This window comes from Cygnus olor, chromosome 1, assembly GCF_009769625.2.
Source record: "Cygnus olor isolate bCygOlo1 chromosome 1, bCygOlo1.pri.v2, whole genome shotgun sequence".
NCBI lineage: Eukaryota > Metazoa > Chordata > Aves > Anseriformes > Anatidae > Cygnus > Cygnus olor.
Genome location: NC_049169.1, coordinates 74,227,432 through 74,366,514, shown reverse-complemented (window position 1 = coordinate 74,366,514; position 139,083 = coordinate 74,227,432). Strand labels below are relative to the sequence as shown.

The 139,083-nt window shown below is 40.4% G+C and overlaps 1 protein-coding gene and 2 long non-coding RNA genes across 25 annotated transcripts; 2 read left to right on the top strand and 1 right to left on the bottom strand.

Annotated features, from left to right (window-relative positions):
• Window positions 1-28,533: 28,533 nt before the first annotated feature.
• SHISAL1 (shisa like 1) lies at window positions 28,534-114,457 on the bottom strand. Of its 21 annotated transcripts, XM_040565355.1 has the most exons (8): window positions 114,019-114,454; window positions 80,320-80,418; window positions 72,112-72,325; window positions 64,875-65,204; window positions 38,891-38,953; window positions 35,615-35,740; window positions 32,341-32,558; window positions 28,534-30,064 (listed from the first exon to the last, which is right to left on the bottom strand). In XM_040565355.1, exons 2-6 carry the CDS (start codon window positions 80,384-80,386, stop codon window positions 35,686-35,688), a joined length of 729 nt encoding a protein of 242 aa, XP_040421289.1. In that variant the 5' UTR covers window positions 80,387-80,418; window positions 114,019-114,454; the 3' UTR covers window positions 28,534-30,064; window positions 32,341-32,558; window positions 35,615-35,685. The 21 variants fall into 21 exon arrangements, with proteins under 21 accessions (XP_040421289.1, XP_040421278.1, XP_040421274.1 ...); XM_040565344.1 differs by having other exon boundaries at window positions 28,534-32,558; window positions 35,130-35,740; window positions 114,019-114,455; XM_040565340.1 differs by having other exon boundaries at window positions 28,534-32,558.
• Window positions 108,070-116,087, top strand: LOC121073937. Its single transcript, XR_005822019.1, has 3 exons — window positions 108,070-108,083; window positions 113,511-113,513; window positions 115,721-116,087. It is a non-coding gene; the product is annotated as an uncharacterized LOC121073937 (long non-coding RNA).
• Window positions 116,088-124,271: 8,184 nt separating this feature from the next.
• On the top strand, window positions 124,272-136,847 carry LOC121073928. Of its 3 annotated transcripts, none has more exons than XR_005822014.1 (6): window positions 124,272-124,417; window positions 126,237-126,343; window positions 128,572-128,712; window positions 132,227-132,345; window positions 136,266-136,551; window positions 136,659-136,847. It is a non-coding gene; the product is annotated as an uncharacterized LOC121073928 (long non-coding RNA). The 3 variants fall into 3 exon arrangements; XR_005822013.1 differs by having other exon boundaries at window positions 136,242-136,551; XR_005822011.1 differs by lacking the exon at window positions 132,227-132,345 and having other exon boundaries at window positions 136,242-136,551.
• Window positions 136,848-139,083: the final 2,236 nt, after the last annotated feature.

Sequence of the window (139,083 nt, the reverse complement as noted above, 5' to 3'; positions counted from 1 at the left end):
ATTGGTAGTTAAATAAAACTTTGCCAACAGCCTCAGCACCAGATTTTCAAATCCCTTTTCAAGTAACACCTTTACCAGCTTTATTTAGCACAAACTGTCATTATGGAAAAATATGAATTTCATTCTTCCACCGTTTGCTTTTAATACCCACTGCTGCTAACACAGATGGCACCCATGTGACATAATAACTTTATATACAGTTTAATAAACAGAAGACTTCTCCTTTTGTTTTTGTGCTTTCTCCTGCACATCCACCTTGAGTTCACACAAAAGAAGACGAAGGCTGCATGGCAAAGCCTCAGTGAATGTGAAGCTCCACCAGGTTTCAGTCTGTCTCAACTGAAGGATGGTGCTGGTGGAGCTAGGACAAATCTTGCTCATCTCCATGCTGGAATGCAAAAGCATTGAAAGCTCGCATGGATACATTTGCTCCAAGCTGTCAGCGCTTCGGTGCCAAGCTTGCCTGGCTGCTGGGCTGCATGCTTTGCTGCTCCTGCTCAGCTTGTCCCCAAGGACTCCGCCTTCCCAAAACACCTTTTCCTCCTGTCCTTTCCATAGGAAGTGAGTTCTGATGAGGCAACAGTGACAGCTCACCACTGCAGTATAGGCAGCGCACTTCCTCTCCACTTACCTTCATTGCTGCTGATGGTTAATTAGCAAATCCTATCCATGGTTTGTCTACTAACTTTCCTGGCTTTCTTACACTCACAATTTTCTTTTAATATATGCCATCCTTCATATCTTGGCATGCATATCCCCATCCTAAAATGAGCTAGAAGAGCTGAACTCACCTGCTTGTCTCCCCTTGTACAACTTCTCTGCAGGGGTAGGAACAGTGCACAGCAATGCTGTGCATATACCCCTATGTGTATACCTTGTTCTATAGGAGAGATGGTCACCTCTTAAAAACATTTGCTTCCTAAGCTAGCCAAAAGAGGATGATTATAAAACTTTAAGTACCTCTGACACTCATATAGCACAGAAGAGGATGGTTTCTTGCTTGCTTAGTAAATTTCTTGTCTCATTTTAAAAGGTGATTATTTTGATAGAGAGATATTAGGTCCAGTTCAAAATATTTCTTAGCAAATATGGATAAACCTTAATTTTTCAGATGAGATAAATTATGTTTTTAATGAAGTAAGAGAGGTAAGATGAAAAACACTTAGGAATTAATAACTTTTTTTTTTTTTGCTAAAAGCTGGGGACAACAAGTTAATGGGAGGTGAGAAGTGGATCTGGATGTATTGGTTAACCAGAGGTCGTTGTAGCTGACTGTGCTAAAAACGATCCAAAGAACACAGAAATACCGGTATTCTCCTTCAAGACCATTGAAGACTCATTTGAAATATCATGTTTATTCCTGGTTCCTCATGTTCCAGAAAGATGCACTTGAACTGAGACAAGCGTGAAGAAAAAATTAATAGGGAGCAAGGTCCTAGGCTGACAAAAGCTGTTGTGCATTTAGCTTGGGCAAAGAAATGCTGCAAAGGGTTGTGATGCGTAGTACTAAGACATTCAAATACACTGTGAGCATCAAAAGCGATGAAGAGCTCTTTAAGTTGTTACAGACAAGCAGCAAACTTGAAAAGTTAAGGTAAATTTTAAATTAATGGTTTTATTGAGTACAATTTTGGTCAGAGGCTATAGACAATGAGGTGGTTGGACCAGTTACTTGAGACTAGAACCTGACTGCAGCAGATTTAGCAAGATTTCCTAGATTTTCCCTCTGGGAAAAGGACATGAGTGGATGGGCAAGAAAATCACTTTCAGCCTCAGAGGCTCTGACTTGTGCTTCTTCAGCTTAAACTTGTCTAATGTGCACAAAGCTTATGTCGGAGACAGCACACTTGTTCAGCAGTGTTACATGCCAAGTGTTCTCTAGCATGTTATGTGAATTTCATCACTTTTAGAAATATTTGTAGCTGGCTATTAACAATTTTGGACTGTTTGGGTTCCTACTGAAATTTCTGTTATTTTCAGCCATCAGTCAACAGGTCATTCACAAGCAAATAATTGTGTTTGCTCTTTGTTGCACTTGGACCACTTTGTCTGGATCCTCCTGACTGAGCTGTTTCGGGTGTGCTCTGCTTTAGGGAATGGCTGCAGCAGCCTACTGGGGATTCTGCTCCTTGCTCCGATTTTCTTTATTGTCTGCATCAGTAAGAAAGATAGTTTCCAGCACTCTAAGTGATGGACTTGTGGGCAAAAAAAACCACACTGTAAATCTCTGAGAACAATGACCCAAGCTAAAGCTTCACAACCTTACAGAATGGATTTTGTAAGACAACAGCAGAATTCATGCAAACAGAAAATAGAGCTTGTGATTCACATATAGGTATTTCTAAGGGTCTTTAGAAGGAGACTGGGTTGCTGGTTGCATCGTGTTGTTATGGCACTAATCTTGTGCCTTAGGGCTTCAAATGGCTGCTTGCCAAAACTAAAAAGGAATTTTTCTTATTTGGCTATAACTAAATGCAGGAGATGGTGGTGCTTGTACATCTTGCTCAGTGAGTCAAAGTGAAATACATCACTGCCTTCAGAAACTGAAAGGCTAGTTTTCTCAGGTGAGTCTGTCAAAGACTACACAGATTGCTTTTTGGCTTTCATTTCTAAAATGGAGTGTGGTTCATCTTGCTTGTTCTGTGTTGTTCTTCTCCTACTATTACAGAGACTTAGGATATTGGTAACATTATTGAGATTCCCTAATCTCTCTCATATCTGCTCACAGTAAATGGGTGCTTTCAATCCTTTGCTACAAGCCTTAAGCTTATTTATTGCCAGGCACTGCTGTTTATTCCAGCCAAGTGTTCGGATGCTCTCATGCTATGTTTTTCTCGGCTCTCTGTGCTCCCGTAGCTGAGCCTACATCGCTCTTTACTATTCTTTTTCAGTCATACAACTATCTTTGGGTTTCCCTTCATGAGACCTTTATGCATGACCTACACTGGGTTTTGTATGTGGGAGAACAGAGAGACTTTGTATAGGAGGATTTTCATGATGCTAATAGGAATACTATTAGTATTACTGTACTGTGCTATTATAGGAGCTGTTGATTCTGGAGCCACCTTAATGTTTTGTTTCAAATTGCACTTAAAGCCTCTTGCTATTCACTTGAGGGAAGAAATGCCATGCTTCAAACATAAGCTGATTAAAACTTCAAAATGGGGATGATGATTCTGTTGATTCAAGGTCTGATAATTTACAATGGATTTTGTAAGCACCTGTGGCTTTCTAGGATGCTGCACACAACATTTTATAGGGCCTTTGTCTTAAGGCAACAGAGAAGGCTGAAGCTGAGATTTGGCAATATGTAAACTCTGTGTGTCTCTGGGGCAGTTGAAACACACAGATTCTTGGATGCCTTCATCTCTTTGGCTTTTGTGATTTTGTACCAGTAATATTGTTACGTGCAGCCTTTTGACAGCCAAGCTTGGGTACGGGCCCCTGAGCTGTGCTTTGCCATGTCTGTTGCAGTGTGTCTGCTGGGCTCCTGCTGATCTCATCGGCTGATCTCAGATATAGGTTTTTCTCTATGACTGAAACAAAATCCTGTTGGAAAAGGGCTGAGCCCCAAACCTGGGATACCAGTGCAGCTATGACCCCGTCATATAGATGGTCCTTCTCTGTCATGTCTGTGATAAACTCTTGGTCCACAGACCTATTGAGAATTCAAGGTTTGATCTGAGTGTGAAGGCTTAGGCCATCCTTAATTTTTCTTCTAGGTTTAAAAGCAACAAATTATATTCCCAGCATTTACGTTAGCTAGCACAGTGACTGCTTTTTTGTTGTTGTTGTTGTATTGGTTGTGGAATGCATGCAGCTGTAGATGGGTTTCTGAGTCTAATAAAAATCCTTCCAAATAATGGCCAAATGAGGATGATTTAACCCATGATCTGCAATAGTTAGCACTGCAGACCAAGACTTAGAATGATGCAAGGAACAACAGGATAACTGTGAAGGTCCAGATTCCCTCTGCACTCAAAATGACAACAGTCTTTTTTTAACTCAGCACATTTTATGATTTACAAAAGGAAAACTGCACTGATGAACACAGAGGCTGTCTGAAAATCTTTGAGGCAGACACAGATGAATATCAAGGGTCTGAGAAGGGAAAAAGATGCCAATGCATAAGGCTTGTCAAGCTTTTGCAGATATCCTGAACAGAAGTAATTAACTCTTCATGAATAGTTAAATTTGGGGAGCTAAGAGGTGACTGCATTCCACAGCCTGCTTAGCAAAATAACTGCGTCATGTGGGCTTTGCCACAAAGTTAGCTGAATTTGGAAAGCGAGTCCCACAGTTCTAGTCAAGCTGTGCAAATACTCTGAGCACATTTAATATATGTAAATTAAATTAATGTTAAATCACCGTGTCTCTGTGGTAGTGAATAATACAGAAAAAACAAATGGGATGCACAGCAAATGGCAGTGATCCAGCTCTCAGATCATGCACACAAAGATTTCCCCAAACTCTTCTCTAAATGGAGAGATTACAAAAGTGCAATTTTACTTAAAAGAACAAATATTTAATAAAATCAAAATTGGTGACATTATTATGTTTCTTTCCACTCAGTCCTGCAGTGCTCCGGCTTGAGCTTTAATGTTTGAGCTTGATAATTTAGTTTTCTAAAAATAGGCTGCCAGAGTATGCCTTACATTTCATTATTTTATGAATACTCCTTTGGACATTCCAGGCCATAAAAGTCAGCCCCCAAACTTGCACTGTCAAGCAAATATTGTTCTTTCCTCGGGTGGATGAATTATTAATTGAGGCTGGGCTTTTTTGTGGCAGGAAATTCTGATGAGTTCAGTTTTGCAACAAGGGTTTTAATCTTGTATCTCCAAGCTCTTAGTGCAAGCACGTAGACATAAAAATGATTAATTATAAATATTTTTTACTTATGCTGCCAAGCTCTGAGCTAAAGGAAAAGGTGCCTGTTCAGAAGGACATGTACCTTGGGTCCCTGAGGGCCTGGTGCACAGATTGAAGCCCTGGCCATGGCTGCGCCTTTGCCCTGGGTTTTGTCAGCAACAGAAAGAGGCTCAGTTTTTGTCAGGGTTGGCTGTAGGTGTTTTCTGTGTTTTTTTTTTTTTTTTGTTTTTATTTATTTATTTATTTATTTATTTATTGTCTTAAAACCAGTTGATACTTTAATATTGATGCTCTCATGGGCTTTTAATGGAAGTGGGTATAGAAACGAGAGCATAAATACAAATGATTCTCTTTTGTTGCTTCATAGAGAAGGCATATTAAGCTAGTGTTGAATAGAATGAAAAATAATTCTGTCTCCAGGATAATTATAAAAATAATGTGTAGTGTTGCTGTTTTACGCATTTAGATGGAAGGGAATTATTGAAGTGTGCAAATGTTATTGTAACCGAAGGCCAGCAGTAATCAAGCACTGAAGGGCTTTTTCCCCTAGAAACTTATTTGTGGTGCTTCCATGTTTTAAAGAAAAACTGTCGGACAACAAAGAGTATACATTAAAAAAAAAAAAAAAAAAAAACCTGCAACCTTTTCTGTATCTTTCTTGTCCTGCAGATACACGGTAGGACTGTTCAGGGAAGGAGTGGTGTTTCTGCTGGGCCCAAGAATTGTTTGAACTTTTGTGCGTCTGTGTGGTCTCTTTGAATCTGCCTCATGTTGAGGGCAGCCCCTGGACCTTTCAGCACAGTGTGGGACTTCAGGAGGCAGGAGCTGATAAATAACATTTTACGAAGCTGTTTGGGTGAAAGTTGTGGTCTTTGTTGTCTGGTGCCCTCTGCTTTCCTATCCCTACCAGGGATGACCCCAACAGGCTTCCCATGACCGCATGCTTCAGCACCTAAGGTACTGGGAAGAGTGGTGAGGAGGGTAGAGGGGAAGGAAGAGGGATGAAGCCATAGAGGAGGCACTGACTCGGTCTGCATGCCTGGAGGACACACTGTAATTCAAGGCAAGTCGAATGGCATGGAGATTTCAGAGCCAGTGACATGCAGCTTGTCTTTGCACAGAAAGGCTCTCCCCTTCCCCTCGCTGCAGAGCTGATGCGTCTCTGCATCTCAGAAGTGAATTAAACCCAGATTGGCAAATTGTGGGATGACAGCACGGCTCTGGGTCGCACAGACAGTGCAGCAGCCTAGGGAGGCAGCCCCACATTGCTGTTTTAACCAGATACCCTTGAAATACTTTGCAGCCAAGTCTGCTGAAAATGTCAAAGCTGAGATAGGCCCCTGTTTACATCCAGAGTGAAAAAACCCTCCCAGTTTCTGCAGCTGCTGCCCAGCTTCCATGCTTTTGGCTGTTATCACTTTTTGTATCATGCTGCCATAAATCCACGCAGCTATTGTTCTTCAGTGAAATGGCGTGTGCTGATGAATAACATTTCATTACTCCTAGCAGCATCATGCCCATTCACAGAGCCAGGAGACATTCATTGTCTGCCAATTGTTTATTAGGTGACTAGTATACATAAACGAGATGTTTTCGTAAATGTGTCCAGTACAAATCTATGCCCAAATGATCTTTGTTACAATAGTTGCCAAGGGACTTCAACTGCAGTGAGAGCTCCCCAAAGTCAAGTGCAACCCAGGACTGTAATGAGGCAAGAAGGATGCCTCCGTGGTTAATTTCAATAAATCAGAGAAGAGGGAAGGGAAAGAGATAAAATGGACTGTTTGACCTGGTGTCACAGCAGAGACTATCAAAGGAACTGCTTTCTCTCAGAACGTGCAGTTTTGTGAGGTTCAGATTTTCATGGGGTTATGCCAGCCTTTGTCAGCAGGAGCAGAGGAATTAAATCCAGTGACACCTGTGTGTTTGCTATGCTCACCTGTTCAGGAATGATTGTACTGAAAAAATTTGGCATGCAAACATCAAATTACTTCGAAATTTGTGTTTTACAAGGGCATTTTGTGTATTTCAAAGATGACACTAGAAAACAAAGTAGAATCTAAAATCTGCAGCTTTCTCCCTTGGGTGAACCACACTTTTTTCTCATCAGGTTGTTGGTAAATCACAGAAGTATGAGCCCAGGTTCTGCAAAACTTAGCCCTTCACATGGGAACAAAAGCCTTTTTAATCCTTAGCTTTGCTGAGTGCCCATTTGTTATTGCTGATGTCAGGCAGATACACTTTTAAGTCAAAAACACTGTGTGCAGGCATGCTATGAGACCAACCATTTCGGTAGAAAACCCTGTCTTGGTTTTCTGACTCTGATATAAAAAGTCAGAGCACAAGAAATGTGCATGGTGAGGAAGGCAGAGCCAGTGTTGCTGCTGACACTAACTGCCCCTGAAGTGGGGAGACGTGTCTGGATCCCCTTCTGGTGTGGGATGGTGGGTGAACAACTCACCCAGATCAGGGATATGTCACAGAAATGCTGGTGCGTTCTGGCCCTTGATGAGCTGGGGCTCCCACTGAGCATCTCCCAGCCTAGATTTCGTCTGGTGCCTCCAGGTTCCCTACTGTCCTGTGGTCAGAGGGGCTGTGCCACATCACCCTGAAGAAACAAGGTGCAAGGTGAATGATGTTGGTGACTTTTTAAGGCCAAGGAGAGGATTTCACCATAGAACGCCTCTTGAAATTTCTGGGTATTTTTGTTTTGATTTGCTTTTGTCTGAATTGTAAAATACATATTTTAAAATTGTAAAATGCAATTATTATTTTTTTTCTCCTGAGGTCCTAATGTCCATTTCCTAGGGTGGATCTTCCCCAGCATGATGGATGCTGTGGGAGCAGTGGTAATACCAGTGGGAAGATCTCCTTTGCTGACCTGAGCATCAGTACCAGACCTGCTGGCAGCCATCTCATCACATAGTTACTGGTGTCAGTGAGTGAGAGGCTTGGGATATTTCTCCCCCTTCAGGCTTTGAGGACTGTTTGTGTGTGTGGAAAACCACTTCTTTTCATGAGCTATCACTGCTTGGTTGTCCAGCCATTTCTGAACAGCTGGTGCTGCTCTGGCTGCTGAGGACCGTTGCTTTGAGCTGGCAGTGATCATGAAACCTGGTTTTGGCAACCTTCTAGCTTAGCTGGAATGGAAGATGCCCTCGGGTTTGGTTATTTTAGTTCTGTGGACTATATGCAACATGGGTGGGGAAGCAGTTAGACCTCAAGAGAACCCACTTTTTTGACGCTTGAAGCAAATAAATAAAATTTGAGGTACTCGGTCACTTTACTTCCTCCTTTCTGCTATCTAAGTAAAACTGCACTTGAAAGGCTTGCGTGACGTAAGAGCAAACAGCAAATTTTTCCTTTCAGAAATGGAAGAAGGTACTTACATGTATTTTTAAGTTGTGTCCAGATTCATTCCTTTGATCATGAATTGCAGCCTGTCTGTTACCAGTATTATTTCATACTCTATCTTTTTTCATGTAGTTTCTTTTCCTTTTGATCTTGCTCTGTTACTTCTGCCAGTTGTGCTACTTGAGGAGAATATGTAAACTTTAGATCTGAGCTGGCACTGAAAGGCACATCTCTCTAGCTAGTAAATTACTTGTGTTGGACGCCTTGGAAGTTTTACTGGGATGCAAAAGCTTAGCGGCTGTGCTGGACGGCAAAATGAAAAGTTTGTCTGGCATCATCTGTGGAGCATTCCTGGTGCACTTGGCTTGGTTTGGTCTGGTGTGCTGCAGTGCACATCAGGCACACACATACACAAAACCTGAGCTCTCAGGAGCTAATCCCAGGGAAGACTGGGGGACTGGTGAGTTTGGTGACTTTTTTTTTTTTTCCCCTCAGGATCTCTGGAAGTCTGAAGGTATAGATTCTTCTAACTTAGAGGTTAGAGAAAAAAAGTTAAATGTTTCTCTGTGAAACCCGGAAGTCAGAAAGAATAAGACTATGGAGGCTCTTCTTCCTCCGCACTGATTCTGCAAATAAACCAACTTGGCCTCTTGAGGAGAGGGAAGAGCTTGCAGCTGCACGGAGCGGCTGAAAAGAGTTGGGAGGCCCATCAACCTTGCTTGGCTCAGTGATGTTCCTGATGGACATCTTTCAGAAGCTTTTCCAAGCTCTCCCTTCACTGGCCACAGGGTGTCTGGAAGCATATCCTTTCAGGGTGAGCCCTATCCCATTTCTCCAGGTGTCCTGGTTTCAGTTATGACAGAGTTAATTTTCCTCCTAGTAGCTGGTAGGGTGCTATGTTTTGGATTAGGATGAGAAGAGCGCTGATAACGTGCTGATGTTTTAATTGTTGCAGAGCAGTGCTTACACCAAGCCAAGGACTTTTCAGCTTCTCGCTCTGCCCTGCCAGCGAGCAGGCTAGGGATGCAGCAGGAGCTGGGAGGGGACAGACCCAGGACAGCTGACCCAAACTGGCCAAAGGGGTATTCCATACCATCTGACGTCATGCTGAACAATATATAGGGGTGGCTAGCCAGGGTGGGGGGACTGGCTCAGGGATAGGCTGGGCATCGGTCAGTGGGTGGTGAGCAATTGCATTGTGCATCACTTGTTTCGTACACATTATTATTAGTAATACTATTATCATTATTATTATTATTGTTATTATTACTTTCCTGTCTTAATAAACTGTCTTTATCTCAACTCACAGGCTTCACTTTCCCGTTTCTCTCCCCCATCCCAGAGAGAGAGGGGGGAGGGTGAGTGAACGGCTGTGTGGTGTTTAGCTGCCGACCGAGTTAAACCACAACACCAGGCCAGCACTAGCACTGGTAATGTCTGTCCTGCCCTCTGGTCCTGTGGCAGGGGACCACATGTGTAGAGCACAGTCCCAAAAGCCTGTGGCTCAGCAACCATCTGAAACACAAAAACCCTAAACACAGGATGGCATTTGACTTGTCTGACTTTGAAGAGGTTAAAGGGCCATTCCTGCCTAGACTTGCTGGTGCTTTTTTCTTTTTGTTCTTATTTTATTTTCTTTAATTTTTAAATCTCTCATCTCTATTTGTGCTCCCTTCTCCCCATTCAGGTCACAGACTGGGAAGGAACAGAAGCATTTCTGTGCATTTCAGAGCCACTGCAGTGCTTAGGCGTATTGATATACATTCAGAGGAATTTCCAGATGTCTGTTGGTAACATATTGTATGAAGCAATGACATATATTTGCAAATCTATTTGGGCATAAATCTACCATGAACTACTGAAACTTTTATCATATAACTCAATCGATTCAACAGTAGGTTTTTCTCCTTCACCTCCTTTTTGAAGTCCCATCCTCTACAGCCAAGTGACTGCTTGAGAACTTCAGCTTTCATTTGTTAAAAAGAATTCTTCAGCTCTCATAATCATAGGTGGACGTTTAGAGAAAAGTCTCCTAAAGGATCCAGGAAGATAAGAAGCTTAAGAAGAACTGAACATTGTTTGCTTACAAGTAATTACTTTCAAAAGTAATCTTCTGACTAGCTGGATTTAGCTTTTTTAGGTTTCAGAGTGCCACAGGCTGTCAATACCTGTCTCCACTGAGAAACTTTTCCTAATACAAGCAATTTTGACTGCTGTCATTTTTAAGCCTAATCAGTCTTATGCTAACCTAGTTTTCAATTCATTTTGCCCTTGTTTATGCAAGATAACAAGATGTGTTCCACGTTATGCTACTAGTAATCTGCAGTTGTTGCATTTTCCCCTTCATGTGTTAAGAGTTGCTCAGTGTAGACAGGAGGGCCGAGACACGTGTATACTGCATGGGGTTCACAGTGCCTGGGGTGTCCATAACAGGCTGCTGTGCCTTCTGTCTTTACAATTCTGGTTCAGGTCTGGCCTCCAGTCTGTGGTGACTGAAGTGCCCTGCTGATGTCTTTTACTCTTTCAAGCCAGTGTGATGATGAGACTTGATGATACATGGACACCATTTTTGCAGTCTTTTTTTTTTTTTAACCCCAAAACCACCAAAAATTCTGGCTGGAGTGGATTTCTTTACTTCCCATCAGATAGTGTTTGACCCCAACTGGCCCAGGTTTTTGAGGGAACTTGCTTGGCTACTGTGACGCAGTGAAAACTCAATAACCAAAGTTATTAAGCAGGTATTCTTTATTACGGTGCTGGGTGTGTGTGGGATCACTCCGCCTAACACACACACCAGGGGTTACTGGCAGTGTGCTTATATTAGTGGGACAGATACATATTCATTTCATTTCCCATAAGTCTCTTGCATATTCATCAAGTCTCTGAAGAATCATTAACATAGTTTCCCGCACCTATTTGCACGCGTAATGGAGTCCTTGGGTGGTTGTCTGGTGTACTCTGGTGGTCTTTTGCTGAAGGCCAGGAGTCTTCTAAATTCCTGACCCTTCCTTTCTTTGACAGACTTCAGCAGTCAAGCCAGTTCTTTCTGGTTCCATTATCTATGCATACAGACTTTTACTCCCTTATCTTTGGGGTCGTTAACATACAATTGTGCTAGCTAAGACCTATGGAATCAACATCCTTTATCTTGTTCCCTGTCTGAGCTGCACGCCATGCAGCTTGAACTGGGCCCTGCATGCAGGCAGCATTTTGTGCCTCTGGCAGCATAGCAGATGGCTAAGGCATGGTGACTTCCTCTGTGTGAGGCAGTGAGTCACCATAGGGCCCAAACCTTCAGGAATGAGTAATGGAAAAGTGTGGCAGGGGCTGAAAGGAAGGTTTGACAGAGGGAAGCGTGAACTTTTTTGCTTCATCTTTAAAAAGTAGTTTTGTTTGTTTGTTTGTTTTTAACAGGCAGTGGCTTAACATCTTTAAACAGACTTATTTTCTCTCCTGCTTGTGGAGTGTCACTATCTGTTGGCGATAACTGTGAATTTGCATTGTACCAAAAGGGACTCTTTTGCCTGGCTCATTCAAATGCAGTAGTCATCCTTTGGAGTGTCTGATGTGAGCATCTCCATCCTGCACTTGTCTTCTTCACAGCTGTGCAGTACTCCCCTGGCAGTGGTGGAAATCTCTTGTAATGTTGGTTGTAGCCAAGTGTTGGAAAAACATTTTACTGATGGCCTTTGCAGCTGCGGGAGGCACCGGCCAACAGCGGTGTGTGACCAGCCTGGTTCCCTGGGTTTCTCCAAAGATGTTCACTGCCCATCATGGTTGTCCCAGGACCCTTGTGGGAAGTCTTGGATAAGCTTTTCTCACTGGCATTTGGTACTTGGTGACATTTTTGGTCTTCAAAGTATATGTTGGGCTTTGCTGCTCAGAAACTTATTCCAGATTTGATATTTTTAAGAAAGGTGACACATAAACCTGCCCTTTCTTATAGATGTTTTAGCTTCACAGCTGTCTCTTTGCTGGGATAACAATTTGCAAGAATTGTCCTTTGTCCCATAATGATTATTAATATGGAGCACGCCAGGTCTCTGCAGAGCAATATGGATATGACTGACGCGGGGTGGGTAAGAAAAGCAGGGGTTGGGGCCTCACAGGTTAGCATGAACAGTGCTAGTCGTCTGCAGACAGAAATGGGGTTGAATGAAAATTGCATGGCATTTGAATTGAGCCTCCTCTCTACTGTGAATTTATACTTCTGAAAACAAAAACAAAACAACAACAACAACAAAACAGCCCTGGACTACATTTGCCAGCTGTTTGATTGATTTAGCTGAGCCCTCACAAGTGTTACCACTCAGTGTCTGTTTGGGGAAGCCTTTTGGGCACGCTGGACTTCTCATTTGTGTTTGGAGACAGGCTGATGAACACCAGCAGACAGCTCTGCTCGCCTTGCCTGGCCAGCGGGATTAAAGCATGAGTGGCTCGTGAAGCTCACACTTGGTAGGGTTTTGCTTTTTGAAAAGAGAGCCCTGGCTGGTGGCTGCTCAGCAGACTTAAATGCAAATACTTAAAAGAGCCAAAGTTAATGTGTGAAGACCATCACTCTTCTGATTTTGTAACGCTTCTGTGGTTGTCCTAAGCAAAAGAATGCCCCTTTGCACAGTGGTAAAGTGGTAGGCAGTGGGGCTGTAGCATTCCTGTGAAGGCTGTGAGGTTTTCTGATTAGTGATGATTACAAAAAGGAGCTGCTGTCTCTAGTCCCAGGTAGAGCTCTGCAGGTTGCTAAACAACAAAAAATAAATATGCAAATAGAAAAGTTCAATTGCAATATATATCTATTTGGAATCAGGGAACTTCAATCTCACAGGTGCAAAAGAAAGTCCTTGGGCTATTTTTGCTGGGGTGGGTGAGCATGACAATAGCAAACCTGGGAGACCGAGGCTGCTCCACAACTGGAAGTCTGTAAGCACAGGTTAGGGCAGCTCAGCAGCTGCTTGGTCCTGCTTTGTGCCCTGGAAATGGATGAGGCAACCACTGAGGCTTCTGCTAGCACTGCTTCTTGTGATTTGATAGTTTATTAATGTTCTGGGTAATCTGGGCATCTACAGTCGATGAGACAGAGAGACAAATAGGGTTTCTTTGCAGATCTGCCTGCATGTAAGCCTGCTGGAACCTAATTGTGTTACAGTGGAAGCAGAACAAACAGACCACAACAGGGTGCATGTAACTCTCTTTTAATGCTGAGAGGGGACAAATCCATTCCTTTTGTGTAAGCAGTTTAGAAGCTGCAGCTGATCTGTATTGTGTTTTTTATTGTTATTCTGGGGCAATAGTAATTTATGTGTCTTTAGCCTGATGCCTTATTTTTCCTTTAAAATGTAATATAATCCTTTAAAAGCTTTGATACAGCTATGTAATTGAGGAAAGAAGGTAATAAAGGCAAAAAAAATGAAGAAAAAAATGAGTAAAGGTGAAATCAAGTAGATAGGAAAGCGAAGGAGATGACTTATTTCCTAACTCTGTCAGCAACCTGGTATGGAAAGTCAGAGGAGATGGCCACAGCTCCCTGGCAAATGGAAACCCACACCTGTGGGCACCTTTGCACCCCTCCCAGGTCTGAAAAACCCTCAGGAGCTGGGGTATTGCTTCCTCCCCAAGTGATGTGGGTGCCACTGGCAACCCCTAAGAGGACATGGGTGAATTCTCTTCAGTCTCTTTTCTCAGGTGACAACTGACAGGATGTGAGGAAACGGTCTCAAGTTGTGCCAGGGGAGGTTTAGATTGGACATTAGGAATATTTCTTCATGGAGAAGGTGGTTCAGCTTTGGAACAGGCAGCCCAGGGGAGTGGTGGAGTCCCCATCCCTGGAGGTATTCAAGAGATGTGGATGTGGCACTAAAGACCATGGTTTAGAGATGGGAATCAGTAGGTCAGGTTGGTGGTTGGGCTTGGTGATCTTGAAGGTCTTTTCCAACTTAGATGATTCAATGATTCTGTGAACTGAGGAGGACAGCTTCCACTGCTGCTGCTGCAGCTGGGCTGCTGGCCAAACTTGTGCACCACTGAAGGCAACAAACGTGGTGGTGGCCAGGCCACCACTCAGGTGTTTCTGAGTGCCACAAGCTTCTCAACAGCTTGCTTGTTTGGCAGCATCTTATTTTCATGATATGAGGCTTTTGCTGTGCAAGTGAGCACCACACCAGCCTCTGAGGCAAACGCTGCAGAAGGTTCTCTGTGTTGCTGGAAAATAGCCCAATAAAATAAACAGATGTTGTCAATAAAAATAAAGCAGAAGGAAAGCCTGCTAAATAGAGCTGCCCCTGAAGAAAAGAAAATGTTTCATGCAGCATACATTGTATTTGTTGGGTTATATTTTGGTAATTTTGACCTGCTTGAGGTAGGGTTACTGAAGCCCCAGTCATGTGCTTGCTGCTGCCATGCTGGGGAGGGCTGTGGACCCCACACTTTGAAAATGCAGCGCCTGAATTTTTCAGTGATACCTCAACGTTGGCAGAGTGCATGCTCTGACTTTTTAGAGGAGCTGTCTATTCAGTTTTACATGCAAAGAAAAATAGTTGAGGCATTATATAGTTTGAACTCAGGAGACCCCAACTATTATTTTTTTAAATCTTATTTGAAGAGAAGGAAGCTGCTCCTTATGGAGCAGAAAACTTGCCAAGATGAAATTGGTAGATGTTGAGAGTAGGCCAGTTGTAGGGGGAATGCTGAAGTGGAAACTCTTCTGCTTTGGGGCAGTCTCAGCTCTCTGGAAGTAAGAAGGGATGAGGACAGCATCAGCCTGTGATACTTCCCGAGGATGAACGTTACGGTAGTTCAGAGGAGACAGTAGAAGTGCCTCCACAGACTTGGGAACAGTTTCTCAAGGGAAGTCAAGAAAAGCAGTAATCCTCCTTTGCTCAGTGGTCTACTGACACAAGCCAGACTTCAGTGTTATTGAGAAGACAGCAAATGATTTAGTTCGTATTAAACCTGCCAGTTTTATGGCTATGTGGCTGAATTACTGCTTTCCCTGAGGGATGCAACAGGGACTATTAATGAGCAGACAGGGAGGAGGTAAAGTTGGTATGGTAGCAGGGATCCAGGAACAGCACTAATAGCCGAGCCTATTTTCAACCCCCTCATATCATGTCATTCTTAGTTTTAGCTTTGCTGACATCTTATTTTGTCCAAGACATTCCCATTTTAAGGTCTTGCACTCTGTGTGATTGCTTTTTGGGGGGGGGGGGGGGGGATTTTTTTTTTTTGTTACTTTCTAAAACAGATTTCTTAAGATAGACTGCGGTTAGCAGTCTATTTGCCAATGAGGTGCTTGGATACTGCGGTGCTCTGGCACATCTGGGAATGTGTTTACCTCTTTGCACAGCTTTTTGAATAGTTCCTTACGAGAGGCTGGTTTGGGTGTGGTTGAGCTTGTGCTCTCATAGTTATCCTACAGGGAAACTTGATCAGGCCCGAAGTCCAGCAAACAAATTCATGTTTTAAGGTTTCTCTGATAATTGCTTTTCCAGATGTTAGGGGAATTCATTCCATAACTTCTGTGAAGTTTGAATTTCCCATTCCTTGTCAGCACTTCAACCTCTTCAGAAGTTTTTGATCCTCCTGAACAATTTTCCTAGTAAGCTGATGTTGGAAAATCTTTCCCTCATTATTTTAAAGAAAAATGAATTAATAAACAAAAGCGTCGTATGCTATAACATTGAAGGCTAATCTTTTTACAACTCCACAAAAGCAAGGAAATGGAAAATGGCACTCCATCTTGGTTCATGTGCTACTTACTAACAGAGGGAACTCCCAACCTGAGAGTATGAACTTCTTCAGCTTGAGTTAAGCTTCCCTTTACCTCTGACAGATGTTTGTTTTCTATGGATCAGGGCAGAGAAGGACCTGAGCAGCTAAGGGTGTATCTGTGCTAGTAGTTCTGATCAGAGAACAGATCATTTGATCCTGAAAAAAGCATTGAAATTTTGAGGGAGCTCCCCCTCCTCACTACAAATTAAGCATTTCCAGAGACTGTGCTAGTGGCAATGACTGACATGTGACAATGCATTTTATTTCCATTTTAGACTTTAGAAGAAAATGTAATATAGTACATACAGCTTGAAACTGAAACTGTATGGTTTATTTAAATTCACGTTGGAATATTTTTTTCTGAAACATTTGTATCAGAATAGGGTCCAGCTTCATTTTCATGAGATTATTTCTCTATACTTTCTTCCAATTTTGGTAGAACTGAAGTGGCATTTCCCACTGAAAAGCTGTCAGTAAAGAAACCATCATGTTTCTGGCCACTTCCTGTGTGTGCCCCTACCTGTGGACCTCCTGGGAGTTGTGAAAGAGGTGCTCCTTACTTGGTGGACTCAGCCTTGTCCTCAGGCAGGGCAGCATTCCTTCATGGCCTTCCTTGAACCACGCACAAACCTTCTCTGTTGTTCTTGGTGTTCCTCTGGACAACTAGCCTCGCCTCTCTATGTTTTCCATAAAGATGGAAGCAGGTTCCTTGTAATCTCAAAATGTGAAATACCTTTTATCATGGGGCCTTTGTGGATGTTGTGACTACTGCCAATGAAAAAGTTGTTGCTGTTGGTTAATCAAACATGGAAGGACCGTAACTCTGCTACTAAAAGTATATTTCTTTTTCATGAAGAAGAGTGATACCTATAGTTACCATTGCCTAGCTATGTATTATGAAATTCATTTGCACTGAAAAAAAAAAAAATCTATGTAACGAGTACATAAATAAAAGGTTATATAAAAAAGTTATAATTAAGTTTATTTAAGTTATAAATGAAAGGTTATAAGTAAAAAAATATTAAGTTAAATACACTTAAATTATGTTTGACAGTGCATCAAGGAATCCAGGAAGGCTTAGAAAGACACCTTAAAAACTGGCATGTTGAGGCCAGATCAAAGTATATTTTTGGTGCCATCTTGATGTTTTTTATGCTCTTTGTTCTGGCTAAGGATGTTCTTCCTTAACTTTTCAGCTTCAATATTTGCATGTTTATTTGTTGTTCTTTTTTTCTTTTCTTTTCTTTTGGAGAATATATATACATTTTTTTTTCCTAGATATGTTTTCTTGCATTAACCTTCTACAAGGTTCCTCCAGTTCAGCTCAAGGGATAGCAAATATCTGTGTCGTGTTTGCTGGAGCTCATAGCAGCACTCCTTGCTTCTAGTACCCATAGAGAGGAGAGTGCAACCTGAATATCATTTTTCATCTTGGCCTTTTATTGGGATGTAAAGAATTCTGTTGTTACTATTTTATATGCTGAGCAGATGGCCTCGCTGAAGCATGCACTGGGGAAAAAGTTATTTTTTTACAAAGTCGCTGTGGGATTTAGGGGGGTTACTTTGATTCTCTGGTCCCCAGATCAATAAACAAACATCTACTTTCACAGTGGCAATCATTTTGAAATGGCCAGGACCCCAAATGAAGGTGGCAAGGTGGTGGGCTTGTTTCAGTGGTGGGAAGCAAGTCTGGATCCCCCTGGCTGCCCAGAAGCTCCTGCAAGCCAAACCCCTGCCTGAAACCTTGGCATCAGAGCGAGATGCTTCCCAGACATGCAGGGGGGACCATGCTGTGTCCCTTCCCGTTTTCTGCTTGAGGGGAGGAAGCCTGGCACAGAGGTGCTGGGGGTCACCTGGGTACCAACATGCATAACCCCAGGGGTGAGGAAGGCAGGCACGGGCAGCAAGATCCACTCTGCAGCTCCACATCGCTTCCCACCAGGGCCATAAGGAGATCGTTGCCCTGCCTCAGCACTTGCAGAAACAAATGCAGGCCCAGTGATTCAACAGACTGAAGCGAAGTGTGCAGGTGTCTATGGCAGGGTCCGAGAGGGCTGCTGGTACAAGGTGAAACCTTCACTGCCATTGGTAACGTCACCTACAACACTGATGCTATCGCTGCCAGTACCACACAGGCTATCAGCAACCTTAAGCTTCCAGACATTAAGCCTTTTAACCTCTTTGTATTTTAAGCAATGTTACAAGTTAGCAGAGTTCCTTTTTTTTCTTTTCTTTTTTTTTTTTCTCTCATCTCATCTTATTTTCCTTTGGCAAACAAATTCGATTCACTTTATTCTTCTCAAATGAAAGGCAATGCCATGGGAATTGTGTCAGGATTGAAATGGTGCTTTTCTGCTAATATGTTTTTGCCACTAGTTGTTTGCTCAGTGTGTTTTAATTTTTGGATAAAAAAGAAAAGTCCAGAGACAGCTGGATATACATTAAACTTAGCTAGAAGCTTGTTAGCAGATTGACCCTGGAAGGCAGAAAGGATGTGAACACAGCTGGAATGAATGATTGTTTTTTATTTCAAAGGAATATCCATAAAGCTCTCTATTTTGGGGTCTCACTCATAGTATTACAAAATTCTCTCTCTTTGCCTTTCTTCAGACTTCCCTTTAGAAGTGTCCCAAGACTGACTTACTATATACATTTATTTCTCTTGAGCTGTTGAAATACTTTCCCAGAATCCTCCCAATCCCTCTTCCACACTATCAGTGCTAGCTACAATTTCTTAAGGATTTTTATCTGTTTATGGTAAACTTGTTATGAATCCATTAGCTGTAAGACTAAAATCTAGTATCACCAAGCATACGCATAGCTTGGTGCTTGTGTCACACTACTGTATTAGTAATCTAGTTTCCTAAAAAGTGCATCTTTTAGTGTTTTTGCCTGGAGGGCAGCCAGAATCCTCCCTGGGGTACGAGCTTCAATTACTAACCATCTACCACCACCAAAGAGTCAGAAGTAAGATGTCAGAATTTCATCTTGGAGGCAGAAACTGAAAATAGAGAAGAAGAATAGTGTGAGGGATTAAAAAACAACAACAACAACACTTTAATCTTTGAACAAAACCTTTTGCTCTCCAGGTGTCATGATATGCATGTGCAGATGTACTATCCCACCCAGGCACTTGAGGAGAGAAGAGAAGGGTCTGATTCCTCTGCCACGCGGCATCTGCCAAATACCCTGCCTCCACCATGCAGGAGATGATCTTGCTTTCATGTTGACTTTACGTTGGTGAATTGGACCAGAAACCAAACCCAGATTCACTCAACCCCAAGCTACCTTTCTGGTTGGTTGGTTGGTTTTGGCAAGTACAAGCTCTCGTTTGCACTAAAGTTTGCACTGTGCTTATGGGCAGACAATCCCTCCTTCTGTGCTCAGTTCTCCTCCTGCAAGGTGGGGGCACAGCAATGCTTCCTTTGGCCCTTTCATATCACCAGCTCTCTGGTATCAAAGCTCACACTGTGCCCAGTGCTAACTGTGGTGGGACAGGTGAAGAATTGCTGCAGTGATATCCATGAACATGCAACCTTGCAGAGACTGCCACGTTGCAGTCACTGCCATGTTGCCACTTTGATCCTGAATTTTTCTACCTCCCCTTTACATGGAAGTGGCTTCTGCATTTGGGTTGGCTTTCAAAAAAAAAATATTTGGGTTGGCTTTCAAAAAAGAAAAAAAGCTCATCACAAAGGAGCAATTCAGTTTGTCTGGAAAGGGCAGGTTTCAAGTGTCAGCTAATGACGCTGGACTCTAACTGCTGCTGTGCAGGCAAAGTGCGCCGAGTACAGTTACAATGATGTATGGACTATGTTTTTGCCATGACTGACAGATGCAGCACTGAAACATGAATGTCGCAGTTCGGCTTGGGGACACTTTGCAAGTGGAAGGGGAGCAGACACTCAAAAAGGGCACGCCACCTACAGAGACAGTGTAATTGCTCCTTTAGCAACTGTATGATATGGGGGCCCTGAAATGGTAGGAGAGGTGAACCAGGGAGCCCAAGGGCTTGCAGACAGCCACTAACAGCCAAAACCTGACCTGACCTCCCACTGCATTCAGACATTGGAGCCATAACACCTGCCTGCATCATTCATGAGGGCAGATTGAATCCTGAGAAAATATTGCAGGGTGGATTTGGAGACGGTAATTTAGATGAAAGTGGTATTAAGGAGTATTCTGAGGCAAACATCCAGTGGTGACTTTTGACAAATTGTTTATTAACCTGCAATTTTTTTTCTACTTTTCATTTGGGGAAAAAACAAAACAAACAAACAAACAAAAAACAGGATAATCCAAACCTCTAAAATTTTCAGTGCCCGTATGACATCAGATTTCCTGTTAAGCTAAGGGTTTTGATTAGAAAATATTGCAATTACATTTTATCTGATTCTTTAGCGTCATTTTGGTAGGGGTTTACCCTGTTGCTGGCTGAGGATGCATGTGCTTGAGCTCCCTGCTTTCTAACAGAGCTGTAGCCACTGCGGCTCATAGGGGAGGAAAAGTTCCTCTGTTTCTGACAATTGGAGCACTCTTTGTTATTCTAGGGTTAAAAAATTATGAGAAAGACTGATGGCAGCAGCACCGTGGGCATCCCTGCAGCATCTTCCCATTGCCACTGCTGCTGCCTTCCAGGCAGAGTACACCAGGCACCTCAGCTGGCTGCGTCAGTGCCTGGGGCTGGAGGCACAGGTGCTGCAAACTCCTTACTGAATTTCTGGCAAAGAAAGAAGCCTTCCCTCTTGTTCATTTATCAACATTATAAGGGATAACTCAAGCTCCATGGGGAGGGGGACCTTAGTACGCTTCTATAATAGTGTAAGCTCATGTTGTGGTTTAGCCCAGCTGGCAGCCAAACACCACACAGCCGTTCGCTCACCCTCCCCCCTCCCTCTCCGGGATGGGGGAGAGAAACGGGAAAGTGAAGTCTGTGAGTTGAGATAAAGACAGTTTATTAAGACAGGGAAAAGAATAACAATAATAATAATAATAATAATAGTATTAATAGTAATAATGTGTATGAAATAAGTGATGCACAATGCAATTGCTCACCACCCGTTGACCGATGCCCAGCCTATCCCCAAGCAGCCGGCCCCCCACTCCACCCCGGCTAGCCACCCCTATATATTGTTCAGCATGACGTCAGATGGTATGGAATACCCCTTTGGCCAGTTTGGGTCAGCTGTCCTGGGTCTGTCCCCTCCCAGCTCCTACTGCATCCCTAGCCTGCTCGCTAGCAGGACAGAGCGAGAAGCTGAAAAGTCCTTGGCTTGGTGTAAGCACTGCTCTACAACAATTAAAACATCAGCGTGTTATCAGCGCTCTTCTCATCCTAATCCAAAACACAGCACCCTGCCAGCTACTAGGAGGAAAATTAACTCTGTCCTACCTGAAACCAGGACAGCTCATAATGAAATTTTGGCTTTGGTTTCACGGTAGGCATTTATCTCCTTTGTGCATTTCAATTTGGGGGAAAAAATGGAGAAAAACCTCAGACAATCTATTTTATTCTTTCCTGGGGTTTATTAATGACCAGAAAGCAAGCAATACTTTCTATAGAAGGTGGTTATTATTGTTTTGTTCTTGCTTATCGTATAAATTTTTGTGAGGTGTCCCAATCTTCTGAATATGTTTGCACTAAATCAGTAGTTCTATTTTGTTTATTAAAATGAAGCTCTTCCTTATTGTCTATTGTTGTAGAATTAATTACCACCCTTTTATTAAGTTCCTTCCTTTTTCAGCAAGGGAGCATTTAAGCAGTAGACACTGAGGGTACATAAACTACAATGGTTTTCATAGAGCTCTGACTTGAATTGTCCATTTTGTTGTGCACACAACTTGACCTACAAATTTTCTGCATCAAGGTGTTAGAAGAAAACCCTTATATTTACATTCAGTAAGGCCCTTCTAGGATGACCTGAGAAGAAGACAGTGCAATATTTTGCAGAGCAGGCATTTTCTCTGTTTCCTCCCTCTGATACAGCTGATGGCAAGAAGTAGCTTAACCTTTTTCTTTTTACTCTCTTCTGTGAAAGTCCCATGAACTGCAGTACCATGCTGACCTGTTGTGTCTGGTTGACACCAAGGTGGTACACCCAAGCTGTCTGCATTATTGTCACACCCTGCTTTGGCTTTGTGGGACCAGACAGCACGTAGAAACCCATGTGTACTTCTGCTACAGCCAATGGTTTGGGGTAAACCAGGGTATGGTTTTTTGGCTGAGAAACCTGGCTACTTCCCTGAAATGGCAAACCTTGCAGCTGCTTTGGCAAAAGCCTCTTGTTTTTGCAGAAGCCCCACCAATGCCATCCATGTTTTCCTGTGACTTCTGATATTTAGCAATTCAGGAGGTATTTCTGATGTACAGGTTGGAACAGCAGGGCAGAGCGGGTGGCTCACGCTGAGAGCTGGCACAGAGGAGGTGAGTCCAAGCCTTGCAGACCCAAGCCAAGCAGACTGAAACTCTTTGTCCTCTTGTTTCTGTCCTAAAGAATAAACAAGGGAATTGCATTGCTGCCTGCTGATGCAGCAAGGTCGACAAGCCGTGGTGGGGTGAGTGAGGGCTGAGGGCTGGAAAAAACAACCTGCAACAAGGGGGGGACCTGGCCAAGGCAACTGTAGTGTTTCAGGAGTAGGGCCTTTGGGGAGAGGACAGCACTAGGGGACCCTGGACCAAACCACAATAAGCAGTGTAGAAATACAGCCCAAGCATACAGCTGCAAGAGCTCATCACAGCTCTGGCAGAGTCTCTTTTGGGAAATGCTTGGTCCAGAAGCATGCTAGACGTGCAGCACTGGTCCTGTGCTGCAGGCTCACGCAGGAGGTCTTTGCGTCCAGTGACTGCAGATGTGGGCTTGCAAGGACTGTAGGGGAGAGCAGGCTTTTAGCACCAGCCGGAGAGAGATGGTGAGTGCAGACCATGATCCAGCCAATGTATCCTTCATTTAACTGTCAGGGAGGAGAAATGAAGTAGAAAATTAATTTGCCCAATTTGTCCATTCCTGCTGAGAAGGAATGTGTGTCTGTGCATAATGATGATGGAAGATTTAATGCATACTTCATTTGTGGGGCTAGAAAGAAGAAGAGGTGATAAGAAAAGGAGATTTCTTAATACTGGTTATTCTGCCCTGCAATACCATGACCTGATTTCCTGTTGTCTAAGCACTGGGAAATGGGAGGAGGAGTTAAGAGGAAGTTGCAGTGTTCAAGTAATCCAAGTATTCCTATTTTATTTCAGCCCTGAATCAGTTCCATTTTCAGGCACTTCTGAGTGTCTGTGGTACCTGTTCCCTCGCTGTGAGGCTGAAGTTCTTTGGGAAAAGGAACAGGACTGCAAACAAGTCCAACAGCAGGTGATGTCCTGGCTGGAAAGGGTTCACATGCAGCTGAGGAGGGAAAATGTTTTAGCAGACAAGGTGGTTGGTTCTTGCAGCTATGTGTGTAGTTGTTCAGCAGTAGGAGGCATGGCTCTGCCTCGTGGAGGGTGGGGAGGTTGGCAGCATCTGCAGGTGGGTTTTCACCCCCCCCCCCAAAAAAAAAAAGCACTTACTGCTACAGTTAGAGCAGGAGCTCATTGTATACAGGCAGTGCTGGAAAAAGATGTGGAATAGAGGAATAATGACTACACAGCATGAACAACCAGAGTCACCTACCGTGCAGCTTGGCTGCAGCCTGGGGACTCAATAAAAACTTGACTGTCGACCTACGTGGTGCTTTTTATTCATCTGGCGTTTGTACAAGTAGTGTTACAAAATATAAAGTCTGTAAGACTGCCAGTGTTGCATGTTTCCTTCTCCTAGGGCTTGGGGCTTTTTAGTTACTCTTTTTAAATTTTTATTTTTTATTTTTTTTAATTAGCTAGAGGTAAGTTGCTTTTAGAACCATCCACGTGGTTAGCAAACACAGAAAAGAGAAAGGATGTGAAACATCTTGGAGCTCCTATATCAGCATAATAATAGCAGATATAGCACAGGGATGCTGTGTCTCTTTCCCAGATAAATTCCCAATTGACTTTTTCTGGTGGGGTTCATTCAGGGAAGAGGAGGTGTACTATGTGGTTACAGTGATGAGGGAGCTTGTATAGCAAGTCGTAGCTATCACATACTCACCAGGGGTGGTACTTCCTGCCAGGCTGCCACCTACCCAAGCAGCACTCTGCAGCATAGAATTTCCTAACAAAATTGGTAATGCTAGATGTAATATATGGAGTAATAATTCGTGTCAAGAAGATGGTTGATGTTAATAAAGAAGGGGGAGATGTAGGAGTGTGGCCATGGGGGTCGACAAGCCCCATGGTTGGTCATAACATCGGACTCTTAATGATGAGGCCATCAGGAATGTAGAGTTTAGAGGGAACAAAGAAGGGTGATTCAGGAGACGCCATGCCGTCTTGGGTTGCTTGTTCTCCAGCCGTTAAGGCATGGAAGTTGCTGGGGGTTTGCTGGTTGCCGGGCAAAGTTGTTTGACCAATGAAGAGTTAGTGGAACAGGACTGCTGTGGGGCGAATAGTATAAGAAGGGAGCCTGTCCTCAAGATGAAAATGCAACATGATCTAATGAAGTTATGTCATCAACGAAGAAGTAGAAAAAATGAATGAATGGGGACAGGCTAGAACAGGGACCAGGACAGGAACAGGGACATTGATCGCCTCATGAAGATAGGTTCGGCCAAACTCAGCAAACCGCTCAAAGAAGCTCGTATAGAAGGTTGCTGGAAATAGGCGCACCGGAGCTGGAAGGAAGCTCCAGCTGAGAGAAGCGGACCCGTGCACACAACTGCCCCTCGCTGGCTGAAGGTAAGCAGTTGCGCATTATGGGGAATCACACGTCCTTAGAAACAGAGACTGTCCTGGTAACCTTACAGCTTATTCAGACAGTTTATGATCCTGAAACATGGGACCAAATTGAGGTCAAGGTGTGGGACTCTGCTACTAGAGACGACGGGGTTGCGGTGGGATTGCTTGGCCCCTGGCGAGCAATCTCTGAGGCCTTAAAGAGCCATGTGCGACCACAATCCGAAACGTGTGGTTTGCCAGATAGTGAGGGAGCTGCGGGCTCGTCCACCGATCCTTCTGCTACACCATCGGCCCTCCCCCGCCGCTACTGCCATCGCAGGCCTTTGCTGTTACGCCCCCTGGTGACCCGGACGTTCCTTTTGATCCAAGCCCTATAGGCCCTGAAAAGGAGCCGGATCTGTTTCCCTTAGATCCGGGAGGAATAGGATACATAAGGCCCGAAGGCCGAGTTGCTTAACAACTTAAAGCGAGACATATTGTACCCGCGACTAGCCCTGGAACTCTCCGGTGTTTGTAATCAAGAAAAGGAATGGAAAATGGAGACTTGTTATATGATCTGAGAAAGATTAATGAAGTCGTGGAAGATATGGGAGCACTTCAACCAGGATTACCAACTCCAACTATGCTCCCTAGTCATGGACATCAATAGTAATAGACTTAAATGATTGTTTGTTAAACACTTGCCAGAATTCGGAAAACTTTGCCATGTTTATGTTTCATTTGATACCTTTTCTGATTGTACATATGTATAGGCGTACTCGGGTTTCCTATGAATATGTAAAAGCAATGTTCTATATATTTAGAAAGTTCGATGGTTGTGTGTGCGTGTTGGTAGAGCATAGACTCCCCGCGCACTCAGCGCTGTTTACTTGCCTTTTATAAATATTACTAAATTCAGATTGAGTTGTATCTTCATTTATAACACTAGAGGAAGCTGGGTTCACAGTGCACAGTTTGATATTGTGTAGTATTAATTATCATTGACATAATTAATTTCTAGGCCAGCAAAAACTGGAGAAAGAAGCTAGTAGATCCTCTTTTTTTCTTTGGTCTCCAGCAGATGTCAAATGAAACATAGCTTTTTAGTTGCTTAGATAAAGAAGCAGAGAGATGGTCAAGAAGTATTATGTTCATATCCCTAGCTTAATAAATAAATAAATAGAAAAAAAATGGCTTACACAATAGTAGAGGCAAGTATGCAGGCACACACCTCACATTAAGTGTGTTGTTTTAGTTTTTGTGATGAGCACAAGTCACTGGGGAGATGTGAACTGCATTCCTGCTGGAAAGCTGGGAGAGTGTGTGCTTCAGGAAAGATTTAGTCCTAAGAGTGCTGTCCTGCAAAGTGGGGATGCAAAAGGGAAGTACAGGTGTCTCTAATGGTAGGCTTTGTAGCAGAGCAAATCACTTTATATTTTTGTTGGAAAAGTACATAAAAAGAAAGGTGCAAAGGCTAGCTGATGAAAATATATTGAAGAGAGCCACAAGAGTTTCCCTCTCTTTAGGTGACCTTTCAGTTCTTCATAAAATTATTTTGATTTCTCATTATCCTCACAAATAAAAACCAGTGATGGGATTGCACTTAAGGATGGGATGATGAACAGAAAATTTAGAAAAGCTTGAGGCTCTGTACAGTCCAGCAAAGAACGGTTAGAATTCTGATTCAGACATTCAAGACATTATATGCTTATACACGAATGCCCACACATGCCTAAAATATTAGTGTCTCCCCCACAATCTCCCTTTTATGCACAGATTGTAGTAAGTGTTGAGAACATCTTGAGTGAGATGTACAGGTGTGTGTGTTCCTGAAAGTAAATATCAACATTGAGATAGGGTTTCTCTCCTTGTCCTTTGGTATATGTGAATGACAAGCAGCTCAACACCATCTTTGCTTTCCAATAAGAGTCATCTCTTAATTTAAAGGAACTGAAGCTCCTGTTTGTTTGTGTGTCAGTGATAATGGCTTGGTAATGTCAGTCTCTAAGTCACTATCAACATCCTAACATCTTCTGTGGCATTTTCAGAGATACTTAATTTGCTTGCTTGGTATATAAAAGCTGTTCCTGCTGAGCATAATGTGTTGAATATAATGCTTACTCAATTCCCAGAAACATGCTGTAAAAAATGTTGAAATTTGGTAAGGGAGCCGTAACACACCCAATGTATCAATTTATTTTTTTCTTCTCATTTGTCTGACATTGTAAATGTATTTATGTTCATAATTGTAAATACAGTTTGAGAAGGGAAGTGGGTTGTGATTGTTTGTAGCTATTTTTAAAATTGTCTTTTGTCCTCTCTTTCTTTCTGCAATATGTCTCCATACTCTTAGCACAGTGGGATGTAATGGTAGTCTCTTACAGTTGCAAGTAAACTAAGAATTATTGAAGTGTTGCTTTAATGAAAATGATCTTTCTCCATTTTTGAGCTGACGTGTGTAGTTACAGAAGCTGCAGAAATGATCTGTGTTGCATGCAGTAACTGGCATTACAAAGGATTTCTCATATATACACATACTTTAATTTTGCTTTAAAATTCCTCTACCTTTTTGATCATTTAGTTTTATTCCTGCAACCTAGTCTCTAGTCTGGTGCTAGTTACTACCTGATACTATAACCATTATTTTTAATTTGAAAAGGTACATTTTGTGTTTATAAATTCTTGTGTTTCACCGAGACATGAATAATGCTGGATGAGTCAAGAAGGCCAACCAGGCTAGACAGAGGACAACAGCTTAGGAAAACCTACACTTGGGAGCTGTAGGACAGAGAAGAGCAAGAACAGCTTCTGCCTAGGGAACCAGAGGCAAGAAGGCCCCCATGACTCTCCCTCCTGTCCATGTCTTGTGCTAGGACCTAGGCTCACTGTGAATGTTACTGCAGATACCAGTGAAATTTTCTTGAGGATTGGGTGGATGAAGGAGAAACTTTGCAAGGCTACCAACACAAAACAGCCGCTGCATTTCTATTGGTGTGTTTGTGGAATCCAGGTGTCAAAAATGTCTCATTTTACTAGTTCAAAAGCTGAAATTTCAGCTAGGCATGTGGAAGATTTTTTGGAATATTGTCAGTGATGCTTCTGAAATGGTCTGTTACAAAGGGACTTGAGAGCACAGTGTGTTTAGTAGGTCTAAGCCTTTCTGGAAAACACTGTTGCCTTCAGCCCATCAGAAGAAAAATATAAGTCCTGCCTTTGTGAGCTGTTGATCCTACCTTTTTACAAAGCAAGCTGAACTGTATTTGCCCCTGCCTCAGCTGGGTAGGTGGAGCTGCCATCACATACATGTGTGACACTGCATCATGTATGAAAAGCAAAATGTTGCATTCTTTCTTTCTCGTTAGTTGCACATTTGGCCTTCTCAGCTAGCCTTGAGAAGTGGAAAGGTGATGTTTATTTCTAGCAGTCTTTGTTCAGCATCCCACATTTCCCTCTTAAGTATCTGGTATTAGCATCTGGTGGAAATGTGATGCAGACTAAATAGCCCATGTGTTTGTTGGCAAATAATACCTGTGACACCAATCCAATGGCCTTCGCTTTTTTTTTTTTTTCCTTTTCTTTTCTTTTTCTGGTTCTTCAGGTCCAAGCATCATTCTTTGCACTGAATATACTTTCTTTCTTTCCACCTGTATAAACTATAGAGTATTGGTATCAAGGGATTTCCCTGCAGATGGAAAAGGAAGACAAGAAGTCTGAAGCTACTGAAAGAAGTTGGAAACTCAGATCTATAAAGCTATTCCAGAAGGTCTTGAAACATTAAAGCAAGTTTTATTACAGAGATTAGTTTATGTTACACTCATTTATTAAAACCTAAGGACATCTTTATAAAAACTACTGTATATAAAGACAAGAGCAGTTCAATAGCAGTGTAAAACACATTTTTGGTTTACTTGGCAATCACTTTAGAAAGACAACATGACTCATAATATGAAGTTAGAGTATGCTGCAAAAAATAGGACAGGATTAGATCAAAAACTAGATTAGCAAATCACTGGACACTGGCACGTATTGATTTTAAACATCGAGTGTTATGTAAACAGTATTATCATCAATGCATCAATAAAGAGTGAGTAATCACTGTAACCCTAGAATTTCTAGTTAGCTTAATTAGCCTAAAATTTGATTGCAGACTATTAAAATAGACTATCGTACTGCATATCTTAGCTTCTTAGTTATTTACTATTTATGTAAAAGGAGGACTAGAAGAAATACCTCTTTTACAAGAGGATTTTCAAGGGTGAGAAAAGATGTTTCTTCCCAGCAAGTTGGTAGGGTTTTGTTTTTGTTGCGCTAATTTTCATACACCATCACTGGTAGTTAAATAGAACTGAGTTTAAAAATCACTTTGATGTATTACTTCAATGCTTCTGCAAGTGGACAGTCCTCATATAGAAACTACAGCCATAATAAAACTATTAAAAACAGTTATCTAAAATAGCTGCTACAATACGCTGATGTATACATTAAGAGGCCAGGTTGTTTTCACTTTGTGTTCTTGTAAGATCGATAACCAGGCACAACAGATGGTTAATTACAACACCAAGTCCTGCACAAGCTTTATAACTTATGAACTTATAACTTTTAGAACTTATGTTCTATGTTATACACAGCAATTATTAAGAAGTTGGGTACTCAGTTCTTAGTAAAACATGGGAGAGAAAATGAGTTGGACAGGGAAGGAGGTTTCTGGAGTACGAACGTCATTAATAGCCACTGAAATAGTTGCTATTGGTGAATGGGATGCACAATGAAATTATGCGCTTTCATTAATGTTAATTTTATATCCCTTATTTTTCCAACTATATCAGGATGGACATAGAGAAATATATCTATTTTAGTCCAAGTCTTTTCTTTTAGAAAGAGATTGCATTTGAACCAGGCTTTTCCTGCAGAAATAACTGAGTGATTCATTGCCGTTCATCTGGTTTACAATAATTACTTTTGATCAGGTGAATGCATAAGGGTATCAGAGCACTGCTATACAGATGGTTGGGATGTTCAGCCAGCGCTCTTCTGCAATGTCTCATCAATAAGGGAGAAGGGCTGATAGCAATGGTGGTAGGGAAGTACATGTGGTGCAATGTTTCCCTTTAGTTTGAGGCCCGGCAAGCATTAGTCTTATTCAAGATCTTATATTCTGCTAAATTAGGTAGGCTATCAGATGATTATAACAACACAATTGATGAACGTCATCAGCTACGATGTGGATTTATCCATAAGTTAATTGGTAGGCAAAATCAGAATTTCAGCCAGAGAGTATCTACCTTATATTAGCTGGCTCTGTATAGAAAATCAAAAGAAAACAAACAAACAAAAAGCACATCGATTACAAGGTATACATGTACTAGAAGTAAAGCATAAAACTGCTCATTAATAACGCACAGTTCCCAAAGGGAAAAAAAACCTTTACAAAATACAGTAAGTAACACAAACCAGTATCTAATACAAATTCCTTCATGAACATAAGCTTTTTACAAAGCTCTCTGTGGTGGCCATCACCTCACAATGAAAGTAGGTGCTGATAGAAGGTAAAAGGAGCAAAGCACCAACGTAAGACTGATTACTGGAGATATATACTTTGGTGGCTGTCTGCAAGGGTTACGGATCTTGGAGCCAAAGTGGGAGTGGGGAGAAGACATGATGCCTGTAGAGGCATTGATGTCATTGTTCCCAGCTACTTGGCTTCCTTTGCTTTTCTTGCAAGTTGGCACCACTTTACATCCTCAATGGGATAGGTCTCCCAGCACCGTGAGCTCCGACCCTTTCCCTGCTGAAGTGCTAATCTCCGAGGAGAGAGCAGCCAGGACTGTCTGCCACTATCTGCAAGCTCCTTACAGTGCTTGTTTGCTGGAGGTCCTTTTTGTGCCCAGCCGAAGTGCTTTAAATGGTTCTGCAATGCTCTAATTAAATGTTCTTGTTAGAAAACTAAAGTCTCTTATGTTTATAGTGAAACAAGGTTTAAAAAATACTGTCTGCTTTTTATTTGAAATGCTGCATTTCTTTCAGTGTCAAACACCCCAGTTGCACTATGACAGCTCTGCAAGCAGGGTTGCATTCAGAGGAGCATACACAGGAGCTTCTGTGAAGAGCAAGAGTGGGCCAGGCGTATGCTTACCTAGAACAGGTTGGAGCCTAATGCCTGGAGGGTGACACACTTATCTGTGGCATTTGAATTCTTGCTAGTTAACTGTTGCCTGCCCTTACACAGTGATACTCTGCTTTTATTTATTTATTTATTTTACTATTTGGATTGCAAAGAAAAGGGGCATGAGCATATTAATATGCCACTCAGATTGGGTCTTCTTTGGAGACTGGACACTCCTATGCCCTCCAGTCTTGGCTCCCCCAACAGTATTTATTCCTGGGTGGGTTTGGTCATGTACCATCATACACTCCAATAACTATAAATTAGCTCATATCACACTCAGTAGTCTATTCCTGTTGAGTTCAATGGAAGGCTAAAATGCACTCAAATCAAAGAGGTACAAAAAACCACCCAAACTTGATTGTTCACTGACAAGGTGTTTCTTAATACTCATTGGCAAGGTGTTCCTCACACTGGTTGTACAATAAAATATAACATTATTATAAAATTACTGATTTGCGGCATGCCTCAAAATATGAGGCACGAAGAATTAATTTGGCATTAGCATGGCACTGTGCTACAACTTCTAGATGAACTACTCTGTTTAGCTGTCATTGCCAGGTTCTCCATTTCTCTTTCTCTCTCTTAATAAATGACTAAATTTCACAGGGTCTGCTCATATAATTGATACTATATGATTTTAAAATAAACCTGTCCTGTGGAAAGTTAAGTCAAGCTATCGCAACTTAGTGACCAAGTACTCCACGTGCTTCCGTGGTAGCATCATTGCCCTTTTGGCTTACAAATGAATTCTTAGATTTGTGAGGGATAAACTCTGATGCCAGTCAGTAGATGGATTGTAAATTGGATTATTGCCTTGTAAAGCAGAGGGACAATGGTATTATTGCTTTTGTAATATAAAGTTTGTTGCTTTTCTTCTAATTTTCTTTCAGCTTCAAGGAGTATGGGGGAGGAATGGGGTATCTGTTTTGCTTTTTAATAAAAGTTCCCCTCCTCAGGAAAGCATGCGAAGCTGAAGCTGAGCTGTGCTCAGATGTTTGATGTCTTATCAGAATCACTGCCAATGATCCTAAAATGTGTACTAAGGCTGAACCAGTTGCTACCCTGCAGTTTGATTGGGTGGGAAGTCTTTACTCATCTTGTAGTTCATGACAACATGGGTAGCAGTGACGGGGATTGCCAGCATCTACCCCATTGTGACAAAATATTCATCAGAGAACTTTGGAAAAACTCACATTCAGTATTCTGACACTTAGATTAGGCTCAAATGGCAATAGATGGATGGGGAGGCAAACAAAAGTTATCTACCAAAGGTTTCTCTTGTGATCTTTTTCCACCTTTGTGTGGATTTGCCAGAGCAACTTAATTTTCTTCCTACTGAGCATTTTCTCAAACATGATGATTCCTTTGAAAGATAATATTGTCGGTCAAAAATTAAAATATTGCTTACAGACTACTTTCTTCTGGAAACTCTTATCATTTGCCTATAGAAGTTGTCCGAAAGGTGTTTCTCTTCAGGTGACTTGATCAATCTCCATCCTGTAGTTTTTCTCTCTCTGCTGCTTATCAACCATTTTTAATTCTTTGTCATTTAATTGGTTTTCTTGAAAGCTGCTCCGTGGAGTCTGATCTTACCTCTCCCATCTTGAGGCACATCAATATATTTTTCTGGAAGACATAAAACACACGTTCCTGTAATGTTTCATAAGCATGCAACATCAAAGCATTTTCTGTAAATATATATGTGTCATTTTCTGAGATGTGGATTTGATCTGTGGAGAAAACAGGTGAGAAAGAAAGGTGTTGGGAGGCCTTTACCTTCCTTCATTAGCTTTATTTAGCCTAGTGTGAGCTCATGTGCTATGGATGGTTGCATTCCCCTTCTTTTTTTTTTTTTGTTTGTTTTGTTTGTTCTGTTTTTTTTTTTTTTAATTTGGTTTGTTTTGTTTTTACAGTCAGAGTGGGAGGCTAACCCTGTTTCTCCTTATTCATTACAAATTGGTCCTGGTCCTGGACATCAACCACATATTAGGTGTGCAAGTTGCATGTGCTCACCTGAGCAGGGCTCAGGTGTAGGCTACTGAGCACCCTCAGCGCACGGAGACGTGGATAACAATCAAACCTACAGATATGGCTGGAATCTGAGACAGAGATAAAAATCAGATTTTATTCCAAATACCTCTTCTGTGCGTATACCAGCATACTGTTCCATGTTGCTGAGCTGTCTACTACCTGAGATAAAATGATCAAATATTTGCCTGAAAAGGTGAAAGAAGAAATGCAAACAACTGCTAAACTCTTCATTTCTACTGCATGAAGTCTATTTTGAAAGTGCAAAGTGCAGAGGACTTCCTTCTGCAACCATAAATTTACTTCGAAGCAAATTTTATTTGCTTATACAGTCTCACCAGGGCTGTTTGCCTGAGTAAAGTGTATTCCCGTGACCATATGGTAAAGCCTTTATCAAATGTCACGGAGTCTTCTTGTTGCACTGGTTACCAAGGTGAGCATCAGACCAAACATGGACTGCTTACTCTAACTCCGATTCCTTTCACATGATGAGAAAGTGCATTTCTGTTTCCACATATGTAAATGAGTAAATATATTCATGTGCTTTCCTCACAGAAGTGTTTCATTTATTTATTTATTTATTTATTTATTTATTTATTGCAACTCGTCTGGAACATAACAAATGTGTTAAATCTGCCCATCTTCACCTTGTGCAGAGAGGGCATGTGTACCTGGCTATGTTGATCCTTTTGTATGTGAGCTATGGTAGTGTGTATGGTAGCCTAACTAGATTAAGTTTTGAGTTAGACCAGGATTATTAATCATAATAATAAATTAAAGTGATCCATCTGTTTCCTGGAGTAGGAAAGCATAGCAGTATAAACACAAGCTGCTGGAGGCACAATTTGGTATCCTAGTAGCAGCGACACTTAATTAATTTTTCCAAACAGTGTTCTTTACATGTTGGGTATTCACAAGTCTGTGCACTACATTATACATATTGCATTCCACTAATGTATAAAATATAAAGAAACACCTGGTTCAAACACCAGGATATCTGTGGGAATCAGCATGTCTGAGGTTATCTAGTGTTTCCCATCAAACCCGTTGAGTATATGAGGCTTGATCTCCAACCTTTGCCTCAGTGTCACGCCACTGAAATGGCAGGGGTGGACTTGCTGGGATGTGCAAGTCTGCCGGGCGAACGCCTCGGATGCAGCTGAAGTATGCTGCCTTTGGCCAGGTTCAGGTCTTCCTCGCAGCGCTGCTGGTCAGGGAGGACCGCTACAGAAATACGCAGTCCTCCCTCTAGCTCACGCTGAGGATCTAAGCCTTTATCCAATACTCACTCAAAGTAAACCTACATCAAGGTTTTACTGATAATTGCTTTCTAATAATTGAATATCCTAGTCAGCCTTATTTGCCTTGGAAATACAGCAAAATTACTTTGGATTTTGTTCTTTCGCTGTCCTTTTTTGACCTTGGTAGAAATTGGCACTAAAGAAACATGCAGATGTGCCTCTTGTAAGGTCTGCAGACAGAAGAAGTTTAACGCAAGTTTGTTTGTATCTAGAAGAGAACCTCCTGAGAACTTGCTATAAGTAATTAAAAAAACAAAACAAACAAACAAAAAAAACCTTGAGAGAGGGGAAACAGAAGAGTAAGAGCACGTCATGGCTTGGAGACACTCGTGTCCTTTGCAGCACCTTCAGTTGTTTCTTTTCACTCTTCTGTAGAGTGCTACACGTGCTTTAGCTCAGATGAAGTGTTTTACAAATCTGCAGTCTGCATAGTTTAAATTCCTTCCTTCCTTCCTTCCTTCCTTCCTTCCTTCCTTCCTTCCTTCCTTCCTTCCTTCCTTCCTCCCTCCCTCCCTCCCTGCCTCCCTCCCTCCCTCCCTCCCTCCCCTCCCCTCCCCTCCCCTCCCCTCCCCTCCCCTCCCCTCCCCTCCCCTCCCCTCCATTCCCCTCCCCTCCCCTCGCCTCCCTTCCCCTCCCCTCCCCTCCCCTCCCTTCTCGTCCCCTGCCCTTCCCTGCCCTCCCCATCCCCTTCCCTCCCCTTCCTTCCCCTTCCCTTTCCTTCCCTTCCCTTCCCTTCCCTTCCCTTCCCTTCCCTTCCCTTCCCTTCCCTTCCCTTCCCTTCCCTTCCCTTCCCTTCCCTTCCCTTCCCTTCCCTTCCCTTCCCTCCCCCTTTTCCTTTTTTCCTTATTTCCTTTTTCAAAGTATTCACCCTCTGTTCTCTCAGCTCTTGGCTAAGGCTGGTGCCAAATCAGTTGCTTCGGACTGAAACCAAACCTTGGCAGCACAGGTAGGTGCCAGGTAAAAGCTGCCAAGCAGTGCTCACTAAATGGGTGACAAGCTGTTGAATAACAAAAAGGCCCAACAGAGACCACTTTCTGCACGTGTTCTCCTTCCTCTCAGCGTGATCCACTTCTTATAGTGAGGAGTGAGCATGGATGGTGAACAACAGATTGACTGATGATGGATCAGTAAAACTGGGAGGTTCTGCTTTAGATTAATTGCTCTGCAACAGTGGGATCATCGAAAATACTTGCATTTCCTAAGAAAAAGAAATGCTGATTTCCACATGTGGTCAGCCAGAGTGCACCTGGCAACAGAAACCCCATGTTTGTCACTTCTGGTCACTTCTGGACTTTTATGTATCAAGAGAGTAGAAGTGTGTGCTCTGGAGTGGCTCAGCTTGCTCCTACTCACTGGCAAGGGTTACCACCAATGTGGCACCCCAGACTGCATCAATTTTCATTGCCCGGCGAGGAAGTAGCTAATTAAAAGATTGCCTCTTTTTTCACATCAATGACTTTGCTAGGCGGCTTAGTTCCACTGGAAAAAAAAAAAAAAAAGACATCCATTAATAACAAAGGAATGATTCAGAGCCTCTGCAGACACGATTTTTTTTCAGGAACTTTTGTCATTTTCTGACAAATGAAGTAAACAGTTGCCACACTCACAGTTCCAGGGAATCTTGCTAAGTTAGTGTTCACATAAAAGCGCTATCAATCACCACAGCCCCTTCAGACCTGAGATAACACAGTAAGCAGCCTCTGCAAATGTCCAGATCCTCTCTCTGGTATAAAATTGCATTACGCTGATCTAACAGACCAACCCTAATCTACGGCTGCTGAGGGTCTGCAATGCCTTCAACTCTGTTCATACTGGGAGTGGAAGAAAGGCTTTTGCACTCTCTTGTCATAGGAAGAGCTCGGCTACCAGGCTAACAGACAGCTTTCTGCTGCAAGTAGCCCTTGGCGGACACACTGATTATTATAGGCAAGAGGAAAGTCCTCCTTTTCCATACATGGAAGGACAAGGGAGGACAATGCACAATGCACTAGATTAAAAAAAATAAAATAAAATAAAATAGAAAAAGCCTCACGAGTTTGAAAGGAAAGGATGCAAGGAATGAATTGCAGGACAAGTACCAAATGAAAAGCCATTCAGTTGTCTAAATATATTGCAAACCAGAAAGAAATAGAACATAATCTAATCCCTCTGCCTGCAGAGTCCGCCAAAGAGCAGGGAAATAATTTTCATAGCTTGGCATCTGTACAGTGCAATGGTTGTATTATACATAGCATATAACATTGCATCTAAAATGTATGCTGAAAGACTGCTCAGGTTACTCAGTCTTAAAAACTATGAAATACACAAATGAACGCTGCCTGTGTGATCTTAATTTGTCCATCTAGTTTGTGTGAAAGAAAGCAGAAAGTTTTAGTCTTTAAATAGGCCTTGTTTGTCTTTTTTTTTTTTTTTTCCTTAGAGAAATCTTTTCTTTCATTGGGAGAACATCAAAATAGCTGAATGATTCAGGTTTTTCCCATGCAGAGGAAACACTTCAGACACAACTAAAATTTGTTTCAGGTTCGCTCAGTAACTTGAAGAGGTTGCAAATCTTGTTCTTTTGAATTGATTATGAACATTTCAACACTAAGCAGTCACATGGGATGTTGCTATCTTGCCAAAAAGAAGCAGCAGCATGGCCCCCAGGCTGAGTGATTGTTCTCCTCTGGTGCCACACAATTTCCCCTCTGTTTTAGTGAAATGGGTCATGACACATGCAGGAGGTCAGATGAAAGGACTGCCTTAACTGGTGGCAAATCAGTTTTGTTGCAATCCTCATGTAAAATTACCATCATCACTGGTAGCCATTGCTAATGTTTCTAATATATTCATTGGCTCAGGGAAGATAGACGTCTGGTGCTTAAGAGTTTAAACAAAAAACAGGCTCTGGAATTTTTCAACCTGAGAAACAGACTCTGAATTTTCAACTTGTGTGTTATTTCCACTTTAGCTGACAATTCTGCAAAGGTGGAGAGAAATGTCTAAATGTGTTTGAAAGCAAATACCTCAGGAAGGTGTTAGGGATTAAACTGAATGAATGTGTAGTGAATGTCAGATTGATCAGATTTAAGCTTATTCCTTAGCTGCAGACCTAAGAAAAGGAGGCAGAAATACCAGGGTATGTGAAGAACAAACCCAAGAGCTTCTGCTCTGATAGGTGTGTTCTTGGCAGGTGGGGGGACACATAAATGGGGCCAACTGAGAGACCCCTTTGCTAGGTAGTCAGAAATGTCTGAGATATTTCTATCAGTTGTTAAGAAACACCAAGGGTCTTATGCCCAGGGCAGGCATGGGACTAATGGATATATTGAATTTTGCTCATATTCTGCAGGAGTATTTTGGGGGGGTGGTCCTATTTGTGGGCACCTACCAAATGTATTAAGCTGGTGGCCCATTGGTTACTCAATGCATGTGTGAATGGCAACTAGAAATGTTATTACATGCTCTGAATTAAGCACCAATGGAGAAATGTGAACTTCAGCTTGTGTGCCACGGTTCTGAGGCGTAGCATCAAAGTGGTCAGGAAATCACAGTAGCTCATGAATCACGATCATATGAAAGAGGCTGTCTGCTCATAATGTTTCTTCGCTGGTGGAAAAAAAACACAAAACAAAACAAAACAAAAAAACAGTTTCCTTTGGATTGTTCTTGCAGCAATGTATTTATTTGCTCATGCTGCAGTGCTCGACCATCAATACAGTGGAGTACTTGATGAGGAACAAGTCAGACAGAGGGCATGAATGGGACTAACTCAAGAGTGCAGGTGGAATAGGCCATACCTGTCACTCACTGGAAATGGGGCTGCATGTCACCTCTGACAATCTCTTCTCCTCCCTTCCACCTGGAAAGCAGGTAGGTGGGGAAATAGGCCTGTGCTTACTTCCATCATGGGGCATGATGCTGAGCTTATTTCTCAGCCCTGAATTGTCCAGTGTGATTGTCCAGGAGATGGTAAAAAGAGTCCCTGTGGAGAGCTCATTTACGGTCAGTGTCTTCTTCTACTTGAGGGACTCTGCCACCATACTGTGTAGCACTTTAGACTGCTCCGGTACATGTTCTGCAGCCAATTATGCCCAATTCTTCCCCTGTTGCTTAGCTTACTTTTCAGAATCCTCTTCACAGAGGTCCAGACTGGAATTGTTTGGCAAGGACAATTTAAAAGTACACTTTTTTTTTTTTTTTTTCATCCAGAGGTAGGAAAGGAAGATTTCTTCTCCTTGTGTTTTGGGTCAGAGTACTACTACAAGCTGCAACTTTGTTTCCTATATGACTGCTTTCATACCATCTCTCTTTACTTACCTCCCAGGTTGTTTTGAGTGCAAATCACACTTTTTGAGACCACAACATGTAATTTATTTTAAAAAATCAGCAGAGATAATGGTCTGTGTAAGGGGAAAAGGTAGAAGAATGGAAGTGACAGCTTAGGTGCAATTTTTTTTGGAAAATATTGGTGACAAAGAATTGAGAGTGCAAGGAATAATCTTTCAAACCTCAGCTAGAAAAATATCTATCCATGTCAAGGAATCATTTATTTGCCAATAATTAGCAATAAATCTACATGTGGGGAGGGCAAATAATATGTTTGGGAGTAAGGTGCAAAGGAAATTGACTTTAAATCTGAGGAAGTACCTTGAGTTTCTCCTGAATGGGGTGTTTCCATCACCAAAGTGTAGAGGCAAAAGGGATGGTGACCTGAGATACAGCAGCAAACCTTCATTTTGTGCCAATTTCCGAGAGACTGAGCTGCTAACCTAACAATCTTTATGAAATACTTTTCAACTAATACAATGCAATATGATAATCAGCACTGAACAGTATTTGAATGAAAGTACTGGTGTGAAGAAAAACACTGCTGTGCATCAGCTTAAAATGCACACACAAATTCTCATTTTACACATTTCGATAACTTCATGCTGTAATATGAAAGTGCAAACTATGCACACCTAAGCAAATCACTGATAGCCATCTTCCCTGTGCTCGCATCCATTTTGGTGACTTTGATCTGGAGCTAGCATGGAAATAGTCAAGGAAAAGGCAAAATTTTCAACCTCAGTTGAAGCCATTCATCCCTAAAATATATTCCGTGATAATAAATGGATAGATCAGTAATTGGCTAAACTGTTTCATGACCTGATAATAGAGATGGCAGGAATCCTTCACCAGCAGCAGCTCTGAGGTTCCTTTGCCCCCCAAGTCCCTCTTCTGAACCAGTCACTGAACTAAACATTGAGGCTGTCAACCACTTTTGCTCAAGGTGCATATTCTTCTGTTGACCCTGGACACTGGAGTTTTTTCCCAGTCTGGTACTCCCTATGACCTTGTCCCAGACATAAGCCCACCTGATTTCAGAAATTTACCCAGCACAACCCTATGCTCTGAAATTGAATTGCAGGGAAGAAGTTTGGTTGAGATGCGAGAGCAGTGAGTTGATGAGGTGTCAGCTGAAATCTGTTGAAGCACTACCCCGAGCGCTAGGCGCCACTCAGCCACAACTGGCATGGGAAATGCTGGTTTTGCACAATCCTGTGTGTGAATGTGAGGGTACACACCAGTCCCTGTACAGACAGAGGAAACAGCTGGAAAAGCAGATGGACACAGACACTGAAAGGTACTCAGCACCTGCAATCAGAACCGAATCTCCTCTAACGTGCAAAAGAAGTAAGTGACAACACATAAAGAAGTAGAATTTGATGTTGTGTGGAAAACATATATGTGCCTGTGATATTCTCCTGTGGGGAGAAGGTGGTGGTGGTAGAGTATCTACCTTTTGAAAGCAGATCTAGCCATTGGGTCAATCTGATTTTCAAGTGCCACAGTGTTGTCATAGGAAGGCTTTAAGAAATAATGATGATGTTTTCAGAGACTCCACAGATAAAATAAGGAGGATTAGTACAAAGGAACTGTAGAATATCAGTATGTAAAAACTCAAATCAAGGAGACTGGTAATAAGATTTCTTTTCGTATCTAACATAAATTCACTAGTAGTGGATTATTTAGAGTATTTAAGAACAGTATGCTTTTATATCCTGGGAATGCTGGTCTCATGAAAAATTATTTTTTTTAATTTTAGTATATTTGTGCAGAATATTTCCTAAGAGACAGTGGCTTAAAATTCAAGACTTTTTTGCTGAGTACTGGGAAGAGAAAATACATTGAGCTGAATTGATGGTGCTTTATGTATGTATATATATATATATATTTAAATATAGCTACAGAAAATTCTCAGTTTCTAGTCAGGAAAGTGTTAGAGCTTGGAGTTTTTCATTATCTGTAGCTATGGGAAACATTAAATAAGATAATCACCTAACAGTTATTTTCATAAATTAAACTGATCAAGCAGGAGGAATGTTTAGGATGTACTTGCTAGTTGGTTTTAAATATCCTTATTTTACATACAAGTTAGCTACGTGCTTTCAGGGCAGAATTGCCTGTCTGTATTATGTAAGGTAATTCTCATGTATAGGCTTAATATGTTGTAAAAGTGAATGCTGTGTCAGCTGTCTTAGAGATTGGAGCATTGTAACAATACATTCAAGAGTAGCAATGACCATTTACAATACTTGAGAAAGGGTTACTCAAAAAAGTTCAAGTGCATGAGTTATGAAAGTGCAAAAATGAAAAAAAAGAAAAAGAAATTTTAATAATTTAGGTTATGAGTGTTGGTAAACCTGGACTATAAATTGCTCTTTCCACATGTTAAGAATCTTGCCTGTTTTAGTCTAGATTGAGAGTGTGCAAGTCCTTTAAAGACTGGGGGCTACAAAATAAGCTGCCTTTCACATCACTGCTTTTAGCTGCTCCTTGCCTTTAAAGGCGCTTTAGGGAAGATGTGCTCCCGGGGCTTGGGCCCTTGCATGGGAGAAGGAGCTGCTGGTGGATGGCCAACCCTGCCGGCCAGGCCTTGGCTGTGCTCCTGCCCCGCGGAGGAAACGCCTCGGGGTCAGGGGAGGAGCGGGGCTGCAGACAACCTGGCTGCTTCCTTGGTATCCTTGGTACATGGAGCTCGGGATCTGCTTGGGACGGAGACGAGGCTTTTGGGGCACAGCTGGAGCTGCAGGGGCAGGGACCTGCCTCCCCTGCCGCCTTCCCCAGCATGGCGGGTGCTGGAACAGCAGCTGGCTTTGCTTCTGTTATTAACATGGTGCCTGGCTAACACACCAAAACTAAAGGAGAAGAGACGAGTTTCCTGCAGAGGTTCTGCGATATCCGTAATTGTACAAATTAAATACATCTTTTGTCCCATCAGCTGGGTTGGATGGGAGAAGAATGAAACCACACAGGATACAATTTTCTCTATATTTTACTGAAGGCCATATTTTACAATTCTCACAAAGCACAGTGTACTGAAATCAATAGGGTGGCTAACATAAATAATTCTGAGTAATGGCTCTGAAGGAATCCTACGCTTCTAAAGGCAAGTATTTTTCAATTAGTAGCAATGTTTTTCATTTGATAGTTCCTGAAATGGTAGATACTCCTGAACACAGTTCTGGAGACTGAAACCATGCAGTTCTCTTGGAGAAATGTTGAGTATTTTTAAAGGAAATACGAAACATTCTAACTTCTGATTTATGTGTTGAACAGAGAAACAGATGAAGGTTTGAGGACATAAATTGAAAGATGATCACTCAAAAGTTGTATGTGTCTTCCCTCACTGAAGCATACCAGGCTGATTTTTTAATGACTTGAAATGTTTTATTCTTTCTGTTAAGGTTATTTAAAATAAATAGTCAAAACACCCTGGGACTCCCAAAGCATCTTAAAAGAGTGGCTAGTGAACTATAAGTAAAACTGAAAGTGGGCTGGACTTCCTGATTTGCCAGACATCCATGAAACACTCAAGTCTTCCCCACAGTGTCTGAATCAGCTGCATGAATTGAGGTTGAAATTCATCTGGCTGATTGCTGCCAATTTTTCCTGCAGGCTATTGTGTGGCAGCCATTAAATTACTAATACACTTGAAAGCCAATTAATCTGCATGGTTTACAAGAAAAACTGGTTTTATTATATATAGTTTGAACTACTTTCAAATTTTTTTCGAGACTTCTAGGAATTCTGATGATAAACTCAGTAGGGTTATCATATAATGAACTCAGGCTTCTTCCTTTTTTATTTTTATTTTTTATTTTTTTTCCTGCTTCTTTGAGCTCTGGGGCAAGCATGCTGCTTCAGAAAATGGCTAGATGCCTTCATTTTGAGGGAGTCACCTTGGGCCCCTTTATTGTCACTGAAAATCAACAGGCGCCTCTGCAGAGCGGTTTTCCTCCTGTGACAGGCATCAAGTTGGGCAAATGGTGCTGTGGAGATTCCCTTTGTCCCCACCAGCTCTACAGTAAGTTGCTCGGTGATTAGTTCAGGTGCAGGTATCCAGAAGCAGAATGTCTAACCTAGGGCATCAGAAGACCCACTCTGCTGAAAACTGAATTATAAAAATTTATAATGCCAGGGTGGATTTCTGTTACCATCATGTTCAATCTCTTACTCTTACAGGCAATTATAGAATTTTCTAAGTAAATATACCCAACTGTGCTATTTACAATCCAGTATTGCTAAGTGGAAGCTGTTCTGTAGTCTCCATGTTCTGGTTAGAAATGTTTTTGCCTCAGGTTTATTCATGAGCAGTTCTGATGCATGTGTTTAAGACCTACAACATACTAAAAGATTTTGATGGAAAAACCAGGCCATGTGAGTATTTCCTCACATATAGCTACATCTGGTAAAGAAAAGCAGCTTCTTACACCAGATGTGCATGTGCAGCCCCAAACATTTTTCCCTCTCCCTCTTGAACTTCCAGTGGTTCAGGTGCAGCCCTGAGGCTTGTGACTGCAGCAGCCTGGTGACAGTCATGCTGCAGTCCTGCCTGCTCCTGTGGATGGGTCAATAGATGGGCATTCTTTGAAGCTGGGCTCAACATGCTTTTTTTTTTTTTTGTGTGTGTGTGTGGTTTTGCAGTCAATGCTCTTGATATTGCTGTCAAACCTTTAAAAATAAAAAATCTGTGAACCTTTGAATATTTCTACATCAGTGGTAAGGACTGATTATCTGAATGTCTCCAATTTCAGCTCATCCCAATTTCCCAGAAGCTGAAGTTACAGGCTTTCACAAAGGGACTCTGACATACCTAAGATATTCAAGTATTCTTCACATTTGCTGAGCTCTTACATAGCAGTGTCAACCACACATCTAAAATCCAAGAGAGCACAACGAAAAGTACAAGAGTCTTTACAAGAGCATGCCCTTCTATGTAAAACTGAAGTACATGATATGAGGAAAAGGCTCCTTCCTTGCTGGCTGACAATTTGAATTTAACAGATCCACATTTTTTATAAGATACTACTTGCTGTAAATGCAAAGCCAAGTCGAAAAAGCAGACAGTAAAACTCGCTGTGTGATATATGATGTTGCTTGCTACTACACAGCCATTCTCTGTTTGTACAACCTCTTAACGTACCCCAGAACAATACGATGGATACTTTAAAAACAAAAAGCTCATAGAAGAAAAAAACAAAACAAACTTGCTTATGACATTAGTGTTTGATTCAGAAAGATGAGCAGTTATGGAGTGTGTTATTTTATTAAGTATAGTAACTTTTTTTTCTTCTTCTCCTCTGTAAGTCTTTGGCCACACAGTGGCCAATAATTTGTTTATAAATGAAGGACAAAATTTAAAACGACATTTATGAAGGCTATACTCAGTGTATCTTTACTCAGGTGGATGGTCAATACTAAGAGTTGTAATTGGTCTTTGCCACTTAGAGCTGAGGCCAAATGCTGGCTTTAAAATACAGGACAAAGTGTATGGTTTTCAACTTGAAGTTAACTGAGCTGTGCAGAAAACATACCATGTGAAGGAAAAACGTTGCCATGTGGAAGTGTGTAGGTATGCGCATAGGGGTGCAAGTGCAAGCATGTATTTGTATATACAGCTGTGTATCACATTACATTTTTACCTATTATTTCTAATTCGTATTTGTTGGGTCCTCAGTTTCTGTATATACTCTACCAGATTCTACACATAACTGTACACAGACAGGATAGAAATTGTAGCTTAGTTTCTTTGTAAAATTCAAGAAAGATGGACTGAGCTAAACCAAACTGAGCTAACCTTTGTCAGGTGAATAGCTTGCTCCTTATATTACAGCTCTTTTTGTCTCAGTGCTCTTTGCCACCTTGGCATCAGCCAAATCTCTCATTTTAAAATTGCTGCCTAGCATGTCCTGAAGGCCAACAGAGGATAACACCACCTACATTCCTGGAAATGGAACAGTTGAACTCTGCTGAAGGCGTGAAGGCAGCTATCCAAACATTACATCTGAATGGGCTGGTACCATTTGCAGAGCTGCAAGGTGCTGACTTCTTTCAGGTCCCAGAGAGGTCACTAAGACTGAAAGACTGAATTTTCTGAGGAATTACTTCAGAAGAAGGAGATTTTTTTTCTGTATTCCACCAGAAAGATGGCACCAAAGTTGGTTTCCAAAGCAGATCAGATGAATGCCTGGCTTGAACTGGATCTCAGCTGGGTCACCCACCATCGTTCCTGATGCTGCAGAAGGGTCCAGGCTCAGCCTGCCCAGCCCCTGCACTTTTTTCTCCTTATTAATTCCTCCCCTTTCTCTCTCTTTTTTCCCTTTTTTTTTTTTCTCTCCTCTGCATTAAAGGCCTTCTAGAATAGCTGCTTTTTCCTCCAGGAGAGTTGAAACAATATGCCTATGCTACTTCCTGTAGCCTTGCCAGAGGCTGAACTTGCTCCAGCCGCAGAACAGTCAATTTATGGGGGAAAAGTCTATTTCAGCACCTGAATTTCAATCCCCAAACCTGTGGTCTAACCCAGGGTCTTATATTTACTCTCAATTAAATCAGACTTTTTAATTCTCTCAGCATCATGCAGGAAATTCTTTCATTTCTGGAAAGAAAAGGCTTATTAACGGCGTATGGAAAAAATAGTATTTCTTGAAATACTTATTTCTTTTACCAAAAAGCCTTGTTTTCTGCTTTTACTTTTCAGTACTAAGAAGGCTAGCCTTCTGATTCAGAGCTCAAGAAAAAATACGTAGTAATTTCTGTGTTGAGAGATGGATTTCCATGTAGGATGAAACATCGTGTCATCATGTTGCCTGTAACTGTTCTTTTTCTGTAGGATTTTTCTTTTCTTCAGCCATTTGTGTGGCTTTTCCAGCAGTATGAAACCTAAAACTATTTTTTTTTAATAAGTGTCTGAAGACACTTCAAAACAAGAACACAGAACAGCTTTTTAACATTAATGGAACAATTGTGGCAACAATTAAAAAAAAATAAAAGCAAAGCTGTTGCAGTGTAACATGGTTATGTGTTTGGCTTCCTGTTGCAGTTCTAGTATATATTTCTCTACACATAACGACCCAAGCAATAAATAATTTTTAACTTCATTTGTAGTTAGGAGCAGAGGTGTAACACCTGCAAGGCCCACACCAAAACAGTACCACATGCTGGAAGGAACGTTAGAAAGAGAGTTTTGTGCAGAATGTCTCCTCCCACATAAAAAACCATGGGAGAAGTGGAGGTGTGAAAAGAGAAGAAGCCAAGGAGCCTGGCTAATTTTAGCAGAGTGAAGGAGGGAAGAAAACAATTTCTCTTTTCTGGTTACCTGAGATGTATTGCCAGCTTCACAAAGAAACATGCTTTGGCTCCAGTGCTAGAACTGTGACTGGTTTATTATTTTTGTATTGTCCCAGGGCTGCATCTAGACACTGGGCTGCAAAGCTTCCTTTAGCTGCAACAGGCGCCTTGTGCATAGACTGGTGGCAGTGTGTGAGCCCTGCTGAGGAGAATTTCTTGAGTGCGGAGGAAGAAAAACAGTGCGTGCTTGGCGTCATCTGGAGGAGGTATCCTACTTGGTATGGCTTGGTTTGAATGATAATTTATGAATTATGGAGATTTTTGTTTTGAGCAATTATGAAGGCCAGCTGGTGGTTATTCTCTGTTAGTTCCATGTTTTATTTATGTTAGTTCCATTATTTATTTGTTTGTGGATGCGCATGTTTGTATTGCGGATCCAATGCATGCTCATTTTTTCATGACAGATATTTATGCATTTTGCAGTTGCCCAGTGATGACTGTGGTTTTCAGTTGTGCACTTTAACATTAGATGAGAGGCGGAAAGAAAGTAATAATTCACAATGAATAATTCAACTACAAGTATCACATGCACGCACTGCAACAGAGAATCCTGATGCGCTGTGTCAATGTTCTTGTGTCCACTACAATCTTACAACACTTGTAAATAAAAAATTGGAAGCCAGCTACACACAAAAATAATCCTCACCTTCTCAGCCCTCCTATGACCATCGGCCTTCTGTGCCCACAGAACAGTAGAGATGAGGATTTCGCAGGTGATGCTGAGATGAGAATTTGCCCAGAGATTTCCATTCTTTGGTCTGATTATGCAACCACCACGTAGTCCCACTGGCATCAGCAGCTATTATGCAGCAGCTGCATAATCAAGCATTTATTGGAAGAGGTGGAGAGAAGGAAGGACACGTTTGTCCCCCGTGTTCCCAAATGGTGGAGGCAACCATTGGAAAAAGCATTGTGTGATTTTGATGTGCAGCTGTGGCCCCCTGTTTTCTGACTACTCTGTAAGTCTGATGAGAATGCAATGCCACGATAGAAAAACTGATGTTGGTGCGAGTCTTTTGGGAACCCAGCCTCACATATTCCCCAGCTAACCCAGATTTCAAAGAACAGTTCTGCTTAGGGTCCTCTGCTTGCCCTCCTGTGCAGACCTACATTCCCAGCCTGATGTACCACATATTGGATTTTTTTTTTATTTCTTTGTTTGCTACAGTCCTCCATTATCTGAAATCTCCTCACAGAGAATTTACAGACTGGGATCAAATTGCTTTTTAATGTTCTTCTAGCCTTGAGCTTCTTAAACTTCTCACAGTTTATCAGACTTTCCAAAAGTCAAATAAGTTCTGCAGCTCTTTTCTGAATGCCTTTGCATCTGCCATTACAGTGTTTTCTGCTACAGGCACTAGTGAAGGTGATGTTTCCCTCCAGCATTATCACCACTGCTAGTGAGATAACTCACTAATTAGCATCTCTTCTAACTAGCATCTCCATCTTTATATACTCAATAATATAATTAGCTTGCTTAGCTATCACACAGCATAGGAAATACATGGTGTGTAGTTGCCTAATGTATTCTGGTATCTTAGATGGTTCCAGGACACTCTACCAGCAGTGCCTACAACTGAACAGTCAGGCAGGTGATGTGCTTTTACCGTGGACCTTATCTCCCCTGTTTCTACTACATAATACAAAATATGTGACCTCGGAGCTGTGAGGCTCCTGTGCTGCCCAGGTAAGGTGTTCTAAATTTCAGATACCAAAGCAGAGAGCAGTATGCTCTGTCTTTAAGAGCCTTATTATAGTTTGTCATATGGCTAATCTTTGTAACACATTTGCAAATCTTTATGGAACTAAGGGAGTGACACGTAGAAACTGCATGGAGTGGCAGCAGTTTGTAAATCCTTTAATGACCCCTTTGTCTCCTCTCTGGCAGTCTCTTAGAACCTCACCAAAGCACTCGATCATGTACTGCACTGCGCAAGCAAACCTACTCAGTGTGCTGCCATGTCATTTCCTCATATTATGTCAGGTGAGGAACAAAACCCAAATGGAAAAATCAGCGTTCACTTATGTTTGTGTGTAGAGCACATTGCACTCGGACTGCTGGAGCCCTAATCTACAGTCTTCTGTTCACCTCCACGATCCCAGGCTTACTGCCTCCCAGTTTTCAAGGAGGTCTGATCCCCTGGAAACTGCAGCCTGTGGGGAGAGGGCTGGGCCAGTTTCTTGCTCTTGTCAAATACTTCCAGCAAGGCCCTCTGCAACAGGTAAGCTTTTCTGCCTCATCTCTCAAACTGAAATAACAGAATGCACATAAGCACTGTGAGGATAAATACATCTCAGACTACCAAATATTCATTTACTTCTCTAACATATAGGAGCAGAATGTAACTCCAGCTATAGCCAGTGGTCACAAGAACTGACTTTAAGAAAGATAGGATAAATGCTAGCCAGTTCCTTAGTTTTTCATTATTTTTTTTTCTAAAGCTTTCCAGACCAAGTTTGCACTAATCTAAATGGAATAAAGGAACTAAGAAAATGAGGCAGAGATTTCCCATGCAACAAACACTGGAAGATCGGGACTTAAAATGGGAAGATGTAGATTACTTTTGTCACTACCCTAATGCTGAGCAAGCCCTTCTTCTGTTACTTTACTTGTCTGTAACCCCTCCAAAACCTGCCCCATTTCAGCTAGCATCATCTTGTGGATATACTCGAGTTAAGTATTTGGAATAATTGTTGGACTGCTTCAGGCACTTTCACTCTGAGTTCCTTTTACTTTATGTATTTCCAAGGAAAATAGAAGAGTCAACCTGAGCGAAGGCTGGCGAACGATGAACCAAATTTATTTTTGGTTTCAATAGCATCACAATTTGTTTGTATTTTTAACACATTTACAAAAATTCATCCACATTTTTATCTTCTTTTAGTAGTGCAAGCAAACAGTGGGGCTCTTTTTAGCTGGAACGCTGTTCTTACTCTGAGCGTTGAGAGGCTTCACTGACCAGTAAAAAAGAAAAAGTCAACCCCCAGCCCCTCACATAATTTTCTTTAAAATGTCTAAAAGAAAATAAATTAAGCAAGCATTTTTTTAGATGGAATCAGTTATTAACTTCAGCCACTGTTTGAGAGTTTTTTGGTGATCAGAAAGGGTGAATTCTGGCTGCTTTCCAATCAGAATTTCTTTAGAATATTTTAGGTGGAACTGTGACTGAGATGACCTGCTAGCATAAGACTGATAAAAGGTACTGTGCTCAGCAGCTCCCAATGACGTATCACATCCAAGAGCTGAGAAGTTGGTAATGCAATGGAAAATAACTTGCCGCCCTTGTCTGCATGACTGATTAAAATCTGTATCACTTATCAACCTAGAATATACTTAATGACTTTAATTAATTTACTGTAATTTTTGATGAAACTCACTGCAACTACTTTTCCACATGCTGCTACTTGATAGTAATGATTTTCAACAGGAAGGAAGCAGGCTGCTCACTGTGTTTCAGCTCTCAGAACAGCATCACTTTAATGACTGCAAAGAATTGCTCTAATGCAAATCCACCTCAGTGGTATGATTCACCACTATTAACACAAAGTGCCCTTAACTATGAAGACTCCTTTGTGCATAAACTACTCAGCTACGTACTAGAGCACCCATCCTTCAGAAAAATTGCAGGCAGACCTTGCACCATTTTAGATTTAAGCCCATCAGTCACTGTTCTGCAAAGTGATTGCATGAACCTCTGAGCAAACACCTTTCCATCGCTGCTTTTAACGTTTGCTGTAAATGGCCATGTCTCCACCACTATTCCATCTTTCAGGCTCTTTGGAGCCTAAGTAAAGGTTACCAGTACATACAAACAACAGGAAACAGATTACCCTGCCGGGACGTCAAATGAACTGGTCTATTTATTTTCCACATAGCTACTTTTTACATAGGTTCCTGTAGAGAGAGGTTTACATAGGTTCCTGTTCTCATAGAGAGAGCTTTAAACTAGGCAAGAAGGGGGACGGGGCTCAAAGAAGGCTTGTTGGAGCCGTGCCGGGGGGAAACAATGGCTAGGCTGGGGAAGAAGGCGATGGCCCAGCTGAAGTGCATCTACACTAATGCACGCAGCATGGGTAACAAACAGGAGGAGCTGGAAGCCATCGTGCAGCAGGAGGGCTACGACTTGGTTGCCATCACGGAGACGTGGTGGGACCGCTCCCACGACTGGAGTGCTGCAATGCCTGGCTATCGGCTCTTCAGGAGGGACAGGCAGCACAGAAGGGGTGGTGGCGTGGCTCTCTACATTAGAGAATCTTTTGATGTTGTGGAACTCCAGGCTGGGAATGATGAGGTTGAATCCCTGTGGGTTAGGATCCGCGGGAAGGCCGGCAAGGCTAGCGTCCTGGCGGGGGTCTGTTATAGACCGCCGAACCAGGATGAGGAGACGGATGAGGAGTTTTATAGGCAACTGACAGAAGTTGCAAAATCGTCGGCACTTGTCCTCGTGGGGGACTTCAACTTCCCGGATATATCCTGGAAACACAACACGGCACAGAGAAAGCAGTCTAGGAGGTTTCTGGAGAGTGTGGGAGATAGCTTCCTGATGCAGCTGGTCAGTGAACCTACCAGGGGTGGTGCCCCGCTAGACCTTCTCTTCACAAACAGAGAAGGACTGGTGGGAGATGTGGTGGTCGGAAACCATCTTGGACAGAGTGACCACGAAATGGTAGAGTTCTCTATTGTTGGCGAGGCCAGGAAGGGGACCAGTAAAACTGCTGTATTGGACTTCCGGAGGGCTGACTTTGAGCTGCTCAGGACGCTGGTTGGCCGAGTCCCTTGGGAGGCGGTTCTGAAGGGCAGAGGAGTCCAGGAAGGCTGGGTGCTCCTCAAGAAGGAAATCTTAACGGCACAGGAGTGGTCCGTCCCCACGTGCCCAAAGACGAGCCGGCGTGGAAGAAGACCGGCCTGGCTCAACAGAGAGTTGCGGCTTGTGCTTAGCAGGAAAAAGAGGGTTTATAATCTTTGGAAAAAAGGGCAGGCCACTGAGGAGGACTACAAGGATGTAGCGAGGCTGTGCAGGGAGAAAATTAGAAAGGCCAAAGCTCATCTGGAGCTCAACCTGGCTACTGCCATTAAAGACAACAAAAAATCCTTTTACAAATATATCAATGCGAAACGGAGGACTAAGGAGAATCTCCATCCTTTACTGGATGCGAGGGGAAACCTGGTTACTAAGGATGAGGAAAAGGCTGAGGTGCTTAATGCCGCCTTTGCCTCAGTCTTTAGCGGCAATACCGGTTGTTCTCTGGACACCCAGTGCCCTGAGCTGGCGGAAGGGGATGGGGAGCAGGATGTGGCCTTCGCTATTCACGAGGAAATGGTTGGCGACCTGCTAAGGAGCTTGGATGTGCGCAAGTCGATGGGGCCCGATGGGATGCACCCGAGGGTACTGAAAGAACTGGCAGAGGAGCTAGCCGAGCCGCTTTCCATCATTTATCGGCAGTCCTGGCTATCGGGGGAGGTCCCAGTTGACTGGCGGCTAGCCAATGTGACACCCATCTATAAGAAGGGCCGGAGGGCAGACCCGGGGAACTATAGGCCTGTCAGTTTGACCTCAGTGCCAGGAAAGCTCATGGAGCAGATTATCTTGAGGGTCATCACGCGGCACTTGCAGGGCAAGCAGGCGATCTGGCCCAGTCAGCATGAGTTTACGAAAGGCAGGTCCTGCTTGACGAACCTGATCTCCTTCTATGACCAAGTGACGCGCTTGGTGGATGAGGGAAGGGCTGTGGATGTGGTTTACCTTGACCTCAGTAAGGCTTTTGACACCGTTCCCCACAACATTCTCCTCAAGAAACTGGCTGCGCGGGGCTTGGACTGGCGTACGCTTCGCTGGGTTAGAAACTGGCTGGATAGCCGGGCCCAGAGAGTTGTGGTGAATGGAGTCAAATCTGGTTGGAGGCTGGTCACAAGTGGTGTCCCCCAGGGCTCGGTACTGGGGCCGGTCCTCTTTAATATCTTTATCGATGATCTGGATGAGGGCGTCCAGTGCACCCTCAGTAAGTTTGCAGATGACACCACGCTAAGTGCGTGTGTCGATCTGCTCGAGGGCAGGAAGGCTCTGCAGGAGGATCTGGATAGGCTGGAGCGATGGGCTGAGATCAACTGTATGAAGTTCAACAAGGCCAAGTGCCGGGTCCTGCACCTGGGGCGCAACAACCCCAAGCAGAGTTACAGGCTGGGAGATGAGTGGTTGGAAAGCTGCCTGGCCGAGAAGGACCTGGGAGTATTGGTTGATAGTCGGCTGAATATGAGCCAGCAGTGTGCTCAGGTGGCCAAGAAGGCCAACAGCATCCTGGCCTGTATAAGAAGCAGTGTGGCCAGCAGGTCTAGGGAAGTGATTGTCCCCCTGTACTCGGCTCTGGTGAGGCCGCACCTCCAGTACTGTGTTCAGTTTTGGGCCCCTCGCTACAGGAAGGACATGGACGTGCTCGAGCGAGTCCAGAGAAGGGCGACCAAGCTGGTGAGGGGTCTGGAGAACAAGTCTTACGAGGAGCGGCTGACGGAGCTGGGCTTGTTCAGCCTGGAGAAGAGGAGGCTCAGGGGAGACCTTATCGCTCTCTACAGTTACCTTAAAGGAGGCTGTAGTGAGGTGGGGATTGGTCTGTTCTCCCACGTGCCTGGTGACAGGACGAGGGGGAATGGGCTAAAGTTGCGACAGGGGAGTTTTAGGTTGGATGTTAGGAAGTACTTCTTTACCGAAAGGGTTATTAAGCATTGGAACGGGCTGCCCAGGGAGGTGGTGGAGTCACCATCCCTGGAGGTCTTTAAAAGACGTTTAGATGTAGAGCTTAGCGATATGGTTTAGTGGAGTGCTTAGTGTTAGGTCGGAGGTTGGACTCGATGATCTTGAGGTCTCTTCCAACCTAGAAATCTGTGTCTGTATCTGTGTCTGTGTCTGTGTGTCTGTAGTTTAAGATGTGTGCCCACTTTCCACCAATTATTCCTGTGATGCTGCTCTGTGTAGGCTACGTAATTGTGCTGACTAGCCTGTCTTCTCTGATGTTTAAAGTACTATGTCTCAGGCTTGCCTACTTGTTCTGTTTTGGGATCATGTCATCACCTGCCATTGGACATTGCCATTAGTGGCATTTTTAATTGTTTGAGCTGCATTTGTCATCTTCCTGCTGTTTAGTGTCTTAAACTTGGGTTCACCTCCCTAGCATTTGTGATTTCCAAGAAACATTTTACAGTGCACTTCAAAGTTTTTTCAGAGGCATTTTTTTTTTTCAGTGAATAGATTTTCTTTACAATTATGTTTATAGATACCTGTGTACATATATTTATGACAATGTTGGTCACATAACTTCTCCAAAACATTTTCTGTTCTTGAAAATGGTTTCCTGACTGGCATGTGTTCTCTCCTGACCTAATGGACAGTAAAATGACTCTAATGTTCCCCAAATTTCAATGCTTTTTGATCTATTTTGCTTTTGAGACTTAAACAACCATATATCTGATACTTTCCTAATGATGAACAAACTGACTGTGTCTAATTTCTGGCCTTTTCTTGAACTGCGCAGTGAAAGATCATTATAAAACCAAGGTCATACAAACATGTTTTATCACTTTTCTGATGAAATGCCTAATTGCTTGCTGCATCATGATCTAATCGGGGAACAGTAACAAAGTAATGATGTGGGAGATCCGTGACCTCAGCTGTCACTGCAAATAATTGTCTGACATTGTTACCATTTACGGTCACAGATTCAGCATCATCACATCAGCTTTTTATGATTACTGTTTGGAATTCTGCAGTGTGCCATTATTTCATGCAGAAATGTTAGCATACTTGAACAGATCTTCTGCAACCCTATAAAAGAATTATTACATACAGCTGTTGTTTAGTAGTAACTGAGAATAATGAACTGGTCTGTACGTGACCTTCAGCCGTACTACCTGCTTGTTCCTCCTTGAGTTAGGAGGTAAGTTATCTGTTTCTTCATAACCAAAATATATGCTGGTGTTGACTTTCCCAGACACTGACAGCAATGGGATTTTAATTCATAGGCTCTTATTTCCACTGGATTTTTGCTTTCTTCTTCTTCATTCTCACTTCTGTTAAAAACACACAGTGTACATAGTCATTTTGCAGGTTTTTAGTAGCTTTCTGGGGTGTAGCCTATTTAAGATGGACAATATTCTGTCCATCATTTCCTTTTTCCCCCCCCTTCTTTAATTTTTCAAGATATATTTTCTTTCAGTTCTGAAATCTGGTAAGTTATGCTAAACTTCCTACTCAGAAATCCTGCTGCAGCTTTCCATGAATGCAGGAAGGCTTGCCTGTTTGGATCAGTAACGCCAGCTCCTTGCCACTTTCCCTTTCATCTCTTCTGCCACCTGCAAAGTCATTGGCTGAAGCTATTGATTATCCGTCTCACTTCCTTGTCCATCTGCCTTATTTAGATTCTAGAAAACTGAAAGCAATTAATTGCATTTTATTAGTAATAATTTTTGGTCCCTGCCAGTTAAAGTTTAACTCGGCTAAGGCTGCATAATTCAATAAAAAGTATGGGAGCAACTCTCTCCTTCTTGCGTTTGCCAGATACAGCTGCTCTTAACAATATGTCAGATGCAGCTAAGCTGATTTGCAGCTACATTTGTATTTACAGATCTAAATCAAGGGTGACTGTGAGCAGTTGACTTGGATTTTTTAAATGCAGATATGCAGATATGCAGATATGAATTTCAAATCACCCAGCCTGGACACCTTTAAAGTGCTATTAAGAGAAATGGACAGACTGCTGCATGAATATATATATGTGAGTACTTTTCCTTGAAGCTCAGCAGTTGCACTCAGCTTATTTGAAAAGTGCTTGGGGATGCTTTAAAGTTTCTCTGATTCTGATGCTTCAGAATCTATGTGAGGAGCTTCAGAATAACCTAGTCATTTTATTTCTCAGTGCATATATAAAATGTATGAGAAGTGTATGTGCTGTTGAGCATCTGACTCCAAGGTGAAGGTAAGGGGTAGGAGAAAGAACTATCCAAATAGCTCTAATTGTCTTTAAAATTAAGTGGTGTTTGCTGCGAGAGAGATGATGGGTTTTGTTGATAAAACTTGTGATGTCATACTCATTCCTGTGTATGACACTATAGTGTTGTTACATTATACAGTAAAATTGCAGTCTTAATTGATTTCTTCTGATTTCACATGAATTGCATGCTGCTATCTGCTACTTCAGCAGTGCTACACTCTTGATTTGTTATTATCTAGATAAGCTAAGGATCTGGCTGCAAGAAAATCTACTCAAAATATACGAGAAAATTTAAATATGGAAGTTGTTCAGAACTGGTTTCCAGTATTTTGACTAGCTTTCATCTCTCAGCATGCAGAGTTCATTTATCAATAACTTTCAGATATCCATTTAACTACTCACTTTTCTACTAATTGCTGTTTTCTGACAATTCATTACCATATTTAAGATAGTTAAATCACTTTAACTGTACAGTCCATTTAAAGGAAAGACTTTCATAAAGTTGATGAATATGACAGTCGCAGATTGATGGACAGGCTGAGAAATAACTACATAGGGAATATCGATCATCTCATATCCAATGAATCTGCAGTTTACACAAATGTGAAGAAATAAATGTTGCATTATTGGGTCTATAACTTACAGAACAAAAGCAAAAAGAGAATAGGCATGAAATGAACCGTATGTATTATTTATGTAGCAGTGTCTATCAACATATAGAAGGATTGCTGGGATTCAGACTGAAGTGGGCAGAAGCCTTGCATATTGTCTTCATGTCAGTAGTGAATTTCTAAAAACAACAAAGAAAGCACTCATTTATGTATCTTGAATTGTTTAAATGAAAATTATGAAATTCAAAATAAAACCTTTCCATTTAGTTGCATAATTATAGTGTGGTGGCAAGTAAACAAGAATTGGAGCATTAAGGAATTTGAGATGCTTGCTTCCAAGTCTCCCACCCGTTTTGCTGGTCTCCTGCCCTGACATCACGTAGGAGTCCAGGCAAGAGAAGGGATACGCAATGCAAAACCAGTTTCGTGATCTGGCTCTTCCAGGAGCAGAGAGTGAGTTCCCTAGTTTTGTTTTAGTTTTTAAGCTTCTTATGTTTTTACAGTTATGCGGGTCCTAGCAAACAGGCAAGATTATTGAGAAGAAAATTATTTAACAATATCTGTTATTCTAAATTAATGTCTTTTGAAGGGAATGTAAGTGCATGTGTAATTGTAGATGTTGTCTGATACACTTAATGTTTCTTACTAGATAGATACTCCAGGATGTTAACTCTTAAGTAGTTTTCTCATAAAAGCTCTCATAAAACAAACTATGGTGCTTTGGTTTGCCATACTTAGTCTTGGGTGTAGTTCAACAATCTAGCTAGGGGATGTAAATAAAAACAGTGCCTTGAATGGGGCAGATTTTGTTCACTCTGTTCCTGTAAATATTTTCTATCAAGAGCAGTCTCTTCACAGAATCCCCCTGCCACACTGCTGTACAATGCTTTTTCTGGATGGTGGCCATGGTCACACCGCACAGCTGACCCACTTCAGAGCCAGTGTCCCAAGCTAGGTGACACTGGCATGATTGTTTGTGCAGCTCTTTGAAATTGCTGAAGCACAGCACCTACCAAATGTGGGTTGTTAGCTCCAGTGATAACACGTATTCTGTTTCAAGATGTATTATCAGACGGAATTATTTCACATAGATGTTCACCCACCAGCACAGTCTTTATTCCACGTCTGTGGTTTTTTTTTTAATTATTATTATTTATTTTTTTTGCACAGCTACTGTGGACATGCTTAGCTACTTGCTAGCCTTTAAACATACTGGCAGAGTTTGTTTTTATCCCCCTCTTTTTAAGTGATTTGATAGTCACTTGAAGAGGCATGGAGTAGTGGTGTGCTACAAACGATTCTATTTGGTGTCTGAAAGACTCAGAGGAATTCACAGCGAAAGCAGACTGCAAAATCTAATAAGGAGAAGTAAAATAGACTTGCCTTTGTCTAGCCCATTCCAACTGCATAAAGGAAAAAAGCACAGGCTCACCCTGCTGGGCTGGTAGCTTTCCTGATCCTGAACAAGCAGCAGATTTCTGAAACTGTGACTCCTGTAGCTTAACATACTCAGTGCAGACATTGCCTCTGTGTTGTGTTGTGCAGACAGGCAGGGATGACAGAGGCAAAAGTTAGCCTTGAAGACAGTATGCCCTTTGATATGCATCTGTGACGGGTGTGAGGTTTAGGATCAGCAGAACAAGGCAGAGAGATGATCATCAGTTCTGCTCCCACAGCTAGAACACAGTGCAGCCACGGTATGTCTGGAAAGCTCTGCCAGGCTGCCCCTGCTCAAACTTCCTCTTAATGCAGTCTTCCTTGCTAGCTTGACCTTTTTTTAGCCATTATTAACTAATAATATTCCTGTGGTAGTGAGAACAATTTTTTTCAGTGGTCTGGATTTTGATTCATCAACTTAGAATATTCCATTTTACTGCCCCCCGGCTCATGCTTTGTTGAGCAGCAGTAAGGAATTCCTTGCTGCTTGTTGCTGTTTGATGTCCAGCTGTTAAAGCCTGCCCAGGTTAATTGGACTGCAGGTTCTTACACAGACCAGTCAGCGTGGAAGGGGCTGGCTCATGCACCTCAGTGATGGCCCAGAGGGAGCACCATGAGGCAAGCCACAGCGGTTTAAGCTCAGTCACTTGCAGGCCTCTTTTCTGAGTCTGTGACGGTGCTTGGACTGCGGAAGGTACATCCACCAGGACCCGGACTCAGACCACACAGGCCTTTGTACAGCCCTCAGATGGTTTCCATGCTAAAGAAGAAATCGACATCAGTTGGGCCACAAAATCCATACACTACATGATGAAGCAACGTTATTCTAAATCAGGCTTGATGTTTCTGAGATTAATGGCTTTCCTTTCTGTCCTTACACAACACTGCAAGCCCTCTGCAGCTCAGCCAGCAGCATGTATAATGCATTCCAGACTTCTTTAGATATAATAATATTATGACTGTTCATAGCCCTCTTTGTCTCAAGTAAATAACAAAGTGGTCTGCTAAGGCAAGATATTTAAACATCTTGGGGATGGTTCTAAACACTATATACTATGACTTGCTTGATTGTTTGCTCTCACATCTCTGTTTCAGTCATTGGTTTCCTAGCCAATTCACAGAATCACAGAATCACCTAGGTTGGAAGAGACCTCCAAGATCACCTAGTCCAACCTCTGACCTAACACTAACAAGTCCTCCACTAGAACACTAAACCATATCACTAAGCTCTACATCTAAACATCTTTTAAAGACCTCCAGGGATGGCGACTCAACCACTTCCCTGGGCAGCCCATTCCAATGCCTAACAACCCTTTCAGCAAAGAAGTTCTTCCTCATATCCAACCTAAACCTCCCCTGGCACAACTTTAGCCCATTCCCCCTCGTCCTGTCACCAGGCACGTGGGAGAATATACAAACCCCCCACCTTGCTACAGCCTCCTTTAAGGTACCTATAGAGAGCAATAAGGTCAACCCTGAGCCTCCTCTTCTCCAGGCTAAACAACCCCAGCTCCCTCAGCCGCTCCTCGTAAGACTTGTTCTCCAGACACCTCACCAGCTTTGCTGACCTTCTCTGGACTCATTCGAGCATCTCGATGTCGTTCTTGTAGCGATGGGCCCAAAACTGAACACAGTACTCGAGGTGCGGCCTCACCAGAGCCAAGTAGAGGGGGACAATCACTTCCCTAGTCCTCCTGGCCACACTGTTTCTTATACAAGCCAGGATGCTGTTGGCCTTCTTGGCCACCTGAGCACACTGCTGGCTCATATTCAGCTGACTATCAGCCAATACTCCCAGGTCCTTCTCGGCCAGGCAGCTTTCCAGCCACTCATCTCCCAGCCTGTAGCGCTGCTTGGGGTTGTTGTGCCCCAGGTGCAGGACCTGGCACTTGGCCTTGTTGAACTTCATACAGTTGGCCTCAGCCCATCGGTCCAGCCTATGCAGATCCTCCTGCAGAGCCTTCCTACCCTTGAGCAGATCGACACACGCACCTAACTTGGTGTCATCTGCAAACTTACTGAGGGTGCGCTCGATCCCCTCATCCAGATAATCGATAAAGATATTAAAGAGAACTGGCCCTAGTACTGAGCCCTGGGGGACTCCACTGGTGACCAGCCTCCAACTGGATTTAACTCCATTCACCATGACTCTTTGGCCCCGGCTACCCAGCCAGTTTTTAACCCAATGAAGCATACGCCAGTCCAAGCCATGAGCCAGTTTCTTGAGGAGAATGCTGTGGGAAACGGTGTCAAAAGCCTTACTGAAGTCAAGGTAGATCACATCCACAGCCTTTCCCTCATCCACTAAGCGCGTCGCTTTGTCATAGAAGGAGATCAGGTTCATCAAGCAGGACCTGCCTTTCATAAACCCATGCTGACTGGGCCTGATCACCTGCTTGCCCTGCAAGTGCCGCAGGATGACACTCAAGATAATCTGCTCCATGAGCTTCCCTGGGACTTAGGTCAAACTAACAGGTCTATAGTTTCCCGATTCTACCCTCCGGCCCTTCTTGTAGACGGGCGTCACATTTGCTAGCTTTAAACTAGAACAAGAAAGAAAATGATGAAATATTAAGCACTTACATCAATTTTTTAATCCAGGAAGATCCCAAACTACTTTACAAATCATAGGTTAATCCTGACATTGTTCTTGGGATGCTTTCTTACACTTTCAGTTCTCTGCAATAGGAGACTGCAATAGCGAGTGCTGCTTTGATTCCTGATATACAAGAATCACTTCCCCATTATCACAATGTACCGTCTTCTAGAATGGGCTTTTTTTTTCTAACTCTATTATGATAAATGTAGTACAGGAAGCTAATAACTTTGACAACTTTTGTTGTCATGAAAACTTGTGAACTTTTTTGCAAAATGTTTTAAACAGTATTCAAGTTTTTATGCCCTGGGATATATGCATATCTCACAGGATTAAAAAATCTATTTTCTATTTTCCTGTTCTTTGAGTTGAAAGAAAGCCCATCTGCAACTGGAGCTGCTCTTATGGCATGACACCATCCATATATATGTAAATGTGTTTGTGAGGTGCTAAAGAAAAACACTCATTTTCTCTGTGACTGGAAAAGCAGGGATAAGTTTATGACACTTCAAAAATGTGAACACAAACTGAAAAGTTGATTTTATAACTCGAATCTTGCTGTTACCAAAGCAGTTCAAGAGGCTGGTGTCATCATCTGCAGTAATGGAAATTCAAGTATAAAATGGAAAACAAAAAGATGTGAATAATTGAGCAATCTTAAAGACAGTGGTGGAAATGATAAATCCTTTAACTCCATTGCACTTCTACACTAACAGCATGATTAAATTTTGAGAAGACAGTACTAAGGTCGTTCATCAAATATAGACTGCAGCAGAAACAGACTCTAAACAGAAGCTAAACTTAATTTATATATATATTGCAAAATTACCATATTTTCCATGTATATAACCTGCAGATTATCTAATGGAGAAATAAAGAGCCAGGGAACCTACTCTTACTCCCTACTGTCTTACCACTTGCTGTAGTACACAAGTCTATTTTTCTGAAAGACCTCTTTACTCAAAAGCTCTTCCACATGCTAATCACCTTGCCTGCGATCACCACTGCCTACTGTGTTTGTGAGACACCTGTGCTGGGTCTGGCTGGGATGGAGTTAATTTCCCCCACAGCAGCCCATATAGGAGTGCAGTGCTCTGCACCTGTAGCTAGAACAGCATTGGTATCAAACCACAAACAGCCCTGATATTGCACCAGTGTTTTGTCTATTGCTGTGCTGTGCCCCACAGCACCAAGACTCCCTCCAGCCCCCAAAGCCAGCAGGCTGGGGATGGGCAAGGGGCGAGGAGGGGACATCACCGGTGCAGCTCACCTAAACCAACCAAAGGGATATGCCATACCGTGTGGTGCCACACAGCAATAAAAGCTGGGGAAGGGGAAGGAGAGGGGAGGCTCTTGTTATGAAGATGTCTCTCCTCCCAAACAACCACTACGTGTATGGAGGCCCTGCTTCCTGGGACATAGCCAAACGTCGCTCGTTGATGGGAAGTAGAGAATATTTTTTTTCTCTGTGCTTCCGTGTGGCTTATTTTTTTCCTCTTTCTTTTCCCTTTAATTAAATTACCCTTACCTCAATCCATAAGCCTTTTATTTTATTTTTTTAATCTGTCCTGCATGTTTTTCTCTCCCCTTCTTCTCCTGAGCAGGGGGAGTGAGAGGGTGCTTGTGGTGGAGCTCAGCTGCCCAGCAGCGTAAAAACACCACAACATCTATGCACTTAGTTGAAGGGTTGTTAAGTTTCAAAAGTAGCAGGTTATAAACCTGAAAATATGGCAATTCCTGTAGTATCTTATGTGCTGGAATACAAGGGATAAACACGGATTTGCTAAGGAAACATCTACTTATTTCTTTCATTAAGCAATGAAAGGATTTAGAAAAAAAATAATGTTATGGGAGCTGATGGGAGCATAGGCACACAGTGCAGTGGGGAAGGGGTGAGGGTTACAACAGCGATTTATCAAGGCTCATCTCCTGCAAACACAGGAAAAGGAGCATGTGTGATATGCTCACCTGATCCTAACATACAATCCCCGCTTAATGCTTCAAAAAAAGCAAAGAAAAAGAACAACAAAAGTCAGTAATGGAAATTGATTAAGAATCCTTCAAAAATTACTGGACAGTTTCCTTTGATTTGTAAAAGTATGGCAGAACAACCAACTAGTATAGCCAGGCCTAATATTTTAAACATATAAATACAGATATAAAATAGTTATTGCATTTTTGTATACACACACAAGTATGAAGCTAAACCACCAATACTGTATTACAAACGTTGGTTTTAAGCTATATGGCAATTCCAACTAAAGACTGGGAATTTCATGTGCAAAAAAGCTGCAGGGACTGAAAGAAGGAAAAAAGAAGGGAAGAGGAAGAAGAGGAAAAGAAGAATGCTTATAACTAAGTACAAGCAAGCATCTGTCTTATGGAGCATTATTGGGACTCTTCCATTTAGACACCATCTGCTGTAATATAATGGTCCTTAAGTCTGAGCTGCACTGAATATATTCAGTCAGTACTGACTGTTACACCAAATGAGCTCCTCTCTCACTGATCCTTTTCCTTGGTCATACTATCGTTACCTTTTCTATCACAAAAAATCTTCAACCCTTTTTGCTCTAGATTTTCTTTTAAAACTAAAGAGCAAGTTATGAAATAAAAGGACTGCTGCTGCTATCATCCTTTTTTCAAAAGAGTGCTATCCAAAGGTTTCAGATCAAGACCAACACTGTGTCTTTATATGCTCTACAGCTTCAGGAACTGCCGTCATCTTTTTCACCCTGCTCATTCTTGGATCACTTTATTTTGCCAAAACTCGGTGTCTAGCCCTCTGGAACACTTCTAAATTGCACTGGTGACTCGGCACCCTTTCCTTCCAGGACAAATCTAGAAAACTCTTCTTGCCATGAAAAAAATCACCTGCCTCTTTTGACACCTCATTCAGAGTATTGGTTTATTCATCTCTCTTCCTTTAATTCTGTTTTCTTTGGTAAAAACAAAAATCATTCAATGACATTTTGTCCCGTGGTTATCAGTCCTTAGTTTCTTCTGTTTGTATTTTATGTTCTTGCTACTCCTGAATCTGTCTCCCATTGGGCATGTTTTTTTTCTTTTGTTTTGTTTTGGTTGCATTTAACTTTACAGTAGCCTACTTGTGTCATCCTGTCAAATGAGATTAAGGTATGCTTTTTCAGCTATGCATATAAAAAACTAACCTGGTTTTCACATTGCTTCTGTATCTCATGCCACAAATGGTGTGGATTGGTGACATCTCACATTGAAGTTATTGCACTGTTGCTATTTATACAGTCTTTTAAAACCAGACCAACAGACATGTAGATACGCACAGCAAATTGTCTTTGGTACCAGATGAAAATTAACTTTATAATGGTTGATGCAGAAACAAAGATTTGTAATTTACTTGTACTATAGAGCAGAATCACAGAATGGTTTGAGTTGAAAGGGACCTTTAGGACTACCTAATTCCAACCTCCCTGTCATGGGCAGGGACATCTCCCACCAGACCAGGTTGCCCAAAGCCCCATCCAACCCTACCTTGAACACCTCCAGGAATGAGGCATCCACAGATTCTCTGTGAAGTCTCTGCCAGTGCCTTGCCATCCTCTGAGTGAAGAATTTCTTCCTTATACTTAAACTAAATGTCCTGGTTTCAGCTAGGATAAAGTTATTTTTCCTCCTGGTAGCTGGTAGGGTGCTGTGTTTTGGATTTAGGATGAGAATAATGTTGGTAACACATTGATGTTTTAATTGTTGCACAGCAGCGCTTACACTAAGCCAAGGACTTTTCAGCTTCTCACACTGTCCTGCCAGCAGGCAGGCTGGGGGTGCAGTGGGAGCTGGGAGGGGACAGACCCAGGACAGCTCACCCAAACTGGCCAAAGGGGTATTCCATACCATATGGTGTCACGCTGAACAATATATAGGGATGGCTGGCTGGGGTGGGGGGACTGGCTGCTCGGAGATAGGCTGGGCATCGGTCAGTGGGTGGTGAGCAATTGCATTGTGCATCACTTGTTTGTACGCATTATTATTAGTATTACTATTATCACTATTATTATTATTTTCCTTTCTTTTCTGTCCTAATAAACTGTCTCTATCTCAACCCACAGGCTTCATTTTCCTGATTCTCTCCCTCATCCCAGAGAGGGAGTGGGGAGGGTAAGTGAATGGCTGTGTGGTGCTTAGCTGCCAGCCTGGTTAAACCACAACGCTAAACCTCCCCTCTTTTAGTTTAAAACCAATACCCCTTGTCCTATCACTACATGCCCATGTAAAAAGTCTGTCTTATAAGCTCCCTTTAAGGGAGCAAGGAGATCCCCCTGGAGCCTTCTCTTCTCCAGGCTGAACATCCCGAACTCTCTCAGTCTTCTTCATAGGAGTGGTGATCCAGTCCTCTGATTATCCTTGTGGCCCTCCTCTGGACCTACTCTAATGGGTCGATGTCTTTCTTGTGCTGGGGGCCACAGAGCTGGATGCCGTATTTCCAGATGGGACCTCATGAGGGCGGAGTAGAAGGGGAGAATTACCTCCCTCCACCTGCTGGCCATTCCTCTGCTGTTGCAGCCCAGGATACAGTTGGCCTTCAGGACTACAAGTGCACATTGCCAGCTCATGTCCAGTGTTTCATCCAACAGTACCCCCAGGTCCCTCTCCATAGGGCTGCTCTCAATTAATTCATCCCGCAGTCTGTACTTATGTTAGGGATTGTCCCAACCTGCTGCAGATGCAGCACCTTCCAATTGGCCTTGTTGAACTTCATGAGGTTCATGTGTGCTCACTTCTCAAGTCTATCCAGGTCCTTCTAGATGGCACCCCTTACCTATATAGTGCCAACTGCACCACTCAGCTTGGTGTCATCTGCAAATGAGCTGAGAGTGTACTCGATTCCACTGTCTCTGTCATTTATGAAGACATCAAACACTACCAGTCCCAAGATGGACTGAGGGACACCACTTGTCACTGGCCTCCACCTGGACAGAGAGACGTTGACCACCACTCTCTGGGTGTGGCCATCCAGCCAATTCCTTATCCACTGAACTGTCCACCCTTTAAAATCACTTCTCTTCAATTTAGAGACAAGGATGTTGTCTAGGAGTAGTAAAACTATTTACCACTGAAAAATGGCAGCATCTGTTTCTCTGAGAGAATAATATTAAAAGATAATTTAAAATACTCCAGAACAAGAAATCACTCCTAAGCAGTAATTATGTAAGACAATTCACAATATAAAGAATTATGTGCTAGGTTCTCAAATGGTGTCACTCAGCCTGAATTTGCAGAAACTTCTAAATGCAGATGATTGTTCAAACCACAAAACGAGAGACAAAAAATACATCACAGAATGGCTTAACATACTTACCAGGCAGATGTACTCTGAAAAGACATCAGAGGTGGGCTTAAAGCATCTCCTTTTAAAGTATGTACTGTCTGTGACGTTTGAGGCTGTGGCTGAGGCTGAGTTTGAGGCTGTGTCTCTGGCTGAGGCTGTGTCTGTACTTGGCTTGGATCCTGAGCAGGGTTAATCCATCGGCTCTGTCCTTGAGTCATCCACTTTCCCTGGATTCCCCACCGTGCCAGGTAAAATTTGCAAATATCATAGTTCATTGAAGAGTAATATAAAAGGTCCAGTACCAGCAAGATCACCACAAAAAAGCCATAGATCCACACCCCTAACAGTGCACTGTAGTTGCTGTGAAAGTAAAAAAGGCAAAACAAAAAAGTCATGTAATATGTGTAGTGGTCATTGTAGTAAAGGTTTTTTGTTCCATTAATTATGTAAAAATAATATACAGATGAATGATACCAAAAATTTGTTTTAAAGAATGTTGTAAAATATTATCTATTATTTTAATCTGTCTAAATACTGCTGTATGCATGACATGGGAGGCTTTTAAAAATTAAGGCCCCCATCCTGCAAACATTTTTATTTCTCTCTCATCTGTGTACATATACCAGTATATAAACGTAGTATGTGATTAACTGATGCTTTAAGTGATACCATTGATATACAAATGTTTGATGGGTCTTATTCTATGTCTTATTCTGCAAATTCTCTCTCAGAGAGCCACCCTTCTGGAAGCAACAGGGCATTTATAAGAGTGAGGATTAACAATATGAAAATATGCTGTAATCATTGAACCCAAGGGTGCCTCTGCTACTGAAACATTCACTGCTGACAAGCATTATAAACCCCTTGTCTTAAAAGCTGTTTAATGTGTTTGGACTTGCTCTGAATTTTATGACCAATAATTGTTGGCTGCAGAAGAGGCTTTCAAGAGCAACTGCTAAAGATCCATTAGTTAGCTCATGCTCAATTTAGGAAGGAAGAATATGGACAAGATTGTATTATATAATGCATTCAATAAGAAAGAAAATACATACTATGTTTGCACGTTCATGTTGATGTAGCTATAAGGTACATATGGGTAAAGGCAGTGAAAATTATCAGCTGCCGGCATGGTGCATGGAGCTTTGTAGCTAAGACAGGTGAGTAAAGTTACTAGAGGGCAAAGAAAGGAAGAAAAGGTATAAGGGATCAACAATACGGAGATCAAAAAAGGGAAAAAAGCTAAAGCTCTGCTGGCGATGCAATATTCTTAAAAGAAAAAAAAAAATGATTACCTGTTATAAATGTAGTTTGAATTGGAAACTCTGTGAGTGGGGAAGACGAGACCAGAACAGAGATGGGAAGAAACAAGTAAGAATGAAATTGTTAGGTACGCAGAGAAAGAAGGCCGATCTAGACCTAAGAGCTTATGTGGAAATAATGTGTAGTAGAGACTATAAAAACAAGAGCAAGCAGAAAGGATACTGGTAAAAAGTATCATTAGGAAGACAGTCTTGGGGGAAAATGACATCTAAGCATATCAGCAGGCAGCCCCCATCTATTTGAACCTGAACTTACGTGAATACAACTGAACACATGTTCAACACTGCTCTCTTTCACAGACTTTGAGGGAACTGTTGTATCAGAACATTGATCAAAACTAAAGTGCTCTGAGAGGAAAAAAGCCTGAGAACACACATTATAGATACAAGCCAGAAAGATATATTGACAATTTAAAAATGTCCCAAACCTTTTAAAACCTAAAACTTTTCAAGTCTCTGCTTCGAACTTTCACTTCCATTTAAACTTTTGTACAGATCTTCCGTTTTATAAATAAAATCAGCATTTGAAGATAGAGATCAGATAAGAAAACGGAATTTTAATTTGTGTTGCTGCCTGTCAGCAATTACTGAGACTGATTTTCCTCTCCAGTGAATGATTCTTCCACTACTGATATAAAATGCTTAGATTAAATGGGGTTCCATAGCAAACAACTGTGAGTAATGAGAGCTGTTAATGGGCCCTTTCTGTCTAACTTTATGATCATTCATTCTAGTCTAGGATTTTCAAACTTTTCAGTAAGTTTCTAGGAGGATTAGAAGTAGACAAAATGTAGTGATTCTGAAAACTCTTAATAGTCTTTGCCTCTGCTAAAGACCTGTACCCACATGCCTAAATTCAAACAACAGTGGGTAGGCTTTTGTAATGCATTGAAATCTTTGCAGTCCAAAGCACTTGGAACTGTAAGTGGATTTGGTTAAGCTAGGCTTCTCGGTAGTGGTACTCTTCATTTTCAGTGGGTTTATCCCTATTGGAGTAAAATTCTCTATTTTCTGCTAATATAAATAAAAGAGAAGTGAAGGCCAGAGAAGACAGGAAGAAATCCACTGTGACAAATCCTGTTCCTACTCATTACTAGTACCAATGCATGTTAGGAATAGGTGTGCTGTATTTGATCCATAGGAAGAATGGAAATATTAGAAAACATGTTATTTTTGTTTTGGCAGCAATTTGAGAGGCAGAAACATTTCTTTCAGTTACCTCAGAAGAATTCTTTTGTATTTTAGGCATTTACTTTTACCCAATGAACTTTATTTCGTGAAAATTTGAGCTATTTTGAGAGTTCCAATTTAAAGCAACAATTTATTAATCATGCCATGGGAGAGCTCTCCATCTGCTCCTTCTAAATAACATCTGTTTCTCACAAGTACAAAAATGAAAGACTTCTTTATTTAAAATAACAGACAGTGGGACTATAGCTCTATCAAAGGGGCCTTCTGACAAACCGCAAGCAAAATTAATACATAGTATGCTTTGTACACAGAGGGAAATGCCGTACTTTGATATATTTTGTTTCTCAAACTATTAAGACGGTAGAAAATACTAATTTTGCTGATGCTTACTAATCACATTAAAAATTAAAACTTACCTACAAATTATGAAGATGCCTTAATTAGAAAATAAACAACCTTACTTCTGTATCACTGAGTAACAGTAGGGCCAGAGACACAGCAAAGAACTGGGAATCAAAACACCTAGGACATGCTCTCATTTCATTGAACTGAATAACTTAACAGTAAAAGTTTCATCTTACAGTCCAATTTTTCTGTACTTCTGTGCAGAAGTTTCATTTCAATTAAAAATAAAGTGTGAGTGGATTCCAAATCTGTCAAGATTCAAATTATTGGGGTTTGCTCCTTCACTGGGACAATCAAATATATTAAGATTTTTTTGGTGTGGTTGTGTATCCTCCTCCCCTTCCCCAGCTGAAAAGCATGGCTTCGCCTCCCAATTCTCCTGCCCTCTCAGTCAGTCACTTTGGAGCTTCTCTTTAGGTTCAACACAATGCTTTGCAATGTAACACTGAAAACTACTTCCACAGCCATGTTGCCCAGTCCTCTGCTGTTGCAGGACCAACAATACAAAAGCAAAATCTGGAGTAGAGTTGCATGATAATTTTCTTCTAGCTTTTATGTGAGAGAGGATAATCCATAGGTATGTCAGAAAAGCTTAGTGGCTCATTATTTCAAGATACTTCAGCTTTTCCAAAAGTATAGTGTATATATGGTATACACTTGACACAGAGCCTACTTGTGTAAATGTCAAGATTTGCTCTGACTTCAGGAAGCCTTGAATTGGGCTCTTGGAGAAATACATTTTCTACCTATCTCATCCTATTCCATATACAGAATCCTAATCAGATTTCTCTGACACCTCTACAGACAAATGAAAATGGATAGATTATTTTATTATTATTTTTACCCATGTGACTCCTTCCATCTAATTCATTGACTTTTTGATAGAGATGACAAGCTGGTTAGGACTAAGCTTTGTTTTGGAAGAGTTTGCTGGTTTTTTATATGCTGTATATGAACAGAAAATAATTCATTTGGGAATTCAGGCTTTAAAAAACAAAAAAACAAAAAAACAACAACAACAAATCAAAACAGTTGTGAGCAAAATTCTACAGCTGCAGTTTAAATGTGGGCAGATGGCCATGGAAACTGCTTCTTTCCCTACTCTCCTCAAATGGGGCTGTTACTTACAGTAGTAATACATTTTAAGTGTTGTCTCAAGCAAATATGAGCTTACAACCTTGGAAATGCATTGGTACTTCTATCACTGAGGAAACCTTTATATTTTTTTCATGTACACTTTAATTAGAATTTTTCTCTATTTTATTTTTATTAAAATAGAAAATACCTAAAGATCTTTGTCCCATCTTACATTTTCCTGTAGAATCCACTACTGTAGTATCTAAGAAGTCTTCCCAACTAAATTACATCTTTTTGGAACAGTTGGTAGTGGAATTGAAAAAAATATTTATTTATTTAGCTTTGCTTTCTTGTAAAGATGATTTTCTGGGAGACACTTAAGCAAACATTGGCTCTGCAGAGGACATGCTATATATGGAGAAAGATTCTGTCCTTACATTGCTTTTGGTACAATGTTGTAATGTAATGTGCAAAAGCCATTCAACCCTGGAAAACTTAGCGATAGCTTAGTGATATGGTTTAGTGGAGGAATTGTTAGTGTTAGGTCAGACATTGGACTAGGTGATCTTGGAGGTCTCTTCCAACCTAAATGATTCTGTGATTCTGTGAAAACAGGAATGAGAGATAAGGAAAAACATGGATATATTACAGACTGCCATAATGTTTTTCCAGTATCAGATTAAGGATCCCTGCTGATACCCATCAGATCTGCTGATACCAATCAGAACTTGCATAATAGAAAAACAGAGAGAATATGAATACAAGATTCAAGTAAATACTATTTTTAAGACTGATTAAGTAACTCATTAGACAAAGTTTTATGGAAAAATACTTTCGATGGCAGAACTTTTATTTAGTCTGTTGGATATCATTAGCATTTCTATATTTAATACTAAATGAATTGTTCACATTCAAAAATACTATAAACTGATTAGTATGCATGATTGCAAAGATATAATAGCCCAGTATTCTGCAGTTACCAAAACAGAGGAATCTTTAGTTACGGTAATGGAAATAATGTAAATAAATCTGGCTACAGTTACACAGTATGACTGTAGAAGAGGAATGTGTTTCTTCATCTGCACTGTGACAAAGAAGTTACCTGTGACTTCATTAATTTTTTCCATCAACTGTATGATAAAACAAGAGGTGTGTTTTGAATGGAATGACTATGGAGAAAAATAAATTAAATAATGATATCGAATCACTCTTCCCTTAAAACTATATATATTTTTTCAGTTCAATGCTATTCCCATATCCTAAATTATTTTCCCCAGCCACAGTGCAACCACAGCCACAGTTTCACTAGAAGCTTTTTTTCAGTGGTGTGTGAAATTAGATCTAAATAAATAGCTGACTTTCTAACAGTAAAGTGAACCCTAGATGTATTAGAATCCAGATGAAGTTAAATTATTATACACGTTAAATAAAGTCAGAGTGTATTAAGATGCTTATTACAATGGTCTTAATGTAGGCATCTAGGCTTCTCATTTTTCTGCCCCTCCACAGCATATTAACATTATTAGGAAGTCTTCTGCCAACCTCAGTGAGCTCAGGATGACGATATCTCCCTCTCACTACACTGGAGGAGTTTTAAATAGAAAGTTAGCTTCCCTTCATTTTCCTGGCCCTGATGGAATTATCAGAGGTAATATTTCAGGAACTTACACAAAGGGAATACTGGTTCCACTCTGGCACTTCTCTAAACTACATCTCCAAAAGCTTTTTATTGTATTTAACATGTTTTCACCTATATTCGCAAAAGATCAGCATGTAGCTAATGTCCACAGGAAATTCTGGTCTGAAGACATATGTGGAAAGAAATCTGAAGGTGGTTCTCAACAATGACTCTTGCCAATAAAGACATATACATAAGTAGCTTTCTCTTTTGCTTGAGACGACTTAAAAAACGATTACTAGATTATAACTAAAATAACACATACATTAGGCTCTAAGTATTTTAATTAAAATGAGACACTGTAGCCCATAGAATACCAAATAGCCTTCTTTCCCATTGATGAACTGCTCACACAGCACAGCCCTATAATATGAACAGCTCTACATGTTTACTTTTGTGGGTGCAGGTGCATGTGTGTACATGTACACATGAGTGGGCACACGAACAGAGAAAGCAGGAGGCAGGGAAAGGTACTACATGCCAGGGGATATTTTGCAATCATAACTCTTTTATACTACACATGATACAGGCTTCTTTATACTACGTGATTGCCACTAACACCTGTGAAGTTAGGGTATGCGCTTTTTACATCTATACAAGATTCAAACTTTGCTAGGCAGAGCTGTATGAGAGGTTGTTGTTAAGGAAGACAACAGTTTGCTGACACTGGGTTGGCTGCTGCTGGCTGCAGCTGCACACAGTGAGCTAAAGAGCCAACATCAGTATTCCAGCACCATAGTCTCCTAGCAGACTTGCACCTTGTCTCATATGAGTGAATGACAACATACTGACCAAGTTTTGCTCCAGAGAAGAAAACACTGAAATCCCTGTAGTAACCAAAAAATCAATAGACTGGAATTCCAGTTGTCTTTAATCAACCCCTTTCTTGCCCTGGAGGGGCTGGATACAAGAATAAACTGACAGGGGAAAGCAGATAGATCAGAACTTGACCCTGGGGGTTTACATCAGCTGGAATTTGTCCTCTGAACCAAAAGAAGTAACAGTGGATTACTGTGGCCAGAATATCAAATAAGAAGTAGGATACAGATCACAAGTGAATATTTAGCCATTATAAATAGGTAATCAGTAACAAACATCTGCTTGCTACATATTAGTTCCTTAGGAAAAAAATCAGTGATATTTAACTTGGAGGATAGGTCTCAGAACAACATGAAAGTATCTCAGGTAACAGGCAAGAAGACGACACAGTGTTGGCATATAAGCAAATACTTTTCAGTATTTAGTTTTGTGGTTTTTTTTTTTTTTTACTGATATTCATTTAAATATAGTTTGGATAAGATTGAGGTTGGGGAGAGACATTTCGTTTGTAACTTTTATATGTAATTCTTTATTTCTTACATTTAAATGCAACTTTTACATACATACTGTCCTAGCAATGTTTATAGTAGGTGTCAAAGCAACAAAAGCAAAGCTAAATATCCTTTTCTTTTAGGAGTTCTGTATGCAAAAACCTTTTAGCAATGTTTCTGTGTGTACACAATTATTCTAATTGCTTCCATCATTAAGTACACCTCACACTATGTTACTAGACCAGGAACAGTTTAGTGAAGAGCACTTTAAATACTCATGTACTTACTTATGCATATATCCATCTGCATTCCCTGTTAAGTTCATCTGCATAACAGTCTGAAATTCTGTCTCATTGCAGCAGTATTTAAATACTGTGTTGTTATGGTGACAGCAAAAGATGTAAGATTTATTGTCAGAAAGACGGGGGCAGTGAAAACCGAAGTGGTAGCGACCTTTGTAGTCTGTATATGGCTCGCAGACCCGAAAATGTGCAGACAACACTATAAAACAAAGAAAAATATTGGCTTTGTAAGTTACTTGTGTTATATGTATGCAATAAACTGTAATTTTTCATTGGTTAAGCTTAAACATTTTTCTTTGATTTCTGAAAAATGTTAACATTTCAGAACTTTCAACTTCGTATCATTTAATACTAAAACATTTAGCATGTTTTCATGTTTTTTGACTGTTATTATTGCTGTGGTTCTGATTATTATTTCTTTTAAGGTATGAGAAGAAATGCCCTTCATGCAAGAAACCCAAAATTATTCAGGGAAACATTTTCATACTGCATACACTAAATATACAGATAACCACAAAGACCTAACAATGTTCATGTTTGATTTTACTGTGATGACTTCATAAAACCAAAAAAAATATGTAAAAACTGCAATAAAAGTTTGATGACACTTGATTTACAGTCACAGTTACTGACAAAAAATTGCTCTTCCACTGTAAAGGTAATTCTTTGATAAGGATTATTCTGCCATAAATAGTAAGTACAAAACAGTATAACAGATCTAAACAACTCTGAATTTGCAATGATATAGAACTAATAGAAATGTAGCTACTCCTGGGAGTTCTTACAGGTCTTCTTTATCAAATTTTCATGTGAAGTGTTTATTACATCTCTGAGAACATTTTTTTTCTGAAGGATGTCACAATGATTTCACCACCATTTTCCCTGAAAATAAATAAACAAATAAATAGAAATGCTCTCCATATGTATCCTTAGAATGCAGACTCGAGGCTGCTTGCTGTGTGGTGCCTGGCACGCCACGGTTACATCTATGTGGTAAGATTGCAGGCAGCCTAATGGTTACAAACAGCTCTGAACTAGAAGCTTTGCAAGCATCTCAGTTTGCCAGAGCTAATCAAGCACGCAGAGGAGCAGCACAGGAATCCCTTCCAGCATGGTCCTTAACCACCTGCATGTGACTTCCTGGTACATCTGAAAAGGCTTGCAGAAGAAAAGCCTATAGCCAATATTTGGCTCCACACACTGCCAACATTTTAACTGAGTTATAATTCTTGTTGCAGTAGGCCCTGTGGCGTTGTTTAAGATTACATGTACCATACAGAGCCTCTCACTTGAAGGAAAGCAAAATGTTGAAGTCAAGAGTCTGAGTACAGAACTGGCAGTATAATGTTTTCACTCTCATTAGAGAACAGAGGCACAGCAATGCTGTGGGCAGCTGCACTTTGTAAGGCTACACAAGTTAAAGATACTCACCTTAGACTGACGGAATTAACTCTTGTAACTTGGTGTATGATTTTTCTATCAGTTTACCAGTACAAGTGGATACAGATAATGACTTGCACGGATTTAGCTTAACTGTGCTGTATCTCTCCACACACAGTCCCCATTGATCAGAAATTTCTCCCATTCTTCTTTCTGTGGGCCTAGTCACATTTGAAGGATTATTGCAGTGGAGATTATTTCTCTATGTGTATAGAGGGAGCATAAAACAAATAACAGAGCGCTACAATGAGGAGAAAACAAGGTAACTTGTACTCCCCTCTGAGTGACGGAAAACCATTCTAAACATTTTACAGCTTAAAGTACTTAAGTATTTTGTTTATTATAGCTAAAGCAAGGCCTAAACAAATTGCTTGAGGATCTCATGACGTCTACAGCAGTGCAGGAATCCATTTCCATCTTCTCATGCCCAGTTTAGTTTCTTAGCTACCTGACATTCAGTCCGCCTTTGTAATAGGACATACATGTTTAGGGTGAAAACTCAGTTTTTGTAACCACAATTTTCTTTAAAAACAAATAGATGAGTACCTCCAGAGGACAATCAAACCTATATAAAATATGAATCACCCTCTATAAGTTCCTCTCTCTACTTGCCTCTATCTCTATGGTTTGTAGACCCTACAGCAGCTATCCTCCTTTATCATACCTCAGCTTCATTCCTAAAATTAGTTGAGATGAACCTAAGCTCTAATATTAGGAAAGCACAGTATATATACAAGCACAGAAGTAAGTAATTTCAGCTGATTGGTAGGATAATGCGTCTATTGTTCATGTTATATATATATATATACATGCATATGCATGCCTGTCATCATTACTTTAACAACAGAGAAGATCCCTTTGTAGATGATGTCAGTCAAAAACTGAGGTGCTAGAAGAATGCTATTATTCCCAAAGGAACACAGATACTAGGAAAACTAATTGTGTATCTGTTCTTGCCCTGCTTGGGAAAAATCTGTGTTCCAAATCCAATGACACTATAACCTGTAAATAAATTTTCTTTCTTTAGACCTAGGTGAGCCTCTGTAACCCCTACAACAAATATGCATGTTCAAATCCTGTCGCAACATCCACAAAGCAGGTAATTGCATGAACATGTATTTGTTTGAACATATACTAACTTCCCTGTCCCCTCCCCCTTTAATTAACACAATGATGTAAGTGTTCCAGGATTGATTAAGTTTAGAAAGATCGCCATGGCTGAGGTTGGAACAAAGACCACCTGGTCCAATCCCTGCTCTAGCAGGGCCACCCAGAACAGGTTGCCCAGGACCTGGTGGCTTCTAAAGATCTCCAAGGAGAAGACTCCACAACCTCTCTGGGCAACCTGTGCCAGTGCTCCCTCACCTGCACAGCACAGAGGGGTTCCTGATGTTCAGAGGGAACCTCCTGTCTGCCAGTTTGTGCCCACTGCCTCTTCTCCTGGCACTGGGCACAAAGTCTGGCTCTGTCCTCTTTGCATTTCCCATTCAGGTATTTACATACATTAAAATTCCCACCTGAGCCTTCAGTTCTCTCTACTAAACAACCCCAGCTTTCTCATCCTTTCCTCATATGAGATGCTCCAGTCATTTCATCTTAATGACCTTTTGTTGGATTCTTTCCAGCATGTCCAATTCTCTCGTACTGGGGAGCCCAGAGCTGGACACAGCGCTCCAAGTGTGGTCTCACCAGTGCTGAGGAGCGGGGAAGGATCCCCTCCCTCGACCCGCTGGCAATACTTTACCTAATGCAGCCCTGGATACCATTACCTTCTTTGTGGCAAATGCACACTGCTGGCTCACATCCAACTTGGTATCTACCAGGACACCCAGGTCCTTTTCTGCCAAGATGCTCTCCAGCTGGGCAGCCCCAGCATGTACATGTACATGGGGTTGTTCCTCCTTAGGGACAAGACTTTACACTTTCCCTTATCAAACTGCATGAGGTTCCTGTCAGCCCATTTCTCCAGCCTGTCCAGGTCCCTCTGGATGGCAGCAACATGACCCTCTGGCCTATCAGCCACTCCTTCCACATCTATATTATCAACAGACTTGCTGAGGGTGCACTCCGTTCCATCATCATATTAGTTTTATCTACGCATTATTTATTTATTTGAAAATCTGAGACATGTGGCAGGAAAGAAATTCATAAACCAAACAGAGCTTTTAGCTAATTATTTGTTTCCTAAAAAGAATGGGAGCTTGATTCAGTTCTTTAAATACAGGACTCCAGTGCCAGCTAAGATTTCCCTGGCCTGTCTCTAGCTTTCAGTGGAGGAGGTAGAGGTCTCTCATAGGTCCAGTGCACACATGGATGATCTAGGGCAAGCCAAATGGTATTAAATGCACATGGTTAAGCATTTGTAAAGGGCCCTAAGTGTTTGGTACCAGCTTGCAAGGGTGCATTACATGCACTACATTGCGTATAGTAACATTAGTCATTGTTCCTAGTGAAAAAAAAAAGAAAGGAAGTTGACCCATTTCTAGTAGTCATACAAAGTAGCATGTCAAGGTAATGCTTGCCTAGTGTTTTACTGTAAGTCTCTTCAAAATCAGGAAGCTATCTTCTAAGTCATATTATTATTGTGCCTAATAAATTTGAGTGAAGTGGTAGCCTTCATAGCATAGCATTGCACTTCAGTAGTGACGTTTATTCACAGCATTTTTATTTTCAGTATTGAGCAGGAGAGCACCCATCTAATCCTTCTCTGATAAATGGCTAGCTTCAGATGCTTCAAAGGAAGATACATGTGCCTTATTGGAAAAGCTGTGCAAAAAAAATGTAGTAAGACACATACACTTATCTCATTATACCTGCTTTTCACTTGTATATTTTATTTATAGATATCTATATTGCAATATATAAACAATAAAAAATGCAGGCATAATTATTTTTGGTATAATGCCTTTTAAGGCTTAAGATATATTAACTTATTTTTCCTTTTAAAATGTTATATTACAACTAATTACACATTAGTAATTTTTGAAGTGTTTAGTATAGATTGTTGTTTCAAGTTTGGGACATTTTAAGGAAAAATGCCAGAACTGGTTTTGAAAATAAAAGGATAGCAAAAATACCATTTTTCATATGTCATTACTACAGCTTATCTTGGGTGAATTACACCCAGGTTAAACTACCACAAGAGAACAGCAGCCCAGTGAGGCTATACCTGACTTGTGCATGCATTTAGTGCATGTTGTTAGAATTTAAAATTGTTCTTTACGTTTCACAAGCAATTGAATACTTCCATGCTTCTGAAATTATTCAGTGCTGTGACAGAAACTGAATAGTGAGAATGCATTAGAAGGCTATAGAACTTCGAGAGGTTTAGATTACTCCTCACTGAAAAGTAGTTTATTTATCCATATATGTGAAATATTCCCCGATCCCTAGACAGGTTCTCAGTACATTTTAAAAGGAAAATTAAACCCAAACTTCTTTGGTGATCAAAACTCGGGGAAGGATGACTATAGAAAGGAGGGAGAATGGAAAATAACATCAGGTCAGATCATGAGTTATGCCTCTAATAAAATGTATTCCCAAACAAACCCCTAAACAGTAAAATGTGTATCAATGATTAAAATAAATAGACAAGAAAAAGCATAAAGTGATGTATTAATTCAGATCTGAATCTGATAGTCACTGTGCTAAACCCAGTATGCAGCTGATCACCACAGAGCCGCTCACTCACTCCTCCCCACAAGGGAGATGGGGGAGAGGATCCGAAGGGCAAAGCAAAAAAACGTGTGGGTCAAGATAAAGGAAGTTTAATAAGTGAAGAAGAAGAAAGAAAAAAATAGGTGATGTGAAAGCAATCACTCACCACTAGCAGACCAATGCCTAAGCAGTCCCCAGGCAATGGCGATTTTCAAAAAAACTCTCGCTCCAGTTTTATGGCTGGGCACGACATTATCTGCTCTGGAGTATCACTTTGGTCAGTTGGGTTCAAGGGCATCAGCAATGTGCCCCTGCAGCCTCCTTGCTGGTGAGAGGGACAGGAGCAATGAGAATCAGAGAAGGCCTTGATGGCGCTCAGCCACAGCTATGACACTGGTGCGTTACTGATGCTGTTTGGTCACCAGTCTATAACAGGGTATCACGGGGGCTGTTGTGAAGAAAATTAATCCCATGCCAGCCAAATCCAGTACACAGTGAAAAACCTTTATCAATCTATTACAATCTGTGTAATTTCAGTTGCTGTCTTTATTGGATCTCCGATTTCCTGAGAAAATGAAGCACAATGTTTTACAAAGTATTCTTCTGGAAAATAACTTAAATCCTGAGCATGAAAGAGCCTTATCTCTGCTGAAATCATAAGGATAAAACTGGGGCAACTGAAAGGCTTTAAGCTGTCTGTTGCAAAGATTGCAGCTGTTACTGAAGTGGAATTGCTTGTGCAAATTCTCATCCTATTTTTGAAATGTATTATTGAACAGGTTAGTGATATAGATGCTCTTATCTCTGTTCCTAATAATTTCTGGAGAATGGTCTGTCATGCTTCAAATGACTGATTTGAGCTCATCTTAAAATGTATCTACCATAAAAAGTAAACAACCAGTGTACATGAAGTTACTACTTCACTACCTGTTAACAGTTAATCTGTGTATTTTTTAATTTAGCTACCAAATTTGTAAAGTACCAAGTTTTGAGAATGGTTGATCTTTATAAGCTTTCTGTATGAATCTATACAAATGTTCATATATATACATTTTATTTAGCACAATGACAATAATTTGAAAGCCTCTGACAATTTTGATAAACAGACATTAATTTTTTCCTTGAAAGGATAATTACTGTAATGTGCAAATAATCCCTCACTTTTTGCTTTGCTGCCATCCCTGATTTTATAAATGTGTTTCAATCTATTACATGAGTTTAAACATCAACATTCCTGCAAAATAAATCTAGGAGTTAAAGTAGCCTGAAAGAATATTCTTATGGTATGACTGCATGCCAGTCCTCCCTTTATTAGGCAGTCCGTATCAGGTTAGTACAATTAATAAGTGTCCACAAATCCTAAAATTGTGTGCATTGTGATCTTGATAACATTGAAATAACGTTAGTCTGAAGTCTCGGTATTCCCAATATGATTTTATACTCCCTTCTTCCCTGCACAGAGCCACAGCCTACCTACTCCAAACTAAACCCTTCCTTTTCAGAATTATTTCTCCTTGCTCTGAGAGCTTTTTGCCCACACTGGGCAACTGCATCTCCTTCCTAGCCACATAGGTAAAGCTGCCAAACTTTATCCTCATTCTGAGTCACCACCTTAATACCTAACCTAAGTTTGTTCCACTGCCACTGCTTCTCTCCTTTTCTGACAAAACAAAGACTGGGACCTGAGAACAGCTGCTCTGAGAGCCTGCCTGTCACTTGTGCCTATACTTTCCTTCCATTGACAGTTACATTTCCAATTCTTAACTGCAGTTTTCAGCCATGCATATAGACTTGAGAACTTCAGTATTAAGATTGCACAACTTAATATATCAGACTTGGAAGTAAAGAATGATCTTACAGACAGAAGTCTGTAAATCTAGGGAACTCAAAAGGACTTTTGCATTTAGATTTTGATTTCAGCTCAGTTTAAAGGAGTGTGTCAGTTATAGCTACAGAATAAACTGTCATTAGTAAGAATCAGCTTGAACACTTGCAAACAAGCATTGAGACTGTAGGCAAGAAAATGCATGATTCAACTAATTGATGAGGATATTACACTTGATATTATAGGCATTACACAGATACAGTACCGTAACAACTCTTACTGGAGCACAAAGATACTTTAAGATATATAATACCCGGTGAAGTTTTAAGTATGGTGACTATGGATGCGTACTACAAGGGAGTATGAAGCAATGATGACAAAAATCTTCTTTTGAATTAAAAAGCAGTTCAAGAATGGAGGGTAAAAGAGGTTGTATGTACTCGGAGTTTGAAATACGTAGAACCAAATATATTGGGACTGTGAATATCCTTCTCCCCCCTTCTCCTTTTTTAAAATCATCCATCACTACAAAAAACTTTAATGTTATAGATAACTCCTGAAGAACAAATGCAACTAGTAACCATAGCACTCAACTAATTCTCAGTCTAACAGCTGACAGATTTCTGCACAAAACATCTCTGTGTGCTAGTAGCAAACATCTAGGGCAAATCTAACAAACACCTAGAGAAAAAAAACATGTGCCTACTCCCTGGAACAGTCAATTCTTCAGATTCAGAAAAATAACACAATACTTGCATACTGCAATGTCATGCACTTTTATTTAAGAACGTATGTATTTAAAATAAGTAACATCATATCTAACTTATACTCATCTCAAAAACAGCTTACGTTCCATATTCAATGCTTCACATGCTCATATAGTCTTGTGTACACTTATAAAAATCTGTAACCCAACTTACTCTTTTTCTAAGAAATGGTCGTTTAGCAAGATGGTTGGATTTTATGCTGGTGCAGAGCTTGCTTTTTTTCTTTTAGATGAGCTGAAAAACTAGTATATCTAAACAGTAATTTTGTTTCTTTTAAATTTTCAGTCTGCTTTACCATGTCTGTGCCCACCACCTTTGATATCTTGAACTAAATTCTCAGTTACATTTCAAATTTCAGCTTCAGTTATTAAATGCAAAGATGCTTTATGCTATTCAATTAACAATTCATTTGATCTTGTTTTGTAGGAATTCAGTATTAAACTGAAATTAATTTTTCCCTGTGACATATATCAGTGAAAGATAAATTCAAGGTACAAAAGTTACCTGCTGACAAGAGCAATGAAAGCAGAACCATTAGCACATTCAAGGGCTGTTGACCACAACTTGTCATCGTTGGCTTTCATTGGTCCATTACAGAATCACCTGTTTGACAAGATGCAACAATATGGTTAAGTGCCTGTTTCATCTCATTTTCATTTGTTCAAACATGTGCTTCCCCACAAAGCTTTGGTTAACTGAGATTGTTTCACACAATAAGAAAAAAAAATCATATGTCTTTCCGGACTGGGTTTTAGAAGAGGAATAAATTCTTGTTTCTATGATTCCTTTCTCATTTTACCCTGAATGTATACAGCTATTTATATACTTTTCATTAACCCAGGGTAAAGATTAATTTAATTTAAATTAAGTCTTTTTTGGATGTTCACACTTCCCCTGTAATCTAAATTCAGCACGATTGTGCTTACTTTATTGTTTCATGAATGGGCTGTTGTATTTTGCCTATAAGAACTAGAAGGATATAAACAATATAAAAGTAAATTGTCTGCTTTGAAAGTCATCTGTTTTACCCCATTAGAGGGTGCAGTCGTTCAGAAAGTGAGATGGTTGGAAACATTTCAAAAAATGTCTTTTCATTAAAATCAAAGCATTTCATGAGATTATTCTTATTTCTTGTTTGGCTGGCAGTTGTTCATAAAAAGGCTCTCCTAGTCTTTTTGTACAACAGCCCCACAACTGGTGGAATCCACACATCTTACATCCACCTTGATTCAACATCACCAGCTGCAGATCACGTAGCTATGGTGGAGCTTCTATCCCAGTGCAAACATCATCATCAACACCAGTAGGAACATCTGGTACCCTATCCTCTTGTCATTGCTAATGCAGACTACCACTGGTCTTCAGCATCCTGAACTCACATGGACATCGGAGAATAATGAAGAAGTAATTTGTTGATCTGTACAACACTAGGAGCTCAGGCTATAAACCAGAGAGATGAGGTGATACTGATGAAGGTTGGTGGGACACATCAAATACTTGGGTGTTCTTACCTCCCCCCACCAAAAAAAAAAAAAAATAAGGTGTTTATAAAGGAGCAGCTTGGAAAAATGAGAGGAAAATGGCAATTTATGTCAACAATTAAATTGTTTCTGACATCTCAAGAGAAACATGATACCAAATGCTTACGAAATCAGTACTGTATAACAGATAAATACAATGTAGTTTACTAATTGATGCCTACTATAGGCTACAGCAGCAAATTAAATACCGAGGCAACTGCACCCGCATTTTAAAAAAGGGAGAAAATATTAGCATTATTATCATAAATAACTGCATTCTGAGTAACATTTGTTGGCACAGGAGGAGGGGAGACACAGTGCTATTTACAAAGTGTTTAGGGACAACAGATTTCTCAGTAATAAAAAAATACATGTTCGGCACAAGTAAATTCTGTAAGAAGGCATCTTAGCAGATGAAGAGAACAGATCACAAACCTAAAAATCAGTGCTAACTTCTGTACAAGAAATCATGATAGATTACACTGTAATCTGCAAGTGCGACTAAAGTCCACACCACTATAATGCCTGTAGCTTTAAAATAAATCAATTCCTCAAAGGGGAAAACTATTAGAGGCCATAACACTATGAAGGGAAAAAATGGGACAGAAAATTATGAATGCTAATTAGGAGCATATTAAGAATACTTCTCTAAGCATCAACTCTGTTTGAAAAAGCCATCACCTTTTTCCGAAGGAATATCACATCAATTAAAATATCAATCAGATTTAAAGGTAGAATTTCATTAAAAAAAGAGTAACACTGAGTATAAGACAAAGGTTAAGAATGTGGAAGTTTAGTCAAGCAAAACAGATTAAAAGAATAAGCTATTACCCATATTGTAAGGAATAAAGAGAATACGATTTTTTTCCTGTGTAAACCAAAGCTGCAGGAATTCCAATAGTGATTCATTACAAGAAGAAAATCTTGGCTTTAGTAACAGTTAATTAAAAAGAGATCAATAAGCACGTATGTTGTGTATCTGGGGAGACACAGATGTTTGGTATAGCTGAGACTATTAAATAATTCCATACGAAGAATAATTTGGGATGACATTAATAAGTTAATACCAAAGTTCATAATTTTAAATCTGCAATTCTGTGTAATTTGTATCCAGTTATTTCAGAAGAGATGGCTGGGGAGCATATATATCCTTTTCTTGTTACTTTTGTTGGTAAACTATGGTGACTTTCAGAGGACATGAAGAAACCTAATGACATTTTAAGCAGTAAATTGGATAATCCAGGTAATTTTAAGCTTGTGAGAATGATAAGGAGAAAGTTAATAGAATGGTTAATATAGAACCCAATTAATAACTAGTTAAGGAGAGTAATATAATTAATGCATATCACAAAGGGCTTGTAGAAAGTAAATTGTATGTTTCAGTATTGATGTCAATGAAGGCTGCCTAATAAAGACAGTAATAACATCAGAGATTTTTGTAAAATAGTTTATTAAGTAGTATGTAATTTGATCAGGAAATGAGAACGATGCAAAATAACAATACAGTGTGTCAGCTATGGAAGACTAACTCAGACTACAAATAAGATGCATATTTTTTAAAAAGTACAGTCTTACTGGCAATGGAGTGCAACTTTACTAGAAGAAAAAAATCTACAGAAACTTAGAAGCTTTTCAGTGAGGGGAAAATTTACCCAATTATGTCCAAGAAAAGTGGCAACAATGATTATGGCATTTTAATCTGCCAGCTCAGAAGATCAGAGTGAGGAGACTTGAATGGTAGAGACATATAAAAGAGGCCAAGAAAATGACACAGAGAGGGAGAGCGAGAGAGAGCGAGAGAGAGCGAGAGAGAGTGTGTGTGTGTGTGTGTGTGTGTGTGAGAGAGAGAGAGAGAGAGAGAGAGAGAGAGAGAGAGAGAGAGAGAGAGATCTGGTGTATCATGCACCAATCAGTGTATATGTATATATACGGTGATATGGTGTATCATGACACCAGTCAGTGGATGTATGTATATATACATACACATATAAATGTACATATAGAATCACAGAATGGTTTGAGTTGAAAGGGACCTTTAGGACCACCTAATTCCAACCTCCCTGCCATGGGCAGGGACATCTCCCACCGGCCCAGGTTGCCCAAAGCCCCATCCAACCTGGCCTTGAACACCTCCACGGATGGGGCTTCCTCAACTTCTTTGGGCAGCCTGTTCCACCGTTTTAATTTTTTAATTTTTATTTTTTAAAAAACAACAACATTTGAAGAAAGACAATTTTTTGTTGTTGTTTTCTTTTTATAAAATTTGAACAGCTTGTGACAAACCCAGTGGAAAAGGAAAAGGGCCTGGAAGCTAAGAGATTAGGTTTTCTTCCTTGTTCTGTACATTGGTGATTAGATGTGTGGTCTAACGCACCAATTTTAATTTTCAATGCACCATTTCAAGCTTATTTGTGGTCAGTGTGGTGGAAAGGGGAACACCCATTCTTTTCCCTGTCCCTTGACAACCTATTCCTAGCCTTACACCACCTCCTCTTTTCTGTGAGCAATTGCAAGTGTCTCTGCAGCTACATCATAAATTAGGCTGAAGAAATAGCTTGGGAATCACAGTTTTAGAGGGTGGTGGTTCCCCTCCCTCCCTCCCCCGGCATTTCAACATTTCTACTATGAGACAGAAGTTATGTTCCTTAATTTTTTTTGGTTTTTTTTTTGTTTTTTTTTTTTTTTTTCCTAAGCGCTTTGCTGTCTTTTCACAGAACAAGGATTATGTTAGGAATATTGCTTTCGCTTGCAGAAGATGCAACAATGAATGATTCAAAGAGAACAAAATTCAAAAGAAAGGTGCTGTGATGTTATGATCAAGGAGAATAGACATTAATATGAGACAACGTTCCTTTTTGTTCCAGCTTACAGAGCCTGTGGTTGCACTGCACCTTCTAATCTCACCACCACTACAGAAACCAAACTCATTTGCGTTTAACCTCCCCCCTCACCGTGTGATCACTAGATGCAGTGATTAGATATATGTATCAGATCATTATACCAGACTTTACTCTTTAGTCACACACTGTGACATTCTAGCTCATTCTTTGCTGCTATGTACACTGCTTTGGTTATCCATATGTTTTTATCTAGCAGTGTTTTCTTGAAAGGAATCAGTGAATCATTTGAAAGAAAAGCTGCCAAGAGAAATAACCATTTCACGTGGCAAGATTTTATGCAGAAATATTTTTTCCCTTCACTCTGAAGGAAGGGTAAAGCTATATTTAGGTGAGGTGCTTGAAAGATATTGTACTTTTTTGCTGTTGTTGTTATTAGAAAGAAAAAAAGGTGCTAGCAAGAGGACTATTAAATACATCAGCACAGTCTCATAAGTTAGCTCTCTGCACAGAGTAACAGAAGATAAGGCTAGTAGCAATCCAAGAGATCATCTAACCCATCTTTCTGTCACAGGATTAAGTACACCTAAGTACATTCTTAGCAGAAGTTTACAGAATCATCACCACCAGAGGGGTTTTCCAGCCTCTGAGGGCGATACCCTTCCAGTGTTTGTCCAATCTCATGGCTAGAAAGTTTTCCTCTACCTAACTTGCAGCTCCTTTGCTTTTATTCAAGCCCATCCTCTTGAGTCCAATGGACCTGGAGAACAATTTGCTCAGAGACACATTGGTTACACCTCTCTCTGTGTCTGTTTTCAATTAATACATATAAAAAGTGCCATCATACCCCCACTCAGTCTCCTCTTAGGCTCACAACTTCTACTTCTTGCAATCTTTCCTTTAAGAACACATTCTCTACACCTCTTCATAAATCTTGCGCTACAGTTTAAGGTATGGATATCACACACTTCTGTGGTGTGCCTGCAGTACTGTTTCAGCTTCAGTTGTTTAATTCATACTTTGTTAGTGCTCAGAAGGTCATATTAAATACCCCTGTGCTTGCCAAGTTAGATAAAATTACAACATTGTAAATGTGTGGAGAGCCACAGGGCTTCTGCTAAATCTCACAGTTAGTCAAAAGATATGTAGGTATGTTATAATCGGATGGGAACATCTACATACAGACATAACAATATGCCATACAGACATAAAAACATGCCACCACATGGGACATAATTAAGGACTCCTACTCCTTTTCACACCAATCTCCAACAGGTCTTCCAATTTTAGTGAGTACCAGCGACTGGCCCTGGGAAATCCTGCCACAACGGCAGCTGCAGTGATGGGCTTCCTTCCTCTTTGTCCACTGTACTCTTGGGGCACAGAATTCATCTTTCACAGTTCTGATTAAATGACAGCTTCAAAAGGCTTCAATTTCCATCATCTCTTATTCCCCAGTCTCCTCCTGAGAAACGTCCTCACTAACCTCAGAGACGTACTGGCTCTCCTCCACTTCATACATTACTGGGACAAGGAGGGTCCCTGTCAGGGAAATGGTCTCTCTCAACCTGTTTGCTCATTTCAAGTCAACACACAACACAGGCTGGATTGTGGCAGTGGTAAGGGGACTAAATATAATGGAGCCAAGGCCAAGTTGAGAAAACTGTTTATGATCAGATGGAAAAATAAGGCTGTGGTCTGAACCTAACTTCTAGTTCAGCTCTGTTAGCTTCTCACATTAACATGGGGTGAAAAATGCATCTTGAATGAGTTCATGCATGCTATTACAATGAAATTACAGTCTTACTACAAAGGCAGCAATGTAATTGGTATGAAAGAAAACCTGATTATTAAGAAAATGTGGTTCCACACTGCAATAACCTCAAAAAAATTATGAGAAGCAGATACTTAAATTTTAAGTTAACAGTTGTCTTACTTTAAATAACTAAAACAGACCTATGCAAAAGAATTGCTGGTAGAAAACCTTTTGGATCAGAGTGGAGCATTAATATGACTTGTTACTTCCCTAAAAACATCTTAATACATATGCTTGAAGTGTCTACACAACTGCAGATAAAGCATGCAGTTAGGGTTTAAGTACTGTGAAAGATGAAGAAACTTATATTACACTTACTTGGTTATAAAATTCTTTCCCCTTATTTTTTTTTAAATTTAAAACTGAAAATATGAATTAGTTTGTTTTATCCCTCCTACCCCCTCCTCCTTCTCCCCTGATTATTATTTCCTCCCTGCTAAATAGCTATAAAGAGACAACATACATGAAAAATACAGCTCTTAATGAGGGACAGCCTGGAGACCACCTTGCGAGATTTAAGCAGTCTATAGTTGTTATTAATAAGAGAAGGCCAAGAAACTCGTACATGCTACAACTGTCTATTACAACACCAAAGCTGCTCATTTATCTCCTTCCTCTTTATCCCCTTCCCTTTTCACCAATACATTTATCCCTTTCCTACACCCTGAGAGACACATCATGTGCATGCAAATTGAAAATTAATTTTAGCAGTTCCTACCCTGACTGTGTAGTACATTGTGCTGCAGAGTGACAGAGAAGTCAAAGGATTCAATACAAAAGCATAATTAATTTGAGAGAATCAGTGGTACATTCAGACCTTTCCATCAATAAATTTAACTGATGAGAAACTTTCCTATGCTAACATGAAATCTTTATTGACAGCCAAATTCCTCACCATCTCTGCAGCAAAAGTTAAGATATTAAAGGTATTGCTATAATGTAGCTGTATTGCAGCATTCCACAAAAATGTTAAGTGATCAATTTCTTGGTGCAAATCATTATATATTTGCATTTGGTAGGATAAATACTTGATATACTGAATTTATTGCTGATGAAGGTCAGAAAAATATATATATATATTTTTCTGTTCTGCAACTGGCCCTTCACTGTATACATTAGATCTCATTTTGGGGAAAAAATACCTAAGTTACTTCAGTGAGACAGTCAGATGTGTAAAAGTAACAGCTACAGCTGTGTTGATTTAGCCTATGTTCTTATTTGTGTGTATTCAGCATAGATGGAGGCAGCTGACAAAGACTTGTTATCGCCATCCAGGACTCTTATTTTTAATCAACTAAACTCAGTCTTTTGAAGGCACACCTTAGATCAGATACATACCTGGATACATACCTGAGCTAAACAAAGCAGATGAGCAATTTTGTGCCACAGTGTTCTAGTTTCAGCTCACGCAGCTGGCAATCTGGCTGCTATATTAAATTAATTAATATATAAAACTCATCATGATGAAACTGTCAAGTCTGGTCTATTCACAGAACAAATAACATGAAGCAAAATTTTGACTCTGAAATTATGAACGATCTTCTTGATATCCCATGCGGGAGGAATGACAACGAAACACACAGCTTTGCAATTATTTTTTAAAAGAGCTAGAGAAAAGGACAGGATTCATTTCAAGTCATTACAAATCTCTACTGTTAATCAAGATATCATTTCAGACTTTAAGAAATGCACAGCTCTTCTCTAAGGAAACTTAAGCTTGCATTTTGAGCTATCTCCATTTTGAGAATCTCCATGGTCTAATAGACAAGTATTTCTTATCTATGTATTACAGAATAATACTAGCACCTGAGAATGCCTTGCACACTCAGCAAGTTTGCAGCTGAGTGGTGCAGTCAATACAAGAGAAGGAAGGGATGCTATCCAAAGGGACCTGGACAAGCTTGAGAAGTGGGCCCATGTGAGCCTAAGGAGGTTCAACAAGGCCAAGTGCACGGTGCTGCGCTTAGGTTGGGGCAATCCCACACATGAGCACAGACTGGGAGAAAAACTCATTGAGAGCAGCCCTGAGGAGAGGACTTGGGGGTTCTGGTGGACCAAAAGCCTGGCATGAGTCAGCAGTGTGCACTTGCAGCCCAGAAGGCCAACTGCATCCTGGGCTGCATCAGTAGAGGGGTGGCCAGTAGCAGGTCGAGGGAGGGGATTGTCCCCCTCTGCTCTGCCTTGTGAGGCCCCACTTGGAGTGCCACAGCCAGCTCTGGGGCCCCCAGCACCAGAAGGATGTGGGGCTGTTGGAGCGGGTCCAGAGGAGGGCCACAAGGATGATCCGAGGGCTGGAGCACCTCTCCTGCGAAGAAAGGCTTAGAGAGCCGGGGATGGTCAGCCTGAAAAGAGAAGGTTCCGGGGAGACCTCCTTGTGGCTTTTCAATACTTAAAGAGGGCTTAAAAAAAGATGGAGGGCAACTTTTTGTTCAGGCAGATAATGAGAGGGCAAGGGAGAATGGTTTTAAACTAAAAGAGGAGAGACTTAGACAGAGGTTGGGAGGAAATTTTTCATTCAGAGGATGGTAAGGCACTGGCACAGGCTGCCTAGAGAAGCTGTGTATGCCCCATCCACCATGGAGGTGTTCAAGGCCAGGTTGGATAGGGATTTGGGAAACCTGGTCTGATGGGAGGCATCCCTGACCATGGCAGGGGGGTTGGAATTGGATGATCTTTAAGGTCCCTTCCAACCCAAGCCATTCTAACATGTACAAGTCAACATAGCAGTGACCCTGGCTAGTATATTTTTGCTATCCACCTGAGAAAAAGTTAGTATCTCAAGAAATGATGTATCTGGTGTAAAATAAGTACGTAAACTTTAGTTTCAGCAACATGTGGTCAGCTGTATATGCACCAAAACTAGGAACTACTTATAGTCTCTGCTGCATCACTTTTGACCCATTTTCATTTCAAAATTGCCTCTCATGAAAAATAAACCTTTCTGGTAAAAGTCTATTGGCATGAGAATTATATTTCATTCTCATATTCTTGAACATTGACAATCATTTTCTGTATCTAAGCAGATTTGTTTCTAACCTTTTGTTACTCTGGGTTTGTAAAATGGTTTTAAAAAAAATCTTTTGCTCAAAAGTGAAAACATACAAGCAGTAAGTTAAGCAAAAGTTAAAGTGGACCCAGAAAAACCTTCAATTTAGACATGTCACCTGAGGTAAACTGGGAACATTCTACACAATCTACTGTTGTGTGTTGTTGGTTTTGGGAAAATGATATAAAATACCTGTCAGAAAATCAAGAACTGGCCCACCTCGAGACATCTGTGATGGTATGTCCAAACGTTTCCCACGTTCTTCTCAGTAACATCACAAGTGAAGGCAGTTCTTAAAACAGACAGGAACAGGATAAGGAGCTGTCACTGCACCAGCTGAGCAAAAAGGAAATCGTGTGGGAACCTTGAACCAACAAATGTTGGAGAGAAAAGTTGTGTGGCAGAAGGTGAAAGTAACTTTTTTTCACCTCTTCTTTTGCCTCATTCCTGTTAAACACACCAACCTTGTTCTGCAGCTGAAAATGCACTCTTCACAGCTATACCTTGAATACTTTAAAAAACAAACAAACAAAACAAAACAAAAAAAAAAACAGCTTTAGAGCATTATGTGCTGGTGTTACTGCAACCACACTAGCTTATAGCCACTCTAATTAAACAAACAAACCCCTAAATTTTGGAACCCTCAAACTACTGAACTGTTAACAAGAATTTTGTTTTGAAAGTTCCAAGGCACCAGAACCATGAAAAATGCTAGTGAATCCATTCTCCTCTCCTCTTAGAGAGAAATACTTGCAGGACAAAAGAAAGGATGATTGTTAGTAGGTGTGGAGGCTGCCAAGCAGAAGGATAAAAGGGATACAGAGCAACAGAAAAGTGATTTTTTTTATCGATTTAACCTTTTTTTTGTGTGCGCGCACTTTTGAAACTGAAATACCAGGTAAAACAAAGCTGTGTAGCTAGCTGATGGTGGCATCACAGGCTGCAACATTTGCTTCGCCTCTTTTGTTTCACTGAATACATGAAGCGCTTCTTTCATGCATAGCTCGGGGTTTCTACAGATCTTCTGCTGTTCAGAGGTCTGTGTGAGAGAAGCTACTTGAAAAGACTTGTATAGAATTCCATAATAATTCTGCTTCTTGATGGCACGTGGATCAAGCACTGAGAAACACCCGTCCCACTGAACCCACTGGAGCTAAGCAAAAAAACAGGAATCGGTCAGAAGTGTTAACTGCAGACAGGCCACAATTCATTCAGAAGGGGCTTTCTTTATTTAGCATTTATTTATATATGCCCAGTGGGCATCCATACCTTACATATACAGAGTATACTCCTTGGTGTTCAAGTACAGAAATACAGTGAAATCTAGTCATGAAGTGCAGGCATCAACAGCATGCTTTTCTCCATTCAGCCATGTACCTGTGAAATGGCTTCTACCCAAACACTTGCCATTTGTATGTCTAATAGCTTCAGCAATACAGAGAGGACAATTTTTATAGAAAGAGACTCTGAAAGCCTAATAGATAGGCTGGAATGGCCTGCAGCTCAGCTCGTGCCCAAAACAGGTTCTAACATGCTATTCTGGGTCATTCCTACAAAAAGCAACCACTGTTTATGTGATCTGTATGTACACTTTTCTCTGCATAGCTATTTGAATAGTTTACTTTGTTGAAAAACTGATAAGAATTAGTTTTGCATTTTTAAATGCATTTTTAAAATGGTGAAGCATAAATACAAAAATTGAATGCCTAAATAATTTAATTGCATTTAATGAACATTAATTGCCATTATGAAGATTGATGAATATACTTGGCTTCAGTCACAGGATTTAGCTGGGTGCAGAATTATGGCTCTACTGAGTTTTGTTGTCAACTACACTTGAAACACAATTTCACCTTTGTCTGGTACATGTGCACGTCTGAGAGGAAGTCAATGGGCTCACACCATATACTGGAGACTGTAATGCAATCACCCCATGACCCAGTCAACAGTAAAAGACCCTAAGAACACAGGCTCATGACTACAAAGCAATTGACAGGAATTACCACCCTGTGTATGTGTCAGCCCCTAAGCTGAAAACTGGCTCCATGGTGGAAAACAAAGCATTCCTACAAAACCATTTACCCGTCTTTAAACCAGTATTTCATTTCTAGTTTCAACATCCTTCTAAACCCACCTTACATCAGCATGCAATAACAGGGAGCACACTGTGACCTGCAGATGGAAAGTGCTCTGAGTCATTCATAAAATAAACATGACCCATCCATGCATTTTTATTTGGATCAATTTGTTTACACTTCTTCGACACAGAAAAGGGCATTTATTTCTGCATATTGTGTAAAGTAACTTTTCCTCGGTGTTTTGATTAGCTCGTTAGGTAACTTATAATTTAAGTTCTAGGGTAAAATACTGGTTTTATTGAAGTAGTGGGAGTTTTGTCTTGAAGTCAACAGGATCAGCTGCTCACATCTGCAGTAACAAACTATTACTTGTCTTTGGGTTGCAGTAGCCAATGTAGTTCCACGTGACAGAACTTTCTGAAATGGTCCCTCTGAAAGTGACAATTGCTCCCTTTTCACCTGGTACACCAGCATCCAGAAAATCATTGACAGAACATACCAACTCTAAATAACACACACAAAGTATAACATTTATCGTGTATGTTACACAGCAAAGATTATTAGCAAGCAGTACTGCAGTCATGCAGTCTGTTTCTTCTCCTAGATACTTTAGAGTCCAAACAAATGAAAAAATAATAGTGGAGAGTGGGTACTATTTCTATTTTCCAGAGAGAAAATGATGCATGGAGAAGTTACAGTCATAAACTAAGAACGTATCAAATTTGGGAACTGCACATCAAGTTTCTCGATCTGATGACTTAAACAGGAAACACTGATTAGAAATGCCATGCTCCTGTGAAAACTGACCAGGTTAGGGGAAACTGAAAAAAAAAGACTCATTCTCTATGAGAATATAAATTCATTTGATGTTTAAGTAATTTTCATACAGTTTACATACGAAAGACTGCCTGGCTAGGTAATTTTGCTTACCCTACTTATTAATAGTCAAATTTGAAGTCATTATAAGCCTCAGTGATGCCTTTGGTCCTAGTAAAGCTGGAAAGCGGAGTCAGAAGTCCAACTTAGGACAGGAACTAGATGCCTGCCATTGTCTCTGAGATACTTCTGCAAAATCTCTAACCCAAGGAACTCAAAGGAGAATTACTTAACCTGTGTATAATTAAATACATACCTTAATGTATGGAAAGATTGTGATGAAGGACACCAATAATGCTTTAAACCATCCTTGCAGATTTTTATTTTTTTTTTTTAATCACAGTTAAGTATCTTAGAATAGCCATACCAACCTTCAAATTCAGAGACAGGGAGGAACACGTCACAACTTAGATGTGCTAAAGAAGCCAAATAAGAATGTAGAGTTTTAAATCACTGGAATGATTTGAAAAAATAGATTTTTTTTTCTGGAAATTGTGGCTGATTAACTACATTTCCTATCTGCAGCAACACCACATTATATGCATTACTTCATCACGGTCTAAGTGAAGAATCCATTATCGGCACAGGGAACTGTTTCTCACAACCTAATCCCAATGATGCATTCTTTTGGGTATTTCAGAAAAATGAAATTGGTTAATTTATTAAGTGATAATTTTATTATTCTGTAATACCGATAGTGTTAGCTGTTTTATTTGAATGAGCAACAGAGAAAACTGGTCATAAAACCTAGCATATGACCAAAAAAAAGCTGGTGCTACAGCTTCTAAGGGGGCACACTATGCACGCAGATTTTATAAGAAGAATATTACTTTAATCTTAATATCTCTATGGGCTTTCAAGGTCTGTTTGCAAACGTCCTATCTATTGTCACATAGTTTTTTGGACCCTCTTGTATAATAAAAATATAATCTTTTGGCAGGTACCACAAACACTCATTCTGCAGTGAGTTTCTTTTCACTAACCGTAAGACTTTTCATGCCCATCGTGTAATGCATTTGTCAGTATGGATGAAGTCATATACCCTAGACAATCAATTGTGTCTTGGAACAGTAAATGACATCCAAAATATACTGAATTATGAAATCCTTAGAACTCAAGTATAGTTGCACTGAACCTAATGAGGTCTGTGAAGTGCAGAGAAGCTTTTTATTTAGGCTTAACTCACTTCAGCTAGAAGTTCTAAAACTGAATTCCAGTCTTCCCACAAAAGAAAAGGTCTTGTATTCAGAAAGAACTGAAATCTTCGTTCCTCATTTTACCAATGAATATCAACTCAGAGAGATATTTGTGGAAAATTCTGAGGAAAAAAAAACAAACAGTTAAGGTTTAAGAGGCAAAAGAGGAGATGAGATAGAAATTAACGAAAAGTGGGGTCTTCCAGGTAAGGAAACAGAAGCCAGATGCAGAGGTGATTGCCCCATCCCCCCCCCCCGTCTAACCCTATCCTATTCCTTCCCATCTTCTACCCACTTCAGCTACCTGCATCATGGTTTAGTCCGTACAGTCAAAATAATGGAAATAGAAACAACCAGAGGACTTCTGAAGAACACTTCCGAAGAACACTTCCTTGAATTTTATTTTGTTTATGGCTGCCTCCAAAATCCTGCTCTACCTACTTGTCATCTCTAAACTTATTGACATGATCTTTTCTAGCCAAAAATTAAAGTCACCAGTCCATTCTTCAGCTTCCGTGGTAATCAACTATTTTCTACACTACTGAACATATTGCTTTGATTTGTGAAATTTGAACTACATTCATATATTAATTTGTCCTCTCCTGGTTGTGCTGTTCTCTCTTCCTCCACAAAAATCCTTATTTTGGTTAATCCCCTTGCTCTTGAACTCTTTATGTTTTAATACCTGGTCTTCACATCAGTTGTATGGGTGAGTGTAGACTGCAATATGTTCTGGTGCACTTTGTTGCATGTCATCACCCATCCAGGATTACCATCCTATTCCAATGATGCACTACAAACACCACAGCAAAGGCAAAGAACCCTCTCTAGCCTTTTCCACAGGCTTTTGAACAGTAAGCGCGTCTGCCGTCGTATCTACTGGAGGTCTTAAATACAACCACAAGTGAAACAAACTTTTAAATATTTTGTCAGGAAGTTTTGCCTTAAGAAAATTATCTATTTTTGTGGTTATAACAAAACGTATCAGAAAAACACCAGCCTTCCCAAGAAGCCTTAGGGAATCTATGGTCTTTCATGCAAAGATTTAATTCTTATTTAGCATCTTACCCATCCTATGGGAAAGTTCCTATCCTATCCAATGGAAAAGTTCCTATCCTATCCAGTGGAAAAGCTGAAAGTGTCCTGTCCGCAATAACAACAACAAAAAAAATCTACTCACTGAAATCTTACTGATTACAGGAAATCGGCTGCCCTAATAATAGTTTACAGTTTTCAAAAGCCAGAATAATAAATACCTTATTCCATGTGCATGAATTCTGAGATTTTTTTCTGCTTCTCTATTGCATTGAGACACTGTTCATCTTGTTGCCTCATCCAAAAATGTGATATAAACAAATTTTCTGAAAATTATGTGTATTTGTGACACATTTAAACATAGAAGAAGTGAAAGATTAGCCTAATCACTGGAACTTCAAACTGTTGTAGCCTGTCCTCCCCCTTCCTTCCTTCCAGGTAGTATTATACCTTGCTACAACTGCTATAACTATAGTTTAAACATTCTAATTTTCTGTTTACTGGCCAGGCTGGTAGCACCATCACATGGCTATATTCTAGTTAGTTAAGTTCACCTCTATCCTTTCAATCCAGTTCTCTATATTTCTTTCCCGTGTAATTTAACTCATAAGAGTTTATACAAGTTCCTGTTCTTAAGAAGTCTTCTTTGAGCAAAAGAGCCTATTTCCTAGTTTCCTACTTGACTGTAGCATAAACCGGAATAGGTCATTTTGTCTACACTGCATGCACCAAAGCATCCATAAAGTCAGCTAAAAAGGGCTGTTTTTTAAAAATGTGAAATGTTTCACATTCTAAATGCAGACACTGAAGAATAAAAACAGGAAAAAACACCAAATGTTGCTCTAGAAATGTCTAAGTGCTTTTTTTTATTTCTCTTTAATTTATAGAGCAAGAGAAATATATGTTGTCCTGGGTCAAGTGAAACATTCTTTGGTTGACTTGACAGTTTTTTCTTCCTTCCTTGAAAAAGCAAAAATATTTCTGTTTAACCCTATTTAATGTCACTCTGTTCCCCACACAGTATACTTTATTTTTTCCATATGGCCACTCAGAAACCTACATTTAATGACAACTTCATTACATTGAAATCAATGACAGAATTTTCAATAAAAGAACAAAAACTGGAAGTTTTGTTTCTTAACAATAGATTTTTAGTAGTATTCCTGTAGGTTAGAAAGAGACTACAGTTAAATTCGTATTAAAAACTTGTCTGTCATACCAGTCACAGGTCAAATTCATTTTTCCTTTTCCAGAACAGACTGCTAGATATTTGAAAATGGACATGAGCAAAAGTTTATCTTAGAGGTAAATTTCTTCTATATCCCTATAATTAGAGGCTCTGGAATGTCTGGAATTAAAACAAACAAACAAAACAAAACACTGAAAACTCTTTAGTTACTGGAACAGTGAATTACTACACAGTTATTTCATTGTGTCTGTTAAGTGCCTACTCTTCTCTGGAGCTCTTGTTGGCACAGATACCTTTTAGCTCAATGACTTCTGTTGATTAGTTGTAAATAAATAGTAAAGGCTACTTGATCAGTTTAACATTCTCTTCGCTTTATCACCTCTAATTTTGTACGTCCTTTTGAATCCCACTTCCCAATAAAGAGTTTCAATCTTTTCAGTATTCTTTCTGGAGCAAGTTTAGTGTCACATGCCATGTGAGGAATATGGGAGAAATTCAAGAGTCCTTGATTATGAAACTAGAACTGTTTTAATAAAACTTGGATCATAATGCTTATTACAAATACATGCTTAGAAAATGGAAGGGTATTGAAACATCAATTAATTTGAAGAAGTAGGGAAATGATTTTGAAATGTTTTAAATTAGATTGATGTTTACATAGCTTAAAAACTGTGTTTTCTTCAAGAAGTTGCATCATAAGCAGTTCAGAAACCCTATAAATTAGAAATACTACCCAGGGAATATCAAAAAGTCAGTTAAAAGGAGGCCTTGTTCTTAACCTAATATATTCCTAGCTAGGAGCTATTTGTTCTCTCTGGATACTTTGGATCTGTATCCCCATCCCAAAACCCACCCCTATCTTTACACCAGTTGTATACTGAAAATACCAAACTAGCACGGTTTAAATGCAATTTCACCTTGCTTCTGATCTCTAGGAATAGCAGCTTCTGAAGGTGATTTTAAACAGATGAATTTCCAAAGCAAGTCATGCAATTCATTATCTTCCTCATAAGGTAATTAAAACTAATTGGGAAGCCCATTCCAACTTATACGAATCACAAATCTCTCTCAGTCTAAAAAGAAAACGCATCTTGTGGTATAGCACTGATTAAGAAAGAATTTGTCTTAAGAAAATCACATTTTGGAAAACATTTCCCAGTTAATCAGGCTTGCAGCTTGAAATTGCACCAAGACCAAGCTCTACTTAATCCTTCACAGAAAGGTTCACATAACCAAGTTAATCATCTGCACTGGAACTGTATTCTAATGTCATAAACCTTGTCACAAAGGAGCTCTTCAAATGAAAACTATAGCCAACTGTGCACAGAGATGAGACCAAAGTTCACCTGAAGAAGTAGTAATTTTTTCAGGGAAGCCAAGAGGCAGCAATTAGAACTTAAACATCACAGTTTCCTTCTTTGCAGGGCAGTCACTTGATAATTTATAAAGGTAAAAGTTGCAAAAAGCACACATCTAAAAATCACTGATGCATATCAAAGTGTAAGTGGATCTGTTTATCTACTAGAAAAATATCTGTGATCTTCAATTGGATGAAGCAAGTCATAAAGAAATCCAGGGAGCACTGTTTATTAAGTAAGCGGAAAGGAAAACTGTATAGGAATGAAGACAAATATGACTGTTAGTGTTTATAACCCAACAAGCTATGAGAAGAATCAAAACAGCAGCTTATGTGATGGCAATACATAGATTTCTAAACTAAAGATCTCTGACTGACTGCTAAATGCCTGCAACACAAAATAAACTGATGCACTTAAGAAGAGACCTGTGGGGATATCAGCTCAATGAACTTGAAACAAGCTGATAATAAAGTGCTGTCTCAATTGCAGCCATATAACACTAACACCGTCAGTTCAGACAAATAGCCATGTGAATGGCTAACAAAGCATTTGCAATTAAAGTCATACATTTAAAATCTTGATAGTTGAATGGTATGACTACCCCCACAGACTTTTTTTTTTGAAAGGCAGTATTACAATTAAAAAGGCAGCTCTGCCACAGAAGTAGGTATGCAAGATTTCAAAGCCAATCAGAGACCAAAGGTGTTGCCAGTTAACCTGAGGTAAGTGTTTGAGTTCTGTTATTTGTCTAACAGGTGGAGGAAGGCAACAGCCAACTAAATTCAGCCTTACACAGCATACCAGCACGTTAGTGGGTATCTGAAACTACTCATAGATCACAAACATCAGTACCACTAGGAACATAAGTGAGAACTTCCATCGTTGTCTCAAAACAAGGGAATAGCATCCCAATTATCTAGGTTTTCTCCAGAGTCAGGCCTCTTATCACACAAATAAGCTATTAGCTCACAAGAAACCAGTATTTCCAAAAAGAAGAGATAAAAACAGAATGGGGAGCCAGCTGAGACGTGTATGCCTCCCACAGCGTATCACCTGGCTACACAGGCTGGTCTTTCAGCATGGGAGGAAGTTTCTTGCAAAGAGGTAGACGAAGGAAAATGTACGTGCATGTCTTTGTATTTAAGAAATAAAATGCAATGTGAGAAGTCTAAAAGCCACTCGGTTTTATTACAAGAAGTTTCATAGTGGGCATTACAACAAAAGCGCTTCCACTAAAATGGATGTATCAACCTGTCAACACTACACCAGCGCACCAAAATAGCCTCCTACTTTTTATCCACCATCCATGGTATTTCAATTTGCCTCTGTAGTTGGAGTGGAGCATGAAAAACATTCTGGAATGGTTTGTTGTACTCTAAAGAAAAAAAATAAATAATGAACCTTTAGTATTTATATTATACAACATACTGATGTCACACATTCTTACCACAAAAAGCCAGACTGCAGGCTTTTTGGCTTTCAATAAAATTTATTCTTGAAAACAAAAACACTTTGTATATTCTGTATAATTCATATTGTTCTGTCATGCAAATCCATAATTCATGTTGCTCATTCATATGAAAATAAACATGTTTATTCTTCCATTGACTCAATGCTGTAAGGAAATTAATGCAACCTAAAGCTACCCAAAACATAACTAAAAAAGTGAATAGTCAATGCTTCAGAACTTTCTTACTGGAAAAAGGTAATTGGATAATTAAGGAAAGCTGTTTTTCATCAGGAAAATCAGCAGTGTTGCCATACAAAATGTCTACTGGTACAAATACATTAATATTTTCTCCACTGTTGCAAACCTGATTCAATTTGAAAGTGTGCATCCAGATTATTTCCAAATATTTAGGTGCTGACTACAGACTGCTTAACAACCTCAAGTGGTACTCTCTATTTTATCTTTTTAGCTACACACAGGCTAAAAATCTATCCAGTTGCTTCAGCACTCCATGACCAACTGATAACTTAGGTCTCAAGCTTGACAATCAAGTACTACAGAAATACATGATAATTACAGCAGTGTTAACAGGTCAGTGTAAGCACACCTTAAGCACACCTTCTTTCCCCTATGTAAATACAGTTCTGTCACAATACTGCAGTATACAAGTACCAACGCAGTCTGATTTATTCAGGCTTTGCTAAGTGAGAGCTAGATTTGAAAAAAAAATCAAGATCCTAATTTTCTCAATGGACTTGGACCTTTTTGACATGTCACCTTTAAAAAATAAGCTTTTTAAAGATAAAAAATGGTTCCTCTATTAACTACGAACAGAGTAACTTCTATTCAAATGCTAGAAGATTTTGCATCTGAAGAGCAAGTGCATTATGTTAAAGTGATTTCCCCTCATTCCCCTTTTGAAAAATTCCTGTAGCATTTTGGGACAATGTATTTTCAAGTATTCATCTTAAGTGACAGGGAATGCTCTTGGATATTAATGTTTTGATTTGTTTTTATTTTTTTTCCACCAAAGTATTTCTGAAGGGTTTTTAAAATCTGTATATATTCATACTGACTTAACAAGAAAGCCCCCATTTGCATGTAGTAGATCAATTTTCACCCACTGGATTTTGCAAAGTTATTGTTACACTAGACCTTTTGGTCCTGGAGAAGGATTCTGGGTTGGAGAAAGTCAGAATACTCAATGCAAGCAACACGCAGGGGCAGAAATCGGTGCCAAAGACTTGGCAACATTCTTGTTTTTTAATTAAATTACAAAAAAACTTGCCTCTGGAAGTTTAATGTTACATGTACTTCACAGCACAATGGAAATTGCATTTCAGGCTTTTCTGCTTTAACAGTTATCCTCAGTTGTTTGTGCTAAAGTGATTCAAAATCAGTTACCTAATTTTCTTAAATGATTATGGCTAGGAGCAAGCCATAATGCTGGGAACTCATACTCCCCCTCTGAGCGGTGCTACACCTGTACCAATAAGGCTTTGCCGGTGCCCACTCTACTGCAGCTCTGCCCTGTAATTTGCAAAGCAGGAGACATACTACCCTGTATGATTTGATATAATGGGGCCTTGTTTTTCGGCAGATTCTCATGAGATTTGTCATGTTCCACCAGAGTAACTTTTCCTCTTATCCAGACTTTTTCTGAAGTCTGAGAAGGGCACCAGACAGGCTCAGAAAACAGGAGCCAGTCAGAATACTGGGCAGTCCTGAACCTTGACTGATCAGCAAAGCAATGAATTACATTACTGTAATGCATATTACATATCCAGTGTAATAAAAGCTTTTAATTTTTCTGAGTTTATGAAGATGTGTCCACATACCAGCTTGATCACTTGGAATCTCCATGAACTAAGCTAGAAATCATGGTACATTGTCACAAGCTGCTAGATATGACAAGCCAAGTTTTCAAACCCACTGAAAATATTTTAAAATTTACTCCAAAAACCTTTTTACTCTCTTTCAATAGTATCACCTAATAACTATGTCGAAATATAGTGCACTACGTAACAGAAAACAAAACAGTAATATTAGATAGGATATCAATAAAAATGAGTAGTGAGAAGATGGACCAATGAGTAAGGAAGTCTTAGCAATATGATGCATAATGAAAATGATGCTGCACATATATACCAAGTTTACACAAAACAGACTAGTTTCCAACTGAACAAGTATCTGTCTTCAGGTGATAAAAGCACATTTCTTTTAGATGTTTAGGAAAATGTACTTAGTTAAAAGTGTTAGCACTTATTCACTATTGATAAGTGAACTATGAGGTACAGGGAAACTGTTTTTGAACACTGTGATGGTTCAAAGAATTTTCTGCCCTAAATACACTTTGAAACCAGGACCAGTTGTGCAGGATGAAAATTCAAAGCCTGTTCCAATTCTTGTAAAAATCAATGCAGCTGAAAGACTTAAAATATCAACAGTAGTATTTTGTATTTACATAGTAATCACCATAATATACTTCAACATTTAGCAATGTTTTAAATTGTCACTTTACAGACTATCTAAACAGAACAATTTGTATAGCACTGGAAACACTTTCAGAGTTTTGTTATCCGGTATTTCAGATCCAAATGACTCTGATAACATCTGCTTCATTTTGGCACGCATCTTTTTAATCAGTACCATGCAACAGGCACCTGTGTGATTTTCACTGACTCACCTCTCATTTCCACAATATCCCATCTGCAAAGAATACTGTTAACAACTATGACCAACCAAATAGAACAAGACACAGAATGTAAGACACTTAAAAGGAATAAACAAAATAGTCACTTGAGTACTATACTTAATACTTAAGTATTACTTATTAATTAACTAACTACACAATGCTGCACATACCTGTGAAGGTCTTGGATTTTCTACACACTAGAGCTCTGTTGTCTCAGCTTGCTTTGTTTGTCCAAGATCAACTTCTTCAAAAAGATGGACTGAGTATTTATCCAGTATTAGATATTAAGAAGAGAGGGATACTGGGAGTAAGTCCTCTGGGTAAGCTTACATTATGTGAAGTAGAGACTGTCTACTATCTCATCATGATGGACTGACTACCTGTGACCATTGCTGTTGCTCCCCATCTCTAGACCCAGTTATTTCTGGTGCTCTTGTGGGAGGAACTGCTGTGCTCCATGCTTCAATTCTAAAATCAAGTACATAATAGTATTCTGAGAAGGAAAACAAAAATAAAAACAAAAAACACACATGCAACAAAAATAATTACATTAGGACAAGAAATCTGTTCTGCTGTATATTTGATGCCTCTAGTAGAAGAAAAGTAAGTTAGGGATTCCTAAGCAGAAATCCCTTGGCAGATATTTAAACTGCTGGGATGCATCTCACCTATCTTTATAAAATGTTCTGCAGCACGCAGATCTAGATCTATATTTAATTAATGGAGAAGAAAGCATTTTCAGCATGCAAATCAATATCAACATCTCTATTTGGAAGATATGGAACATGCTGTTGACTCCACTGAATGATGTCGGATGGAGAGAACTCCACTGTGCATGAATACATCCAGTTTAACGAATCACATCCTACCTACTAGCACCAAGAACCAACAAGTGTATGACAGGTTTAGAAAACCTAATTTGTGAAAGTAGTTGATTGCCTTGTAAGTATTTTTAGTTCAATCCAGCAGATGGGACCAACTATAGAACATCCTAACAGATAAGTAAGGAATACTGCACTGACACCAGGCTGTAACTACAATATACAACAGGAAACCGAGAAAGACCACAGGAAGATGAAGGCTTGACCATTTGCAAATAAATGAGGATTTGTCAAGTGAAGCAAAGCTTCACACATGGTGGACAGCCACATACAATTTGCAAAGAACCCAAGCTACTACAAGCAAAAGAATTCTGATACAGAAAGCTGCCCAAGGGCCTGTGATGAACTGATAACAATATAGCTTCTTGCCTTATGAAGAAAGGATACCGTGACTACAAGGGAATTGTCACTTATCAAGACTATATAAAGCACCAGAACATGCATAACGTGAATGATCATCATACCAGTAATGTAATTAATTCAAAAGTATTCTAAGAGTTACAGACAGGGTTTTAGCAGAAGATAAACACGACAATCAGCCTGAAATTAAATGGGCTACTAACTACTGCTGTATTTGAAACATATGTAAAAGTTGTCATGGTTAGCCAAATCATGATATCAAAGCTTTTAAAAGGTCTTCAAGAAAAGAAGTTGAGGTTCAAGAGTACTTTTCTATGGGAAAACATAGAATAAAATGCTTACATGGATAAATTGAGAAAGGTACAATTGATAATAATATGGTGGAGGAAGAATTACCCATCACTGAGCTTTACCACACTGCTCACTAGACAGGCCATTTCTGTGCGTCTAAAACTGCTAATGAAGGATCCAAAACCACTGTTAATGTGATAGAGGGAAGGACAGGAGAGTGCTCAGGAAGTTCAAGCACTCCGCAGCCCATGCCTTAAGACACAGATCTCAAAATAGGTCTTTTGTTGTTTGGCTGTTGGATTAACAGATATTAAAGGAAATAATAAATACACCTGCAGTAGAAAACAAGGCAGAACTTAGACATTGGGTAAGAAGAACCAATCAAATACATAAAAAGAGAAAGAGGAGAGAGATCTGGGGAGACAAATGATTCCAAGTATTTCCTATGCCTTAGGCAATCCAAGCTGCCATCTTCTTAAAGCTCTTAGAAAAACAGAACCTTTATGCCTTCTTGGTACCCCCATGAGGGAATGTTTTCTGTTGCTAGATCAGAGAAAAAAAAAAAAAAAAGAACCACCATGACCACAGCACAAAGACCGCTTGAATATTTCTGCTGCTAACCAATCAAGCATCTGACTGTTGATATGCTGTTTTTCTGATAAAACAGATTTCTGGTAGAGTCCAACCTTAGTCCCTTTCTTTGTGACTCCAGGTCTTTTTTATTCTCCCTCTCAACCACCTACCTATCTCCTGCAATTGCATGTTCTCCAGCTGTTGCCCTTGATCCCGAAACTAGTAAGGCAGGCTTTCCACAATCCTGTTGTCACTCCTCCTTCACAACCTCATTTGGCTGTCAAGTCTTGCCCATTAACTCCTCCAAAGACTGTGGCAGAAGGGCAATAAATATGCAGGCTTAGTATGAGAATTTCTTGACCGGATTTATTTTATAGAACTTAGGAGTTCCAACTCCACAAAACGGTATCAAGCCCTGAGACATACACTCCCTTATTCTGAGCTGACTGCCTCTTCAAAGTATCCATGGCTTGGCAGAACACTTCCTTGCCTTCACCCAGAAATCATTCACATAGAGTCCACCACTCATGATACCAAGTCACTGGGGGATAAAATAGCAAATGAATTTCATGACAGTAAATGCAAAGCAATGCAGGGTTGAAACCTCCTCCCAACACTAGCTTTACACAGTGGTGGCCTCCAGCATAGCTACTGCATCTTAGAAAGGAAATATGAAGTCTGAAATAAATAATCTTATGCAAGTCAAATAATTCTACACAAATGGTGATTCTGTTCTCAGTAGCAGTCAGAAAGCAGACAATTTTAGAAGCTGCTGGGAAAAGAAAAAAAGAAAAGCTCATTATGTCATGGTATAAATTTATAGTTCATCTACATATGTAGAGCTGGAAGGGGAACAGGAGAGAATGAGGACAGTAAAAGGTGTAAAAGATTTTCTCTACACATGTAATTAAATGGACTAGGAAGATTCAGCTGTGAAGGGAACTCATAAAGGTCTATAAAACCTACAACTGCCATGGGCAAGCTGAATAGGCAATAGTCATGCACTGCTTCTCATAATACAAGAACTGTAAGCCAAACAGTATTGTCAAACAGCAGTTCTAAAATAAACAAAAAGAGGTGCTTGCTTTTTTTTCCCCACACAACGTGCAGTTTAACTGGATTTTGTAGATGACAACAGCTTATATTCTAAAAACTATTAAACAAATTTCATCGGTAAAGCATCCACCAACAGCTATTAAACTCTAAGCTATGATCTCTAATGCAAAAGGTACCTGTGATGCAGATGGCCAGAAGCTGGGAGAGTGTATCTATCTGTGGAAATGTCTGCTTTACGCCATGTGATATCTACTCCAGCCAGCATCAGAGCTATGACAACAAGCTAGATGGATGTTTAATCTGACCCAAAATATCCATTCTTGCATTTCTTTTCTGTGTCATCTACCCTATCCAAAAAAGCCACATAAAAGTCCAGTCCCCTCACCCTGTTCGCCATCCTTACAGAATGCCTACAAAAAAAAAAAAAAAAAAAAGCATTACTCTGAAAGAATAGATTACGAGTTCAAAGTCACCTTGATGGTTCCAAAGATGCTGGTTTTCTGAAACCTCTTGGTACCAATTGGTAACCTCTTGGTACCAACGAAGTTGCAACCCAGGGTCAGAGCATGCAAGAGAACTCTTCAAACAGACTTTTACATCTATAAAGTAGATTTTTTAGTAGTGATTTTTTAGAAACTTACCGTGTGTATAGGCAACTACTATCTAGATAATCAACTTAAAATTGCCCTATACCCTACACAGGGTACACAGCAGGCAAAAACTTCATCAGACTCCTGTGAAGTGGTCAGCTTGTACATTGCTTAGTTCTTAGCCTCTGCAGGAAAAACAAACAAACAAACAAAAAAAACAGACTTGTGCAGTCCTTAACTTGCTTCTAAGAAAACAGCTGATCCCTTTTGTTATTGTAAGGAGACAGGAATGAGAATCTTTCCATGGTCTTTTGTTTCCAATCTAAACCTCATATATCTATATATATATATAGATATTTATGCCTTACTGATCAGCTGTGTGTTTTAGGTGTTCTACTTTCTATTGCATTATTTATTTAATGACAGTGGGACTTCACCACTTCTAGCTTAAAGAAGCATATTCTTCAGGCATTATTTCAGCCTTCTAATGGGAAAGATCCACAGCTAATTACTCATACTATTACATTTTCAGAGATCCTTCACTCTTGTGATAGAACAAACTTCAGCATTGCTTAGCTGCTTAATTACTGATGTATTTTAATGCACTGAATTTACTGATGTATTTTAATGCACTGACAGTCTTGCTGGAAAGTCTGGATTCCTTTCAGTGGTGGAGGACAGCCTGAGTTTCTGCCATCCCATTGAATTTCAGTTACATCCATCACCAATAAATGGTTCAAAATCCAGTCTCTGCATTTGTTGTATCATTACATTTGTTAGCAGTAATGAGCTGTGCAACAGATGGCTTACTTTATTGGGTCTGCTTTGTTACTAATAGCTAGGCAATTTAATTTAGGTGACATCCTCTTCCAGGCCTACTACCCCTCAAAAGGAAAAAACCCTTCATACTCTTGGATTGCATTCAGATTGGATATATAAACTACATGTGAGATAATGCCACCATAGCACCCAATTAGTATCTATCAAAAATGTTTTTACAGTTCATACTAACAGCACTTTTTTGGAATTGGATAAAAAAGTTTGTGATTCTATGGCAAGCATAGCCAACATGGGTATAAGATTCAAATTACAAAGTTCCTTATGGATCGCATCTTAGATTTGCTTTCAAGAAAAGGGTATGTGTAATCTACTGTCTTAAAATGAGCTCTTTCCACCCTCCCTTCACCTCTCCGCCAATTCATGGTTTCTTAAAGTCTTCACAAACTCTGTGAGTCTTTCTGGCTTCTCAGTCATGGAAAATACTCTTGTGCAAGAAGACAGGACTTCTGTTCCAGAAAAGAGGACTTGCTGTAATGACAGCTCTGGAACCAGTCTGATTGTATCATGTGCTCAGGATCTCAATTCACAAGAAAACATTTTTTTTTTTGGGGGGGGGGGGGGGGGGAGGAGGGGAAAGAAGGCATTCTGTGCCACATATAAATTCTCCAGTATAAGGCTATGCAACCGACTGGTTTTTGTTGTTTTGGCAGCTAAGTTGGAAAAAAATAGAGAAGACATTCATGGTGATATGGGATAAACAGTTGTTTGGTTTTGGTGCTTGAAACTAAAACAACCAGAACATTTACTTCATACCAGACAGAAAGGAAAAGCAAAGGAAATAGAAATTTGGCTCACAAAACAGGAAAAAGATTTTCCTTGTTCTAATCAGTATTGCATAAAACCAAAATCACTGCCACTGTTCCTAATACAATTACCCGGCCTAGATACAAAGAGGAAGAAGGCACAATGAATGATTTTTGAGACAGAAGTTGAGCAAATTTTGGAAGCTTGTAGGCAGCTGCTGGACACCATAACTTTATTTGCCGAGCCCATGCCATCAGTTTGCTGCAAAACACAGTCACGACTGACTTTGGACATTAAAACAAATGGCAAGAATCCCATTACTCTCCACCGTGTGGCTGCCTAAACCCACCTAAAGAGGGATAGGTGAGATAACTTAGAAGGCAGAAGGAACAGAAAAGGAAGAGAAAGTTCAGCTTTGATTGTGAGAAGTGACAACACGACAGTTTCATTTGCATTATTTAAATATTACACACTGCTTTTAATTGTTTGGTGTAGATAAATATATTACGCAGAAAGTTGCAAAAAGCAACTCTTGCTTTTAATGCCTAATTATCAAAACAAACACCGATATAAACACAGCCTGCTTAAGAAAGGTGCTGACTTCACTGAGAATATTGCTCCTCTTATCTCTCCTTAAGAAGCACCTAGCACCAAGAGTCTTCATTAAGACATTTGGATTCATGTTCATGACACTGCCAATCTTCCACTGCAGTCCAATGTCAGAAGATGTAGGGAGAGGGTAGGTGGAGTTGAGAAATAGTTATTATAAGGGTTACAAACTCTGGATCAAAATTTGCCATAAGCAGTAACCTTGTTGTACCCCTCATATTATCACTGAGAGATTAGAGCAATTACAAAATTACAAAATGAACATACATTATGCAAATTCATTTTAATGAAAGCTATGCATGTATGCCTATATGTGTCCATGTGGATATATATTAATTTCTCTTATGTGTAACAGATTCTAGGAAAAAAAAAAGGAAGGAGGCTTCGAACTACAGCCTTAGGGCTTAAAGTGACTAATGACGGATAGAACTTTCCCTGCTATGAATGTGTCACTATGAGAAAGAAGACAGAGACTCTCTAACAAAGACAATTACTAAACTGCACAGCTCTCTGCCAAGAATGACCCAAAAGCGTGGGAGTCTAGTGATAAAGAGTAGAAAGGCAATGAAGTATTATTACTGCCAGTTCCCTTCCTCATATATTTTACATTGTTATATTTAGATTACTGGCCAGGAGTGCATCCTGATTCCTGCATAGGGGACTCACAAGGGTTTGCTTTGCGTTCACAATTGCATCCCTCACAGATATAGGGCTTGACCCTGCTTCCATTCAAATAAATAGGAATGTGTCCATGGACTTATAAAATTATAATGTATGTCTTGAAACAGCTACTTCAAATTAAATAAAAGTTTGAGCATTTGAACATTAATAAGATCCCCTCTACATTCTCAAGGCTGAACAGACCCAGGTCTCTCAGCCTTTCTTCACAGGGGAGGTGCTCCAGGCCCCGTATCATCTTTGTTGCCCTCTGCTGGACTCTTTCCAGAAGATCCCTGTCTTTTTTGTACCGGGGAGCCCAGAACTGGACACAGTACTCCAGGTGAGGCCTGACCAGGGCAGAGTAGAGGGGGAGGATCACCTCCCTTGACCTACTGGCCATGCTCCTTTTAATGCACACCAGGATCCCATTGGCCTTCTTGGCCACTAGGGCACACTGTTGGCTCATGGTCAACCTGTCGTCCACCAGGACCCCCAGGTCCTTCGCAGAGCTCCTCTCCAGCAGGTCATCCCCTAGCCTGTACTGATACATGCGGTTGTTCCTTCCCAGGTGCAGGACTCTTCACTTGCTCTTGTTAAACTTCATTTGGTTTCTTCCTGAACTTCATTTGGTTTCTTCCTTAAATATGCTGACCATACAGCGATTTGTACACCTTGCCACTTTTCTAGCGATAGAACAACTTGAAAGCTGTCACAAAACACAGATTAGAAGCAGAAGAGCACCAAGCCCAAAGGAACCTTTCCATTTGCCATGAGTCCTGGAAGGGTGACAGGACAGGATGTGACCCAGTAACCATTGCACTGGCAAATGCCCCTGCACTGCTTACATGGCTACTGAGTTGCTTCACATGGGAATTCACAGATTTACCCAAACAGAGATGAGAGCCTGCAACAAAAAGCGATAATTAACAGTCTCTGACTTGTGTGTATAGAATCTCCTTGCATAGTTGGATTCAGTGATTGTTTATTCTCCGGCTAGAATCCAGCTTCCTAAATCGCTGCCAATAGTATTTCTAAATATGAAAATTCAGCAATATGTTAATCAGGGAAATGCTGCTGTGTCACCATACTTTACAACAGGATTGCAATGAATTACTCTTAAACTGTACACAATCAAAAAAGATAACAAGCATGATTATACCGAACTTACTTCACAAACATGTTTACACTATTGAGAACAGTCATGGACTAATTCCTCTCATGACTTTTCAATTCTAGCCCAATCCATCAGTGAGCAAAAAGCCACATACACATGTCAGAGCTTCTCTACCTCCATCTGTATAAAGGGAATTCGTTTCAGGTGCAAATGAACACATTGCATTTAGAAGAATGAGCCTTAATATTTTTCACAAAACAGCATGAAGACTGTCCTGTAAAGATGTCATTGTTCCGCTTCCATTCACGCATGCTTGACTTTTTCATCATTTTGAATAGCTTAAGTTCTTCATGAAGCTTCATTGCTTCCACTGACACCACGTCTGCCTTTAGTTTTACGTTGTCTTTTATGGCTTTAGAGTAAATCAAACAGCTTTGTATTGAATTTCTGCATTTGGGGATATTTCGTGTGAGTAACTTCTCATTTGGTCTACTCTGGAAGCTTTCTGTCCACATTACATGCCATGGTTATACTGAAAAGACAAGACAGGAACAAAAAAGCAAATCTCAACTGTGTAAGAAAATGCCAGTACTTTGGATTTTAATGTTTTTTGAAGATTCATATTTGCTATCTAAGATAAAGCATCTGAAGAGAACAGAATTTCCCTGGAAAAGTTTACCACTGTAGAATTTTTCCTATGTTTTTGAATGGCAAGATGAACCACCTGGGAAGTGACATAATGGGAAAAAAAGTCAGCTACACACTTTCCAAGACAGAGTTTTTTTTTTTTTTTTTTTTTTTTTTTTTTTTTTTAATGTATAAGAATTGTTGGGCAGAGGAGTATGTTGATGGTGGATGCTGTTAGGATTCCACAGGAAAAAAAAGAAAAAGGGATGCAATCTCCCAAACTCTCATCACAAAAAGCAAACCAGTACAAGATGGGAGATTACCAGGTGAAGCATGGTTATCAAAGGAAGTGGTGTTCCAATTACCATAGGCTGAAAATTATGTGGAAAATCAGCCCTGACACTCTCGTATTTGGGAATGCTACACAAGATGACAAATGCACAATGTATATGACTCAAGCGACTACCTCCCTGCCCCCTCCTTGCACCTCGACAGCTTTGTAACAGTGGCTCTCTATGGGCAAAAATAGTGAAATATAGGGATTTTGGAAAGCAAGCACAGAGCTGCAGAGATCTACAAAATACATTCCTGGAACAGCCTACTTCCAACAGGCTCTATCTAGGTACTTCACTTGAACTCCTTTTAGAGAAAAAGCCTGTAATTGAAAAAGTTCCTCTATTAAGGGAACCACAGGAACATCTACATGGTAATCACCAAGGATAAGACCAAAGCAGGGGAAAAAAGTGCAAAACTAAAAATAATACCCAGGGTATATAGAAAAATCAAATTGTTCTAGTTAGGAATCAGTCTTTCTAAAGTATCACAATTCCCAGCAACAGGACGCAATCTGAAGTTTTCTGTGATAACTTCCAACTGTATCCTCATCAGTGTGGGAAAGGGCCTTTTGTTTCTCCAGGTGAATTGAAATCCCTCTGCCTTTTCTGCTTGAGGCAGTGAATCCTTTGTGTAATAGTTACTAAGTCACACTTCACTACTTCCAGACTGTAGTAGGATTGGAATTCTAAGGGACTGAATAGTGCCCATTAGAATAAGCAGGATTTTATCAATGACATGATCAAGCCTCAATTGCTTCTCAGAGCAGGCAGAGCTGGCAATCCTTCACAGTCCTTCCAGGAATGCCCTGAGGTTTGTTGTTTGCAGTCCTTTGTCTGCAAGCATGTTACTGTTGAGAGGTTTGAGGCATAAAACAAAGCCTGATGTTTGGTGTAGTGTTATAGTCCGGTTCTTTATTAGGAAGTTTCTTTCTAGCTACTGAAGTATGTTTAGGAACACAATTTGTTCCTGTGGCAATCAGCAAGAATTTTGCCCTTGACTCCGAATAGAGCAGGAACAGACTCCCTGTCTGCAACATCAGACATCCCAGCATTAAGTGACAAAATTGTGTGGGCCTGCTAAGCTTCACTACAGTGAAAAGGTCAGCCCACAAATCAAGAGCCTCAAAGGGAGAAGCATGCAGATTGTTGCTGGGGCTGCTGTGCACGCAGAGGCTAAGTCCCTCCCTGCCTTATCCCCAGAGAACATCACAGAACAGTACCTTAGCTTACACCCTGTGCAGACAGCCTGGCAGACCCACCAAGTGGTGTGCTCAGAGTGTATCTCTTGCTAGTGAAAAAGCCTAGGCAAATCAGTCTTACCATAAAACAGTGTAATACTAGCCAGATGAAGGTAAGGCAGTTCAGATGTAGCATCAGCATCAAAAGGTTGAGATGCCATCTGAACTCATGTAAGTACTCAATGGCTCCTCTCTGTAGGTGAGAGATTTTTTTTATTTATTTAAAAATACATTTTAAGGTACTAGCATTAGAAGCAATTCCTCCATTACCTCTTCACACTGATCTATAACAATCTTACTGCCTCTCAGACAGTGGCTAGAGATCATGCTAAGACCACAGTGACTGATACAGAAAAAATGCTGGCTATCATTTCTTGTTATTGTACCGCAGTAGCGTTTTGCTGCTCCAGCAGAGATCTCTCTGGGCACAACAGATTTTACACTGAAGATCCTACACTCCAAATAAACAAGACTGAATGATAAATAGGAGGATGACAAATGGGGGAATGATGAAATACAGAGGTAAAGCAACTTGTCCAAAGTAGATCTGTTACAGAGAAAGGAGCTCAGCCATCTCCACTAAATACTAGTCTTGCACATTATTCACCAAACCACCTGAGGGACTTCCAACACCAGAGAAACAAACAACACTTAAGTCTACTTCTACATGCCACCGAAGTTTAAGCAATACGTGGCTTGAGCAACGCATAGCTTCTTGAATATAAACACTGCCAGAAGCATTTTTGTTTTAGAAAAAAAGTGTACATTATATCAAAGTTATGTTGGTATACTACTAAGTAAAATATAGCATAAACCCATATCATTCATACCTATGGATTTAGCCTTCATGTTTGCTTTTTTCTCCACTCCCTCAAACAGAACACCTTTATCAGTAGCAGCTCATACACTTAGGAATCTATTTACAAACCTAAGCAAATAATGTTCTGAAAAACAACTCTAAATACAGGCTTTTTATGAAATATCTTTCATAAGAGAGCCCTGCTATCAATATTAAAAAATGAAATTAAGACCGCCCCCTCCTCCCCCAGCAACTAGCGTCTGAGAATTGAATTGGAATATCTGTTGTCCTTACTACCACAAGTAATAACAGATTGAACTTTGCAGAGGACATAAAGCACAGAATAAAGCCCAGCTCACTTTCTGTCTACCTATATAGACTGTGCAGCACTAAGTAGTACAAATTTAGTAATTCAGTATAAGAACATAATTCAATGACATTCAAAGGAGATGAGATATTAAGGTATCATTTCTTTTTCTTTCTTTGCATAGGGTTGTCACACATTTGCTTCACTAGGGCTGGTAATGGTCAGAAGGTCCTCAATTCCCAAGAAATATTTTCAGGCAGATGTTCCACTACTGAGCTGCTAAGAAGACCAGAATAGAAAAGGTAAGGTCACAGGCTTTGATTCCTTAGAATGCTTAAATAAATGCTTGAAGCACAATTTGTCTACTGATATTAGAGAACACTAATGCATTTGGAATGAGGAATATATGTTTTAGCACTTTGCTCAGCTCAACTTGGGATAGACTCTTCCTCAGATTAGGAAGGAGATACTTAATTTAAAATAGATATGGTTTGTTCGCTTAAAAAGAGCGTTTAAACAAAGAAGAAAAATGTACGCTTCTTACTAAAGTTCTGCTATAACTTTCTACTCATCTTAAGTGTTTATAATTGAACATCAATTAGACAGTATTTAGGTTTCGAACTGCATATTCTAAAACATCTCTTACACACTCCCTTCCAATGCTTCTATACAGAACACTACATATTAAAATGTTTTTTGGAAAACTATGAAAATTGGTAGAACAGTTTCAGATGTTTAACTTGACATACAGTTAAAAGTGTGTGCTTGCCCATTCTCTCTCTTTGTCTCTCTCCCTCCCTGCCTTCCTCTCAAAAAAAGCTTTTAAGTCCTTCTCTGGTTGCAATACCAAGGCAAGTGATCAAGACTGTCATTCAATTTTACAGTCTTTTCTTTACTATTGTATAACCTTGCTAGATGTATACTCTTTGTCATAGTAGGCATTCCTACAAATTTAAAACTGCCGAAGAGTCACATTTTTACCTGCATCTGATGGAGTTAATCTGAGAAAGTAGTGACTGGTTGTTAGCATAAATAGGATTAGAATTATCGATTTCAGATGGGTAACACTACACATTACCTGAAGAGCAAGCAGGACTGTGCTAGGTTGATTAAGACTGAAGCTAAAGAAGGGAATTTTCACCTAGATCATTACAGAAGAGGAACATAAAATATACATTTACTATTCATAACAGAAAACAACACATTCAAATTTAACAGTTCTTCATCTTAGAAGAATTGCTTGATTAGATCAGAACACTTCGGAGGTACGAGTGGGCAATGTTTCCTTTTTGAGACATGGTAGGACATAAAGAAGTTATGAGACCTGTCAAGGTCACACCACAAGAAGGTGACAAAGTTAAACAGTAAGTCACTCCTGACTCCCAGCCCTGTGCTCTACCACACAACTACAGAGAAGGCGACACCCTGCCTCCCAGAGGGTTCTGTGCTCAGAAGCAATAAGCAAAGATAACAAGCATCACACTTGCAGTACTAACATGGCTAAGGAGCGCTTGCTTGAGCAAGTGACAGTTCAAACCGTATTTTGGTCCCAGCTTTATGGCCAGAGGAGATAAGCCAGTAAAGGAAAAGGTGAGGAATCTCGTCCAACTCTCCACACGAGTCCCATCCGCGCATCGTTAAGGAAGGCAGGCAATTAGCCGGGTGGCAGAGGACCGCTGCACCGGGAGTGCAGGATCAGTCAGGTTTTATTTGCTCCCTTTTCTCCTCGGTGACAAAACACGGCGTTAGCACGAACACATTTCACGAAATGGAAAAAAAAAATAATAAAAAGCGGGCAAAGAGACAACCCCGAAGGCCCGGAGGGGTCTCGTTGTCATGGAAACGAGTCACCAACGAGCTTTCTAAGACACGAGTGATTAATACCAGAACCCTGCTTCGATTCGAACCATCGATTCAGAACCCAAACACACACCCCAGCAGCCCGGACGAGCAAGGCAGCCGTCCCGGTGCCGCGCTGCCGGGCTGGCAGGAGGCACGCAAAGTTTCCCAAAGGCGAGCTGGCACGGCTCGGCACGGCTCCCCCAGCCCCTTCCCCTCCCCAAGCCCACCCCAGCCCGCTGACCTCTCACCAAGCCGCTGCCGGGCACGGCCGCTTCCCCCAGCAGCCCCCCGGGACTGTGGGTCGAGCCGGGCGGCTGCCTCAGTGCCCGAGGCGGGGGACGAGGCGACGGCGCTGAGGATCCACCACCTCCGTCGCCATCTCCCTGCTCTGCGGCTGCCCCGTCCCCTCCTCTCCCCGCCCGCGTCCCCTCCCTCCCGCTCTCCTCTCCCCGCCCCGGCTCCGGCGAGCCGCTCCCCCTCCACCTGCCGCCGGCTCTCAGGTGCCTCCTGGCTCCCTCCAGAGCCCAGCAGCGGCTGCCCCGCGTCAGCCCGCCCCGCTGTCCCGCACGGAAACTTCCCCGCCCGCCTCCCTCCTTCTCATCCTCTCCGGCGGGGCTGTCGCCATCGCCTCACGGGAGCCCTGAGGGGGCTGCGGGGCAGGACCGCTCCCCTCAGGGCCCCGGGTAACGGCCGGCCCTGGGGGTTAAACGGCCGGCCCTTCGCTCCGGGCTCCCTAGGCAAACGCGGCTCCAAGCGAGGAAGGGAAGGAGGACGTGCGCCGATTTGGGGGCTCAATTGCCTAAAAATGGTAAAACTTTCTCCCCCTCCACCCCCGCGCTCTTGCGCCCGCGATCGCGGAGAAACAGGCTGCTTTAAGCCGGCGCCCATAAATGATCTCCCTCGTGCGAATTTGTAATAAAAACTATTTTTCATTTACACTTGAATGCATAAGCCGTGCAAAGCAGGGAGCTCCGCAGACCTTGTTACAGGAGTGATGACTCATGCCCACCGCATGTATGTTATTTACTGTTTGGGGACACAGCTATATTTAAATAGGCCACTCGGTAACACAACGGGATGTTGTAAACTGCCTCCCATCACTGGGATCTCGCTCCTTGACATGTCTTAAGCAATGGTCTGGCATGGAGGTATGTTTTGAATATTCAAGCAACACTTTTTGCACAGGAGGTGCACATGGAAAGGAGCAATCACGGATGTACTTCTGAAATCAGGAGAGAATATAACTTTACATTACCAAATTTAGCCACTTGTTTAAAATCTGAGTTGAATGATTTCAAACAGAACTCAAGGTCCCCTGTCAGCTTGTGCCAGTTTCTTATGGTAGGATCTCTCATTACACAGCCACATAAAACGAGGCTATACTGTCCCATTGGGACTAATTCTTTTACAGACACCAAATAAAATGACTAGGTGGGCTGCTGTTATTTTTTCGTAAAATAATTACAGAGCACAGGAATTGTGGACCACCAGTTAATCCATTTGTTTTCTTTTTTCCCCCTATATTCTGTAGTATCGCTGATTCCTCAATTTAACTCAACCCTGAAAAGACAAGAGCAACAAGCCATTCAATTTACTATTTTTTTATTTTTATTTTTTTCTTTTTAAGCAGACAGTAAGAAGGAAGCTCTCCCTACATGGACACAGAAATTTGAAGCCATGCTTGAGAGGGACTTGGGCTTCAGACACTCCTATTTTTTTCCGGGCTTCTCTTTCTATTAGAGTGACGCTCTTGCACTCTCATGCATTTTATTGTTGTAAGTGACCAAAGGAAAAGCTGGAGTCTTCTTTAAATAAGACACAAATGGTTCTGTTAGCGTAGCAACCACATAACCACCAAGTGATTATATGAAGGTGCTTTATTCAGCGCTGGAAGCCGGGACAGGTGCCCAAATCTGGCTTCCAGTCCCGTTACATCCCGATAGTTATTTATACATTCAATATTACGTAAGGTATACATATTCATTACAGGTTGCAACATCAGCCTCGCATTCCATTCCAATTAGCTCTCCTCCCATTTGCACATGCGTGGTGCTCTCTGGTGGTTGTCCAGGTGGTCGTCCAGATGAAGTAAGGAGTCTTCCTCTCTGTTAAACTTTTCACCTTTCTCACTCGACGCATGCTCTCTCCGCTCCTTGGTTCTGGTTCAACTCACTTCAGCATTTTCAGGTTCTTATCAAAGGTCAGGTTGTACCTGTTCTCTCACAGGGGTCCCTTTCAAGGATTTATTTGACTGTTCGGTATACTCCCTAAATATCTTAGTATAGATAAATTTGATAATGTAAATACACTTGATAATGCTTATCTATATTTTATGACCCGCCACCTAAGAAACATTAAAACATCCATTTGGTTTTCCCCAACACTAACACATTGACAAGGATAGTAGAAAACTCTTTGCTTTTGAATGGGAAAATCCACGAAACGGACGAAAAATGCAACTGACCTGGACAAGGTTACCTCAAGGATTCAAGAATAGCCCGACCCTCTTCGGCAGTCAATTAGCTAAAGAAGTAGAAGATTGGATCAGCCAAGGACAAATTCAGGTACCAAGGGATCAATACTTGCTATTACAATATGTGGACGATATACTAATAGCTACTGAAGGAGAGTCAGAATGTATTCAGGTAACTATTGATATTTTGAATCAACTAGGACTAAATGGATACAAGGTTTCTAAACAAAAGGCACAAATCGGGTGCACAACAGTAATTTATTTGGGATGTGAAATTTCTCAAGGACAAAGAAAGCTGGGAGTTAACCGAATACAAGTTATTTGTGAAATCCCCGAGCCGCGAAATTTGCATGAACTACGGGCTTTCCTAGGTATGGCCAGGTGGTGCAGACTGTGGGTAATGGACTATGGACTCATAGCAAAGCCCCTTTATGAAACCCAAAAGGCCTGTACATTTACCTGGGGAAAGCCGCAACAAGAGGCCTTTAAGAAATTAAAGGAAGCCCTGATGAAGGCACCTGCCTTGGGTTTGCCGGACCTATCAAAGGACTTCCAACTGTTTGTGCATGAGAGACAACGATTGGCATTAGGAGTATTGACCCAGCGACTTGGGAGCTGGAAAAGACCTGTGGGGTATTTTTCTAAACAATTGGATGCAGTAAGTGCTGGATGGCCCTCGTGTTTAAGGGCCGTGGCAGCCACAGTCCTTTTAATACAGGAAGCCAGGAAGCTCACATTAGGAAAACGAATTGAGGTGTTCGTGCCACATATGGTGACTACGGTATTGGAGGAAAAGGGGGGCCATTGGCTGTCACCCAGCCGAATGATGAAATATCAAGCCATACTAACTGAGCAAGATGATGTAATTCTAAAAACCACTAACCTATTGAACCCAGCAGTGTTTCTAGGAACAACTACGGAGGAAGGAGACCTCAGTCATGATTGTGTGGAAACCATCGAACATACCTATGCCAGCAGGACAGACTTAAAGGACCAACCTCTGGAGAAACCGGATTGGGAACTTTTCACGGATGGAAGCAGCTTTGTGGAAAACAGAACTCGCTATGCAGGATACGCGGTAACTACGTCAAAGGTAATGATTGAGGCAAACTCCCTACCTCTGGGAACTTCAGCCCAACGAGCAGAAATAATTGCCCTGACACGAGCCTTGGAACTAAGCGAGGGTAAGAATGTGAATATATGGACAGATTCGAAATATGCATTTGGAGTAGTTCATGTACATGGGGCATTATGGAAAGAAAGGGGAATGCTATCCTCACAAGGGACTAATATAAAATACCAAGAAGAAATATTGAAATTAATAACAGCTGTACAGAAACCCCAACAGGTAGCTATAATGCATTGTAAAGCCCATCAAGGAGGGGCGTAAGAGATTGCAGAAGGTAACAGACTGGCAGATTTGACGGCACGGAAGGTTGCGCGCGAAGTATGGAAAGTAATGGCTCTAATTCCATCAAAGGTAGGCCTTTCTTGTTCTAATTTACCTAAAGACCCAAAGTATTCGGCAGAAGATGAGAGACTTGCGAATTTGATGAAGGCTCGGAAGAATTCTGATGGATGGTATGTGACTACGACAGGGCAAGTCATAGTGCCTCCTGTAGTAATGCGAGAAATCTTACAAACAAAACATAACGAGTGTCACTGGGGTGCAGAAGCAATGGTGACTTATTTGAAACGGGGTGTCATCTCGGTACACATGTTAACAATGGCAAAGTCAGTAATGTCGAAGTGCGAGCTTTGCTTAAAGAATAATCCGGTAGCAAGGAAACATGCTGAGATGGGAAGAACTAGGACTGGGATAGAGCCTGGAGATTACTGGCAAATTGACTTTGTGGAATTACCTAAAGCAAGAGGCTACAAATACCTATTGGTAGGGGTTGATACTTTTTCAGGATGGCCAGAGGCCCTTCCCTGTCGCACCAACCAAGCAAAGGAAATGGTAAAATGGTTACTACAGGAAATAATCCCTAGATTTGGTGTACCATTGGGTATTTCTTCAGACAGGGGACCACATTTTATTGCCAATGTGGTTAAGGAGGTTAGTAGGTTACTGGGAATTACCTGGAATTTACATACCCCATGGAGGCCTCAATCTAGTGGTCAGGTAGAGAGGATGAACCAAACTTTGAAAGGGCAATTAAGCAAAATTTGTCAGGAAGCTAAGATACAGTGGCCACAGGCCTTACCAATAGCCTTGCTAAGAATTAGAATAAAGCCAAGAAGTGGGATGTCAGTAAGTCCCTATGAAATCATGTATGGGAAACCTTACGAGTCCCCTGAACCGAATCCGAATATACATGTTACCGGTAAACAGGATGTATATGATTATGTTTTATCCCTTGGTAAGACTTTAGCTCAACTACGCAGCGTTCTGGTGTGGAACCGACCCCTGGCCTTGGAGAATCCAGTGCATGATATACAGCCAGGAGACAGAGTATACATCAAAAATTGGAACGAGGAACCCTTGAAGGAACGGTGGGACGGACCTTACCAAGTTCTACTGGTAACATTCACCGCCATCAAGGTAGAAGGGGTAGATGCTTGGATACATTATACTCGGGTGAAACGAGTACCGAGACTTTGGGAGGCACAGTCACTGGGCCCTACAAAATTAAAAATCCAAAGTATTTGATATGGCTGGATATCGGTATCAAATTTTGGTAGTGTTTTGGGGTTGGTGGGTACTGTCGTATCATAGCTAGATAAATGCCACTTTTCTGGAAATACCTCAGAAGCAAGAAAACAAGACTGTATATGTCGGAAATAATGCCACTCTGACCTGCAGGGTCAAAAATGATTCCCCGATAGATTTGTCTAAAGCCTCCGAAACCAGAAGGAAAAGATCAATTCAGCCTACAACACCAGGAATGCAATGGGCAGTAAAGAATTGAGAAGAAAATCTGATGATAGGTTTGATTAGGGATTTTGCAAAAATGTAGAATGTGAGTCAGGTAACTGCTTGCTTACCCATACCCAAGTCAGCAGGGGATCCTATACCATGGGGCATTATAACATCTTCATTGCCCCAAACTGAACGGAATAAAACAATTCAATGTAAGGCGGAAAAGACTGTGGAAACGGTGAAGGTCGAGGGGTATTACAGGGAAAAAGTAATTAGCTACTACTCACAATGTGAAAAGAAAAGAAACTATCAATTCACGAATCTAAACACTATGAGCAGACAACTCAGATGGTGTGAGTATGATGAGCAACGTACAAAATCACAGGAGAAAATTAAATGGGAATGCAAAGAAGTAAATGAACCAAAAGAATTAGAAGGCTGGGATAGTGCATGGACCATGAGCATATTACAGAGATATCAATATGGAGGAGATACTCCCTGGTGCATACAATGGACTGGTAAGACAAATGATAGCCAAAGGAACCAAGAATATATGGCGTATCAGAAGGAAACTAGTAGTCGAGAACGAGTGAAGGCAGTCCCATGGTGGAACTGTACTCAGATCCTGGATTGCGATACAGACCTGAAAACTATACCTTTACTCCCAGTGAAAATAGCTCTAGCTACCGGGTGTGTGTGTAGGGGACTGCAAGTTTACGGAAATATAACCAGCCAGAAAAGCAGCCAGAGAATTAAGGTAAATTGCAAATATTCAACAATACGGAGTATGGGACACTTCGTATGGGCTGCTAATGATGGAACCTGGACAACACACCTGGGACTGGATGGTCCAGTGAAAGAAATAACACTAGGCTTGCCCACCTTGTGTCCGCTCTGGAAGAAATCTCCTTTTAAAGGAAATTCAACAAACTTGCAGACTAGAATAAGAAGGGAGGTAGACCAAGATGATGATTGGCAAGACCCCTCTACTGCAATCAAGATAGGATGGATAATAGAATCACTATTTGCCCCAATAGCAACATACAGGAATAGGGAAATAATATATAACTTAATGGGCCAGGTAAACAGGTTGGCAAAGGTAACCAAGAAGGGGTTCAAAGATTTAAACTTACAATTGCAGGCTACGACCAAAATGACCCTGCAAAACAGAATGGCTTTGGACATGCTTTTGTTAAAAGAGCATGGGCTGTGTGGATATTTGAAAGAGAAGATTGATCATTGCTGTGTACATATTCCAAATGTAACTGCAGATGTAGAAAATGACATATCCCAACTAGCTCATGTGGAATATAAGCTAGAGGAGGAGAAACATAGCGCAGAGCAAAATTGGTTGGGAGCAACTCTGAGGGACTAGGCCTCCACCTGGAAGGATGGCTCAAGTCTCTCCTACAAACCATTGTGCTGCTGCTAATTGTATTCCTTGCAATGGGACTAATGTATTTGTGTGTAAAGGGTGAAATAGTTAGGAGTAGTGCATGGAATCGCCGAATAATGAGAGTCCTTACCAAGGATCACCCAGAAAACCCTGTCCCATTTACTCCACCCCCACCTTATAGTACTAGCACTAATAAGTAGGCATGGAGGTATCAATAAGATAGTAGACTAATAAAGATGTATAAAGTTACACTTACTAACCTCTACTAACCTGATTCAACTTAATAATAATGAAAATACTTGCCCTCGGTATGAGTGAAGTATTTACAAAGAGGGGAAATGTTAGTGTTGGGGAAAACCAAATGGATGTTTTAATGTTTCTTAGGTGGCGGGTCATAAAATATAGATAAGCATTATCAAGTGTATTTACATTATCAAATTTATCTATACTAAGATATTTAGGGAGTATACCGAACAGTCAAATAAATCCTTGAAAGGGACCCCTGTGAGAGAACAGGTACAACCTGACCTTTGATAAGAACCTGAAAATGCTGAAGTGAGTTGAACCAGAACCAAGGAGCGGAGAGAGCATGCGTCGAGTGAGAAAGGTGAAAAGTTTAACAGAGAGGAAGACTCCTTACTTCATCTGGACGACCACCTGGACAACCACCAGAGAGCACCACGCATGTGCAAATGGGAGGAGAGCTAATTGGAATGGAATGCGAGGCTGATGTTGCAACCTGTAATGAATATGTATACCTTACGTAATATTGAATGTATAAATAACTATCGGGATGTAACGGGACTGGAAGCCAGATTTGGGCACCTGTCCCGGCTTCCAGCGCTGAATAAAGCACCTTCATATAATCACTTGGTGGTTATGTGGTTGCTACGCTAACAGTTCTGTATTGTTCAAGCCTATTTCCTGAGGAGTAGACATGGTAGAGTGTGTACGAGTAGGAGGGGAAAGAGCAGGAGGCAAGGTGTGTATTTTTGTGTGACTTTTTTGAGGAAAGAAATACTGAACTTTTACTGGTATGAGCCTTCCTTCAGCTGGCTTTTTGGTCAGATCCCAAACCCACAGGGCTGAAATGCAGCAAACAGTAGTAGAAAATGCAAATTAGGACAAGAAATGAAAATTAAATCCTGATCAGTTGTTCTGCCATCCCATGCTAATGCCAGATGTAGCAACCAAATGCTTGTGTCCCAATAGCCTCATCATCATCTGCTTGATGCTGTATGGCTCTCTTGCAGTAAGTATAAAATAAAACAAATCTTACATTTTAGGTAGCTAGAGGAGACTTTCTGTTTTTTTCTTACATAGCTACAAGTCTTCCTGCTCTAACACTCTCATACAACAAAATGTTTAAAACTACAACTTTTACTGTTTAAAATCACTACTTCTACTGCTGTGTAGACTTAAAGTTCATGCCTTGGTATGGAGAGTAACACTACATAGAAAAGAGGAGAAGTGAGTGATTTATCTATCGACCCTGCCTAAACCAGTGCTGGAACTGATATTAGGATCAGCGCTCCTAAGTCTGGTGACAGAACTCCCGTTTAAGCCTGTACTACTTTAAGTTTTCAAATATGAAGTTCTGTATGAAAATACAAAAGATGGCTGCAATCCAGGCAGCAATTTCTTGCGTATTTGTGGTATAAAGAAGCCTTGAATGGGAACCTCATTTGGGCCTTGAGATGATGTCACCATAAATAGTATAATCACAAAAAAGCATAGCACCACTATTCATATATTCCTCCTCCCTTCTCCCCGGCCCCCGCCCCCCCCCCCAAAAAAAAAATAATAGAGGAAGCAGTATGTTAGAGCTCACCACATCTGAGCACCTATTTTACTGTTTTAGCCACTTATGGACCAGTTATGGGAAGGTGCCATTGACTCCAGGAATGGCAAGCTTGCACCCAAGATTTTACATTACAGAACTTTGCACTGAAGCAGACAGGGCAGAGGCCAAATGTAACGATCTGCATGCATGAGTTATGCATAAAGATAAGCATATGTGTAAGCTCTTGTGGGACTGACCCCAGATTTCTCAGGTTTTCATCACTGAAGATTGTGCTTTGCCAAATCCAACAAGGATGTATTGTTCCATCCTTGGAATTTCACACATTTTCACCCTCTGTATAACTGCTAACATAGACACAGCTTTTTTTCCTGTGCCACGCAAGGGAGTCTTAGTAATGCATTATAAGTGCAGAAGTACAGCACATGTCAGTATCAGACTCATTCTTGAAGTGGCTGATTCACTTTTCCTAGTACTTTAAATGGCTTTAATTGGACTGTCAGGACATGGAACACACAGTGTTTCCACGTAGTATTTGGAAAAGAGAGAGTTGTCAAGTATTGCTTCAGCCATCTTTCATAACTCATCTTTATCTAGGGGGAATTTCCATGGAATTTTTTGTGAGGCACTTGCATGCTAACCAGGTACACCCATGGCACTAGGTCTTACCAGATGAGAAGTGTTGACATCTGTAGAGAATTAATAGTAAGAGTGCTGACTGCCAACAGGGAAGTCCAAACTCAGGTGGTTTGGACGTGGCTCTGGCTACCACATGGTCCTGAAAGATTGCCAAAGATGTTTTTCAAAACCAAACATCAAGGAAATGACTCAGGGAGAGACCTTGCTATAGCTGTCCAAACTGTGTATGTACATGTATATATGTACGTGTTATTTGCAGGAAGAAACTGATACTTAAAAAGTGGATGAGAATCAAAAATGCTGGCATATACTGTAGGTTTACTGGAGCCAAGAGTTTGGAAGACCTAGCTAAAGCAGAAACATTTTGCTATTGTTTTAATTTGCTTGGGTTTCCAGGAGGAAAAAAAAAAAAGTAAAACAATACTTAGTGATAGTAACAGAAGCATATGCAGCTGTGTGATTTATACCACACACACACACATACACCACGCAAACACATTATGTGCACATTCACACAAATATATGTGTACTTTCAAGCCCTTATCCAGGGAAGCAGAATGGTTTGCAACATTACAGAGCGCTGATGGCCCTGCTGAGCTAGCTTGTGGTAAGGACTTGTACTGATTCACCTCAGAATTCACCTCAGAATACACACCAGTGCGTGGGATTGGCATTAATCCTGTTATCAAGGAGGGAAGGACATTTGCTCCTCCTCCCACAGAGCAGTCGACTGTGAATTCAGGATGCGCTCTCCTCCATTTGATTGCTAAGCAAGTCAGACTGCAGCACCTCTCTCCCACTCGCATGCACCCCTGCCAGCTGCTGTTCAGCAGGCAAAGACAGGAGGGTAACTATTTTTGTGGAAGCAAATAAAAAATATTGGCTACTCCTTTGTGTAGACAGTGGGTTACAACACCTGATGTTTAAAGCCTATTAGCACTTGTCATAGAAATATTATGCAATGGGTTGGTTATGCCGCATTAGCCATGTGAGGCCATCCCTAGCCTAGCTCTCTCTCCTCTTTTCCTTAGATACTTTTGGCTCTTTCCCTTTCTACTGATTGCCTAGGAGAAAATGTACAATTTCCATTGTTCCCAAAAGGTTAATAGATCTGTGCTTTTTGATTGTGTTACAATGGACTTGTAGAGCAGAAGGGGGAGAGCTGGAGCAGTGTTCCTGTCTGACATTCAAAGCAAAAAGGGGTCTCTCTAGTTTTCTGAAAGGACACTTTTTTTTTCTTTTTTTTTTTTTTTTTTTTTTTTTTTCTTTTTTTTTCTTTTCTTTTTTTTTTTTCTTTTTTCTTTTTTTCCCAGAGATAACCTACCCTTCTGAATTATTCTGCACGTGGCAGAGAAGGTACCAGTTCCAGAAGAGTCAGAACTGGACGGGATCACATAACTTTGTGCTGATGGAGAATGGAGGGAAGATGTGGAAAGAAACAGAGAGGATTTGGCTCTACAGAATCCCAGTAGGTATTTGTGGCCACAAGGTCCAGCCAAACATTCCAGTTCTGAAAAAAAGAGATGCAGCTAGATGCAGTATTAGGACTTGGATGTGGAATCCTTAATAAGAAAGAAAAAAAAAAAAAGTGATGGAGAACACTTGTAAGTAGAGTTATGCAAAACAAATGGGGAAGTGTGAAGAGAAAAGTCAGTAAATGCTGGGATGAATTTTATATTTTCCACAATTGACAGTTTAAATTACTGTTCAGTGCCTATCAGCTAATAGTTTTTCCACAAGTTTCATTTTGTCACTGTTCACTTCCTGTCAGGGATCATACAGAGCTGGATTGCTAAACAGTGGCTACATTTCATTCCCAGTAAGATTACACTTAAGGGGTGGGATTGTTACTGCTGAGCAGTATCTTTTACAATTTTTAAAGGAGTCTGAAATCCTTGACATGGAAGAGCCATGCAGATATGTGATGACTAAATTTTACTGGGAAATACTAAACCAAAGCAGGGAGAATAGCAAATAGGATAGGTTTTCTTGTGGTTACAGCACAATCTTGGGAATCATTTTTTTTCCCCTGATTCTGTGGCTACCCTTGACAATTGGGCAACGTTTTAGTCTGGCTATCCTTAACATAACACAAAAATATGTGGTCTCCCAGATGTGTTGGGGGACACATTGTTTGTAAGGTATTTTAAGATTCTCCAAAAGGGAAGGAATTGGCTTTGTTGTAATTTGCTTACTATAAGCCCGCAGGAGCTCTCTTGCAGCTAAACGCCGGCCTGCATGCTCGCTTTATGGGATTTGGAGGGTGGTGGAGATGTGTGGCGCCAGTGAGATGGGCTGCAGGCACATGGCACTGACTGCATGTCCTGATTTCTCAGCTGGCATACGTAACCTTTGCAGGGTGGATTGCTTAGGATTTTTGCTGGGAGTACAGGTTGGCTTCGTGTTCACCAGTCTCCTTCAGTCCTGCTACAGCTATAGTACATTTAATAATCTGGTCCAATGAAGGAGAAAAGGACGGCTTTTCTTTGAGTCAGAAAAGGTTTTATTTTGATGGGTGCGCAAAATGAAATTCATTCACGTAATCTCTTCGTAGGCACATCGTATTAATCCCTGTTATTACACAGAGAGCCTAAAACATTTAAAGTGTCAAAATATACTGCTCAACAGAAGAGGCCAAGATGTTGAATCTCCCTGCTCTTTCTACTATAATAAAGATTTACATTGTTCATGTGCTAGCATATCACTGGAGGTATTCCCTGAAGTTGGTATTCTCCATGAAAAAAAAATAAAAAATTGAATGATACACATGTAGTATAAAATAAAGCAATGACAACAAAGGGATTTTTTTGCTGTAAGGTAATCAACTGCAAAAGCTGGCTCAAGGGGCTTTTAAGGGGTAAGCCAAATGCAGAGACTGAAGTACACTTTGCAAAGTTGCTTATGTTTACTTTTATATTCAATTTCCATGGAATCTATCGGTGCAGAGCATACACTCAGCAAAAATAAATTATAAAACCATCATGTATATAGAGTTCTCTTGCACAATGTTCCATGTTCACAGGTTTTAGGTTGCCAGCTTTGGTCTAGGATTTCCATACAATAGATATGTCTTTACTGTTAATGGGAGTGGTTTGTAAGCTAAATCCCCTGTGGATTAATAAGTGATTACATCCAGAAAAGTATTCCATCCTCCTGTTTCGGATTTGTTACTGATGGACTAGAAAAGGATTCAGAAGTTCATTTAACTCCACAGAATAATTTCTCTCCTGCCTGAAATGGAAACTGGGATAATTACCTTCCCTGTAATGGCTTGCTTCTCCCTCAAGGTCCTGCTGAATCCTCTCTTCTACAGTTAACCTACTGCAACCATTCACAGAAATACGTGTGAAGAGACAGTAAACCAGACTGCACCACTACTTTCACCAGTGCCCAGGTATTTCCTGGAAATTCTCAAGAGTTTGTACAGTGCTTTAATTTTTCTGTTATTTGATGTATTATGCTCTCTTCAGTATCTTCTTCTTTGCAAAAATGAACACACTGACCACAGGCAGTTTGGAGGACAGACTTTTAGGTGTTCTTCTAAGTCACCTCTGCCCATATCCTTAAAATTATTTAGGCATCACAGTAAAACTACATATCCTAGATGATCTGTGTAACAGATTTATTAGAAAATGGTATCTTCACTTTGAAATGCAACTTCAATACAAATTTGCTTGCTTCATGCTGCTCCTTCCCTTCTTGCTTATTCATATCAGAAACCTTTTTTGTTAGTGAAAATAAACCAAAATAGTTTACTTGGTATTTCAATTCTTTAACCATGCATTCTTGAGGCACCGTGTTGATCTTGAGGAAAATGGTATTTTTTTTTTCTGTGTGACACCAAGATTAAGACACCACACATCATTGACAGAAAACAGAAGAAATCATTTTGACTGATAGACTGGGAGTCAAACCCAGGGAGAAAGCAAGCAGAGGTGACCCAAGTATATTAGAAATTCTTGCTCTTTCTGGAATCATAGGTTGAAACTCAGCCACATCTGTCTGAGCTAGATAAAGGCTGCTCTGTGTGTCTTCTTGCATCAAGGGATTATGAGTGAGACTTCAAAAAACTAAGGTCCTTTTCTGTTCAACACAACCTTAATAAGATGTTGCAGTTTTGCTGTCCTTTTCTAAATGATGGCTGCATAGCTATGGTGTTCTGCGGGCAATGACTCATGGAATATTTTCAGGATGAAATATATTAAACAGTATCAGTGTCTGGAAGTAGTAACTACTAGCCACTTGATGTCATAAAATATTATGATTATTCTTCCATTATTGTCATATAAATAGAGGACTGTTTTGCCTGCTGCTTTATTGGGGACATTTTGCTTTATCTTGGCTAAAATAGTTTTTGCTTCTCATAGAAGAAACTCCGTAGGTTGTCAGAAAGCGTATTAGTTTGTATTCAGTCATACTCAGGTTGCCTAACCCACCAAGAAACGTCCACTGCACTGAGCTGCCCACTGTGCATGAACAGGGAGAGCAATCTAGACTTCAGCTCAGTACGTGGTAGGGGAGAGGCTTGAGGAAAGAGAGAAATGTCAGGCTTCTGGAGAACAGAAGCTACTGGAGAACAGAAGTTGGAAAGATAAGGTATATCAGAGTGTCAAAAGAGAAGCGGATAAGGGGTTGCTGATGAAAAAGGGAAGAAATGTAGAAATAATAGAGAGAATCCAAGAAGATAGAAGAGAAGTGACTCGAGAAAACACATAAGGAACTATAAGGGCTAAAACTAAAACCAGCTCGCTATAGGGGCCGAAGGGCTCCTGTATGAAATGTGCAGAATTAGGGGGCTGGAATTCTTTAATACTGACCATGGTGAAAGTGACCATGGTTGTTTCTTGTGCAAATGCATGGTGATATTTACATGTCAGGGTTTCTGAATCCTGTTGTGTTGACTCTCACACTAAAGCCTTTTCAAGGTAGCCAATGCTACCAGCATGACTGGCCATGCCCACTGAAATTCCTGACATTCTCTTGAGGCAAAATACACTTGCAAAGGAAAATGTACACATAAGTAAATAAAAAGTCACAAATATTTTCAGAGCTGTTTTTCAGTTGTGAAGGCAAACATTCACAAATACATCCCCCTCATCCCTCCCACATATCAAGTGCTTGTCCCAGTCTACTGAGGACCAGAACTGAGTATTAGAGGAATTGCAGAGTCCAGAACAAAATAATATCTTTTTTTCTTTATTTTACACAATTCCAATATTTATGTCTGAATTTTCATATATTCTTATTGTATTCTTGTATGTATCTAAAAGGATATGGTTTAATCATAAACTGCTTCTGCTTTAGCTATAATAGCAATATTTTTTCTACAAAGTTATGTAAATCTAGTAGTCTCACAGTTCAATGTAACATTTCCACATTTCATTTATTTGCAATATTCTTAAGAATCTTGTGGGAATTATCTAAGGTGTCTCTGGTCTCTTCTGCTGAAGGAGAATTGAAGCCAGCTTGGCATTCTTCTCTTGGGCTATTCACCACCCAGTTTGAGATGCGGACAAGAACATAAGATTTTCTGGGAAACAGTGTCTACCTGTTCACTTTTGCTGCACAACAGCAGGAAAAAAAAATCACATGTTATTTTGTGCTTTTTCCTTCATTGCCAAGACTTGCCCAGAGTCTGGGTGGATTAGGAAGAGCTGCTAGAAGAAATACAGATTCAGCTGACAATGCCTGCTGTGACTTGGGATCAGCCAGTAGGGACTGAAGAAGGGCCTTTTTGAAGATGTTCAAGTGGCAGACAAGAAGGTAAGTATTAGTAGCAGATTCTAATAAATCTTCATGGGACAAGAATCAACATCCAACTGTTGCAGCCTTTTAAGCACATGCAGCTGTGGTAAATCTTGCAGTCCTGACAAAGAGAAAAGTCCCACTAGAATTAATAGGCATTTGCATGAACCAGGACTGAATGACCACAGACTTGCAGCCCAGCCTGACAAGCCTTTTCTCATGACAGCATCCAACTAAAATTAATGAAGTAACTTGTTCAGGATCACTCAGGAACATGTTGGGAGAGGCAGGAGGGGAACTCGGATTACATGAGTCACTGCCAGGTTTTCTCGATGTTACAAAGTCAAAAACATAAAAATGCTGAAGAATATTGAGAAATGCTACCCATTAGTTAAAGTGGCTCCCAGGCAATCTGTCTGGTGTAATCAGTTTGCTTATGTATCACTACTGAGGTAAAAAGTGCTGCTTTCTGACAATATTTCTCACATGTAATCAGGTATTCTGTTTAAAGTGTGAGAATTGTCATAACTTGTCAGGTAGACTAGATCCCTACTCTCTTCATTTACATCATTTCAGCTTCCACTTGAGATTTCAGAGCAGCCTGGAGATGATGCTCTTTCAAATGTAGCTGGCTGTCACTGATTTTGCCCCTTGCCTATCTCAATATATTAAAATGTTATGTCCATGACCAACTCTCCTCTTTCCTCTAGCTGACTCTATACACTGGGTACAGCTGAAGGGTGATGATGTCCTTTGATAAGCTAGCTGGGAAGACATCAATTTAATGTCACCTGTGGTATTAGACTGCATGAGGGGATAGGGGAAGATGTAGGGATTTGGTGTGCTACTTATAGATAAACAAGTTTCCTTGCTTGTGTTGCAAATGCCAGAAGGGAGTGACTAAAAACAGGAATAGTTTCAGAAATCTAATTTACTTTTCATTGTTTATGCTGCTTGATTACCTTGTACATTTCTGTTTGCAATAAAAATAGTTACTATCCAGTCATTTTCATTTGAGATCTCTCTAGCACCCACACATCAATATAACATTTGAATTGCAAATACTGAAAGATTTATTAAAGATAGTAATTTCCTTTCAAATTTTATGTATATGTGCATATATATCTTCCTATTGTTTTCAGTTCATTTAATGTACTTTCTCAGAAAACTATTCAATCACAGTTTTTGCAAGAAACATTTGAGTATAGTGCAAGAACTTAAACGCTCAGAGAAAAGCCTCCTTGACTAGACGCTCAGTACCACGTTGTCTGACAACCATGCAATTTAAATGATCAAAGGAATTCAAGAATAAGATCCTAAATTGCATCCTCATCTATTTTTCCAGCTGCTTCCCCCTCTCCCGGCTTGCTTTACTCAAAATGAAGAGCTTGCTTGCTGTGGTCTGTTGTACTCCAAAAAGAAGTAGAAAGAGTGTCTGAACCATAAATAAAAAACATGTCAACACATGTCCACAAACACCATGCTGGTGTCATCCAAATCTCTGAACCCCTGAATTCAATATATTTCCTACAGTATGCTAACTGCCCTCCTAGAAACAGTCCAAGAGGACTGAAAAAAAACTCCCTAACATGCAGCAGAACAAATTAGCATAGGCCATTGATAAAAGCAAAACCGGTAAGTCCCCCGCAGGACAAAAACTTCTTCCCAAGCTTCTTTCAGGGAGAACTTGAAGTATTTTTCCCATTAGTGGGGACACTTGAGTTTTTCTGAAAAGGATCAAAGGCCACACTGGATTTTCATTCCCTTGAGCTGAAGTTGCAGAATTCTGTGTGGCTCTGCAGTTGCGATATGAAAAGAAAGAAAAAAAAAAAAAAGGAAAATATGGACCCCTGAAATGAAACACTTATGTTATAGAAATAAGATCTAACAGTCTTAGCTTTCTGCTCAGCATTACGACCAGCATTTCAAAACAACTTATATTTGCTGCTCAGTGGATATCAATTCTTTTGGGAAACTATTTATACTTTTCAGACTTTGATAGCAGAAACAGTTATTAAGGTAATACAGCAATACATTAGTGATTTTTGTCTGTTCATAAGGTCTGGCTTATCTTTCATGGAAAGCAGTTGTAGATACATAACAACTGGTATAAAGTCAGGACCTTTCCTACTTTTGTAAGATCAGTGATTATAGTGGCATTGCCTGTGATATAGCCAGTATATTTCTCTGGTTTCAATGACTCATGACATTCATAAACATAAATAAGATTAGAAGAAGGCCCCTTGATTTCTCTCCATTCCTGTATTTTCTGTCTACTCCACTGGCAAACATGAGTTTCCATCTTTTTTCTTAAATAAGTTGGTAGAACATTGACAACTTAGGCACTTCATGCTTGATCAGTCGTAAACAATCACCTAAAAGGGAAGAGAATCAAGAATCCATATTTTTGTTTTAATGTGCCTAGAGCCATGTCTCCAACTGATATAACTCAGCACAGATCCATTGTTCTCAGACAGTGTCTTTGAGGAAGGACTTTCTGCTTCAGATCTAAAGGAATGTGATTTTTCCACTGAAATTCATGAGAACACTGACACTGGTTTGAATAGATGCAGGATATAGGCCTCGAATAATCTGATTTTCACAAATTCTCGGCTCCAGCTTTTCCCATTGACCTCAGCTGAAATGGAGGAAGATAAACAATAAAATGCTGGTCCTAAGATAACAGGTCACCAATGCTTTGCACGGGTCATTCGCGGTGGTGGAAAGGAGGTTTCCACTCATTCATGGCTATCCCACACTGGCTACAGGAGTGAGAACATCGAGCTTATGTTCTACAGGCAATATTCATGTTGCTGTCAACCCAGCTCATGTGTACTGTCTTTCAGAGTGTGCAATATTTTACATCGTATGGTAGGCTGTCCCATATATTAAATAGCAGGGTACTGCAGTGTAATACAGCAGAAAGCTAAACAGCAAGTTATATTAAAACATACTATTATAGTATAAAATACTATATAAAATAGTATATATAAAAATATACTAAATAGCAAGTTATATTAAAAAAAAATCTTTGAAATTGTTCACAGTGATACATAAAAGAAAAGTTAGAGATTCAAGTGAACAGAATATGCTACTTTCAACAAAGTCAATATATGAAGCACATTGCCACACTGCAACTTATAATTAACTCTGGCCATTCTTGGCACAATGACATGACAGTGCCTGGATCATGAAGCCAAAGAAAATTCCAGTGTCTTCAGTTTCCTGACAAGTGTTATTTTACCAACAGGATGTCCTATTATCCTACTGTCTTACTGCATTCATAAACTGAAATCAATATTTTCAGTCTTATTTGCAGTCTAAATGATGAAAAATGTTTTAATTTGGGGGTAGATGTATTGTATAGTGTCATTAGTGGAATTTTTCCCCTCTCTACCTCCTCTAAATAATGTCCCCATTTTCCCTTCCAAGATAGTCTCCTGACTACCTTTTCAACACTACCAGATAGAAATAAGCTTCTATTGTTTATTAAGAAATGTATTTTTAAAGTTAATTTATTTCTTTTTCATAGCAGGAATATGTATTAAGCTGTTTCAGAGCAGTATCAACTGAAATATGATTTGAGATTGGAACAATATAATTACTAGTGTAGAATCAGTGGGGAGACAGACTATACAAAATCTTTTTCTGGTAAGTCATGCTCATAACTCAGTGAGTCTAATGGTTTAGCAATTTAGACCATATACTTCTTGTACAGGTAAATCTAGTTGCTGATTTCATTCTTCAAGCTTCTGCCGCAGCTTCAGTTGGGATCCCAATGAAAACAGGGAGGTAAATTCAACTATGGCTTGTGTTGGGTCTTTCTTCCCCTGAAAAACGTACACATTGTTCACTATAAATTCAAGCTTGTAGCTCACCTCATCTATGACAAAAAATTGCTAAGATGCTTTATTCCTTCCTTCATAAGAAAACAATTGCTTTGCCAAAATGTCAGCTTACTATAGCCTGGAAGAATGAACGCTCTGCACTGGTGGATGAACATAAACCTCAGTGTCAGTCATAGAGGACAGAAGGCAGAGAGAGGACAGAAGGCAGAGAGGCAGTTTTTGTTGAGGCCACAAGATGAACATGTGGTATTTGAAACAACTTTCCATTTTCATTCTGCCACGTATGCCCAGTTAGAGAGAAGACAGAAGAAGTTAGGGTAGGTTGGTGATGCTTGTCTGAATGAATTGAAGCTTTCTTTCACTTACAGAGACAAAATAATACAATTTATTTCAGTCACTTTCACTTCTGTAAGGTGCATGTGCACATTACCTCAACCTCTGGCAGAAACTGGATGATGTGTGTGAGTATCCTTGATGTTTTTGCTTATGCTATTGACAGAGCACAGAGGAGGACATTACTGTAAGACACAGCCAATGTAGCCTTCGTGCTTGCCCAGGAAATAAGACACTAAAAAGATGTACTGAGAGAATCATCTCTCTGACCATGCTGCCACAGCGTTTAGGTAACATTTATGTAATTTCTGCTGACTAGCATTCCATAATGTCTTCTGCCATTAAGATCAATAAAAGCCTGTTAAAATGCCTGGGGCCATGTTTTGGCAATAGAAGGAGCTTGTTATTTGGTTGAAGTGTACCAAGCCTTTCAATTCTGACTGAATGGCAGTACAGCTTGATACCCTAGGCACTGGCAAGCATAATTAAAGAGTCAGAAAGAGAAATACTGATACTCTAGAGTGGAATACTAAAACAACCTGTGATACCACATTTTTACCAGCTTGTCTTTTATAGGGACCATGACATTATAGAGACTATATAAGAATCCAATTCACTTTTGATTCTAACCATATCCTATCAAATAGATGAATACCAAAAAAATTAAAAAAAAAAAAGTGAATTATAAATGTGGACAATAGCACAGCTCCTTATACATTTTGAGGCATACTGTTGTTTATTTGAGAAAGTTGATTTTGTTCTTGACATTTGCTCTTATATTCATGGCAATAAAGCTCTAGAAATCTGTAGAGGCAGTTTCTTAATAGATTAGCTTATAAAAAATCCAAGAATATCCAGCCAGCTAGATAGTCCAACCAACAACATATGCCAGCGTCACTGCTAATTGCCTGTTTTAAGCCAGACCAGCTGAGTGTCTGCTACCTTACATTTTCAGTGGGCTAAATCCAATTTTATTTTTATTTTTTTCAGTAACAGATTGTAAAAGAAATCATTTGAAGTTACTAAATATTTTGGCTGACCAGAACAGAAGTGTTAACCTTCATTTTTAATCCCCCCCCCTTTTTTTTTTTTCATGTTGGCAAATTTAAACTAATTTTGAAGGCAAAAATGGAAACATCTTGTTTGAAAACATTGAATTGCAGCATTTTTATACTTCCAATATTTTTTTCCATTTTTAAGCTATCAGCCAAATCAGTGAAGAATTGCGACTATTGAACATACGCATTTTTGGTAAATAAATCATTAGTAAAATTTATGAGTCTGAGTCACTCCACTCGAGACACTGTGCCATAATTTTCTAAGATCATTCCTTGCTTAGAAATATGTCTCAATTTGATCCATTTGTAAAGCACTGAGTGCTGATTACTAAAAGACAATCCTTCTTGGAATGAAAAGACAAACCACACTTTTTAGTTCATTATTTGCTGAGCTCCAAATGTGGTGAAGCTGCTAGGCCAAGACCTCTGTCTCTGTGAGCGTGACATTAACTGCTCAGATCTGGTGCAGAGTAGGGTGAGAGTCTTCAGTCCCACGTGAACTCAGTGGTTTTCTCATTATTATTCATTATGTGTATTGGTATATTGTCTTTGAGTCTAAGCCATTGATCCACATCAGATTGCGGTAGGCACTGTACAGTCAAGGACCAAATAAAATAGCACTTTTCTCAAAGAGTTCATAGTTTAAGCACTGCTGGTACTTATAGTACCTAAGGTGCTTATGATCACAAATGAAATTAGGAGTGTATAGTCATGACATAAGCAAGACTTCACTGTTTTTATAAATAATGACAGGCTGAGAGGCATATGAGGATCTGAGTTTTAATATGCTGGTGAAAGATTCTGTGTTCATATTCTCATAAAATGAAGTATCTTTGGAAGACATTTATCATAACAGAAAGTTCTTCTTTTCTCTTGGTTGGAATGTTTTATTCTTTGGGAGACTTCAAGTCTTGATTTGAAATAAAATTTCCGGAAGAAAAAGACAAAAGGAGAAAAGATGATTTTTTAATAGAGAAATTACCAGTAAATATGAAAGGGAGGAAAGATAGCTATTTTTCTTCTAACTGGCATGCAAATGAAATAGATAAAGTTGTCTTTAAGAAAGCTTATTTGCTAATAGTAGTGTAGCTATTTATGAGAAAAGAAAAAAAAAGATCATGAGAAAAAAAAAGATTCAAATGAAGGAAAGAAAGAAATAATTCTTTCCTTTTTTTTTTTTTTTTTTTTTTTTATCCTTCCTTTTAATTAAGAAGGAAATAATCTGGTAAGATAATGCTTTTTAGATTCTGAATCCAAAAAATCACCAAAAAGATGAAATTCTGAAATTGTTGCTGGTAGCATGGATTGTGTATAAATACATTTAAATTAGAACGTTTACCTCTTTCTTGAGCAAACTAACTTTTAAATCCTTATTTGTTATTATTAGATAATTATAATGAGTTGAACCATATCACAGAGAATCACCCAGCAAGAGTTCCACTCAGGTTGAAAAGCTGTTTCAAGAAAGAAGATATTGTTATGTTATGGCTTTTCACTCTTTATGCAAAAACTTCCTTATGCAACGATTGCACCTCAGTGGCGAAACAAGACCTTCAGCAAGAGACTCAGTAGAACAAGGGTCTTCTTCTAGGAAGAAGCAGGGGACATATCCCTTTAATGGTCAATAATGTTTGACACCATAGATCAACTTTGTTTAAAATTTTCTTACATTCTCTTTGGAAAGTTTCTTACAGACTATTAAAAAGCTGGCATCATCTTAAGCAAATGGACTGGAATAAATCCTTCACTTCCCATTAGTCTAGCAAAGAATGGTTACTTTTGCATGGGAAGTGTCTCTGTATGATTGCAAAAGAACAGTTAAGTTTCTAAAGAGAGGGAAGTGGCTGAAACAGGAGCATCAGAATAACCAGGGACTGAAAGAGTTTTTAATAACCTCTTCAGCTTCTGTTAAAATCCCTGATTTTCATCATTGTAAAACATAAAAAATACTTACCAAGAAAATTGCAGTTTTCAGCCCAGTGGTCTGAACATACAGTGATCTGACTTTATAGAAAAAGTTTTTTAAGGAACATGTGAGAACCAGCAACTTATCGGTGCTTGATTTACCACCTTGCAAAAATCACCAGGTTTGAATCTTTATTTGCAATGGTAAGAGATTTCAAAGAAAGTTTCTTTCGTGTAGGAAGGCAAGTTGTATGTTTGAAAATCATCACTGAATTTTTTTCAGAACAGGTTGCACTACCATTTGTTTTGAATTATGTGAATACAGTTGATTTTTCCTTGGGAGAGTGTGATAAACTAAATGACATCCTGAGGTCTTTTGCAGGCTCCATTTTTGTTGTTTCAGGCTTTGCTGGTGTCTCCCTTCCAGGAATAAGAACATGTGTTTCTCTTGGTGTTCACACAAGATTCCATATCATGCTAAGAGCAGTCGGCATTATTCCCAGGCCATGGATGAACTGTTGTCAGGCCTTACAATTAAAGCTCAGTAAGGCTGAGTTGGAGCTGAAAAAGAAGACCTTTGGAGAACACCAAGTTGCTGAGAAACAGTAGAAAAGTTGGAAAATGACAGAACTGCTGTCTTTTGCATGAGACAGAGCATCACAGTTGCAGTCTCTTCCAACTATTGTTCAGGATATTACCATAGTGGTTTGATGGTATGTGAATATCCTGGCCATACTCACAGTTGGCCAAACATTTCTTGTTCCCTAAGCTCCCTTTGTGGTTTAATAAATAATAAGGCTGTTCACTCTTTCTGTCCCAGCTCTATGCCAAATACGTGATCCCCGACAGCCAGGAAGGAAGGTCCACAAGAAACTCTGGGGGAATCAGAGCTGTTCCTCTTTTATGGCTTACCAGGAGAGGATTTTTCTGTTGACAGGTTGGAGCTGTACCACACAACACGATATAGATGTGCCTCAGTTCTCTCCAAATTAACTGGTAACGCATCCAAGTGAAGTACCAGGCTAAAGAATCTACATTGCTTGTAGCACAGAAACAGCTATCTACTTCAGGCATCTTTTTATACTACTGTATTGATGTATATTAACTTATGTGATGAACAGTCAAGATTGAGATTTATTGGTCTTGTGTTGGGGTCCACTGTTAAACTGAAGCTGTACCCCCTTTCATGACTGAAATGGACCTGATGATCTCTTGAGGTCCCTTCCAACCCCTACAGTTCTGTGATTCTGTGATTCTCTCCCCCAATCTCAGTGTCCCATTCTGGCCTCTGACATGCCATCCCAGAAAAGAACCCAAGCCAGAAATACCTCCCTCCACCCTAGTTAAGTGGTTACTTGCTCAGGAATGTAAGAAGACCTGTCCTGCGTCAAACTAAAGGTCCATCTCTGCCAGTATCCCATCTCCAGCAAGAGACAGAAACACCTGTCTGAGGGGGAGTGGAAGTATTAGAACAGACAAAGCATGACATTTTCCAGTAATATTCTTCCAGTTTCTAACAGTCTGTGTCTCAGGGGCATCCACTGTATTTAACAACCTTCAACTGTATTTCTCTTATATTAACCTGTCAAATGTCCTTTTAAGTTGTGTAAACTGTTGTCACCCACAATTTCCTGGGGCAAGAAATTCCACTGCTTAACTGAATGCTGTTTTAAGACTTTGTCCTTTTGATTTTGTGGTGTTCTCTGTACTGCATCCTCTTCCACTCAGCACCAGGAATTCTTGACGGTTCTTTCCTCCTTCAAAACCTCTGAGAGGTGAGTAGGTTAACTATTTGTTGTAAACTGACAAGTGACTGAAATACATGAGAAACATTGTCTCATTTTCGTGTATTGCCAGGTTCATATCTTGTGAACACTAATATTAAGGAAGAGGGAGGATGCTCGTGATGCATCAGGTTCAAGATCTTTGAAGCCAGCTGAAGAGAAACATTCAAAGATATGTCAAATCTAAATGGGAGAACTTCACAGGAGGTTATTCTGCAATAGGAGTTCCTGATGGGACAGAGAATATCAGTCTCTGAAACTGCACCCCCTGACCCTTTAAAAGATTTTCACCCAGATGGATGAAAATAAATTTAATTTTGATAGGTTACAGGCTTCTAAAACAACATTGAAAGCTAAACCTCAGGAACTGATTGGTACATTTTTCAAATTCTGCTTAAAAAAAAAAAAAAAAAAATGAATGCAGCTAGCCTATGAGCCTGTGATTAAAACAAAAACAAAAAAAATAAATAAACTGTGTTAAGGAAGTGTATAATATGATAATTATTTTTCAAGATTTAGGCGAAAGACAAGGAAGAAGAGAGATGAGACTTTTCATCTATATGGTAAGCAGGGGAGTCCATGTTTTTTTCAGCCCAGCTTTACTTCAAGATTCCTTTTCAGAAAACAGAAATAAGATTAAATATTTGTACTAATTCTTTTTTCCACACTAAATTCTTTCTAGTTGTTAGAGTTGTCTATCCTACTTGCGTACAAAAACTTAACCAGTGGCTGTGAATAATAAATCTAGTAACCTTTTCAGCTCCAAGCATGCCAAGCACGTTCTTTATAATCTCCTACAATAGGGTATAGCATGTTTACTAAATGGCTGAATCTGAAATGGTCCAGGATTAAATAATTAAAAGGAGTATCTAATTCCACGGGGTTCTTAGGGGAACTAAATATCTGTAGGAAGAATGCATTTAAATGGTGTTACCAGCTACCTGAGGTGTCTTTTGCTCCTCTAGCTGTAGAAGGGAGTTAATGACGTTGGCAGACACACCTAGTTGGACAGATCAATACAGATAATTTGTTTGCAGATAGTACAATGTTATCTCAGCACTGAAGTACACCAAAGAGATTGTTTCCCTGCAGGAAAGCGCTAACTTCACTTTTGAGAAGCAGTGCCCACAGAAACCTCCTCTTTGCCATCGTGTCTGGCTTCTCAGAGGTCACAGAAGCTTGTGACTCCATGTGTTGGACGTACAGACAAAAGCTGCTCTTGCAAAATGGTACAATGTGATGTGTGAATAATCTGAGTGATGCACTGATGGGGCAGCTGAAAGAAAATAAAGGTAATACAGGTTGCTGAGCTATGGAGTACATTGACTTCTATCCATCTAGAGCTTTTCTTCTGTCTTTCTTTTGTTTCTTTTGACTTTTTTTTTTCCCCTTAAATGTTCCCCCTTTGCTCCTACCAGTCCCCTCTCTTCCACAGGCCCAGTCCCTTCTCCTGTTTTCCCA

Excerpts from the sequence above, each read along its gene's own strand:
- SHISAL1 (XM_040565330.1), bottom strand. The coding sequence starts at position 80,386 with ATGACAAGTTGTGGTCAACAGCCCTTGAATGTGCTAATGGTTCTGCTT. Across the intron at positions 65,205-72,111 it reads GCAGATGGATATATGCATAA|CAACTACAGTGCACTGTTAG; the intron begins GTAAGTACATGA and ends TTACTTTCACAG. Across the intron at positions 46,730-64,874 it reads TTTCAGAGTACATCTGCCTG|CTGCTGCATAATAGCTGCTG; the intron begins GTAAGTATGTTA and ends TTGATTATGCAG.